Raw genomic sequence first — 143,832 nt, 5'->3', positions numbered from 1 at the left:
ACTTGCTATTTTCTACTTGCCAGTCATATTATGGACAGTATTCAATAGTGTTGGCTCTTCTTGAAGCTTTTGTCTATATTTCTTTCTCTTCAGTCATAAAATTGTTTTTTGGCAGTTTCACATTAATCTTCTCACAGTAGGTTAGCTGCAGGAAATGCAGATGAATGTCTCACCTAAAGGGATGATCTTCTGCTTTTTGTACCAGCGACCAGGCACAACAATGCTGCCGTACACCAGAATATCAGTGAAGAGGAAGAGGATTTTCTGCTGTATCTTCTTGCGACCCTGCTTAAACACAGTTCCCTCTCCGATTAGAATCCGGCCCGGCTTGGACAAGGGCTTCCCTGCTTGATGGAATGAACTCTCCACCGCCTGCACACGCTCTTGGTTCTCTCGTTCAAAGGTTGGGTGATCCATCATTTCTTTGGTGTGAACAAGTTGTGCAGCTTGATAGTGTCTGAACTCCAGAGTGCCTTTTTAAACTATTGGTGGTGATGTAACGGGGCGGGCCAAGTGACAAACATGTTATACTGGAAGGCAAGAAAAGGGAGTAGTGAGGCAGTACTTACTGGAAAAATAGAAACTGGTCAAACAAAACAATCAAGAAAGAAAGAACATTCAAAAAAAGTGGAGTCGTTATGGAAAGATTATACAGTATTACATATTTATAAGTTGCTTTAAACGAGGAAAGCTCCCTTTTGTGCAACAACAACTTTCACTTGCTATTTCCAAAACAATATCTTAATTCTTATTTGGCAGAAGAGTGCACGGTAAAATCAACAGTATGATTGTCTCCCTCTGCAGAGTCACTTCACAGAGAGGTGCAGGAATGTCAGAATTCTTTTCCCGTCCTTAATGAAAAAAACAAAATAAATTATGCTTGCACAACATTGCTCAATCAGTATGAGCATTTTTATGGAGAATGCGAACATAAGTTTTGACCCTTTGGGTTAGAGGTGGGATGCCCGGCAGGCTGACTTTATGATTCTTATCGCCTTGCTAAAAGACTTCTAGAGTGAGATGTTTTCATTTTTAAAGTTTTTTGTTTTAAAAAGTTTGTTTTGTTTTCTCCTCCTTGAATCGCTACCTTATCGTGGTGGAGGGGTTTGTGTGTCCCAGGGATCCCAGGGGCTATGTTGTCTGGGGGCTTTTGCCCCCTGGTAGGGTCTCCCATGGCAAATTGGTCCTGGGTGAGGGACCAGACAAAGAGCGATTCAGAAGACCCTTATGAAAAGGATATCGAGGGAACAGTTTACCCTGCCCGGGATAGGGTTACCGGGGCCCCGCCCTGGAGCCAGGCCCGGGGAGGGTGCCCGAGGGCAAACGTCTGGTGGCCGGGCCTTAGTCCATGAGGCCCGGCCGGGCACAGCCCGAAGGGGAGACATGGGCCCATCCTCCCGCAGGCCCACCACCCGCAGGAGGCGCCATAGGGGTTGGGTGCATTGTGTGCCGGGTGGCGGCCAGGAGCGGAGGCCCTGGCGGACTGACCCCCGGCTGCCAAAACTGGCAATAGGGACATGGAATGTCACCTCTCTGGTGGGGAAGGAGCCTGAGTTAGTGCGTGAGGTTGAGAGGTACCGGCTAGATATAGTCGGGCTCACCTCTACGCATGGCTTGGGCTCTGGAACCAGTCTCCTGGAGAGGGGCTGGACTCTGTCTCAGTCTGGAGTTGCCCCTGGTGAGAGGCGGGGGGCTGGGGTGGGTATTCTAATATCCCCTCGGCTTGCTGCCGGTACGTTGGGGTTTTTCCCGGTGGACGAGAGGGTTTGTTCCCTGCGCCTTAGGGTCGGGGAACGGGTCCTGACTGTCATCTGTGCTTATGCGCCGAGTGGCAGTTCAGAGTACCCAGCCTTCTTAGAGTCCCTGGGGGGGTGCTGGAAGGTGCTCCACCTGACCTGGAGACTCTGTTGTCCTGCTGGGAGACTTCAATGCTCACGTGGGTAACGACAGCGAGACCTGGAGGGGCGTGATTGGGAGGAACGGCCTCCCTGATCTGAACCCGAGCGGTGTTTTGTTATTGGACTTCTGTGCTAATCACAGTTTGGCCATAACGAACACCCTGTTCGAACATAAGAGTGTCCATAAGTGCACGTGGCACCAGGACGCTCTAGGCCGTAGGTCGATGATCGATTTTGTAATCGTATCACCAGACCTGCGACCATATGTTCTGGACACTCGGGTAAAGAGAGGGGCTGAGCTGTCAACTGATCACCACCTGGTGGTGAGTTGGATCAGGTGGCGGGGGAGGACGCTGGACAGACCTGGTGCACCTAAACGCGTAGTGAGGGTGTGCTGGGAACGTCTAGCAGAGGCCCCGGTCCGCGAGATCTTCAACGCACACCTCCGGCAGAGCTTCAACAGCATTCCGAGGGAGACTGGGGACATTGAGGCCGAATGGACCATGTTCAGCGTCTCCATTGCCGAAGCTGCTGCATTGAGCTGCGGCCACAAGGTGGTTGGTGCCTGCCGTGGTGGTAATCCCCGAACCAAATGGTGGACACCAGAGGTGAAGGGATCCACCAGGCTGAAGAAGGAGTCCTATCGGGCTTGGTTAACCTGTGGGACTCCGGAGGCAGCCGACAGGTATCGACAGGCCAAGCAGAATGCGGCTCGGTCAGTGGCTGAAGCAAAAACTCGGGTGTGGGAGGAGTTCGGGGAGGCCATGGAAAAAGACTTTCGGACTGCCTCGAAGAGATTCTGGCAAACCGTCAGGCGTCTCAGGAGGGGAAAGCGGTGCTCTACCTGCACTGTGTATAGTGCTGGCGGAGCGCTGCTGACGTCGACTGAGAAAATTGTCAGGCGGTGGAAGGAATACTTCGAGGACCTCCTTAATCCCACTGACACGTCTTCCAAGGAGGAAGCAGAGTCTGGGGATGAGGGGAATGACCCGCCAATTTCCGGGGGCGAGGTCACTGAGGCAGTTAAACAACTCCTTGGTGGCAGAGCCCCTGGTGTTGATGAGGTCCGCCCCGAGTTCCTGAAGGCTCTGGACGTTGTAGGGCTGTCTTGGTTGACACGCCTCTGCAATGTTGCGTGGAGATCAGGGGCAGTACCTGTGGACTGGCAGACCGGGGTGGTGGTCCCCATCTTTAAGAAGGGGGACCGGAGGGTGTGTTCCAACTACAGGGGGATCACACTCCTCAGCCTCCCTGGGAAAGTCTATGCCAGGGTGCTGGAAAGGAGAATCCGTCCGCTAGTCGAACCTCGGACACAGGAGGAACAATGCGGTTTTCGTCCTGGTCGCGGAACACTGGACCAGCTCTTTATCCTCTCGAGGATACTTGAGGGTGCATGGGAGTTTGCCCAACCAGTCTACATGTGTTTTGTGGACTTGGAGAAGGCATTCGACCGTGTCCCTCGGGGTGTCCTGTGGGAGGTGTTGCGGGAGTATGGGGTGTCTGGCCCAGTGCTACGGGCCATTCGATCCCTATACGACCGTTGCAAGAGCTTGGTTCGCATTGCCGGCAATAAGTCGGACTCGTTCCCGGTGGGTGATGGGCTCCGCCAGGGCTGCCCTTTGTCTCCGGTTCTGTTCATAATTTTTATGGACAGGATTTCTAGGCGCAGCCAAGTGGCGGAGGGCTTTCGCTTTGGTGGCCTCAGAATCTCATCTCTGCTTTTTGCAGATGATGTGGTTCTGTTGGCTTCATCGGGTGAGGGCCTCCAGCTCGCACTGGAACGGTTCGCAGCCGAGTGTGAAGCAGCGGGAATGAGGATCAGCACCTCCAAATCTGAGGCCATGGTTCTCAGCCGGAAAAGGGTGGAGTGCCCACTCCGGGTCGGGGATGAGTTCCTGCCCCAAGTGGAGGAATTCAAGTATCTTGGGGTCTTGTTCGCGAGTGATGGGAGAAGGGAGCCGGAGATCGACAGACGGATTGGGGCTGCAGCTGCAGTAATGCGGACGCTGCACCGGTCTGGCGTGGTGAAGAGGGAGCTGAGTGTAAAAGCGAAGCTCTCAATTTACCGGTCGATCTACGTCCCTACCCTCACCTATGGCCACGAGCTGTGGGTAGTGACCGAAAGAACGAGATCGCGGATACAAGCGGCAGAAATGAGCTTCCTCCGAAGGGTGGCTGGCCTCTCCCTTAGAGATAGGGTGAGAAGTTCGGCCATCCGGGAGGGGCTCAGAGTAGAGCAGCTGCTGCTCCACATCGAAAGGAGCCAGCTGAGGTGGTTCGGGCATCTGACAAGGATGCCCCCTGGGCGCCTCCTGGGTGAGGTGTTCCAGGCATGTCCCACCGGGAGGAGGCCCCGGGGCAGACCCAGGACACGCTGGAGAGATTATATCTCTCGGCTGGCCTGGGAACGCCTTGGTATTCCCCCGGATAAGCTGGAGGAGGTGGCTGGGGAGAGAGAGGTCTGGGCCTCTTTGCTTAGGCTGCTGCCCCCGCGACCCGGCCTCGGATAAAGCGGATGAAGATGGATGGATGGATGGAAGTTTTTTGCTTTTCCATATTCTCACGGACCTTAGAAAAAAGAAGCATTTTTAACTTTTTATTTTGTGTTTTGTTTTTGTTTTTAGCTCTAACTCATGCAATGTGACGTTTTATGTCAGGGTAACCTGTAAAATGCTTCTTGATGAAACAACAGATTAAAATGGAATAACAAAGCAATCAAAGAGTTAAAATTCATAGTAAAACAGGTTATGAAACTCAGCCAGCCACATGTAAAACAAACACAGTGCACTGCTTTATGCTGCCAAGCCCTTGGCCTCTTTAATTCAGTTCTAAATATAGAAACTAACTATGCAAATTAGGCAGACAGGAGGTATTTATTTCATGCCTAAAGGCTTCTATGGGGTGTGCACAAGGCATAATTCCTGGATGTTTCTGTTATCGCAAAGGGGTAAACAGTTGCCAGTAAAATTGTCAGTTGTGGACTGAAAGTAGAAGATAACCTATTTATTAATGAATAAATAAAAACAATGCACAACAATCCGATTGTTCAGTCTGACGTCACTAGCCGTGTCTGGACCTAAACTCTGCTGCAGGTCCATATATCAAACGATCACTATGGCATTACTGAGAGTTGAAAAACTGTCTAAAGTCTTTCATCTTTAATAAAATGATCAGCGTTCTGCTCTACCAGGTGTAATAATTGAGTTTAACATCCAGGCATCCATGAAAATGGAATTTATGATATTTAACGGAGTTAGAAGTTAGCAGGGAGTTAGCTCGCTAGCTTCTATCTAAATACAATATAGTATGTCCTGACTGCGGCGGTTTGGAAACAAATTAAAACGTACAGCTCTGTTATCACTTCCAACATAAATGAAGACAGAAAACTAAACAGCAGTGACGTTTGTAGGGTTACTGAAGTTTGGCTAGCTGGTATATAATGATGTGCTACGTGACTGCTAGCGACACAGCTATGTTAGCATAATATAAGCAAGCTAACTTTTTTTCCCACTCGATAAAAGTTAACGTGAGTGTTCTCGGTGGTCAGGAACAAATGTAATCGCATGGCAGGATGCTGTAAAAGGACCAAACTCCAGCCAGGAGAACAACTGAGATAATCCATCCACAATACGAGGTTAGTCATTCATATACTGCTGCATGGGCTGAGCTGTAGTTACATCCTAAGGTTTTAAAAACTGAGCTTAAATAAATGATTAGCGGTAATAAAAGCCGAGGGAGGTCAACAGTGATCACTGACTGTTTTAGGAGCTTTTTGAGATCAAATAGAAGAAAATACATAACATTAAGCACGTTAACAACACAAAAGCCATATTAAACGCAGACTACTTTAGGCCCGGAAGTAGGATTCGTCGTGTCATCACTGAACAACCAGATAAATAATGAACAATTATTAACTCTTTTTTTTTTTTTTTGCCTGTACTTTAACAATGGGGCGATCGTGGCTCAAGAGTTGGGAGTTCAGGAGTTCGCCTTGTAATCGGAAGGTTGCCGGTTTGAGCCCCGGCTTGGACAGTCTCGGTCGTTGTGTCCTTGGGCAAGACACTTCACCCGTTGCTTACTGGTGGTGGTCAGAGGGCCCGGTGGCGCCAGTGTCCGGCAGCCTCGCCTCTGTCAGTGCGCCCCAGGGTGGCTGTGGCTACAATGTAGCTTGCCATCACCAGTGTGTGAATGGGTGGATGACTGGTTGTGTAAAGCGCTTTGGGGTCCTTAGGGACTAGAAAAGCACTATACAAATACAGGCCATTTACCAATCAGAATTGTTGTCTGAAGGCCACGAAGGATGCCCAACGGATTAATTTTTTCAAGTGGAGAAGATATGGTAATGCCATATTGGTCCACTTGATTGGATCTATTTAATTTAATTTTATTACAAATTGGACAGACAATTAGACAGAAAGAAAGACAGAAAGAAAGAAAGGGAAAATTAAAAATAGAGGTGAAGGAGGACAGTAAGACAAGACACTGAGAAAATCCATTGGATCACCTGTTACAAGGAGAAAAAAGAAAACAAACAACAAGAGAACAACACAATACAGAGATCAAAGACAACAACCTAGATACGTGTAAGTAACACTAAATACTAAATATTAAATTGTCGAGCAGCACGCAAGACTGACAGTGAACGATATGCTTTAAGGTAGCAGCCAAGGAAGATATAGTTTGTCTGTGAGCAAGCTTGAGTTCAAAAGGTTTATCCATGTAACGATCTGTTAGAGGGTGTGGGGAGACATAGCCCTGCCCCCCAAAGCATGAAGCAGGCATGGACCCAGGCCCAGACATCCAGAGGCCCACCAGAGTGTGAAAGCCCAAAGAGGACCACCGGAGAGGCAACGAGCTGAGGAGAGCTCCAGATGTGAGGTCACCTAGGAGCTACGGTGCAGAAGCCACAGGGGGCTGCGGTGACGAGCCCGCAGCCAGTTGCGCCAGAGCAGATTGAGCACAGGTTCCAGAGGTCCGAGGGAACCCCACCCCCCGGAAGGGGCCTGACCTGGCCCTGCCAAGCAGCTGCTGGGAGTGAGCCGGGTACATACCTGAGCGCCCAGTCCCGGACATCAACCACCAAGGCACCGACGGCTAAAGGCATCAGCCACCGGCAGGGAGTGTCGTGGGTGGAGACAGCCCTCCACACCTGGGGGGGGCCTGAGATGTTCCCAGAGAGGAGGAGGTGGAGAGTCAACCGGACACACACCAGACACAAGCTTACATTCCCACCCTCATGCAAACAAATACAAATACTCAGCACTCGCCCAATGTGGAGAGAAACAGTAATGAACACCCATTCACACTCTCCAAACGTACTCTATACTCCCAGGTCCAGGTATCACCGCCCTCAGGGGGGCAATCAGCCCCCTGACCCAGGAGATGTTACCCTTTTCCCTGGGGTGGAGGCAAGCAGACTGCCCCCGGCCCAGCAGCCGCAGGGATGGCCCAGCGTCCCAGACCCCGACCATACTGTCAACTCCTCCCAGGCCCCTGCCCCCAGTAAGCAACCATTAACTATTAAATATATTGCGTTAATTTGTAGCCACTAGTTAGCTCAGCACAAAAACAGCGCACGTGGAAATGAGCTAGCCTTGTTCTTTTTGTTTCTAACAATTAAATGCAACATGTCAGTCTATTAATTATTATGCGGATAAAGCACATGTGCTTCGGATTTCACTTTTAATTTGCTCAGATTCTGGACTCTATAAGCAGTTCAGCTATGTATCCCCCTGCTAGGGGGTTCTGTATCAGGCTGGAGAGGCCCCAAAAGTGAACATTTAATCGTTTAAATGTGAGGAAGCCAGAGTACCCGGAGAGAACCCAAGCAAACACGGGGAGAACATACAACCACCACACAGAAAGACCCCAGCCTGATGGTGGAATCGAACTCGGGACCTTCTTGCTGTGAGACAACAGTGCGGCCCATCTCATCTTATGCATCTTATCTCAGGTGACCATTAACAACAATGCTGACGTACACCAAATTACCACTGAAGAGTGAGAATATTTTCTTTCTGATGCGCTTGATCAGAATAGTTCCTTCTCCAATGAGATCCAGCCTGGTTTAAACCAGGGCACTGTTGTGGTTTGGAATGAATTCGCCACAGCCTGGATAAGTTTACGGTTCTCTCATTCAAAGCGCAACTCATCCATCATGTCTTTGGTATGAACAAGTTGTGCTGCTCAAGAGTCTCAGCTCAGGCTTTAAAAGCTTGCCAGTAAGTTGGGTTTTCAGAATGACAAAAATGTTATGTAAGTGTTTTGGAGTTTGTACATGCTTTGTCTCTAGGGGCCACAGTAATATAGAGCCGACTCATAACAATCACAACAGTGTAAGGGATATTTAAGGCAAAGTAAGGGGATCAACAAAGTCATAACGAATATTTGCTTGGAAGCTTACAGAGTTGTTAAGATATTTATTTCTGAGTATCAGGGAGGCAGAATTTATTATTTGTGCTGTCACACTAGAAGAATTGTCAAATCTTATGCTGCTGTACATTTAATTTAAAAATCACAACCAAAATGTGTTAAAAATGTATTTTATATGTGCAGAGAGACATGTGCTCATACTGAAGATACTGTTTGATCTTCTCATGGACCTCAGAAAAAAAAGGTCAAAAAAAGTGTTTTAGTATAAGGCACAAAATGAATGTAGATAAAAGCAAAAACAGGTTAAAGGAAATAATGATGCAATGCTCTGTAGGAAGCAGGAAACGCCGACAGTTTCAAAGTCAAACATGCGTGAGACTTGTTGAGTAGCTCAGCTGGTTCATTTAAAAATAAACACACTGCTGCAAAGTCCTGTTGGCATGTGCATATCTTAATGAGGGAAAACAAATGCCAGTAACATTGCCAGTAAGTTGCTCTGGACTGACAGGAAGTAAAAGATGACCTATTTATTATCGAATGAATAAAACATTTTACAACAGTAAACGGTGAAGTAGCTATATGACTGGAAACGTTTGTTTTTGCTTTTTTTTCTTTACTGCTCCCATGAAAATGTGGTAAATATATCTATGCTGTCATGTGAAAGAAGAAAGTATGTCCTCTTTCGAGTCTAAAGTTTTACATATCACATTGTTTAAAAAAAAGAACTGTAACAGTGACATATGACATAATAAAAATGAAATCAAAATGCAGACAAGTCATATTTGTTCAGTCCTTTTTCCTCTTCTACTGTCACAACTGTAAACATTTAATGTGCTAAATGAGGCCTGTAGAGACTGAAATGTAGATCATGGGTTTGTTCCATTTTTGCACTTTCTGACCTTGGTGGGAATTTGCTGGGATCTCCACTCCAGAGCTCCAGACCAGCAAACTGCAAAAACTTTTTTTTCTTTAACAACACAACACTTTAACAACACTTTAACAACACAATAATGTAATCTACGATCTAAGTTTCAAAGACAAACATGTTGGGAAACTTGTTTAGTCAGCCACCTGATTCGAAAAACAAAATACCTAAATGCTCCTCTGTGCAGGTTAAATAATAAGTCAGCTGTAATTAAACACCTCTAAATGTAACAATGCAAAACAGAAAGAAGCAGCATGGTGGTGGTTTTTAAAACTTTTAAAACTACGGTACGGCATCACTAACCATACATCTACATCTGTTTAGGTTCATCTCATCTCGCATCAACCTGATGGATTTTTCTTTGTATTAATAGAGAAACTGATCAAAAAGTAAGAAACAGAAGCAGAAAGAAGGTACCACAGAGTCGAACATTCACAAACATATTCACGTGCGTACACATTCACACATTGTCTATGATTTGTTTTTCTGCTTGTCTCAGTTTTATTTATGATTTGTGGCATATAGACAACTCATTCTGTGCACCTTGTCTCAGCTATGTTAACTGTGCTATCTCTGTCATCAATTGCTTTCTGCACAGCCAAACATAAACACCAAGAAGAAAACAAGCGAACTACCGGAATACAAAGGAAGAAATTACATCATGATGCACAATAGACCCGTCCGACTGGACACCCCGGTGCTGCCGGGATGATGTCGGGAATGCACAGATCTATCAAAGGAAACAAACAGACGGGGAATCACATGGCACAAAAGCTTCAGAGTTTCAGCGATTTTCTTTTGTGTGAAAATGTTTAAATAAATCATGAACCACATTTCTGAGCCACTCTCAGGCCCTGTTTACCGTGGTCACTGATATGTAGGAATACCCTTTTGATAAAGGAGTAGGACTGGATCACTTTAGTCTGAGAAATGTGATTTTTAAAGTTACTGCAAACTGTATTCACTAAAAGTATTCTTTAAAAAAAAAAAAGCAAACTGAATACCTTAAAAGAACTGCAATGTTATATTATAGAGATGATAAAGGTTCATTAGCCTTACATATAATATAGCCTAATAGGGACATCTAGTGGCTAAAACTTGTCAAATCTGCTTCATGAGTTACGTGAATGATTCCTAATCCAATACAACAAATAAGGCTTTAGAAAACAGCACACACAGCAGAATGATATTCATTTTTATTCCGTTTCAACTCTACAGGCGGAGAAAAATGACAGAATTACAGAGATATTCTTGAAGGTGCAGTTAGGAAAGAAAGTAAATCCACCTGCTGGTGTTTGGTTTCTTCCAGTCTGATCCGTCTGCCACACTTTTAGACAAAGAAAAAGCCGAGCTCAGAGGTGGCAATGCAAGAAAAAAGGCAGCTCTGGTGCGCAGTCAGCTGTAGCCTCTAATAGGGGATTGGTCCATAGTAGGCAGTGTAGGCGGCGATGATGCCATTTATGTCCATCATGTGCTCACAAGCCACGTTGGCCTCACACACTTCTCTCAGGCTGAATGGAGGAGAGAGGACACACACACGGTTACTTATGATGTTTCATACCTTCATGAAAACTTTCCATATCCAACCCAACCCTATTAAAGATAAGAACATGTCTAAAAACATGCAGCAATAAGGTTTGTAGATAAGGTGTGAGATACCTCTCCAGCTGTACCAAGGATAACTGTCCAGCAGCTCTCTTCTGCCTCACCACCGTGGAGGCCTGCTCCCTCTCCACAAACAAACCTGCACATCACAGTCATAAGACATCTGTCAACCTGCTGTTGTTTATGAAATTTTTTTTTTTTTTTTAAAGATCAGTATAGCATAAAAACAAAAAAAGTCATAGAGAAAAAACAACAAACAACAAAAAACAAGAGTATAGAAAATTTTTTGCAAAAAGTCATTCATCATTCATCATTCTTGGTATATCATTTCACTCATGCAGTGCCTGAAAGTTCGAACCCCTTCTCCATTAAACTCTGGACGAATAAACTAATATTAATCATACCCTCCTCAGCAGGGTTGTCACCAGCAGGCTGAGGGTCGGTGGCAGCATCTATCAAACAGAAGGGGAAAAATAAGAACAGACTAACTTTAAAAAACTAATTTAGTTTAAAGGTTTAAGGTTAAAAAATTACATTGCAAATATTGCTACAGCTCTTACCCGAAGCGACACAGATAACTACCAAGAAGCAGAGAGCCAGGATAGCCACGGTCTTCATCTTTTCTTTCTTTTTCAGCCTTCAGTTTAAGGGAAAATGGCCCGAGCTGTATCACTCACTCTCTCCGTCTTTCCTTCTCTTAGACATATATATGTAAAAACACACTCGGTTTATAGATGTAGCCCTTGTGTGACATGGATATGTGATTGGTTAGGGAATCATGTATCACACACCCACACAGATGCAGAAATACACACCTCTGCAAAAATGAAGTATATATATATGTATGTGTAAAAAAAGAAAGAAAGAAAAGGGCATCCACACTCACAGCGTTGCAGAATAAGGGGTCCAAAAGGTGGGCAATGTTTTAAAGCATAGGTGAGGAGCCACAAATATATGCCACTGGAAGGATCTTTCAATCAACATTATTTTACAGCTTCATTTGACCTACTTACCAGATTTGTGTTAAGAATCACAGTTTCCTTTTCCTCATCTTTGCAAAATTTGCAGTTATCTCTGTTAAAATAAAAAAACAAACAAAAAGGAGACAAAAAACAGAAAGAATGAAATGAAATCAAATCACTGTCACCGATATCTCATCATACGTAGTGGTAGTAATATAAAATTTAATGAACTCTTTCAGGAAAGCAGCTCGGACAGGTCAGACTTTTAAAGCGCCCACACACTTGTACATTTAGTTCAGTAAGTGCATGAGGCAGAGAAAAACCATGGCTTACTCACTAAAAAGGAAAAACCACTGTCCCACATTATGCTGCATTATTTTAATCTGAGGGCTTTCTTTTTATTGCAAACCACAGTGATTTCCTACATAGAGAAAGCAACATTTAGAAACAACCATGTTTGTTTGAAGCTTTGTAGACGGGCCATTTAAATGTGCACAGATATTTTTACCACAACAAGTGGGTGGTTCGACAGTTAAGCAGAGGAAAGCTGCATGATGTCGAGTGGAACATGTCGTTTGATTTTTAATGAAAACAAGACTTCCCACAAGCAAAGTGCCTAATACTCTCATGCCACTCCTAAAATGTAATCCTTTCCTGACACCATGACACCCCCCTCCTCCAATCCCTCTCTCAGCAGCAAGACATCTCCCCCCCTCCCCTCCTCCCAAACATCTCCCAGTGTCACAGTGGATCAGGTCAGGAGACAACTGAGGAAGCTTCGCCCCAGAAAGGCACCAGGCCCAGACAAGGTGTGTCCTAGGATGCTAAAGGCGTGTGCTGCTGAACTTGGGGAGCCGCTACAACGAGTCTTCAACCTCAGTCTGCGACTGGGGAGAGTGCCCGCCCTATGGAAGACATCCTGCATCGTCCCGGTCCCCAAAAAGAACCGGCCCAATGAGCTGAATGACTTCCGACCGGTGGCACTGACGTCACATCTTATGAAGACTCTAGAGCGGCTCTTCCTCAACTTCCTCCGACCACAGGTACAACATGCCCAGGACCCACTACAGTTTGCATACAAGGCGGGTGTCGGAGTGGAGGATGCCATCCTGTACCTCCTACACAGAGCCCACTCACACCTGGATGGGGGAAAAGGCACGGTCAGGATCCTGTTTCTTGACTTTTCCAGTGCCTTTAATACCATCCGGCCCTGTATGCTTCAGGAAAAACTGAACAGGATGGAGGTGGACCCCTGCCTGGTCGCTTGGATCTCCGACTACCTCACCGACAGACCACAGTACGTCAGGCTGAAGGACATCACGTCTGACACAGTGGTCAGCAGCACAGGAGCACCACAGGGAACTGTGCTGTCCCCTCTTCTCTTCACCCTGTACACCTCTGACTTCTGCTACAACTCTGAATTATGCCACATTCAGAAGTTTGCAGACGACACAGCCATCATGGGGTGTATCTGGGATGATCAGGAAGAAGAGTACAGAAGTCTGGTGAGGAACTTTGTCGCATGGAGTCACACAAACCACCTGCAACTCAACACCTCAAAGACTAAGGAACTGGTTGTGGACTTCGGGAGGTCTAGAGCAGGTCCACTGCCGGTTCAGATAGAGGGGGAGGAGGTGGAGGTGGTCAACAAGTACAAGTACCTCGGGCTGTGGGTGGACAATAAACTGGACTGGTCATGCAACACAGAGCACCTGTATAAAAAAGCACAAAGCCGACTGTACTTCCTCAGGAGGCTGAGGTCTTTTAACATCTGCAGGAAGCTCCTGAGGATGTTTTACCAGTTGGTGGTTGCTGGAGTACTTTTCTATGCTGTGGTGTGCTGGGGGAGCAGCACAGCAAAGAAGGACTCATCCAGGCTGGAGAAACTGATCAGGAGGGCTAGCTCTGTGGTCGGCATGAAGCTGGACACTCTGGTGACAGTGGCAGAGAAAAGGACATTAAAGAAACTGATGGACATTATGGACAATGCCAGGCATCCTCTGCACACGGCCATAAACAACCAGAAGAGTCTGTTCAGTGACAGGTTGCTTCTCCCCAAGACAAGAACTAACAGACTTAAAAACTCCTTTGTCCCACACGCCATCAGACTGTTTAACTCCTCTCTGGAGGGGAGAGGGAGGGGAAACAGGAGGACAAAGGAGGGGGGAACAACTAAGCTGTAGTGCCTCTTCACCTCACTGTGCAATACCTTTTGTGCAATACTTTTGTAAACAGTCAACAGTGCAATAGACTCAATACTTGAAATGTGCAATTCACTTGTATTTTTATTTTTTATTCCTATTTATTCTATTTATCCCCTTCGTATATTTTATTTATATTGTCTCTGTATTTATATATGTGTGTGTGTGTGTGTGTGTGTGTGTGTGTGTATTATATATATATATATAATATTCTGTAACTCTGTAACTTCTGTCGGTGCTGTGCTTTTTTGGAAATCGAATTTCCCAGAGGAACCCACCCGAGGGATTAATAAAGTTCTATCTTATCTTATCTTATCTTATCTTTTGTGGGGTACACATCAAACATCTTTTGTTTCAAGCAGACACTGCAGGATTACCTGTGGTTCGGCAGCTCCTCTCTTGATGTCATGCGATATTAGCAGGGTGGGCAGAACATTCACACTGTTGGGGGATCCTCATATACCAGGGTTATAGTTGTGGGTTGGTGCTATCATAGCTTTGCAGAGCAGATCTACATGCTGTAGCTCTGTACAGTCACTAGGAGGCAGTGTGAAAAATATGTGGCATAACCTGTAAGAGGTGAAAGTCAAGTGAAAAAGTGTTAAAATCAATCTGTCTGCTGTAGGCATCGTCTATGTTTCTCACACTGCTTTTTTTTTTAATGTTCTGCATGTCTTCCTCTTTGTGGTGATATACCACTCCAGTTTAACTAAACTTTCAATAAATATTCATCCTACACATAGCATCATCACAACTTGGCTGTGTTTTGTTCTAAGGTGTGAAAAAAAGAAGGCAACCAAACCAAAAACAAGGTATGGGTCCTCACCAGGGGTCAAGGGTGAAACCACAATGAGCGTTTGCGTCTGAGGAACTGCTGAGATTTGAACATGCTGGGTACCATGACTGGAATCACTGAGAACCTACACAGATGTTATGCACTGTTAGTTTTGTCAGATTATTGCATGCAAGCACTTGGCATTGTTTGCTCACCAAAATTATGTGCTCTGCAACACGAAAAATCCTACATCAAATTAGCCTCCAGCTTTAACATAGGCAAACATAGCCTTCTTTAACTGGTCTCAGCTGTGCTGGCTTGTTAACTGTGTTCAGCTGTTGGTGTACCTTGCTAAACAGTTCACTACCTAGAACCTTCAGGAAAGTTGTACCTGGAAAACTTGTGTTGGCACCAGACCAGGTGATGTGGATAGGAAAACGGCTTTGACAGGGGACATTTGAGTCAAGTCACTTTGCTATTACATAAAACTGAAAAAGAAAATGTGTTTCCACTAACACTTGCAATGCATAATTACAAACATGCACACAAAGTACACTCACAGAGACCACAGTTACAAAAGTAGACCACATGTCTTAGGAGGTAGAGAGAAAGAGGAGAGACTTTTGTATAGGTGCAGAAGTCGATCACTGAGTTCACCACACACTAGGACAGCTGACTGTGAGCGCACGATATCTTTAACATTGCAATTCCCATTTGTTTTGCAGCTTTTGAGTACAGTCACGACTCAAATAGTACAACTAGCTGCACAAGCTGATGAATAACACGTTTTTAGTTTCAAAGAAGCATGACAGATACGTCCTAAATCTGACTTGCATCCATCCACTCAATGTCCTCCTCAGTCATACGACTCACCACGACTGCTGCAGAAATGATAGTAGTTGACTGAATTTAACTGAAAAATTAAACGCAGCTTGCACTTCAGTAACTTATCAGCAATGTGGTTGTTTTTCACATCCTTGGAAACAATGGCAGCTGTTTTCCATTCGTGAACTAGAGCCTTGTTGATCAAATCTTGGTATTTGGCTTTCTTCAGGTGGTGAGAGATAACTAACCCGCCCTCCCAGGTCATTTCAAGTTCAGTTATTAAGATTTTTTTGTGCTTCAGGACCATAGAATCAAGTTTAATCAGAGGAAGGTCACAGAGGTCTTTCTGTCCTCCTTAGGTCAACTCGCATTTTTCCAGTCACAAGTTTAGAAAGGACGACATTGATCTGTTGTTTCTTGCCTTTGACCCTCTGTAGGCTGTCTGTGTCCACTTGCACATTTTTGTAAGGACCATATCGTGCCTCCAGCTGTAACAGCTGTTTTAAGAGATCTAGTCGTGGTACCCTGGATTACCTCCAAGGTTAGCGATCACATGGTAGTTTAATGGTGTACTAGAAATCATAATGTCAATGCTCTACTGAATACCGTCCCAGTAACACAAACATATCATTTTTATTTTCAAAGCTGAGCCTTTTAAGTACACTTTGTGACATGGATGCCCTTTGTTGCTATTTCTAACTAGAGATTTCGAAGCTGGACCGGTCCGGACAGTAGTAGAGCATATGGGTTGTAATTTCACAGTCTGGGTCAATGCTGGTGCCTTTTGTCTCGTTTCAGTGACAGACTACAAGGATTTACCCTCAGGACAATTATAATTATACACTTTCGTGGCCATGTGGCAGCACAGACAGACAAACACCCAGTATAACTGTCATTTTACTTCTACAGCATTTTGACATCTGCCATGTGCTGAGCTGTCCTTGTGTCTGTCTGCACATGTGCAGTACATTCTTCTCAAGACTGCAAGAGACCAGACACCGACAGTGCATACTGAAATCATAATGTAACTCCTCAACACATCAGTTGTGTAACAACACATTCAATCAGGTTCTGTAGAGCTTTTTAGATACTTGTACTTGATTTCTTCCCATTTTACTGCACTATGTACTTCTGCTGCACTACATTACTGTACTTTGTTTTATAGAAGCACTCACCAGATTTACATTTGAATTCTAAACTATGTGATAAACACTAGAATAACCAAGTGGTTTCCAGTATTTATAGACTGTTTGTGTTAAAGTGGGCTTCTTACATTTATATAATTTCCTTGGGGATTAATAAAGTATTCTGATTCTTGTAATGTGTCTCATATTTATGCACAAGGCCGTATTTAACTTTCCTAATGGTTCTTAAGCACTCCCAAATATTGTTATATTACATATAACATCTGGCATATATTGAAAAACACTGAGAATCCCCAAAGTTCTCACAAACTCATGTGGCAAGCAAATTGCAAAAACAGGATTAAGACCAAACCCATTAAAAGTCATTATATTTGTTTATTGACAGCATAAGTAAGTGGAGATTGTAAGAAATGGTTAGCGGAAAGTGAGCCAAACGCTTCACTCGAGCATATCCCGTAAAGCTCATAAATGCTGGGATCATGCAGTGATACTTGATAAAAGTCATCCTGAGATTACACAAGAAACAGGCTGTAAATTTCTACATGAATATAATGATGGGCTGCTGTGTGATTTGAGCCACATTGACTGGAAGTTCTGGTGTTTATATATAAAAAACAGTTTTCTTGCCAAAAGAGCCCACAAAAACAATTACATAAATTATCTAAAAACTGATGATATGTGGACTAAAGGACCAGATGATAATGAGACTTTTGCATGTGAGGTCCAGCTTAGTATCGGCGAGTCACAGCAGGCCGCCGTGGTTGACTTCTAGCGCCAAAGTATCTGTTGTAGGCCTGCTGGGCACCGTGGTGATAGGCATAGAAGCGGCAGGGGGAGTAGTCCTCGCAGATCTCTGCGCGTCTTTCTGCTGGAGACTTGAATGTCCTGGGAATTAAAACAAGAAGGTTTTCAAAATGAAGAAAAGTAGAGGAACTCTAAACAGAAATGAATTTAATAATTCTCTTTTATCCTGCACTCCAGGCTCTGTGTTTGTGTCTGTGGATTCTTGAAGCACATGTAGATGTTTAATGGTCCAATTAGGCTTTGTCTTAATGAGGCACAGTGCCGTATATGTATGGCAAGCATGCATTTTCTGTGGGTTTGTGGTTTTAAACATGCAGGAGATAAAGTGCTCTGCATTGCATGCCTGCCCATGGTTTTAGGTTTTACCTCCTGAAGTTGTAACTGCCGAAGCCATTCCCTCTGGATGGGATGTATATGTTGCCTCTCTGTGGTGGGATGAATGAGTTGGCTCGGTTTGGAGGCACAAACAAATCTGAAACCACAAAACTTTACTAGTGGGAAAATTTGATTTCAATCAGCATCTGGCATGCCGGTCATGCAGCAGATCAGGTGAAACAAGGGCTGAGGGCATGTTAGTAAAGACTAAATGAGGATTAAATACATCACATTTGTTATAATGGCATGCATGTTTTTCCAGAACCGAGAAACAACATTTCAGTCACCTTCAGTGGATTCTGTGCTTTCATGAGACTCTACGGGAAAAACATGGAATCGGGTTAATCATAAATGATGAATGTCTTATTACATTTTGTTATGTTGCAGGTTATGAATAAATAATGGCTGCCGAGCGATAGCAAAGTGAGGGCGTCTGGGAGGATCTATACCATAGCAGACGCAGAGAGAGACTGCAGCACAGAGTGCCAGAAGACGAAGAAGGCTCCTCATCCTGGGGTTTGTTTATCTGCCTGCCTGCTGGAAACAAAGCAGACAAGTATTTTTGGTAAGTCGTGGTAGTGCTGAAGTAAGAGTTAGATAGGCAGTAGGGAAAAAATAGAAAATAATGAGACAAAATAAGGCAAAGGGAAGGATGCAGAACACTTTTTTGCATTTTGAGGGTGGGTAAACAGACCAAAACCTCAAGCTGGGGTAAAAAGTGACAACATTTCTGTGGGTTTTGTGCAGATAAACAACCAATATATGAAAAAAATCTCTGTGCATGCTGGCACAGTGCTGCAGATTTTTTTTTAATGGAACAAACACAAAACCACAGATATGAGTCAAAAAGTCTTTTCACTGTGCTGGCCTTAGGTTGAGGCCAATCTGCACCACGCAATGAAACCTCAGGTTGCAAGGAAGAACCGTAAGAGAATAGCTGTGGCCAAGAGGAGCTGCTTAACAGCCAGCGAATGAACAGACTGGAATTATGAAGTTGAGGGTGGCTCGGGGTGTACGCTCGCACCGCACGTGTCTACATGTAAACACTCAACGTGTAAGTGTGAGTGACCTGAGGTAGGGTAAGTGCCACCTGTATAAACAGCAGTGCCAGATGTCTGCAGAAAAGCTTTCATCCCCACGTTCTGTTTGTGGGATTTGGATGGAGCGCTTGTTTCGGCAGCGCTCTTTTTCACCATCAATAGCAGCTTTCATTATACATTCAGAAGCACACACACACACTGACACATGATCCCCTCAGGCATATTTGTCTGCAGTGTAAGCCAGACCCACAGTGGGCACAGAAACAGCGAGCCTGGGGCCTAAAGTTCAAAAAGCGACTCCCAAAGACTGGCAAGGATAGCTAAGTGAGTGAGTGTGTGTGTGTGTGTGTGTGTGTGTGTGTGTGTGTGTGTGTGTGTGTGTGTGTGTGTGTGTGGTGCTGACAAGAGTGTCTACAGAGTTTAATGCCTGTCTGAGTCTCAATAGGGGTCCTAGTGAAGTCCCAGCTTCCTTCCCTGCAGACAGAATGTGCACACATCATTGGAAAAAGCCAAAGAACCAAGATGAGGGTGTACATTAAAAACTCTTTAACAAAAAGAGGAGGGCCACAGGCCTACTTTTCTACCGTATTTTCATTGGCAGATAATTGAAAAAAAAAAAAAAGTAAAGTACTATAAAAATAGTCACAAAATAAAAGCTACGTTTGCCTGATTGTGTCCAAAACTCAAAACTTCTCCTACTTTTCACCTGCAAAGAGTTTTAAGAGATCATTTGCTGTAATTTACTTACCTTGAAGGAAAATTATGGAGTGATGGAAACTGTCTCAATACTTTCTCCTCAGGAACATTTCCTAATTCCTCATGGCAAAGCTTTTTATACTCATCTCTGTCCCCCCACCCCTTCATTTTTCTGTCTCCATCCACCTCCCTTTTAGTCCTCGCAATTTCTCCTCCCTTCCCTTACTATCACCCCACACCCACCCACCCACCCACCGTTTTTTCTACCAGTTAATAAGACCGGGGTATTAGCTCACTCTCTCCCCAACTCCTACGCTTTTACCGAAATAAACAGAGCTGGTGGTGATGGCAGGAGAACTGGAGAAAAACAAGCCGGGGGTAAACAGAGAGACAGAGAAGAGGGTGAGGGAAAGGGTGGCACGATGACAACTAAGCTGCTTCATAGTAGGTACATGATAATATTTGCCACTGTTTGCCAGCATGCCTGCATGATATGAGAGATAACAAAAAAGTTCAGATAAAACATGAAATGGTTGCAGATTGTGATCTAAATATGTCTCTGAGAGCACAGAAATAGCACATACGACAGTGCTGGTCTTTACTTTAAATCTTCCCGTTGCCAAGCACATTTTTAATAAATGGTTTAAAGGAGAAGCATTTATGATTGTGGTCAGCAATAACTGTAACTCTTCTTTTGCGCTACCATAAAAGAAGTCCACTGTGTAAACAGATAATAAGTGACACTGAAGTAAAGCACAACTTTAGTAATAGTCAGTGTTTCCCTGCGGAGAAGTCTGAATAAAAAGAAATAAAAACCCACATATATGAATCAATGTGTATGCCCTTAAATCAGCTTGCTGTAGTGCGAGCCATTTGGTGGGGTTTGGATCGTTAAAGTAAAGTGAGTAGGTTGTTATCGAGAGCAGACTGGAGATGTTTCAAGGGAAATTTTATGAAAGGAAGCTATTGTATAATAGTGGAAGGGGTTTTCCATCAGAAGGAGAACATGTGGGGCTCTGGGTTAGTGCGAGAGTGTAAGGTATCACACATAAATTTAGTAGAAGTTAGTAGAAGTAGAAGACCCTGAGTTTTAAGAAAACATAATTAACTGTGTTTTTGTCTTCAGCCCCTGTCTAAGAATGCTATGGATGTTCCCTTTCATTGTTATGAAAACGGTGCAAAGCATTTTGCTGAAAAAGGACACCAACATAGATTTGCCAAAACGGCAGTTTCTCAAATGCCCACTTGACGGTGGCTCCAGTGTTAAAATGCTAACCTTTACTGCAGAAAAAAGCATGTTCATGAAAACATGTCTTGGTCTCTATATTCAGTTTTACTCTGCTAACAAGTGTGCATTAATTTATTTTATATATTGCCTGTTTTAATATTGTTAAAACTCAAGTTTTACATCATTATAGGCAATCACTGAAACAGACCTGTATATAAAAGATGGACAACTGTGCTGTGACCCACTGGTTTTGAACTCTGGATTTTGAAGGTGCTCTTCCCATCACGATGTTGGAGTTTTGAAGACAGAAATTCCATATTTGAAAGCTGGAATGTTTGGGGGTGTCAAAATTTGTAGGCTGCATCCTCCCGAGGACCCGGCCTTCGCCGTGTATGTGGGCCAGGTCCTCCAAAAGCCGGGTTGGCCGGAAGTGAGCGGCTGTGAAATTGGACGGTCTAGCATTCAGTTTTGCGTCACTAGCTGTCTCACTAGAGTTTAATAAACTCAGCTGCCTGCTCCTTGCTATCTAAAATATAACAGGAAAGTGGCGTAGTTCTGTTTAATCAGTTTTCTGTTTGACATTTATTCAGCTGTGATCTCAGCCAAACCGATTTACTCTTGAACAAATAAAACACTGAAAAAAAGGCAAACAATAACATTGTTAAGGTATCGAAGTGACTTATATATCATGTTTAACCTGAGTAGCAAAAGACCGCGGGAGGTCTGAAAACAATGTGCCGGGAGTTCGCTGTTCTAGCTATTGAGCTGGTGGGTAACAGACATCTCCAAAAACGTCAGAGCACTTTTGCAAATATGTGATGTCTTGATAAATCGAGCAGATATTTGACATTTACAAAGCTACATTCTCGCCTGAAACATCTTAAAAGTTTATTTTGTGACCCAGAAAGAGTAATAAGAGTAATATTAAAACTAAGTAGCCGCCGCCATTGTTGGAAACTGGAATTGGCTGGCCCACGCTATGAATTCTGGGATATGGTGGGCTACGAAGGATACACCCGACCCAGCCTTTGAATCTGGGGAAAAGGGGGACGCATTTGTTGACTGCATTTAAAGGAGTCTAGGAATTTGGACAGCCTTTGTCGCATTGCTGTGACATAATCGGCCTACAAATGAGGCCTCAGTAGGATGCAGCCTATGAATTTGGACACCCCCTTCGTGCATTAGCTAATGCTAGCAAGCTAGGTTAGCATGCTGCATGTCACACAGATGAATGAATGAAGCACTTTCGCTCATCAAAACTAACACACAATCATCTGTGATGGTCTGCATCGTGCAGTCAGCCATGATACTAACAGTCGTGACAAAGAGATTCAGAACTGGAGAAAAACAAGCCGGGGGTAAACAGAGAGACAGAGAAGAGGGTGAGGGAAAGGGTGGCACGATGACAACTAAGCTGCTTCATAGTAGGTACATGATAATATTTGCCACTGTTTGCCAGCATGCCTGCATGATATGAGAGATAACAAAAAAGTTCAGATAAAACATGAAATGGTTGCAGATTGTGATCTAAATATGTCTCTGAGAGCACAGAAATAGCACATACGACAGTGCTGGTCTTTACTTTAAATCTTCCCGTTGCCAAGCACATTTTTAATAAATGGTTTAAAGGAGAAGCATTTATGATTGTGGTCAGCAATAACTGTAACTCTTCTTTTGCGCTACCATAAAAGAAGTCCACTGTGTAAACAGATAATAAGTGACACTGAAGTAAAGCACAACTTTAGTAATAGTCAGTGTTTCCCTGCGGAGAAGTCTGAATAAAAAGAAATAAAAACCCACATATATGAATCAATGTGTATGCCCTTAAATCAGCTTGCTGTAGTGCGAGCCATTTGGTGGGGTTTGGATCGTTAAAGTAAAGTGAGTAGGTTGTTATCGAGAGCAGACTGGAGATGTTTCAAGGGAAATTTTATGAAAGGAAGCTATTGTATAATAGTGGAAGGGGTTTTCCATCAGAAGGAGAACATGTGGGGCTCTGGGTTAGTGCGAGAGTGTAAGGTATCACACATAAATTTAGTAGAAGTTAGTAGAAGTAGAAGACCCTGAGTTTTAAGAAAACATAATTAACTGTGTTTTTGTCTTCAGCCCCTGTCTAAGAATGCTATGGATGTTCCCTTTCATTGTTATGAAAACGGTGCAAAGCATTTTGCTGAAAAAGGACACCAACATAGATTTGCCAAAACTGCAGTTTCTCAAATGCCCACTTGACGGTGGCTCCAGTGTTAAAATGCTAACCTTTACTGCAGAAAAAAGCATGTTCATGAAAACATGTCTTGGTCTCTATATTCAGTTTTACCCTGCTAACAAGTGTGCATTAATTTATTTTATATATTGCCTGTTTTAATATTGTTAAAACTCAAGTTTTACATCATTATAGGCAATCACTGAAACAGACCTGTATATAAAAGATGGACAACTGTGCTGTGACCCACTGGTTTTGAACTCTGGATTTTGAAGGTGCTCTTCCCATCACGATGTTGGAGTTTTGAAGACAGAAATTCCATATTTGAAAGCTGGAATGTTTGGGGGTGTCAAAATTTGTAGGCTGCATCCTCCCGAGGACCCGGCCTTCGCCGTGTATGTGGGCCAGGTCCTCCAAAAGCCGGGTTGGCCGGAAGTGAGCGGCTGTGAAATTGGACGGTCTAGCATTCAGTTTTGCGTCACTAGCTGTCTCACTAGAGTTTAATAAACTCAGCTGCCTGCTCCTTGCTATCTAAAATATAACAGGAAAGTGGCGTAGTTCTGTTTAATCAGTTTTCTGTTTGACATTTATTCAGCTGTGATCTCAGCCAAACCGATTTACTCTTGAACAAATAAAACACTGAAAAAAAGGCAAACAATAACATTGTTAAGGTATCGAAGTGACTTATATATCATGTTTAACCTGAGTAGCAAAAGACCGCGGGAGGTCTGAAAACAATGTGCCGGGAGTTCGCTGTTCTAGCTATTGAGCTGGTGGGTAACAGACATCTCCAAAAACGTCAGAGCACTTTTGCAAATATGTGATGTCTTGATAAATCGAGCAGATATTTGACATTTACAAAGCTACATTCTCGCCTGAAACATCTTAAAAGTTTATTTTGTGACCCAGAAAGAGTAATAAGAGTAATATTAAAACTAAGTAGCCGCCGCCATTGTTGGAAACTGGAATTGGCTGGCCCACGCTATGAATTCTGGGATATGGTGGGCTACGAAGGATACACCCGACCCAGCCTTTGAATCTGGGGAAAAGGGGGACGCATTTGTTGACTGCATTTAAAGGAGTCTAGGAATTTGGACAGCCTTTGTCGCATTGCTGTGACATAATCGGCCTACAAATGAGGCCTCAGTAGGATGCAGCCTATGAATTTGGACACCCCCTTCGTGCATTAGCTAATGCTAGCAAGCTAGGTTAGCATGCTGCATGTCACACAGATGAATAAATGAAGCACTTTCGCTCATCAAAACTAACACACAATCATCTGTGATGGTCTGCATCGTGCAGTCAGCCATGATACTAACAGTCGTGACAAAGAGATTCAGTTCAGCTGTTAGCTGAGGTGCAGCTTAGCACCACTGATTAGCTCTATCTTTAAACACTGGGAGTCTTGTCAGTCCAAATAGCCGCGACCCTAAATCCAGAATCCAAATAGATGAATCAGTTGTTGTGAAGGAGCAAACTATCCACACAGGTAAACCTTTTTTGTAGGCTGAAAACAAGCTTATTAATTTTCTAAAGTTGGACATTTTCACATGGGAGTCAATTGGATTTGACTCATTTTAGGAATCAGAAGCCTTTTTTGGCACTTCTGCAATTACTTTATTTTTCAGCCACACAGGCAGCCACTTGACTGGACCTCTCCACTGGGTTTGTGGTATTGGCACCTTTTGGAGTATTTTTAATGCAATTATCTGGTAAAGAATGTGGCCTACTGTGAGGATAATTACACTAGCAGCCCATCCGAAAAGCTGTTGCTTCAGTTTCAGTGGGTGAAAATTTAGTATTTAAGTGTTTTATAGCAGTTTGTTTGAACACACCAAGCTAATCAGTAGGTATCTTTGTTAATTTGATGTACCTGTACAGCTCGCAGTGCCGCTTCTAACCAGCCTTTTTGTCTGGCTCCAAAAAGACACCAAGGGCCAATGGAGACCACTAGCTAATGGGTGACTTCACTGTGGCATCACATTGCATCTTTTATATAGTGTATGATCCTATAATCATATAGTTAACACCTGCTCAAGTTCACCTCAGGTGTATTTAAAGCAGGAGCAGGATTTAAATTGATATATAGTGGGCTGGCCAATCTATTAAGAACAGATCATATCTACCGAAGCATGCGTGCATAAGTCGCACTTCATCAGACAGCTCTCCAAAGGCACCTACATTAAAGTTAACATTGCAGTTACACAATACCCCTATAGTGCCTATCTGAGAGTTATGTAACACCACCATCACATTTGACTCAGCCAGAGCTCTCTGTGAATAGCTGAGGTAGAATCCGCCTTCACCAATGATAAACAAATCCAAACAGGAGGTCAGCCTATGCCAGGAACCAGTGCGGCTCAGACAGACAGATAAACATTAAGACAGACATAACGATAGAGATAAGAAGAAGAGGGGTGCTTGGGTTCAAAAAAGCAGAAAGAGAGAAACTGAGTCAGATGGTGCAGGGACAGAGAAAGCACATGTTGCTGTGGTTGGATGTTTTTGGCACTTCGTCTGCAGACACATTCAGTGATGTGGTCATATTAGGCTGTTAAATGGTAAATGGCCTGTATTTATATAGCGCTTTACTAGTCCCTAAGGACCCCAAAGCGCTTTACATATCCAGTCATCCACCCATTCACACACTGGTGATGGCAAGCTACATTGTAGCCACAGCCACCCTGGGGCGCACTGACAGAGGCGAGGCTGCCGGACACTGGCGCCACCGGGCCCTCTGACCACCACCAGTAGGTAACGGGTGAAGTGTCTTGCCCAAGGACACAACGACCGAGACTGTCCAAGCCGGGGCTCGAACCGGCAACCTTTCGATTACAAGGCGAACTCCCAACTCTTGAGCCACGATCGCCCCAACTGTGGAACCGCTGAGCTGCAGCTCCGATCTCTTTCCACACGACAAAAACGAGGGGAATAAAAGTGAATGAGAGGGATTTGTCTTTAGTCTCCATATTTTTAGTTGTTTGCATGTTAAGGGGGGGATTTGGAGATTTTGGAGGCTTGCTAGTTAACAGCTCTAAATTTGCTCTTAAATTTGGAGACGGGCAAAAGGGGATCAGATGGGTGATTGAGATGAGGCGGAGAGGAAAAAAGCTGTCAGATGTTCTCTGTTTTGTTCCAGTCATGCTACCCCAGTGTTTTCTCTCTGACAATTGATAATCCTTTGATAATCTTGTGGTACTTTTCCCTCTTCTTATCTCACTCTCTTTTCTGCAAGTTCCTGTCCTGACCTGTCACCTCCTTGGTCACACCAGGGCACAACAACATCAACAACAAAACACACACTATCTATCTCCAGAGAAATATTTAAATTGCACGTTAGGAGAGCCAGAATCATGTTTTTGTAAGCAGCGAAGTGTGCCAGAGTCCCAGACGCACAAAAACTGGAAAAACAGGATGGGAGTCAACTGGCGGGACTGGTGCATGACTGCTGTGAGTAATACGGTTCACCTGTATGGCACATCTGTGCTTGAACTGGCGATAGTTTGAATTAAATGTGGTTTTAATTAAATCGAGTAGGAGGGAGACACAGAACAAGCTTGAGGGAGGAAAATTTCTGCATCAGACTCAGTTGATTCTGAACATATGATAGCAAGAGACATGTCCGTGCAAGGCGTGCAGGAAACTGGTGGGAGGAAGGAGGAAAGAATGAACGCTCGGCCGAAGGAAATTGAAAGGAAAAAAATAAATAGATTAAATGAAAGAATGAGCGTGGAGTTCATAATTAAGAGAAGGCCACAAATGTGTACGCTAACCAAGTCGTGTCTGCATAAACACATATTGTAACCTAATTGGGCAGGGTTGCATTTCCCTCAGTGGGCGAGCAGGTGAACCTCAGGCTGCTCTGCGGCTCGCTCGATCAGAGCGGGCAGAGCGCAGGCAAACACTCGTTCCATATTTTTGTTCCTGCTATTTTTACCCTTTCCTTCCTTAACGGGCATTGCTGTGATTCACTTTACGTTCTGTTTGAAAACAGTAGACACATTAAGGAGTGAGTGACTCACACTGAGTCAATGAAAACATCATGTGATGTAAGCTCATTCCCCGGCCCTACCCGTGGGATGGCCGAGGGATCCGGCCAGACTGGATGAAGGACAGACATTAGTCAGGGCTGTCATCCTCTGATGGCTGTGAATTTTGCCATGTGAACGTTAACAAAACTTTCTACGGATTTATTGATGTTGCATAATACCGACATCCAGCAGGGCACACACATCTTCAGGTGTGTCAGTTTTTACTGATGAGATATATATATATATATATATATATATATATACACATACATACATATATATATGTATATACAGTGGGGCAAAAAAGTATTTAGTCAGCCACCGATTGTGCAAGTTCCCCCACTTAAAATGATGACAGAGGTCAGTAATTTGCACCAGAGGTACACTTCAACTGTGAGAGACAGAATGTGAAAAAAAAAATCCATGAATCCACATGGTAGGATTTGTAAAGAATTTATTCGTAAATCAGGGTGGAAAATAAGTATTTGGTCAATAACAAAAATACAACTCAATACTTTGTAACATAACCTTTGTTGGCAATAACAGAGGTCAAACGTTTACTATAGGCCTTTACCAGGTTTGCACACACAGAAGCTGGTATTTTGGCCCATTCCTCCATGCAGATCTTCTCGAGAGCAGTGATGCTTTGGGGCTGTCGCCGAGCAACACGGACTTTCAACTCCCGCCACAGATTTTCTATGGGGTTGAGGTCTGGAGACTGGCTAGGCCACTCCAGGACTTTCAAATGCTTCTTACGGAGCCACTCCTTTGTTGCCCGGGCGGTGTGTTTTGGATCATTGTCGTGTTGGAAGACCCAGCCTCGTTTCATCTTCAAAGTTCTCACTGATGGAAGGAGGTTTTGGCTCAAAATCTCACGATACATGGCCCCATTCATTCTGTCCTTAACACGGATCAGTCGTCCTGTCCCCTTGGCAGAAAAACAGCCCCATAGCATGATGTTTCCACCCCCATGCTTCACAGTAGGTATGGTGTTCTTGGGATGCAACTCAGTATTCTTCGTCCTCCAAACACGACGAGTTGAGTTTATACCAAAAAGTTCTACTTTGGTTTCATCTGACCACATGACATTCTCCCAATCCTCTGCTGTATCATCCATGTGCTCTCTGGCAAACTTCAGACGGGCCTGGACATGCACTGGCTTCAGCAGCGGAACACGTCTGGCACTGCGGGATTTGATTCCCTGCCGTTGTAGTGTGTTACTGATGGTGACCTTTGTTACTTTGGTCCCAGCTCTCTGCAGGTCATTCACCAGGTCCCCCCGTGTGGTTCTGGGATCTTTGCTCACCGTTCTCATGATCATTTTGACCCCACGGGATGAGATCTTGCGTGGAGCCCCAGATCGTGGGAGATTATCAGTGGTCTTGTATGTCTTCCATTTTCTGATGATTGCTCCCACAGTTGATTTTTTCACACAAGCTGCTTGCCTATTGTAGATTCACTCCTCCCAGTCTGGTGCAGGTCTACAATACTTTTCCTGGTGTCCTTCGAAAGCTCTTTGGTCTTGGCCATGGCGGAGTTTGGAGTCTGACTGTTTGAGGCTGTGGACAGGTGTCTTTTATACAGATGATGAGTTCAAACAGGTGCCATTCATACAGGTAACGAGTGGGGGACAGAAAAGCGTCTTACATAAGACGTTACAGGTCTGTGAGAGCCAGAGATTTTCCATGTTTGAGGTGACCAAATACTTATTTTCCACCCTGATTTACGAATAAATTCTTTACAAATCCTACCATGTGAATTCATGGATTTTTTTTTCACATTCTGTCTCTCACAGTTGAAGTGTACCTCTGGTGCAAATTACTGACCTCTGTCATCATTTTAAGTGGGGGAACTTGCACAATCGGTGGCTGACTAAATACTTTTTTGCCCCACTGTATGTATGTATATATATATATATATATATATATATATATATATATATATATATATATATATATATATATATATATATATATATATATAATTGGCAAGAATACCAGAGGCGCAAAACACCAGCTACTGGTAGACAGAACAATCAGCCGAGACTGCAAGACCAGACTGACCAACCTGTGCACTGCCTGGATTGATTACAAGAAGGCCTATGACTCAATGCCCCACAGCTGGATACTGGAATGCCTAGAATTGTACAAGATCAATGGGACCCTAAGAGCCTTCATCAGGAACTCAATGGGGATGTGGCGTACAACACTAGAGGCCAACTCCAAGCCCATAGCACAAGTCACCATCAAGTGCGGGATCTACCAAGGAGATGCTCTGTCCCCACTGCTGTTCTGCATAGGCCTGAACCCCCTCAGTGAGATCATTAACAAGACTGGCTACGGATACCGACTACGGAACGGAGCAGTTGTCAGCCACCTCCTGTACATGGATGACATCAAGCTGTATGCCAAGAGTGAACGAGACATCGATTCACTGATCCACACTACCAGGCTATACAGCAATGACATTGGAATGTCGTTCGGACTGGAGAAGTGTAGTCGGATGGTAACAAAGAGAGGGAAGGTAGTCAGAACTGAGGGGATTGAACTACCAGAAGGCAACATTGCAGACATAGAGGACAGTTACAAGTACTTGGGGATCCCACAGGCGAATGGGAACCATGAAGAGGCCGCTAGAAAAGCTGCAACCACCAAGTACCTGCAGAGGGTCAGGCAAGTCCTGAGGAGTCAGCTGAATGGTAAGAACAAGATCCGGGCCATCAACACGTACGCCCTGCCCGTGATCAGGTACCCTGCTGGGGTAATAGGCTGGCCAAAGGAGGAGATAGAAGCCACTGACATAAAGACAAGAAAGCTCCTTACCATGCATGGAGGGTTTCACCCCAAATCCAGCACCCTGAGGCTGTACGCTAAGCGGAAGGAAGGGGGCCGGGGACTGGTGAGTGTCAGCACCACAGTCCAGGATGAGACAACGAACATCCAAGAATACATTGGGAAGATGGCCCCAACTGACCGAGTGCTCAGTGAATACCTCAGGCAGCAGAAACCCAAGAAAGAGGAGGGAGACGAGGAACCATCATGGAAGGACAGGCCCCTGCACGGTATGTACCACCGGCAGATAGAGGAGGTGGCTGATATCCAGAAATCCTACCAGTGGCTGGACAAAGCTGGACTGAAAGACAGCACAGAAGCACTAATCATGGCAGCACAAGAACAAGCTCTGAGCACAAGATCCATAGAGGCTGGGGTCTATCACACCAGGCAAGACCCCAGGTGCAGGCTGTGTAAAGATGCCCCAGAGACAATCCAGCACATAACAGCAGGGTGCAAGATGCTAGCAGGCAAGGCATACATGGAACGCCATAACCAAGTGGCCGGCATAGTGTACAGGAACATCTGTGCCGAGTATAACCTGGAAGTCCCGAGGTCAAAATGGGAGATGCCCCCAAGGGTGGTGGAGAATGACCGAGCTAAGATCCTGTGGGACTTCCAGATACAGACGGACAAAATGGTGGTGGCTAACCAACCGGACATAGTGGTGGTAGACAAACAGAAGAAGACGGCCGTAGTGATCGATGTAGCGGTTCCGAATGACAGCAATATCAGGAAGAAGGAACACGAGAAGCTGGAGAAATACCAAGGGCTCAGAGAAGAGCTCGAGAGGATGTGGAGGGTGAAGGTAACGGTGGTCCCCGTGGTAATCGGAGCACTAGGTGCGGTGACTCCCAAGCTAGGCGAGTGGCTCCAGCAGATCCCGGGAACAACATCGGAGATCTCTGTCCAGAAGAGCGCAGTCCTGGGAACAGCTAAGATACTGCGCAGGACCCTCAAGCTCCCAGGCCTCTGGTAGAGGACCCGAGCTTGAAGGATAAACCGCCCGCAGGGGCGTGCTGGGTGTTTTTTATATATATATATATATATATATATATATATATCTCAGAATCACATATTTATTGTTTTAAAGGACTTACTCCTGCCTTTCCATTACTATATATTCAGTGGGCCCTTCATTAGGTACACTCAGTGGCGTGTCTAGAAAATTTTTGTTGGGGGGGCCAGGTAGGGGCACAGATTTGGAGAAGGGTGGCAGATTTAATTGGCAGATAATGTTTTAAAAAAAAATTCTACCAACCCTTAACCATAATTCAATAATCCTATAAACCTAATAACCAAATGCACTTTTAACTCTTATTAGAATGAGATTTTAACCACTACGGTGCAAAGTTTTTAGATACTGCGTTGATAAAGTACAAGAGATACAATCAGTGCTTTGTCAGTGTTTACTCAGCATTCAAGGACAGCAATATTTGCATAGTATTTTTACTGACATATACTGCACATATGTTTTGGGCAAAAACATTTTTGAATATTAAAATACGAACATTTGTAGCAAACAATTGACAAATTAGCCATTCCAATGCAAAACTTTCTCTGCCTGTTAAAAAAAGAAGATAATCTTCTCACAAACTGGTGTTTGATTTTGAAACAGGAAAAAAGTGGAGAAACAACTGAAAAGACTAATATTTGAATAAAACCTGAAAGCAAGTAAATACTTTCTATGCTGCCTTATGGTAAACTTTGGTAATATTGATAAAGAACAACACTGGCTGATGATGAAATACATTCAGCTGGCATGGTGACACTGCCAGTATAACCTGCAGGGCTGGACTGGGACAGAAAATCGGGCATTTTGACTACAGACCGACCCACCAGGTATTAAAGCCATAAAGCCTTTGAATGAAAACAAACCCTGTTGTGACAGTGATGTACAGTCTTTTTGGTATATGTATGATTTCTATACATTTTACGCCAGATAAAAACTTTGGTTGTAAGATTTAGATAATTATTTAATAAAAGCTAGATATTTTAAATGAGAATAGGAAAGAAAAGTATTTCTTTGTGCCCCCTTTCCCTGTTAATGCCCTACCTGGCCCCCTGGCAAAACTTTGCTAGACCCGCCCCTGCACAGTTACCAGCTGTCAGCTACATAAAAAAGGATCCTGGTGGGTGGTCTTCACGTTTCCCTCTCACCAGATATCCAAACCGACATCATGACCAGCAGCTTTACAGCTGTGGCTCCAGCAAACATCAGCTGATACTAGAAATTAATATTAAATAAATTCTAACAACAGCCGATCAAGCTTAAACGTGCTGCTGTTGTTTAGCGCGACATCTGCTGGTTTCATCTTTCTGGCGCAAAGTGGGCGATAAACAAACAAGAGAGAAAAGCCGATCAGCTGATCATCGATCAGTTTCATGATTGAAGTAGCAACAGGAGAGGGAGGATGAGAGAAGAGGCAGCTGTGCAGCGTAAAGACAGAATAAATCCAGCTTTGTGTCTTTTTCCATTCTAGCTGAAGTTCGGGACAAACTGCGTCTCTTCTCAGCTCAACACGAAACGTGTAATATTTTCTCTGATTGAGGGACCATTCCATTTTTTTAAGGAGCCGTTGGCAACTCTACTAACTAACCTTATGAATAAAATAAAGTTCACTATCAGTAACATCATAGCAACCGAACAGCTGTATAAAAACTCCAAGCTGGCTAGAACGCAGTATGAGTTATTGCAACTGACAGTAAAAAGTCAGCACAACGAAAATAAACTCCACCTAAACTTAGTTCATATCTGACCCAGAGAGACTGCAGGTCATAACTTCTTACCTGAAGTTCAGTTCACCTGACACTCGGACTGGCGGCTGCCTCGGGGCTCTCCTCCTGCCTCCCCTTCCCTCATCCACCTGCTGCCTCTGTGGAAGCCCCGCCATAGCCACCACCAAACAACGGAGTTATTTCTACACATCGACCTGCATCTGGCCAATCCACCACCTCTCATTGTTCATGCCGTTACAAAAAAAATAAAAAATAAGTCAAATAAGCCCGATGGCCAGTCCAGCTATGTTAACCTGCAACCAAATCTGCAGCTCCATACAGCAATGTTACGACTTAGATTACATCTTATAACTCATAACTCTTATGTTAGCTGCCCTCTGTAGCATACTGTCTGAAATATTCCACGGCTGCAATAATTCTTTAAGTGTTATTTTTTCCTTGGTATTCTAATTTCGCCGAAGTTTACTAAACTCAACAAACTTAATATTACTTACCGGGACATTTATTCTGTCCTCATTTTCTTTCACCGAAAAATTGTTTCCTGCAGTGACGTCTTTCGTGCTTGGCTCTCCTACCTTTGCTAACGTGATGCACATAGCGCAGAAGCCGATGCTGCATTCACTTACACTCGGATATCTGAGCGTCACCGTGAAAACATAATCGGACATTTGATATTTGATTGAATTTTATTGTTTTGCCTTTGGGGTGGCACCTGGGGTGGCCAGTCTGGTTGGGGGGGTGGCCTGTGCCCCCCCAGGCCACCCCGCTGGACACGCCATTGGGTACACTTTGCAGGTAGAGTTTGGACCCACTTTGGCTTCAATCAGACAGCTATGATTATAAAGGGATGGACATAACAAACCTGAGGGGAGCTGTGGTGATGGCACTATGGGGTTCAAAGTGTGACAAGTAAACATTCTCCTCATCATTATGTCACCAGGCTGAACCACAAGGCAGGCTGGATCCATGCTTTCATGTCGTTTGTGCAAAATGACTCCACCCGAAAGTTCATCATACCAGGCAGGTTACAATCTGCTGGCAGGAGCATCACCCAGTGTGGTCTTCTGCTGCTGTAGCTCATCTGCCCTGAGTTGTTGCCATGTGACTGGCTGATTAGCCCTTACCCTCCATGCAACAGCCCTGCTCCGCTCCTGAAACCTGAAGTAGAAAAACTATATACACAGGCTGCTTTCTTGAACCTCTGTCAGTGTGCTTCATGGGATATTTACAGTAGACTGCTGTTTTTCTCATATTAATGCTTAACAAAGAACCAAATGAGCATATTCCCCCTAAATGTCTTTGAATTTCACCTTTGCATCTCTAAAAATTACACATCAACTAAAAAGCTAATCATCTGACTTTCCTTTCCTGCACCTGCCTATATCTATGATGCCAACCAGTGCTAATGATGAAGACAGTGTAATCGAAGATGTATGATGCATTTCTCTGTCTAAATCAGTATTTAAGGTGGGCTTCAGGGTTGCAAACTGCAAATGAGGCATTATATTTATGCTCTCATAATCAGGATGTCCTTCTCTCAAACACTGGAATCACAGTTGAACTCCAAAACAAAAATCATGTTTCCTGCTTCAAGCTAAAAGGTGGAGAAATGAGAGACAGCATGGGGAATCCTGGTGTCTTAGCTCTTGCTCTTCATCTCCTGTAATCTCTCTTATTGCAGGGAGATCACATAAGTACACACAACTCCAATTAGGAAATAGTTTACCTTGATACCAGAGCATAGCATCAGGTTGAGTCCTGCATAATTTGGGCTTTAATCTCTGGTGAGGGGTCGGTTTCACAGATAGTTGCATAACAGGTTTTTATTTGTGTACCTTGGAAAAAAAACACTTGGGAAAAAAGGCTATATGTTAGCTTTGGTGTTACATTTATTGCACACAGGCTAAATTGTTGAAATATGTCTTGTTAATAAAGGGGTCAAATAAGGAACCTTTGCTGCATGCTTGTGTGCATCTAACTGTGTGGGAGCGCATGTTTCTGTTTCTGCATAGCTGTGCATCGTCTGGGTCTAGTTCTCATAAGAGCACCATCCAGCTTTTTCCCTTTTATGTGCTGTTTACTTTAGTATCCCACTCCACCAGAGACACACACTCTGCCGTGGAGCCAAGTCCAACAAACAGACCTGCGGGGTTTGTGACCAGCATCCACCCAGCCTGCAAAGAAGTTCACACGTAAATCCACCGAACGACAGACACCACAAAGCGATCGCAGACTGTGGCTCTGTAAGCAATGTGAGAGAATGCCATGAGCATTTTGCCCTAAGCCCACGGAGGAATTTTCTCAACCAAGATGAGACAGTGATTGTTATGCATGACCACGAACGCCCTAAATGCAACAATCTGCTTGGCGTCTCTTAAGTAACAAGCAACTTCTCTTGTCTCATCTTTCTGCCTCTTTCCTCCTGCTTCTACCTGCCTTTCTTGCGGCCACACATTCCACTTCTCTTACACACTTTTCTTATCAGGTTGTCTGCCATTTTTTTTAGAAAAATGTCAAATGGTCCCAGTTGCCACTGTTGCCTTGCATCCTCCCCTCTTGGCTCTGTGTTCCTGCTAATTATCCAAAGCTGAATTCTTGGACTGTACATTGGTACATGGGGGTTCTGAAATAGAACTTTACACATGACCTTCAAGCTGTCCCCCATCAATCAAAGTATATAACTATGCAGAAACATTCATATGAAATGTTTGGGAATGTTTGTTGGCCTAGAGACCTGTTGGTGATCCCTGGACAACCTCCCATTGTTAGGGAAAAATGGGATTCCTGACTTGGTTGGTGAGTGATTGCTCGCTGTCTCAGGGTGAAAACAGTCACAAAAAGGTGCAGTTGCTTTTGTCGCTGCAGATATTTATTCATTTTAATGCACCACATAGAACTAGACTATTTATTGTATTTTTTGAACTAAGTTGTCTATTGCAGAAACGCTCAAACAGAGCTTCAGAAACCAGTGGATGGTTTCAAAGTAGTTGCAGCCATCTTTTACATCCTCTTTGTCTTGAAACCAATTTGTTTCAAAACATACAACTTTTACTCTGAAAGTAAACGTCTCGGGTTCTGGTTTACATCACGCTCTTCACAGTTTTACAACAGCTAAGTGAATTTTTGCTGCGTGTTTGCAGACATGTTGCAATTAGGTTTTTGGTACAGCACGATGTATGCAACCAATTTGCATAGAATTGGCCAGCAACATCCCATAACCACTTGCCAAGGTAATGGTTACAGACTGGTCTCTAGACCTGCGTTACTGGGACTAACATGCTTTTTAGGTGATCGCAGGTCTAATCTCTATAATTAATTGCTGTTGCCCGTGTTCATGTGACGGCACCATACTACCATAGCAATTTGTTATCTTGCTTCCTTCTGTTGCTGTACTTTTTCTTTTATTCACCCTCTGATATTTCAGCTTCATTTAATCGCCTGATTTTGTTAGGCATGCTCTCTCATTCTCCTCGCCAGTAACTTTGTGTCTGCTCTCTTTATCTGTCCTTTTCACCCCAGCTTTCTATCTTTTCTCTTTCCCTTCGTGGCAGCAAGGCTCGGTTACTGTAATCACATGCATGCAGCCACTAACACAACAGGCCAAGCAGTAAACCGGTACTTCGTCTGCAAAGGACTTGTGACACGCATGCAGCTACTGGCACAAAGGGTCGAGGACCCATAGCTGGACCTAACAACCTCTGTGAGCTCTTTCAGATGTACATTCCTCTAGCTGTTGTCTTATTTTACATGGACACGCTCAGTGAGGAAACGTGTACAGCTTCAAACGTCTGCCGATTTAACTTACTGCGCTTCAAAATGTTCTCATTCACCAAAGTAAGCAAATTGCAGAGTGTGTACTTTGGACTTTTACATTGTTAGAGGGCAGCTTCCTGTGAAGCACTTAAATAAAGCCTTGGGATTTTTTTTAAATTATTAGTATTTTTAATTGAAATAAATTCAAAAATCATGACATCACAATGAGCCACAGATGTCTGAGTTTGGTGCCATCTGGCAAAGGTTAGTGTGCTCACAATCACAGTGAACTAATCTGGTAAACATGAGCTAGTAATCTAAAGTAATCCAGAGAGAGATTGTTCTAGCAAGCAGTGCCAAACCCACAAGCTCGTCATTTTTCTGTCTGAGATAGGATAAGGGGGGAAAGTAATTTGTTCTAATAAACTGTTAACAAAAAAGCCTCTAAAAGCTTTACTTCCACCATCAAAGCTTAACGTACAAATATTCACCATGGAAGAGCCTTGGTTGTGTCAGGAGTCAGGATGTCTAGCATTAGAAAATTACCTTCAAGCAGGGTTAGAGGTCTGAAATATGAAGCAAGAATAGGGGCTTGGCAAGGTAACTTCAGGTATGACCCTGAACTTTCAACATTATGAAAGTAGTGAAAGCCTCTGGAGAACTTTAAATGGCTAAATTACCTCCTCAACATGTCTTAAATCAGCTGTGTTGGATCAAGGACACATCGAAAACCTGCAGGACACCGGCCCTCGAGGCCTGGAGTTGCCCACCCCTGAGTTAGTAGAAGTAGGGCTGTGGGGGGGGTCACAGCATAAACTCAAAATGCAACTTTATAGCGGTCAGATGAGAAAATAAACAAAGTCCAAAACACAACCTGAAAACAAAAACCAGGGAATCTGGAGAAGGTGAGCACACAGCACGACACAGAGACAGTTTATACACAAGATAATGAGGCTATGGGGAAAACAGGTGGGAGACACAGCAGGAACAAATCAGGGATAACAAAACAAGGGGAAGTTAAATAAAATGCAAACCACAAGAGACCGCCAAAATAAAACTACTAATCAACTGCACCAAAACAAAGACTTAACAGACAAATTTAACATGGAAAGAGAGAAAGACAACCAATCGTGAGCACAAGGAAATCCAAACAACATTAAGGGAAAACCATGAACATAAACTACTTCCCAAAACCCCAAAAGGTATAATAAACTCTCAAATCTCTGAATCCAAGACTGAGGGACCATAATAGAGATTTGTAGGAGGAGCTTTGGTGCAAGCAAGTTTTAATTTAAAAAAAATCTTTAATAGAGACATTAAGTTAAAACAGCAAATCTTTCTCTTTCCTTTCTCACCATGTAAGAGGCTGCAGCTGAAAGAACAAGATGAAAGTGATGTTATTCACATCAAACAACATAACTTGTTCATTTAACATGCAGATCATAGCAGATCCATTGACTTCATGTCCTAACAAAAGAGCTGCAACTGACAAGTCTGTTAACACAGTCACAGCACTGGTAGTAGTAGTGCTTGCTTTAATTTGACCTGCTCATTTTTCAAATTTTTTATATTATTTTTTATTATGGTTTGAATTTCTTTGTAAAAAAGTGCCACTGTGCTGCCTTTAGATTTATCCGTGTCTGTGATTGGTCACATGCTGTCAACGCCTCCTTTTTCACACGAATGCAGTCGCAGCTTCATAGATCAGGAAACTCTGGGTTGAATTATTGACTTGAGAACAACCTTCGTGTGACTGCTGAGCCAGATTACTGATATTAAGGTAAAGTCAGGAAAGGACGATACACACTGAGTGTGTAACACTTGCTTTGTACTGCAGAAGTTGCAGGAAAAAATGCAGCTCCTCCTGCAGCCACTTGAGGCCGTATCCAAAAGTGAGCTCAGTCCCCACAGACTTGACGAACATTATAGAGATGAAATTAACACGTTTGCACCATGTTATTAAAATATGATTTAAAGCACAGAAGTGGAACTTTTTAATGTGAATCAATCTGCAATAAAGTTATGTGACACATGTGTCTGAGCTTTTCTGATGTAAAGAGAAAATGAATGGAAAACATTCATTTTTGAAAACTGGGATCGTAGTCAACATGAGCAATATTTGTCTATCTAACTATTCACATTGCTACAAGATGAGTCATGAGGTCTATACCCCTGGTTTCCTGTTTAGGTAGCGCTCTCCGGTCTCTCTGAGCTGTGGCTGAATGTTAGGCTTCTTTTATAATAAACACCAACATGGGTGGACGGTGTGCACTTCAAATGGTAAATGGTAAATGGCCTGCATTTGTATAGCGCTTTTCTAGTCCCTAAGGACGATACACACTGAGTGTGTAACACTTGCTTTGTACTGCAGAAGTTGCAGGAAAAAATGCAGCTCCTCCTGCAGCCACTTGAGGCCTTCACTTTATTTATTCTGTCCAAGGCACATGCAGTGTTCAGTACTCAGCCAAACCATAAACAGCAGCACGTAGAAACCAAACTTTTGCAAGAAGCTTTAACACGGAGCTGAAATGTTACACATAAAATGATAAAGTGCTATAACTGATAATGAAATAATCACCACTGATGCATCAGCGTGTGGGTGATAGTAAAAAAAAAGTACTTGGGGTCTTGTAGCCTTAAGAAGAGAATACACTTTTATAAGCACCAGTCCATTTACCATTTACAGTACATATTATAATCCAGATCAATGCACAGTTTTATCTATGCATGTATTTATAAGTAAAGTAAGCATAGATCAGGTTTTAGCAGAAGATCCCCTGTGCACTGTTTACAAAGTGTAGATATTATTGTGCAGAAGAGTGCAAGTTCAGCTTGTCCACGAAACCACTTTATTTATTCATAGCTGACTGTGGTATGCATGAAAAATGTATAATGCTGAGCTTTGACCAAAAATGCAGCAGTGAGAAACTTTAGTAATCTGTCCTCTTTAACCTCCCCTGAAACTAGAAGTGGTTTTCACCTGCCTGCTGTGCTGAACGGAGGGACTCTCTGAGTGTGTCCATACTGTGCCCCCTACTGGTGGAAGAGAGTAATTACCGGTACACGAATGTGACTCTTATCTTCCTGTTTATTTTCAGAGCACATAAATAAAACAGATGTAATACAGAGAGCTAGTTGATTGAACTGCAGCTGAGTGAGTGAGCTCAGAGACTTTCTTCATTCTCACCTGCTGGTTCTGCAAATCCTCAGTTAAACCTTTATTTACTTATTGTGTCCTCTCTCCAGTATTTCTTTTAAAATAAGAAAGCCACCAAGTGATCACCACGAGAACCTTTATTTTAGACTGATTTGTGTGAGTGCTGCAAAAACCCAGCTCCCACACAGTGCCAATATGGACGTTTCTCCTTCTGAATTGTCTTCTGAGACTATTCCTCAGAGTCTTTGCATGTCTCTAGACTTTTATGCTATTAGACTCAATGAGTGCCTCGCTGTTAGTCTGTCTCTCCGGAGCTTTCCTGACCTCCGCCTGACTGCCTGAGAGCTGCCTGCTAGTAATGAGATATTAGCACTGACAGCGGTATCTGGGGTGGGGTGGAAAGTGCTATTCCCTCTTCTCTTTTCTCTTCTCCTGGAGCACCATTGCAAAAGTTTTTTACCTCTCCCTCTCAAAAGGAATCGCAGCATCTCTTTCTCATCTTTTTCTTTCCACCTCTTTTCTTTGTTCAGTCTTTCCTTTGCTTCTCACAATATATTCTTTTTTTCCCTCATCCTTCTGCGTATTGCCGCAATTTGAGTGAAGAAGAGGTTCCAATCTATATGTAACCATAAATACTGGAGCAAAAATGTGTCTGGCTCTTTGATGTGTGGTGTAAATATGCAAATAAATGTCCCCAGTGGACACATTTGTGGAATAGAGTAACACAGGATGGATGGCCTGATGTAAAAGGTCCCGGCATTTTAAAAATAATTTAATATTAGATTCCAGGAGTTGCATTTTTCACTTTAGACGACCAAAAGTACTCTGTGGGGAGTTGGCAGTAACAGATTTGATAGAGCCATAAGCAAAACGCCCACACTGAAGGAAACACAGGGCTGCTTGGAGCCACCTTTTCAGTGCCATTCTGTAGGTGCAACAGTAATCTCAGCTGTTGAATGTCAGTATATATAGCAGAAAACAGGCTGCAGAGCTGCCTCAGATGTCTTCCTGCCTTCTCTGAGATTCAAAAATCTGGTGTCATGTTAATATTCTCTGGTAATCAAGTGTCAGTAAATTTTTGGTTGACACTCCAACATAGAGTAACACATCCCCACTATCAATAAATGGAAAATTAACCCTTTTATGCATAGTGGTCACTACAGTGGACAGCTATTTAAATGCTGTCTTCTTGTATTTGTGTCAATGTTGATAGTGTACTTGCACATAAACCACTACATTGGACTCTGATGTGTCACTCCATACCCTGCCACCCACTGGTCGTTTAATGTTACTGTAGATGTATGATGTGTTTCATTGTAATTATTGTTATTTAACCCTGTCATGCATGAATTATGACAACCTCAATAAGGATTTTTTTAAGTATTTTTATTCATCTTTAGGCATGAAAAGCTGAATAAAAATACTTAAGAAAAAAGTCCTGATTGAGGTTGTCATAATTCATGCATGACAGAGTTAAATTCAGGTAACAAACACCATATGGGCACAAGTATTCGGACATATACACATTACACCTGCAGCAGCTTTTATGACATCCTCACTCCACTGGTATTAATATAGATATGGTCTCCCTTCCTGTTGCAGCTATAAAAGCTTCTACTCCTCTCAGAAGTCTTACTAGATTTCCGAGGGAGGCTCCCCCCCCCCCCCCATTCATCCAATCTCAGTTCTATTTCCTCACAAAGATCTTTGATGGAGCTGAGGTCAAGACTGTGTCAAGTTCTTCCATCAGCCTCATCCAATCTTGCCTTTATGGACCTTGTTTCGTGCAGTGGGGCACAAGGATGTTAGAACGGAAAACTGACTTCCCTAAACTATCTCCCTTACTTCTAAGTTGGGAGTAAAGAATAGTCCAAAATCTCTTTGGTTAAGAGGCAGCATTAAGATTTATTTTCACTGAAGGTAAGGTTCCTCGGCGAACCCCAGAAATACAACCTCATTGCATTAGTGAATTCACTGACTGTTAGGCAGAATTATATATAATCTTTGGGGTAATCAGGGGAGTGGAAAGAGCTGTGGAAATGAGACACTGGTGTAATCAAGGCAATCAGGACAAGGCAAAAGGGGACGAAGTTAAACTCTAAGTAGATGGACAAACTCCATAAAAACAAACTGATGTTATATAACAAGAAGGCTCAAAATGCTAAGCCAGACCTTCCCAAAGTGTGGGGCAGAGCCATTGCAGGGGGGGGCGCAGCATGAAAAGGGAAAAAAACAAACAAACAATGCTTGGACACTGCTAGCACGGGGCGTCTACACAAACGCAAAGCAGGAGATGAAGCATCGCTGAATATGTTTCCAAACCAACTTCATTCTAAGCCAAAGACTAGAAAATATGGCGAAGCATATCTGCCCTTTGGCTTCACCTGCACAAGTGCAAAGGTAGGTCTCCCCTGCAGAATTGGTTTTCCCTTCATGGGGAGCACGCGCTGAGCTGTTTAAATCACGGACAAACAGTACCGTATCCCACATTCTTGATTTTTAGTTCACAAACAGTTGTTGTAATGACTAACTACTCCTGACATTTTGGAGATGTTAGCTCTTTATACAGTAAAGTTACAGCGGGATGCAAATAACATCCTGCCACGGTTTGTTCCCCCTGTCTAAATCACGGACAAACAGTATCCCACAGTTGTTTATGTTTTTAAACCCATTTTGCACAGAGAGGCATTTTTTTTTGACAAATGTATTGATAGCAATGTTGAATATTATTACACAGGAAAAAAACAACTACATGTAAAATAATTACACCGTGATGCCTCTGCCTTTCTAAATAGAGGGACAGTAACTGCATGTTTATATGTAAGCGTGTAAAACCTGAAGATAGAGACAAAATACTGTTAATCTGACTATCTGCCATTCTGCAATTCCTCTCATGTAAACAATAACGTGGTGCACAGCTGACCTGAAATAAGGCACATAGCTTTAACATTGCATGACGAACTCTGTATTCCTCGTCCACGTGTAAACGCAAAAAATTAGTTTTAAAAAATCTCCGTTTTCGGTGATTCGAAACGCCGTTTACGTGTGGACGAAACAGCTGCGTTTTCAAAAATACCCGTGTAGGTGCGGACGTATAGCGTAAAAGAGTTAGTAGTTTATTTTATTACTACCTGCAGATTACTTGTATTTGCTTAATTGTTTACTAAATGTTTGAGGTGCGAAATAAACCGCAATTGAGCAAAATATGGGTGTGTGTGGTTGGAGGATGTGTTCGTGCGTGCGTGTGTGCGCGTGTGTGTGTGCGCGCGCGCGGGGGGGGGGGGCGCGAACATTTTTCTGTAAAACAAAGGTGGGCCCAGCGAAAAAAGTTTGGGAACCACTGCCATAAACTGGGACCAAACTTTAATGATGAACAAACTGTTTTATGTTGGAGTGTCTCAATATTTTGTGTTTTCTACACCAGCCAAATAAAATGATATAATTTTGTTATTTTTGTATGACGGTGTTCTAGTTTTAGTTTCTGGGTGATGACGAGTAGTAGTAGTATTATTATTTTAAATATAAGGGTAGTTTTGGCTGCTCCATTATTTCCCAAGGGGTCACCACAGCAGATGGAGCCACATATTAGATTCGGCTCAGACTTTATACCACATGCCCTTCCTGATGCAACCCTCCTATTTCTATTGGTTGGGACCCCCTGAGGCTCTTTGTATTCCTACCCCATATTGAACCGGCGATTTTTCACATGTAAGGCAAATCTTTTAACCACCTTTAGGGTTTTTTTTAGTATATAGTGCTAATATTGTTTTTGTGATTTCCTTCAGTCACATTAATCATGCCATGATAATGTAGTACTGTGACACGCCAGCTATAATAAATATCACAAAGAAATCCTTCAGAGCGTTTCTAGTTAAACGTTTTATTAGCCATACTGTATGTAAATGAAGCGTTAAGGTATCCTCAGCTGTAATAAGAAGGGTAATTGATAGAAAATACTGGACTGGATTTGGTTTTCAGATAGGATCCCCACTTTAAACAGCTTTATGACTTGACAACAAGAGATCTTAGCTGCTGAGTTGGAGAAGGACCATACCAAATGTGCTTTTCAGGGTCACTGGGTTTATTTTCCTGCAGCTCTGTTTTAGAGCCACAGCATGGAGTTGATTTTATAATCTTGCAGCGGTTCACAACATATAGACTCTATAATACCTCAGCCTCCTGGGTTTTAATTACCGCCTAAAAGCAACCATCACATTGTTGCAAATTCGGTTAAGTATTAATGAGTACATTACCACACTGTGGGTTGGAAATGGGATGTTTAGCTAGCCGGGGGGTGAATACGGCCTTGCGCACACATGGGCCTGAATAATGAAAGTGAACAGATTGTGAATTTATGGGATACAACTGAAGACATAAACATATAAATACTCTTCAATCTGGTTCATTAGCAGTGCATCAAGCTATGTGGCAGAAAGCAGCACTGTAAGCCATCCAAACATGCACGGTTGTTGAGCATTCATGTGTGACTGAGAGTAAGAAGGCAGATGCAAGCTCATGCATGCAAACGTGTGTGGAAATGATTATTAATGAATCAGACATCTGCTTACTCACGAACCCCCCTCGAAACAAAAAACTCCATATTTTTTTTCTATTCAATAAATAAATTCCTTTTCACTCCAACCCAGAAATGAGTGCCGCATTCATCAGGGCTGCAGGCAAAGAGGAAACACAGGAAGCATGTGATGTAAAACGAAGCCGCAGGAAAACAGCTCTTCACATTGTGTGTGATAAACTCGACCACGTGACGCTGCAGAATGTAAAATCACGTCAGCTCAGAGGGCTAATTTCCCCTCTGTTGGACTGCCATAGTAGTGTGAAGCCTCTGAACACTTGCTACACTGAGTGACCCCTGTTCAACTCGCCTCTCCTACTTTCATCTCTTATTCTACATTCAAACACACACAATCCATTTTCTGTCTGTTCTGCCCTTTTGCTCCCACCTTGCCCCCCTTCTCTCGGTTGCTTTCTGTAGCGCGTGAATTGATTTTCCAGGCAGTGTTGATCTTCGGTTTGAGATGTGTGTGATATGCAGGCAGTGAGGAATCCAATTACAGCAAAGGCATTCGTTCTCCTGATGTGCTGGGCCTCCTAACACACAGAGACACACGGTTTCCTTGAATGCAACCCTTATATTTCTGCTGGGTGCAATGTGTGCACACTGAAATTGACTCACATGGTGTCTGCATTTCCTTAAAAAAAATCATGTGTTTGTGCTGAGGTATGGTAGCTTACATACTCACTGTAACAGACTGCTGTAAAAAATGCAGAAACTGTTCTTGGTGATGTTCTGACGCTGAATCTGAAAAATTAAGGTAATGGCCAAAATGGACATCGCTGTTCCACCTAATCTTATTTTATAATCAGGGTAGAGATCAGCCACATATGAAGTACAAAGGTGGAGGAGGAGAGAACTCAAAAGCCATGGAGGCACACATTCATTTGTAATTGTACTTTCAGACTCAAAATATCAAGGTTCATACCTTTGTTTTATGGTCTGAGAATTGGTCGCCTTCACCAAAGAAACTCCATCTCCTGAATTGAAGTCACATTAAGATGTTAATAAACTTGCATTTATTCCTGATATTGTCACAATTACTTATTTTCAGCAGATTAGACATCCAACCCTCCTTTCTCCTGGGAGTCAGCTAAGCAACAACAGCTGGTTATAAGCTACCACGCATTAGGCTCAAGTGTCCTAATAGTCCTAAAACCGATGAACAGTTTGATTACATTCGTGATTTCGTCAACATCTCACCTTAGTATTGCTGTTGTGGATGAAAAGTGAGCTTCACTGATTCATCGACTCATATCGGACTCCTTTTACAATGTTTTTTAGCCTCTTCCAGAGTAAAAAAATGTACCTAATTACCTCGACTCAGTTTTTAGGGTGGTAGTACCTGGTACCAGGCCCTTTTTAGTACCTACTTAGCCCGTCTGAGTCAATCCAAAACTGTGACGTCAGCAGAGTGCATGCCACGGATTACCCAGTCAGTGTCGTCACTCAATGAATCATGAGAGCGACTCCAGTTTGGCAAAAACTGTTATTGCCTGTTATTCGGTCTGTAATTGCCTCAACATCATCTATTGTTGTTTTGTAGTTGAATAAAGTCAAGTTGAGCCGAGTAGGTACTAATGGAAAAGAGGCTATATTAACATCTGAGGTAAACAGCCCACACTCACTACAGATGAATGCTGACCACAGTCCTTTGTCCCACAGCGGACACCATAGGTAAGATTATGCATTTGAATTGGGAGAGGAAAAAAAAACAGAACTCAGTTTGCTGCAGTCAACAAAATACTGACATCTAGTAGTGAGATTTTACACAGTAGAATGTTAAACCTCCATTCTTTTTTAATGGCCACCAGGGTGTGCAAACACACTCACAGTCCCCATAGAATCTCCAAAAGTTGGTTCTGTTCATCTGGACGTAGCGTTTTGTGGGAGAAACGTTTCGTCACTCATCCAAGTGACGAAACGTTTGACGAAAGCTGACTGCAGGCTTCCCCAATCTTATAAACAGCACATTTGCATAATGACTGAAACCAGCCCACTGAAGGATCAATGGGAGGTCAGTTCCTTAATCTGAATTATGCAAATTCTCATGACCATTGATCAACAACTACTGACCAAAACCCACTGATCAATGGCCATGAGTACCATTCACAGAGAGTTGGGGAATGGCTGCAATCACAGCATTGTAAGATGGCGAAAGATGTACCCTTAGGCCCCCTCCTCGATTCAGAGATGGTCTTTCTCTTTTCACGTAAATGGCCTCCTTGACTCCGCGCTCAAACCAGCGTTCCTCCCTGAGGATTTACTTTCCCGGATGATTGATAATGCATCAAGAAGTCCTCATAGAAGTTTACGGGATAACAGCTCTCTGACTTGACCCTTAAAGTTTGGTGCTGACTTTATGGACACAGTTGCTTTAGAAACAGAGTTTCTAAAAGAAGAATGGGAGGAGTTTTCAGTTATCCTTCCCAGTTTGGATTCAGGCGGCAGACACCCACTCTACTTTTAAGACTCGGGTCAAAATGGGTTTATATACCACTGCAGCATGCATGCAATTTAAATTTTTTTGTCTTCTCACTCCTATTGTCTTCACTCCTTGTGTTTTCTCCTATTTCCCTGTGCTCGCTTTCTCTTTTCTTTTTGTTAGATTGTTGCAGTTTTCTCCAGTAAGCAGTGGCATCTTTATCTTACACGATACAGTTCCTTGAGGCAACTGTTGGTGTGATTTGGCACTACCTGAACCTGAATTGAACACATCACACTAGGCATTGTAAGTAACAGTTTCATGCTGGTAAATCTGAGTGCCAGCATTTTCCTGTAATTTAACCGTGTATAGGTGTGTGTCAGTGTGTGTGTGTTCCTGTTGCTGGGTTGCTTTAGCATCAGTAGCCTCTGTTAATTACCACTAATGCTAATTTCCATTGCTTCTGAGCCAATAGAGGCGTCATCCACCTACACTGTCCTGTCCTCTGTCATGACAACGTCATGCTCTCCCATTTGGTGATATCCAATTAGTCTCTCCCTCTGAGGAGAAAATGCTCCAATCTAATAAGCGTCCTTTCTTAATACCAGTGGAAGCCTTAAAGCCCAGATTACAGCCCCAGCTCCCTCTGTTAGGCCCTCCCCTTTCAAACCTACTGCGCCTCACTGTCACTGTTTTTGTCTCTCTATCTGGACCTCTCGCTTGTTTCTCTATGCTAATTTTGGCTCAATTAATATCACGTACGTGGGCATTCTAACGCGTGAAGGAAGATTTGTTTTTTTCCTTTTGCTTTTCAGAAGGATGAAAAAAGCAAATGTTTCCCAAATCAGGTTGGGTGTCTTCTTAGCTCATGTGGTTATCTGTCTTTTGCAGGATTCACATCAAATTTTGTTCTTAGGACTCATGTGCACAGTGCAGATGTGAAGCATAACATATAAATGGGTTTATATGCTTCTCACTACAGCTGAGTTACTCTGCTGTGCCCAGAGCGAGTAATCAATTAAAATGTAAGTAATGAGGAAATAAGATGAAATATTAGGTATTCAACATGGATTTAGAGTGATGAAAATGGCACAGGAGGCTGAAAAGCTTTTGAAGAAGACAAATGAAACAGGACGTTGGTATGTGCTCACAAATTAAGGCCCGTCCATCAGTAACCGAAGCATTTCTTTAATTCCCGTTTCTTCTGCTGTAATAATGATTTCAGATTTATCTTTAAATAAAGAAGAGGTCAGTGTAAAACTCAACATTTCTTCAATTTTGCATGCTCGCCCCGTTCTCCCACTCTGTTTCCTCCTGAGTGAAACTGCAGCTTTCTGCAGTGTCATGTTGTTTTGCAGGTTGTATATACAGTTCAGTGAAAATGTATTTGGCTCCCTCAATATTTCTTCGTTTTATTTGTATGTTTGTCGTAGTTAAATGTTTCAGGTCATCAAACAAATTCTAACATTAGGCAAAAATAACACAAGAAAATATAAAATGCAGTTTTTACACGATGAGCTCATTATTTAAGGGGAAAATGAATTCAGTCCTGCCTGGCTCTGCTTTCTAAACCTAATAACTAGTTGTTATTGAGGCGAGCATGTTTCCCATCAACGTGAAGGAATTTTGGCTCAGTCTTCTTTGCAGAATTGTTTTATTTAATTCACATTTGGAAGGTTTTCTAGCATGAACGTCCTGTTAAGGTCATGCCAAAGCACCTCAATACTATTGAGTCCAGACATTGACTGGACCACTCATCAAAACACTTTTTTTTTAAAAAGCAATTTAGTGGTGGACTTGCTGTTTTGTTTCAGAACAAAGTCCTGCTGCATAACCCAAATACACTTGAGCAGTACACAAACTAATTGTCAGACATCCTCCTTCAGCATTTTCTGGTAGAGAGCAGAATTCATGGCTCCATCAATTACAGGAAGTCGTCCTGAAGAAGCAAAGCATCCTCAGTCCATTGCACTACCACCACCACCACCACGTTTCACTGTCGGTATGATGATCTTTTGGTGACATGCCATCTTAGTTTTAGGCCAGATGTAACGGGACTCAAACCTTCAAAGAGGTTCAACTTTTGTCTCGCTAGTCCACAGGATATTTTCCTAAAAAGTCTCAAGATGTTTTTTGACAAACGTGTTTTCTGGAGAAGAGGCTTTCTCCCGGCAACTCTTCAAAGCAATCAATCATTTTCTAACCTTTAGCATCAGTTGGCTGGCAACCCCTTTAACTTCTGTGGAAGCAGTAAGGCTGGACCTTGGGTGTTTTTCTTCCTCTTAATGACTGTTTCTTTCACAACAGGTGCCATCACATGGCTACGGCTTTTTATGCCATTGATATTTGCTGTAACTCACCTGAAGGTACCTGAAGGATTTTACAGATACTTGTTGTACCTTTATCAGATAAAATAAAACTGTACAGCATGCACATGTATCTGTGAATTCCTTTCTCATAAAGATGTTGTAACATTTAAGAGAAGTGAACAAAGCAAAACGTCATCTTTTTACAGCACCACTGCAGTATTTTCTCTTTTCTGTCAATTATTTCCAATTCATCTGACATCAAAGCCGGGGTCCTGTCTGCACTCGTCTCCTCTACTCTGCTCGTAGAGTATGTGATACTCTGTGTTCAGTTTCTGCCAGTAATTTGCTTTTCCTTCACCAAGATTGAATCCAATCATCCTCAGTGTCAGATCTCACAGTGAGGGCCTGCACACGGAGAAAAAATATTAACCATTAACATGTGAATGGCTTTTGAAGCAACAGTAATGCAGGGGAAAATAACCATAAACACATGAAATCAACTATTCATCCTTTTTTTCTTGCACTCTATTGTAAGTAACAAACTGGAGGTCCTGTTTCAGAAAGCAGGAATCAGCACATTTTAGTGCAACATGAATCTTAATGTTTATTCATCTGTTTTACATTCTGCTTTTTCCCTAATGGCTGCAGGATAGCCAAGTCCTCTGCCCTCTTTCTTCCCTAAATGTTTTCATTACTGCCTCAGATGAAATATGGCACATTAATAATTGCAGCTCCACATACTTGCTCCTGCACGTGTCAGAGCTGCTAAGCCTGGCAGACAGAAATAACAGGAGTTTATGGCAGGAAGGACCTTGACTCAGCTGTGAACTGTTCTGCATTTATGCACCGTCATTCCAATTTTAAGACTCACTGAAGGAGGAAAACAAGGAGACTTCTCTCATTGTGTGTACGATGCATGGGCACCAGAGAGTCAAAGGAAACACTGATTTTCCCCATAAGCCGGTAACACCATGCACCAATTTATAAACAACAAATTTCAGTATGTTGATGTCATAAAATCATAAAACTGCTTCATGGAGTAAGGCCTTTTTTCTTCACACAAATAGAAGTCATTCTGTTACCAGCAGCCTGTCTCATTTAATTGAGTCTATGAAAAAGGCCAAAGATACTGCAGTGTGACAGGCGTAAAATAACATTTTTGTGCCAACAAGGTGCAAAAAGCTATGAGACGAATCTCTGAATGGCGTGCAATGGACATCAGGAAGACAAAAGAAGAAGTGTCAGGCCTAAAAAACTACCAAGAGCAGCAGTATTTGAAATTCATGTTCCAAAGGCCCAATAATGGCCCTTCAGTTGGTCCATCTACTGTTCACTGAAGTCTCATCAGAAATGATCTGAATGGAAGGCAAGGAGAGAAGAAAGACTACATGACAAGAAAACTGCCTAAGAGTTCAGGCTGTGCTGAAGATTAAAGGTGGTCCTACCAAATATTGACTTTCAAGCTAGTCAGAATTGTACAAACTGTACAAACCATGTGTGTTTGCACCCAACTCCCTTTTGTTTTTAGCAGAATATAAATAGATGAGGGGTTACTAAAGAGTTTCGTACTTCATTCGTACAAGGGAGAAACGGAAAACTTCAGGAATAGCTCTGGAAAATGTTTTCAGAAAGCTCTCATGACGACAAACCGACGTAAGCCCGAGTAATGAGATTTGGGTCAATCTGCCCATCAGAGATTTCTTCACAGTGTCCAATTAGTTCAGTACAGTGGCTTCTTAAAGCGTTACATAAGAGTGACACACAATGGAAACTTCTCCGTATCCTTGGAATAGACTCTAACAATCAACAGGTCGAACTCTGTGCTCAGTAGTGAAATAAAACCCGTGAATGTTCACTGAAAAAGCAGAAACGAAGCTCTCAAAATGGCCCTAAGTGATCAAAATACAGGGAGAGAGCATGCAGACCGAAACATAAGTACAGACAAGTTGACATTAAAACACTTTGACTTGCAAAGGACACTGAAATATTCTTTGAACATTTATCTGGGAGGAGATACTCAGCAGTTGGAGTCATTTAAATGGAAATGTGAAAAGAAACTAATAATTATGCAGAAAGGAATTCATTTATTCACTATAGGCAATTCTTTGTACTAAAGAAATTTCTTTTTTGCAATGAACGTTTTAAAAAAAAAACTAGCTAAAACTGGAGGGATTCTGCTTCAAAGCTTATAGGAGCATAGCAGATAGAAAATTGAAATGCATGATGTGTTTGCATAAAAGAAAAGTCCTTGGTTGTGTTTTAAATGAATTACTGTAAGCCAAGCCGTGGAATTTTAATCTATAAAGAGCTGGAGACTGAACTGGAATTAAATGAATTATGCAAAAAACACAGGAGCAAGCACATTTGGAAACATTTTAATAAGTAATAATAAAACAAAGTGACCTTTTTCATGAATAATCCAACCAATGGCACATGTGAAAGCAGCCTTTAATCAAAAATGATAAATGTGGCGATAGGTAAAGAAAACACAAAGGTTGATGAGAATAAATGAAAACAAGAGAACAGAGGGAATAGATTTCAGTGTATGGAAAATATCAAAGGTGTGACAAATAAAACTGAATAACATGAATAAAATCAAACGGGAACACAATAAGGAAAAAAAACAGAGAAAGTAATTTCAAAAGAGAAAACAGTGATAAGCACCGCTGGTTTCAGGTTGATAATTGAATAATTGATTAACAGTTGGAATCAATCAGATTAAAAACTGAAATCAAACATACTGCACATGTAAGTACCAACATCGAGGTTTTGCAAAGATATAATACAGAGATAATAAAGTTAAAGTCCAGGATTGTATGCATGCTCTCATAGGACTGGTGTTTAACAGTGTTTTGCGCAACCATTTCTGCAAAAGAAATGAACTTTAGCAACCTATATCAACTGATAGTTACATGCAGGAAGGTTATAAGATCCCATAAAATAAGTAATGGCTCAGCCACCCGTACAAAACCCCCCCAAAAATAGTCAGGATTGCCCACCCGCCAGATACAAGTGATCCAGTCAGAATGTGTGAACACTGTGCAGCGGTATTGAGGTCAGAGGGCGCTGCTGCTGTCAATAATCAGCGTGAGCGAGTGCTGAGATGGGATTAAAAAGTGGTGCATGTGTAAAGTAGGTTCAACTGCAGACCTACCTGGACGAGAATAATATAAATGATAAATTCCAATCAGCCTTTAAACAACATCATAGCACTGAATCAGCGCTGCTTCGTGTTTTTAATGATCTTTTACTTATGGCTGATAATGGTCGTCCTTCTGTTTTAGTTCTATTGGATCTTTCATCTGCATTTGATATGGTTGACCATAACATCCTAGTCGCAAGATTAGAGCACTCTGTTGGCATTAAGGGCACTGCCTTGGACTGGTTCAAATCTTACCTCTCCAATCGGCTTTCTTCGGTACATCTGGCCTCATCTTCCTCTTCCCCTGTACCTGTTTGCTGTGGTGTCCCCCAGGGTTCTGTGTTAGGCCCGACCCTTTTCTCACTGCTTCCTTTAAGCGCTATCTTTGAGAAATACCACATTGCTTTTCACTATTATGCGGATGACATCCAGATTTATTTTGAGTTACATGATGATCTCGCTTTATCTTTAAATAACTTTCGTGAGTGCATGAGTGAGGTCAAGAAATGGCTGTTGGCAAATACTCTTATTCTCAATGAAAAAAAGACTGAAATCATGATTTTTGGCAGTAATGCCCTTCGCGCCAAACTTCAAGATGCCTTTGGCTTTCTTACTAGTTCTTTCTCTGATACTGTCAGGAATCTGGGTGTCTTGTTTGACAGCTCCTTTAAACTTGATAAACAGGTGTCTGCTGTTGTCAGATCTAGTTTTTATCAGCTTCGTCTCATCTCCAGGGCCAGACACTATATCCCGTATAATGACTTAGAAAAGCTCATTCATGCTTTTGTAACGTCAAGACTAGATTACTGTAACTCACTCTATTCTGGTCTCCATGTTACCCTTCTACATAGATTACAGACAGTTCAGAATGCTGCGGCACGTATTCTAACTAAAACCAAGAAGTTTGACCATATTACTCCGGTTCTTGCTGAGCTGCATTGGCTGCCTATCAAATACCGTATTCAATTTAAAATTTTGCTGCTTACTTTTAAAATTATCAATAATACTGCACCAACCTATCTTAAGGAACTTTTAAACCCTTATGTCCCTGCCAGGGCTTTACGGTCATCCTCGCAGTTATTGTTAGTTCAGCCCAGATCTCGGTTGAAATCTAGAGGCGATCGATCGTTTGCCTTTGCTGCACCTGAGTTATGGAACAGCCTCCCGATTGGCATTCGGGAGTCTGATTCTATTTTTTCTTTTAAAGCACGCCTTAAAACTTATCTTTTTGAACTTGCCTTTTCTACCCGTTAAATGCTGACTGTTAACTGCGACCTATTGCATTAACTTTTTTTCATTCTTGGTGTTCTCTATCATGCGGCATTGGGTCTGCTATAATCTATGTGCTGCAGTCCATTTTATTAGTGGCTTTCTACTGTGAACTGTCTGCTGTTCTTATTATATTTGATATTAATGCTCTTAACTGTATTATTTTATTGTTTTTTTGTAAAGCACTTTGGTATGCCTAGGCTTTTAATGTGCTCTATAAATAAAGGTTGTTGTAGGTTATACTGAATCGGTTGTGCATCGCCGCCTTGGCTTGCTCTACAAGTGTCAACACCAATCCTGTGACCTCATATTCACCAGTAGACCACGGCCTCAGCTCTTTGCCCTTTTTCACATGAGCTCATGCTTGTTATGATGCGGTTCACGCACAAGTCTGTTATTTATCATGGAGAACTATTACACACAAGTTTAAACCTATTTTTATATCTCTCCCCTTCAGGGCTTCAACGGCTGCTCTTTACACTTTCTGTTTTCGAGGCCAGTGAGGACATGTTTTTATAATAAAAGAAAAAACTTTTTGAATGAGCTGCTCCTGTGCTCTGTCACTCCTTATGCCTGCGATGATACAAGCTCAGTTTACTTGCTCTAATTAGTGCAGATGAGTCTTAGATTGCTCTACCTTTAAGGCTTAAAAAAATCTAAATGGACGTACGGTGGCCCTGAAAGGTCAAATGCACTGCACCACAGAAAAATGCTGCAAAAGCACACACAACCTAAAGGAAGTGTGATTTGGGGAGACAATAATGTGACAGCCCAGCTATTTTTTAAAGGCACATATTCCACACAGCCTTTACTTCAGTGTCTTGATGACATTAGGGTTGGATGTCTCTTAATCTTTTAAAATTCAATGACAAAAAGACAGAGGTGATGGTTTTTAGTAGCCCCACTGAGACCCCCAATGTGTATTTAGATTCCTTGGCCCAGTATGTTAAGCCAACTGTCAAAAACGTAGGAGTCAAAGTGGACTGTGATCTGAAGCTTGACAGTCAGATTAAGGCAGTTGTAAAATCTAGCTTCTTTCAGCTCAGGCAGCTGCTAAAATAAAGCCAATTCTTTCACTGCAGCACTTTGAGACAGTGATCCACGTCTTTGCTAGCACTCGGCTGGATTATTGTAATGCACTTCATATAGGGGTCAGTGCTTCATACATTACTCCTTTACAGAGCGTGCAAAATGCTGCAGCTCATCTTTAAACTGGCACTCGAAAGGTTGAGTAGATTTCTCCTATTTTAGCTTCACTTCACTGGCTGTCTATTCCTTTTAGGATTCATTTAAAAATTCTTTTATTTGCTTTTAAAGCCCCCCAGGGCCTAGCCCCATCTTATCCCTCTGAGCTGCGACAGCGTTATACTCCCACCCGGTCTCTCAAGTCAGCTGATCAGCTGCTGAATGTACCCAGGACTGAGCGTAAACTTAGAGGAGATCGAGCTTTTGCTGCTGCAGCTCCAAAACTGTGGAACGATCTCTTCAGAGATTAGACGGGCTTCTTCCCTACCTGTTTTTAAATCACTCCTGAACCCACCTCTTTACCCTGGCCTTTGACACCGTGTGAGATGTTGGTGTTAGTTTTGTTGTTTTAAGTAGATTCTATGCTGTTTTATCTTGTTTTTTTAATATAAGGCTGTTTTATTTTTTTATGTATTATGTGTTTTATTTATTTATTTTTGTTGTTTTCCTTTATTCTATTGTTTTTAACTTATTTTCTGTACAGCACTTTGGTCCTGTTCTGGGTATTTTAAAGTGCTTTATAAAGAAAATTGGATTTTTTTCTTCCTTACAATACACTCGTTTTCTTTTTAGTGCGTCTCAGTGTGATCTTTCACAGCTGTTCCATCACGTATTGTGTAATCAAAAAGACATCAAAATATATAGTGAGATTTGTTTTTGTCATCTATTGTGTTTTATTTAAATTCTATTGTGTTTTGTGTGTTTTTTCAGAATTTTTGTATTTGCTGGTATTTTCTTAGTTTGCAGCGTGTTTGACCTTTCAAGGCCACCGTATGGATGGGTAAAAAAAAACAAAAAACCTCCAAATAAAAACATATTTAAAAAACACTGTATAATAATTGTTATGAAGGAAATTTTTGTATCTATAAAGTTAGGCATTTTTAGGCATTTTTACTTCCAGCGACTGACTCGCGTTTGGAGCCGGCCTCTTGTTGCCAGTCAATGAACTGAAGCTTTTGCACTTAAAGGTCGCTGCTTCTTAAATCTTACAGTTGGGTCTGTCATTAGCTGCGTTGCTGAGTGGGTTCTTGGAACATCTCCACATAAAATTCTGCAGATTTAACTTTCTCCATCTATCTGTAACCACAAAACTAAACCATAGCTGCCAACCAAGGCCGGGTATATTTCAGCCACTAGCAGACAGAGAGAGTTGACTGGAAGCCAAATGAATGTTAATATAGAGTCTCTTCCCTATTTCTTTAATTCTGTCTTTTAAAATAACTCATATTAAAAATAATATTTTGGGTTTTTTTAGTGCAGAGGTGGTTCAAACTGTTTTTTTTGTCTGGAATTTAAACATAGAAATGTGTCCCGGACACAAAGTGTAAGTTCAGCATTTCAGTGGCATTTCAGACTGTGGTTTATTCCGTCTAGACATTTTTGATTACAAAAATGCACGCCTGGAATAGTTACTGATGGTCTCGGAGCTTTCTGTGTGGTGGGAACCAAACCTCCATAGATCCCAAAGATCGCATGTACTGTACATCTGCGCTGTGTACATCCAAACTCAAGGCAGCCGAACACACACGGGAATTCAGACGGATCATGAAAGAGCTGACCTGTCTGCTGAAGCCATAAATTTGACAACCTTTACAACGCTGCCTGTAAAGTTTAACACACACACACACACACACACACACACACACACACACACACACACACACACACACACACACGCTGAAGTATTGAGTCATAATGCTGCCCCAGAGCTACTTTTCAGTTTCAAGCCTGTATGCTAATTTAATTTAGTAGTCTCGGTATTAAGTGTTAGCAGTGAGTATTAGCATACAGACAAGAAAAGTGTGGACACTTGACACACTGACCTGTAAAAGAAATCAAAACTGCGTGTAGCTGCTCTGCGGTTCAGTCTGGGCCACTGTTATTGCCTTTAACTGAGGAGTGGCTTGTTAATACCTGCCCTGCTAATATAACGAGGCCACAGGTAAACAAGCTTAGATGAATTAGCTGTACTCACAGCAAGGCAAGTCTTGAAGAGCTGGTTACCAAATTATTTAACTTTGTGTGGAGAACAGGGATCACACCAACAAAATGGACATTAGGAATAATTAAACTTGTATAGCAAATTACAGAGGAATTGCACTCCTTATGTCTTTTGTTTATTTATGTAAATAATCAGTGTCTGACTTCTACTTTAACCACAGTGGGTTTTCTGGGAGAGCAGGCTGGTTACTCAACAATCTTTGTTTTACATAATGTAACTGGTTTGTATGTGCACTGTAAGAATGACTGTACTGTGCTTTTATTTATTACAAAAAGAGCTTTTAATTGAGTGGAAATAGGTTTATTAATAGGTTGTGTATAATTTATAAATAACAAAATACGCGATTGTCCGAATCACAATAATGGGTTTCAATAAGGTGATGATTTTATCACCTTTGCTTTCTGGAATTATTTTAAATATACAATAAGTGGACATCATAAGGGGCTGTCATTGCTGTGGACACGAGTGATGGTGGTGTGGAGGTCTATCTAAGACTCTTTGGGCTTCTGTATGCAGATGATACGGTTTCATATTTTGAAGCTTTGCATGTTAAATTTCCGAAGAAGTTAAATAAAAAGTCTTTAAATTAAGAAACAAACCTGATCGCTCAACACAGTGTCAAGTCATTATTTATCCTAAAAGTTAAAATGATACAGCAGCCAACAGTAGGTAAATTAAAACTTTATTTCTATAGGACCTTTCAAGATAAACATCACAAGTGCAACGAAATACCAGAGCATGAAAAAAGAGAAAAAAATAAAAACTTTTATGAGAAATAAATAAGTATTATTTCTCATATTTTAACCTATTTTTTTAGTAAATTAGGTTATTTAAAAATAAAACAGAATAAACAAATCAAATCAAAATGTGGAATGAAAAACTGTGAAAAATTAAAAAGAAAAAAGTGAAAAAAAATCATCATTTATAAATACAAATATAAAAAGTAGAAGACAATTTAAAAGGTGGAATGGAATAAGGAAATCAACAACAAAAAAATCAAAATAAAATAAATAAGGTTTGAAAAGCAATAAAAATAAAAAACAAAAATGAATCAACACCACAGAAACAGATGTGTAATCCAAGCAAATCAAGTCACTGGTAAAATAAAATAACTACCAAACTATCACTAAGAATAACCGAAGGGCACTGAAAAGAAACATCCAATACATGCTCTGAATGTATGTGTAAAAAGTGTCTCAAAAGGGGGAAGATTTTAAAGAATATTAGAATATTACAGAGTCTTTGATCAGTCCTTCAGAGGATCTAAAAGAGCTAAGGTGGAGCAATAGAGGTGTGAAATGCATGGCTTCATAGACAAATGAAAAGACCCTAAAATCAATCTTTAATGTCCTAAATGAAACAAACCCGTGTTTCCCCACCTGTAGAGTAAGATCCACACTTACATTACACAGCACAGACGTGCAGTCTGTGGTAAAGAGGACAGGTCTGTCCTCCTTCCCTTCTACACCCTACATACATTTAAAGAGGCTTAGCCATTATCGTGTCCTCTTTTAGGAGCAGGTGCATGCATTGGTGCAACTGATCATTGCACAGGATGTGATCACCCCCATATTCAGACTATTTAAAAAAAAATCTGAGAGTGCCCTTTACATTGGTTACTAAATCTAATTTAATAACTAAGAGTAACTATGAATGTGTCTGAGCTCTTTATTTACAAATGAAGGACAGTGTAATCTATAATCTTTTAATACATGAAATCTCTGTCTGTCTGTGAGTTACCTCATCAGTAGTTGAGCAATCAAACCTGGCACACCAATACACCTCACCCCACTGGTTCTTATCTAGATATAATGTCATAGTGTTGCAGAGCAACCACCTACTAGAGACTAAAATGACCCATTTGTAGTTTTTGCAACTGTAAAAGTTTATAAAAGCCTCATATCAGTTTAATTTCACCACAATAACATCTGGTTTAGAAAGTATTGGACATACTTATTTTTAATCTACAAATATACACACCAGGTTTATAGTATCCATATTAAATTACATCATTTGACACATTTGTGAGATAAAAAGAAACTGTATAACTGTATATGTGCAAAAGTATTTGGATTTCAAACCATGTGAAACAGTCCAGACCACAAAAATCTGCTTTTTTCCAGCATTTTTGTGAGGTGCATGTTATTAATATGTTCAGGTAAACCTATGTTTCTCAGGGTGAGTAAGTATAACAGTTTGCTAATAACATTCAACAGGCCAAAGAATACTGTAGCATTAGCATCAAATGACTAGTGTTATTAATAACAGGCATACAACGCCACTGTTCGCATAAAATTACATTAATTGTTGATTTGAGGTCATCCATACAAAAGAACATATTGTCAATATTTTAGCATGCCTCAAGACTTCATAAATCATGTTCTCATTTCTTATTGAGAGCTCCTCTGGTTCCTCTGTAAGTGCACAGGATGAAAGGCTGGTCTGCTGAGCCGGCTCAGTTTACATGTTAAAATGTACTTTTTCCCGCTGCCATCAACCCTGTGAGGTTCATATTTGTGACTTGTTATGATGACTGAGACGACACCCTGATCTTCTGATTTCAGTCAAAAACTGGTAACAACCGCACCTTCATTTCATGTTTAGGCTGATGTTACTCCACCGATAGGTTAAACTAGTAAACATACCTCCTTCACAACCCGACCACCTCAGAACTGCATCCTTGTTATTTATCTTATAAACGTTCAGCTTTATGTGTATTTGTGTAGCTTAAATGGTGCCATTTTGGCTCGGTTGTGTGAAGCGTGCACATTTTTCCCATGTCATGTTTGCTGTGATTAACAGAATCCTAAAAACATCTTTGAAATATTTCTGTAATAAACTGCTTATGATCTGGATGTTGTGTTCACTGTCTTGTATTGTGTATAGTTGTATCTTTGTTACAATTTCTACTGCCCTCTTTTCCAGGTCTCTCTCTTTATTCCTTTTTTAAATGAAAAGATTTTCAATTAAATCAGACTTTTACTTGTTTTTGGATAAATATAGGAGTGTATGTCTGTGTGGTTAAATTTGCATTAAACGCCTCTTGACTTTATGTTAAATTAGCAGAAATTAGACGATGTCTTCCTATGTTTTGAGTCAGCGTTATGTGGTTGTGTTGTGTCTTTCTCTTATTTTATCCCGCTTCCAAGCAGTCTAATCTGGGATCCGACCTTTAGATCAACACTTTCCACACACAGCCCGTATGGAAAAGACGAGAAAGTTTCGCTCTCCCTCAAACAGTAAATATTTATATGTTATATATATATAAGTCTCTCAAGACTTACACATCTTGTGTTATGATTTATTCATGCAAGTTGTTTCTCATGTGAAAGTTTTCATGAGCAAATCTAAAGTATTAAATCAACTGTGGACGTTCTTTTCCAGATGAGTGAGGCTGAATTAATAAAGCATTTAAATATTAATGGCTTAGAGAAGTGTCGATTAAGAATTGCAGTTTTTCCTGTCATTTTCCTCCCTTGGGATATTGGAATTTAAAAAAAAGATATCAGGTAGCCACCCAGCGAGGCTCAGTTTAACATTTCCTCTTATTTCATCTCCACTCTGTAGAAAAAATATTCAGAAGCATGAAGTCGAAGGTTGCTCATCTTGCTCTTCATCGAGTTCTAGATTTTTTTTATGTTCATTAAAAAGAACGGAACTGGCAGGAGGGAGGTCTTTTGTTTTTTATTGGTGTTAATGAGTTCATTTACTGTTCAAGTGGACCTCCCACACTGCTGCAGGTCTCTGAGAGTGAAGCTGCCAAACTCACGCTGTGAAGGTTCGGACCGAAACGGTTGCGTAGTTAACGCTGATTCCAGGAATACCTGTTAAACCAAACATGGCTACAGAAACTTAATGTGTAAACATGTTGTCATGTTGTCATTTTCCAGGCTGCAAATGTGACATTATCAAATTCCCACAATAAAACTGAAATGCACTTTTTTTTTTTGCTTAAATCTTCATGCATATATCATGTGTAATTAAAGGTAAATAGCCGAGTTTACTATGATACTTCTTGGTATCATAGAAGCATTATTGGAGAGTCTAGAAAGGCTGGATCTTTGACTTTGGGCCTGAACCTGAGTCAATGAGTGTTGTTGTTGTTTGTTTTTTCAAATTTCATACCTCTCACATTAAAGTTGCTTTTAATTGTATTTGAGCTGTTGGTATGGTTAAATTTCCTCAAGGTCGGGTTGCTCTTTGTTTACTGGTGTAGCTGCACAGACCCACATGTGAAAACAACGTCTCACATGGGCCTGAAACGCGACCGGCTGTCTTCTCACGACAAAGCTAAATGCAGGCGTGCTGGGGTTTAGAGGGATAAGTGAGATAAAAGTCCTTCCAGATTGATCTTTGAATGATCTGTTCCAGCAGGCTGCACCACCTCCATCCCATGGCAGGTAGGACAGCAGTGGGGCGGGGCCAATGGGAACAAGGGAGCTGAGAGGTGGGGAGGGCGGGGAGCAGAAGATCCTGGATGGGTGGAGAAGTTTGGCTGACCTTCTCTGGTGACCATGTGACTGGAAAAAGGCTGATGTGGGGATTAGAATTAATAGTATAAAAGTGCAACACAGACAACACACTTCACTTACTCAAGGAGCAGAGAGAAGCAGCTCTGAGCAGCAACTGGGAAATCTGTGACTGCAAGTAAGTGCAAACTCTGCAGCTGCAACTTTATTGACTTTGTTTAGTGATGAAACTACCCGGGTGGCGCTACAATGTAACATATAATAAGGATAAAAGTAGCAGTAGATACGTAGGTACGTGGATAACTGACAGCTGGAAAGATAACAATGATAATTTAGTGTGATGATAATGTATCTGCTAAAATTGTAAACGAATACAAGGAAAGCAGGAAGAAAGACAACAAGGCAATAAAAAAAATAAAATCTACATCTATTTTGGGCTAACAAAGATGCACTGGATTTGCAAAACGTTCAATCAAAGCAAACAGATGGTCGTGAGCCTGCCGGGCAGCGTCTCTGCATCACCGTTCAGCTGAAAGATCAGGAGAGCCTCTGCATCCGCAGGCTGTCTGTATCTGCAGGTGGTGCATAACATCACAAGCCAGGGTGTTCTTCCACCTCTGTCAGAATGCCTTAACAGTGTTAGCAGTCAGAGGAAAGGGGGGCTCAGAAAGGACACGGCTTAAGACGAGAGCAAAGGGAACAGGCAGGGATGTTTTGGTCAAGGCGTTTTCAATACAGTGAAGAGAACGCCGTGATGTGATTTGACAATAACAGCCTCACTTATTCAGCCAACATGTCATTCTTGCTGTCCAAGAAGGGCAATTAGTCCACTGTGGATTACAGTGGGATTAGAGCTAATCTGTCTGTAAAGCTAATCTGTGTAATCTCCATGGATTGGCACCGAGCGCTGGAAGCAAACAGGATTAGCACGAGGGCAGCAGGAGGCAATGCGAGGCTTTATCAATGTCTTTCTGCCTTCAGAGATCCGCAGTAGAAATGAACGCCAGCCCCCCAGCAGGAAGCGCCCTGGCCCCTGGTGGAACCAAAGGCCCCACTACACCCAAGAAGGGGCCACCCAAGTTCAAGCAGAGGCAGACCCGCACATTCAAGAGCAAGGCCCCCAAGCCAGGCCAGAAGGGGTAAAACACAGTTTTTGTGATATTTAAATGTATAGATTAGGGAACAGATCAGGACTTTGGATGCTCACCTCTTTGTTTCCTCTTTCTCCAGCTTTGGTGATGATATCCCTGGCATGGATGGTCTTGGCACAGACTTCTCAGTGGTGTGCCCATGGGAAGCCTTCGGCGACATGGAGCTCAGCGACTTGGCCAAATACGGCATCATTTAAACCCACTGCCTCCAGCCTTCCTCGCCTGCCTGCACCCTTCCTCTGTCTAATCCTTTCCACCTGGCCTTCTCTCCACCTCAGCTTGGCACGTCGTGATAAGGCTGCCAGCAAACCCCCTAATGCCCTCTCGTCTATCTACCTCTTGCTTTGCGCCACTAAGTGGACGGAAAGCATAATGATGTTGTTGTTTTTATATTATAATATGATACTGTTTACAGTATATATACTTGAAATGAAAAGACGAGAAAACCATCTCCACCTACCTTTTTCCTTTCCCCTTCATCCACCTAGCGTAGTCTCCTCCCGACTCCTCCCCCCTCCTCATGTGGACTTCCCTGCCTCCCTGTGCCACTCCCGACCCACGGCAATGGATGCAAGCAAAACACTTGTCAACACTAGCTTGTATTTGCTTCTAGCTGTAATTACAAATGTAAATAATTTGTTCTAAGCGTTAAACCTTTTTACCTTATCTTCCATCTTCCTTTTGTACTTCCTCCCTCTTTTGTTTTGCATTGTATTTTCTACTCCTTGTGCACAAGGTTGTTGTAAACACCAAGGGATGCAGTGTGGGTGTGCAACATGCTGTAATGGTGAAAAACTACAATGCTCTTTCACGCGATCATTGAGGAGGAATTCCTTTTTGTCCTGCTTTCCATCTCTTTCTGTCCTTGCTGCTACCTGCACTTCCCTCCTTAGAGAAGTTAAAGGCAAATAAGTTTTGTGTTTGCAAACACAATATTATGGAAGATGTGTTGTGAACTGGCATGTCCAAATAGCTGAAATAAAAATCAGTTTATTTTCACTACTTTTACTACCCTCATCTTTTTTTCTGAAAGACATAAACAGAGTAACATGGCATTTTTTTTTAAATCAGTAAAAGAAAAATAATATCAAATCACTATTAAATCATAGACTGTACATAAATGATGGACCTGGCAGCATGACATCACCCACTGTTTTGAGTGTATCTTGCTTTATCACCCATTTCCTGCTAAATGGGAGCAACAATTTATAAAATGAATGACATGTTGTATAAAACAAGGTTTAAACAAGCATTCATTGAAGAGATCAATTGAGGAGTGGGATTTTTTTCTCTTATATACTTGATAATCAGGCTTCTTTTTATCAGCCGATAGGAAAGAATGCTACATCAATTTAAAACACTACAAAAGAAGGACGTAAAAAATGAGACATCCTGCTTTGAAGCCTCGAGATGAACATTTCTTTATCACCATGTTGGTTACAAAAACACGGTGGTAAACAGGAAAGGTGGATCTGACTATAAACACCATGCACCCATTGGCTGATGATTTCTGATTGACAGGTCAATGATATGTCTTCCTGCTAAACGGTGTAAAACGGTTACGGTGGTCCCTCGCTATATGTTCACCGTTCGCAGCCTTCCTGTTTCACAGATTTTATTTGTGCAACTTTGCATGTTGGTTTTTTTTGTTGGTTTTTTTTGGGAAGTGCATTGTGTTCTGCGTCGTGATTGGCTGTAGACCACTGTCAATCAATCTCCTCGTGTCTCCAGTACAGTACAGAATGAGTTCAGCTTGTCAAATTTACATAAATCTTCGACCGCTAGCAGTGTGACTCTGAAGTGCTGCACTGTATGTTTGTAAGTTTTCTCCCCAACAAACACAACAATGTCGATTAAACATTTTGCACCATCAAAGGCAACCGTGGGGGCTTTGGTTTCATTGTATAATGCTGGACTTATTTTTCTACCAAGGTTTGAACTTTGAGAGTTTAAACAAGAGAGAAAATGTGAAAATGTTGATGCCTGTCTGAGAAAAGTGTATAAAGTGTGTAGTGTATAACAATAATAATAATAGTAGTTATAAAAAATAAAGCTGGCTACTTAATGGATTTCACCTATCACGGGTTATTTTTAGAACGTAACTCCCGCGATAAACGAGGGACCACTGTAGTACTTAAATTTTGTTACGTATAGATATCAAACACTGTCGATCACATCATTTTACAACAGTAACTAGAGTACGCTGCTGGTATACGGTTTGAATCAGACCTATCTGACAGACTCCAGTTTTTTCATGTAAACAGGGAGTCAGGGTTCTGTGCTGGCAGCTCTTTTTTTAACATTATACATGCTTTGTTTAGACAATATCATTAGGAAATGTTGCTTACATTTTTATTGCTATCCAGATGACACAAATTAATTAGTCAAACTACAGGAATGTCTTAAAGATACAAAGGTCTGGATTACCTCGAAATCCCTGTTTCTAAATTCTGACAAAACTGAGGTTATTCTACTCTGCCCTAAAAATTTAATGATGTCTAAGCAGATACTTACTCTGGATGGCACTACCTCAGCCTCCAGTAATGCTGTGAGTCATTTTTAATCAGGATATGCCCAACAATGTGCATATAAACAGGTATGTAGGACTGTGTTCTTTTATCTGTGCAGTATCTCTAAGATTAGAAACATCTTGTCTCAGAGTGATGCTGAAAAGCTAGTCCACCCATTTCTTCTAGGCTGGACTTTTTGTTTCCTTATTTTCAGGCTGTTCTAAAAGCTCGCTGAAAAGATTCTAGTTGATCCAGAATATTGAAGTACTGATGCATTCGTTTGTGTTTGTTCTTGCCTCTCTATGCTCTCCTTTTTCATCCCTTTTCTCCAATGTAACTGGTTGGAGCAGATGGCTGCCCCTCCCCCTCCCTGAGCCTGGTTCTACCGGAGGTTTTTTTCCTGTTCAAATTGAGTTTTTCCTTCTCGCTGTCTCCAAGTGCTTGCCCATAGGGATCTTCTGTAGGATCTTAACCTTACAACGTAAAGCACCCTGATGCAACTGTTGCTTTGAGTTGGTGCTATATAAATAATTAATATAAGTTAAAGAAAAATGTATTGATGAAAGATAAATTAATCTAAAACCTTTGTCTCGCTTCATTTGCTCTCCTTGCCAGAGAAGATGATCACAATACTCATTAGACTATTTTAGTGTCCCCCTTATGTCCCATAGAGCAACTGATATGCTAAACATTATACAGTATACAAAATACACTGTATAACTAATGAAACTTCTTTGCAGGCTATTAAAAGACTTCATGACATTTTGCTTACAGACAGCAAGTCCCAATTTAAATGCAAATATTTGTGCTCTCACATGAAAAATGGTTATTTTATTTGTGTTGAGGTTTTTATGTGCTCATTAGCACAGCTAGGAAGATTTTTGAATCTGGTGTTACAGTCGTATCAAAGTCTGCAGATTACAAAAAACTGGGGCACGAATCCACCAGCCATCACAAAATTTCACTGTATTTAGATTTTTTTTTTAAAAACTAAATGAAACATTAAAAAAAAGAGAAACTAATCAAAATAAATTAAAATTATCTACACTAAAAGACTTTAGTTTTAGGCTTTGGTGAATATGTTTATTGAGACTGGTATGACCACATGACAGTGAGTCAGCTCTGACTGTGTTTGTGTTGTACTCCAAACGTCTTCAAACTTGCTCCTGGCAAACATTAGAAATCAAAATGCTACACCCAACAGACTCTAAAGTGAAACTCGCAAACCCGAGAGAGAGAAAAACAACCGAAACACAACTGTGCTCAAAACAAACACTGTTGAGGATGTTGTGTAGAGTCTCAATGTAAACCTCGACAAGGTCTCAGTACAAGGAAACCATCGGGTCGCTAAACATCGATTCGGATTCCTTGGACTAATAAAACTGGGAATATGCTCAGTCATTGCTCTCCATCCAGTGCGAGAGAGTTTAATCAGATCCAAGTTGGTGGAGCACCTAAAATACAAGTTTACCTTCTCAATGCAGCAAGAAAGGCCCCAAAAAGTCTTAAAGACACACTTTCTGTCAGCATCCTTCAACACTGTCGCGCTTCCCAGACAGCGGGGTTGCCGAGTGTCTAATATGCACACAGACACTCCATGTACAACATATTGGTGCCTTTGAAACATTTATTCGAAGGAGATGTTTACATTGGCCAACATCCGTGTGCACACACCCTGCTCCTGCAACAAACCAGCTTACAAATGGAAAAAGTCCCTCTGGGCTTTAGAGCAAACTTTAGTTGAAGAGTGACTTAAGCTTCAGCTGAACACACCCTTAAACAATGTGCGTGTACAGGCATGAGCGGAGGTATTACGTATGGGCTTGCAACGGTGAAAAGCGTTCTCTGTTCCTGATGCAACCCTACTTGTGGCGAACTCGCCAATTTCAAGTGTTATGGCTGTGATTTACTAGTAACCAAGGAGACTGCTGCTCCTGTTCTGTATCCAGGTGATGGTGGGATGAGTCAGGCGGGCTCGCCCTAACGCCCTTGATTCTTACTTCTGCTGAGCTGTGACCCTGCACCTCAGGTGAAACACATGACCACATTATCAACAGACGGGATGCAAATTCTTATGGGAAATGAGATTCATAAATCTGGGAGGTGTGACTTCTCATCGCTTCCAGGTGTGCGGGAGCCCCACCTTAATCACAGGGAGGGACGCAGCGAAGCACAGCAGACGGGAGGGATCTAAAAGCCAAGAATTTGTGGAGGTACAGGTTTCCAACCTTCTAAGCAAGTTGAAAACAATCCTCTCCGGTGGTGCTTTTGGACCTCGTCCTTTTTTCCCCCTCTTCTCCCTTGTGCTCATTTCTCTGCCAGCAAGAGAAATGAGCACATCATCAAGATAAGAGGTGCAGAACATCAACAAGAGTTTACCGCAGCTTGAACGTCAGACTGAGACTAGTTGAGTGTAATTCGGAGGAGGTGGATCTGCTTATACTTGCATCCCAGAGGATAAAAGGTAAGTGTATTCGATAAAGGTTGGGTCAGGCTTGTGAATCTATTTATATTTTGATTTGATGTCTAATAATAGACATCAAAATAATGTTTGGAATTGGTAAAAACCTCTGTAACCCCCTGTGAGCAAGTGATGGGGCAAAGTTGAGGACACGAGGCCTTTTTATCCTGTGCTAAAACTGCCAAAAAGGTCATATTTAAATCTCTGGTGCTGGAACAAAGACTCCACTGTGTAATGCGGGAAGTGCTCCTCAGCTATCACAAGTGACTATCTGACTGTCTCTCACCTCTAATCTTAACTGGTTATAACCGGCAATCGTGTTGTGTGACGGCGCTCGCTACGTCTCCTTTTCTGTCCCGGCCTCGCCTCCATGTTGCAGCTAGTTTTTCCTCCAAGCTTTGCAACGGCTCATTCATTTCCCTGCTTTGTTCTGGCATGTTTATACACTCCCTTCTCCTCCTGTGCTCTTCACACGAGCTACTGTCAAACCTCTTCTTCCTTTTGTCTCTTCCATGCTGTGACCTCTGTCATGTTAGCTTCCATTTCACCATGCTTGATTTGCAGACTTTTAATGCGTTTCGGACAAACTTCTCCTCCCGACTGACAGTTTTGCAGTCAAACATGCGTGAAATGTATTTTACTCTTTTTTGTTTCAGGATTAAAGACCTGCCACATCAAAGGACGGTTAAACAAAGGAGGACTGAATCCTCGTGTGGATTACTATAATGAATATGGCCCTTTCATCCAAGAACCTGAAATCCCTTTCTCCCCTCCTGTTCCTCTTTTATGCCCCTCTCACCTGTCTGTGCCAGTCAGCCAACAGCACCTCAACCAGTACCACAACCACCACCACAACCGTTTCCTCAAATGTTACATCCCTGATCGGAGTCCGAGGCTGCGGCAACGGGCTGCATCCCATGTACAGGTATCTGTGTGACCGCCGGGCAGCATGGGGGATTGTGCTGGAGACCCTGGCCACTGCGGGCTTCCTGCTAAGTATAGGGCTCCTCTTAACCCTGCTGATCTGGTCCCTGTGTGTCTGCATCTCATCCCGCCATTATCGAAAAAGCAACATCGGAGGCATGGTGGCCTCCATGTCCCTGTTCCTGTTGGCCACGGCGGGGATCTTTGGCATCACCTTCTCTTTCATCATCAGTCTCACCCCGCAGACGTGCCCCACTAGGCTGTTCCTCTTTGGCGTGCTCTTCTCGCTGGCCTTCTCCTGCCTGCTGGCTCGCTGCCTTGCTCTGTTGGGCTTTGCAGCAGCTCGAGGCTGGGGAGAGCCTGCTGTGGCTCTGGGGCTCTTCACTGTGCAAGTTATCATTGCCACAGAGTGGCTGATCATCGTGTTGGTCCGGGATAACAAGCGCTGCGAGTACAGCCAGGGGGAATTCGTCATGCTACTGATCTACGTCCTGTGCTTACTGGCTATCAGCTTTATTCTTTCCCTGCACCTCCTGTGCCGCAATTATTGCACTTACAGCTACAGCTACACAGGACCCATCAACCAGCAAGGGAAGCTGCACAGTGGGCTGGTCTTCGTCACACTGCTTCTCTCTGCCTGCATCTGGGTGGTGTGGATCACTATGTTCACCAAGGGGAACCCCGAGCTGGGCCGTCGGCCAAATTGGGATGACCCAGTAATTAGCATTGCCTTGGTAGCAAATGGCTGGGTGTTACTGATTGGGCATGGGTTGTCCCAGGTCGCCTTCTTCTGCAATGGGGAAGTGAAGTCCAAGGATCTCCCTTTGAGCTTTGCAGGATGGACCAGCCCCAATGCTGATATGCCAGGACTAGGAAGCCAGAAGGAGGGGAGAGACAATGGAAGTTTTGAGAATGACTTGGAGAACAAGAGAGGTGAGATGCTGTTGTGTTGATTAAAAAAAGTGTGACTTACAGTTAGATGATTTGGGACATAAAGGTAATATGATTATTGAAATTATCTTTTGAAATTGACTATTTAAATCCTCACCGCATTCCTAACCACACCTGGTTGACTAGCAATCCAAGAGATATCTCATTTTCTTTGACAAAGACCTAAAAATACCAGTAAATATTCACATATGTACAATAGAGCTGGTAAACTAGAATTTTCGCATTTAAGGATTTATACTAAGTCACGTGTACGGAAGAATTCAGGATCGACCTGACAGTTTAAAAGATGTTCATCAGTACAAGCCTATTACTCTCATGACTTTATAGGATATGATGATTATTTAATAAAAGACCACCTGGGATCCACTCTAATCGGCAATGATTATTTCTTTTTAATCAATTTAATGCCCCACTTTTTTGCACTCCTCAAATCTACATCATCTAACTAAAGTTTGCGTGCACCACAGATCCATAAAGGATGTTGTTTCATTCTCATTTTAAAGGCGCAAAACCAGGAAAAAAACAGAATAGACTAACTATGATCAATAAGGACACATTAGCCAAATGGCTTTCCTCAAACATGAGGTAAAAATGAACCCAACCTTAGAAAATGACTCCTGATATCTGTCAGCTCAGCTCTCACTGTGCGCCTTTACGATGAACGCATATAATGTATATAATTAGCTGACTGTGTAACGCGTCTCCCTTCAGGCCGGAGAGCTGAGCAATCACTGCGATCGCCCTACGAGTCGGGATTCTCCATGACGGTGAGTACTGAAGGATAAACCATCCGACTCCTGCTGGTCCAACATTCAACAGTGTGACCTTTTAACTACGTGACTGAGCTATATTGTAGGATTAATTGGACTTTATCGAGGGTATTAATTGCAGCGATGTTTTGTGTTTCAGGAAATCGACACCAACAGAGATTACACCATTCCTCGCCCTCAGACTACCAACTACAATGAACCCTACGATGAATATTATGGACATGAATAAAACCTTATCTGAATAAGGCCTTACACACCTCATGGCCTAATTTGTACTTTAATGTGCAAAATGTAAATATTTTTAGTATTATAAGAAATGGTGTTTTAAGTGTGTTAGTAGGATTTAAAATCATATGTCGCCCCCAAAGAGAGCAGGCTCAGCAGCATGACTCATCTGCTTGAGTTTCATCATCGAGGCTGGACGGGTTCAGATAGTCCAGCTTTGTTCTGGCAAATCCACGGGGCGAATTCTCAACAGTGGGGCGTCTCAGTCACGGTGTGTGTGTTGCTACTCGGAGATGGCAGATAATAGCCCTGAGGTGACAGGAGGCGTGAAAGTGTCGCTTTGAAGGTGCCAAACTGCTGAGCAGAGACATCCACGAAGGAGCGAGAGAACAACTGAGAGGAACGAGAAGAGAGAACGAGGTGAGAAAGGAAAGGAAGGCGGGATCAGACGAAATGAGACAAGACAGGAGGAGATAGGACAGGAGATCCGTCAGCGCTGTGGGAGGGCTCGTGCCATCACTGATCAGCATCTTCATATTCAAAGTTACGTCACAGTTACACGTTTCTGCAAAACAACTGGAGTGATGTAGAAAGATACAACATAGGCATCTTTTTTACCCCGTAACACTTTAAAAATACGGCCTGAGGCCAAGTGCGTAATTCCTCTGTGATTAAACGGAATGTCAATACTTTATTATAACGTAATTATATTTACCTACAAATACTTAAAGGTAGGCACAAAGGAATAAGGGGATAACAAATCAGGGTTTTACAGAAAACAAAGAAAACCTTATACTGCAAGTAAAGCTAATTAGTGTGTAAGTAATTTTAGTAAATTTAAGCAGTGCATAAGGCATTATGAGTAGTGCACAGATTCTGCAAATTTGATGGTATTTGTTTTTTCTTGTAAGGCAGAAAAGTCCTCAACCCATTTATATTAGTAAAAGAAAAGCACAGTTGAATAACAGAACATCCATCCTGCAAATCAACATAATGAATATTAAATAAACAGGCAAGAAAAGCAAGATTAATCCACTCCATAATGCAGCCTGTGCTGAAAACTACAGTGTGTTTATGACATGTGATTTTTGTTTTTTTTTTCCTGTAAAAACCCAACTTGTTCTCACCTTATTCTAGTGTGCCTACCTCTAAGTATTTGTAACTAAATGTAATTACACTGTAACTTTAAAAAAAATGCACTAAAAGTCCATTCAATTACAGGAGAATTACGCTCTTAGTCACTTATTATAAAGTGTAACCTTTATTTTACAAATGCTTGCATAATGTGCTCAATAAAAAAAGACTTCTACATAAAGGATTTCGTTCTGTCAGAGCTCAGTCTTTTTTAATGTCCACTTAATAATTTGAATGCCTCCTTGCAGTAAACAAACACTTGTGTACAGGGAGCAGCCACCAGGGGGCAACGTCGTAACAAGTCATAGTAGATGACTAGGTAGATGTAAAACCTTTTTAGTAGCAACTATCATAGTCACGGTTTCATTTACAAGAGGCAGAATGTGCAATAAGAAATTCGTCCCTCTGTAATACACGGGAGAGAAGATGATTCAGTGTGCCATTTATTTTCTTGCCCCCTCCCTTCCTCCCTCCGATGGCCTGTAGTGATTTGCCATCCACAAAAGGTCAGTTCCCCACTTCAAAAGATGCAATCTCTCACACACCTCCTCCTCTGTCAGGCCTCTGCCTATTCTTCCAATTAGCCCAACTTCAATTACTCAGCGAGAGCATGCCATCAAATTGGCAATTGGCCTCTTGTGCATTAGTGCAATTAGCAGGGATATGAGGTTTCCTGCCACATCCAACCCATTTACGGCCATTAACTCTAGATGCAATTAAAGATTGTTCCAGTTTGTTTCCCCCTTGGCAGTGATGAGCAAGTTTGGAGGTGGTGGAAGAGCTTATCATACAGTAAATTTGGTCTGGAGGAGTAAAAACAAAAAGAAAAGAAAAGTCAAGAGTTAACTGCAACGTAGTACCGCTGAGCTGCGTTAAACGGTGGGCATGTGGCGCCTCCATCAATCACCCGGCTCGCGCCCCACAGAGGAGGCCACGTTTCTGGACTGTCTGAGCAGGGATTCTTTGGAAGCTTGTTATCTAAATATTGCAGCATTCAGTTGACTCCCCGACTTCTCATGTCTAATGAGAAACTCCCTTATCTCTGCTTGGTATAGGGTTTTGTTCCATTTAAAGCAAGCTCGCTCCTGATTGGATAACTTCACTTTAGACAAACACTGCAAAGAAAATGATAAGACTGACACAATCATGGGAAGGAAATAACATAATGGCTGCCAGCTCAACAAATCCAGAACCCTATCTGAGAATGTGCTCTATCACCTCCTGATAACTGTGAGGTAAGAGGGTCACTGCATCAAGAAGAAATGGGAGTCAGTGAGTGCCTTCAATTTCTGAGGATCCTTCAAAGTGTTTCTTTAGACAATGCCTGCCTTCTTCACTCATTCTCAGCTCAGTCCTTTTAAAAAACAGAATTTGTTTAGTTGAATCTATGAAAAATAGATAACATAGATAACAGTGTCCTTAAAAATGGACAAGTGGAGGACCAAAGAAGTGGCAAGGCTTGTAAAAATATATACGCCAGATGAGCAGTATGTGAAAGTCAGGTCCTTGAGACATATGAAAAAAGATCCAGACATGATGCAGGACCTGAGAGATGCATCTAGCCCTTCAGTTGATCAGTCTGCTGTTTGTGAAACGAGGGAGAAAAAGCTGAGGTCGCCAAAATACACAAGAACCTGACTGGAAATCAGTGGCAACTGGTCTGATGGAGTGATGGATCCAAATTTGACATTATTGGTCCAAATTGTTAATATGCAGAGAGGTCATCAGGACAAATGTATAACAGAGAGTGTCTACAGCCGGCCGTGGCTCTGACATGGTTGGGTTGCATTTCAGCCAGTGGTGTTGGAGCTTATCAAAGCTGAAGGAAACTGTGGATGCAGAAAAGTGCCACGAGATTTAGATCAAAATGTCTGATTGGCAACAGCTTCATTTTAAAGCACGACAATGATCCCAAACAGACTGCCAATGCAGTAAAAGCAGACCTGGATAGAGAAAAACACAGTGGAGCACCGTCAGTCATGGATTGGCCTCCCCCAGAGCCCGGACCTCAACATTACTGAAGCAGTGTGGGCTCATGTTGACAGAGAACAGAACAAAGCCAACATCCCAAGACGACCTTTGAATATCCTTCCATAAGCCTGGAGAACTATTCCTGAAGACTACTTAAAGAAATGACAAGAAAGTGTTGAATAAAGGTGGTCGACTTTCAAGCTTGTTAGAATCGTACAAACTCTGTTTTTGCCTTATAGACTGTAGTTACATGTATGTTTTCACAAGTCACTGCACCTATTTTGAATTTCCTAGCAAAATATTTAAAAACAGGAATGAAGGACAGCTCAAAACTTTTGCATAGTACTATATGCAATTCTCAAATTTGGATGTTTGGGGAAGAAAAAGTTCCTGGCTTCAGATTGTGATGCAGAGTGGATGTAAAGTTGATTCAGTTGCAGTTTTTAAACAGAGCTTAAATGTGTTTTCAACCCTCAGCTTCACGCAGCTCTCTCCTGCACTTCAGAAATAATGCACAGCAAGCATCTCCAGTTTCCAACCCACCTCTGTGCACTTTAAGGAACTGCAGCTCGGAAATTACTCAGGATTTGCTTAGTTTCAATAAATACACTAAATTTACTGGAGGTCATGTGGGAGCAGAACTGGGTGATCGTTTACGGAGCGAGAGGCAGGTATGAGTGCGAGGGCCTGCGACACTAAAGGCCAGAAAAGCTAATAACAAATCAAAGACGGGTATAAAAACCAAACAGTTTATTATTATATACATTCAATAATAATGAAGAGAATAAACAGAAGGCAGACACAAGAATGGCAAAATAAAACATTGTGAGAAAATACAAGTCACTTACTTAATTTTTAAAAAAAAAAATCACTTGGATAAATGAGCCTTTGAGAGCATGTGACAGGGAGGAGGAAAGGGAAAAAAACTTCACATGCAATTTAAACCCATTTATTAAACTGCTGTACAAAAACTCCCACTGGGCTGACTTCTTGAGTGCAGTGCAGGGAGTCGGGGTGTGGGGTGGGGGGCATCGGCAGCCAGCAGCTGAGGATGACTTTTGTTTTCAGTCCGTGTTCCTCGAGCGCACCTGTGCGGTTACTTCGCAGCTTTTCAAAATAGGATTAACTCCCAATTAGAGGAGGCAAAAAACCAAAACAACAACAACAAACAAACAAACAAACCAAAAAAAGCGAGTGAAAGCAGCTGCGCCGCGGTCGCTGCTCAACAACGGCGCCGTGACTGCAGCTTGTTGCCAGCTGGATGAGCGAGGCGGAGAGCTTTCTAAATGAGCATCTCTGTGGGCAGGTTCATAATAATAACAACACTAACACGGCTCTGCGCAGAAGCTTTTCACCGGGGTGGACTAATGCTGTTACTCTTAACATTTTAAGGGTTTTAATCTAAAAAAAAAAAAAAAAAACCACAGGGGGGACAGACAGGTGATTACCATGAGGACCACACAGCAGAGAGCATAGATAACCCAGGTGGACTGAAGTGGACTGGACTGCCCCCCCCAACCCTCCCCCACAATCCAGACACTGTGCAGGGCCTGAACCGAGAGCAGCCGTCACTGCTGTCACCCCGCATCACACATCATCCCAGGTTCTCTCTCTTTCTTACTCCCCCCGCTGTGTAAACACGCCACGCTCCACCTCGTCTTCCTCCTCCAGCACTGCGATTTGAGTTCATGCACAAAAAAGAAAAGAAAGACTCGACACCCTTCCTCTCTCGCAAAAAGCATGCATGCATAGCAACACTTGTGGTAATACTTGTAAGAAAAACAAAAAAACAAGGAGGTAATGCTCATCAAAAATACTCATTGGACCCACTGCACACAGTTTCACAATCATACAAAAACAAAATACCCCCCCACCCACCCTGTCCTTGCACTGTACTACCCCGCCTTCCCCCCAAAGAAAGGAGCAGAGTGAGAGGGAGAGACAGTGGGGGACGCTGTGATTCTGTCAGCTGATGATTAATGGCTCAGCTTCTCACCTTCACCAACACTGCCACAAAGTCCCTTCACTGACCGCCCACACATTGTTTCATTGTTCAAAAAAAAAAGGTGAACACTGCTGGGCCTCTGGACCCCTTTTGACATCATGCCGCCCCCCACCCTCCCCTCCTAATTTACTTTTTAATTTGGCCCTTCAGGAAAATGCACTTTGAAATATCCTCTCGGTCTACCTGCCTCTCCGTGCATCCCTCATGACTCCATCTGCTCTGATTTCCCTTGTCTGCAGCAAACACCTCTGCATCTGCACTGTGTCCTCATGTGTTAGTGCAAAAAAAGAAAAAGAAAAAAGAAAAGCTAATAAATGACACTTAAGACCAAATTAAACCCAGCAGTGTCATTATATTCTGCAGGCTGGATTAAAGGTGTATTCCCTGTCTTGCAGACATTGCTTTTATGACATTTCCCAGGGGTGCTGCTACGACGCTGTACAGCTTCAACCCACACATTAAAAAAAATAAAAATTACAGCTAAAGAATAAAGTAAAGGCAGAAAAACACAAAAATAAAAACAAAATACACAAGGACACACAAAAAAAGAAATGTGCTTTCCTCTGAAAATCTTTGGAACTGAAAAAAAGGCAAATAATAGCAATAACGACAACAACCACGTGAGAGTAAATGCAGATGCAACACATACAGGTCCTGCTGTGCCTTCAGGTGCACCAGGAAAGCTTTGAAAGTATTCAGAGTGAACCATCCCAGAGAGCATGATGAGGGGCCTAAGAGTTACATAATGATGTGAAAACCTAGTGAAAACACTGCATATAAATAGAAACAAAACCGATAATGAATCCCGTCTCTGTGCTTCCCTGCACTCTCTGCTCTGCCGAGTCGAGATCACACACCATTTCCCGAACGACGGCCAGGAGGGATCGGCGTCCGTTCGACTGACAGGTTATTTGTTTCCCAACGCGGGTGGTGCGGGTGCTGAAGCTAGTTCCACTCGTGTCCTGTGGATCTTTTTGATGTGATCGGCAGGAACGTCTGACGGTTTAGGAGATAGAAACGAGTCCTTTATTTCTCCTTTTGGAAGAAGCAGACTTAAGGACGAGGCCTTTAAAAAGACGGTCGTGATGTCTCCATGTTGGAGTTGCACTTGCAGTAATGACTGGAGTATGTGCAGGCGAGCATTAAGGACAAAAACTCAAAATCACTGAGCCACGTGGTGTTTTTTGTTTGTTTTTTCCGACATGATGACACGTCTGCGGCAGGCAAAACAAACGAGGTACTGCAGAAAAAAAAAGACCTTTTTTTCCTTGTCTTTTTTAAACAGTCTCTTTGTGTTTCCTTTTACATTTGGCCAGGACGTTTTAAACGTTAGAAAAAAGCCCCCCCTCCCCCCCCAAAGACATGCCATATAAGTTCGAAGTTATTAAGAGAACAAAAAAAGTGGTTTCTGTCAGAAGTTTCCTCCAGCTGAAAGTTGGATGTTCCAGCGTGGCAAAAACAAGAATAGCTCCTACATCCTCTGAATTTGATTCTTTTCTTTTTTTTCAGTATTACATGATACTAACATCAGAGGGATGTAGGGGGGAGCAGCTCTATGTCAACGTAGTGTTTAAAAACAGAAGTACCTTTTTCTAGTATCATTTAGTGAAGTCTGACACTAAAGGAAAGTGTAGAGGAATCTATACTTGGTGTTTAATGTAAGAGTGTGTGTGTGGTTAGGTCTGACAGGACAGTGGATAAACTGGAAGTCTGGATATTTTTAGGGACAAAAAAATTAAAAAAAAAAAAGATTTTGTAGTGTGCAGGATGTCATAGGAACAACAGCAGTCTGTCTCCTTCCAGGTCCTGTAGTGTTTTTTCTTAAAAAAACAAAAACAAATCTAACAAAAAGCATCCCAAACTGTGTCCTGTTGCTCCAGCTCTTTATACAAGGGATACACTCCTGGCAGTTTTTTTGTTTTGGGGGTTTTTGTCATCGTTTCCATGTCAGTGACGGACACAAAAGTACAGGAACTGAGTTTCAGTTGATGATGTGGCAATGACTTCTCTCGCCACAAGACAAAAAAAAGGGAAAAGAAAATAATAAAAGGGGTTGTTGCTATAATCTGCCTGCAGAAAAAAATGTAGGGGAGCTCCTGCCAAGCAAAGAGCCTGAAAAAGGGTTTTGGACCAAAGTGAAATTCCTTGGATGTGATTTGTGGTTTTAGTAAGGAGCAAACCTACTGTATCCAGCCCGGTATAAACTGGCCTGAAAGACACAGAAGGGACAACAGAGTCATGAAAGTAGACATATACACATAATTTAAGAAGAAGAAAAAAGTGCTGAATGCATCTATAAAAAGCTGCTATTACACCGCTTACAAGAAACGTACTGACTGAACTAGAATTCACCCAAGACCGCAAACGCCTCCATTTATTTGTTCTTCAGAAAAATTCAGTGACATAAATGCGGCGCGACATCTTGCAAAAAGATGGACGAGAAAAAAGTCGAGTGAGGTCACGACGTAGGATTTTCAATTCATGATTAACACGGTCAAAAAAACCCACACAATGCTATCATCAAAACTACAATATTTCACTGTCAACACTTACACATTTTGATGCTCTCTTTAAAAATAAAACCCATTTATGGTCTTGATGGGGGGGCAACACATTTTATAGCTGGTTTCAAATATCAAAATATTTTATTTAAAAAATACAGCTGATGATTCTCCCAACCAATCACACTTCAGAGTCCCTGATTCTAGCTTCCTCATGGAGGCTTTTATCAAACTCACAAAGTGAAATAGCTAATAAATTGAATTGCAAAATTTTTATTAAAAAAAAAAAAGAGTCCACATTGACGCCACAATGTACAGATTAAATATCTAACTCCTCATTTTTTTTCCCCAAGAGTTTTTCTTGTTCACTTACACAGATGTTTGTCAAATATCTCAGAATCACTGCATCGTGATAACTTCGTTATCTTATCCAAAACCCTTCAGTTGATCCAAAACACTGCAGTGACAAGAAAAGGCACATAATATTTGTCCTTCTCCTGACACACAAAGTCTTTAACAGTCAGGACCCATCTTATTTTAAAGACATCATACTATTATGGCGTTATTTTTGTGCCACTATTCTGAGCGCACGTAAAAAAAAAGTTTACAGGTGCAAGTGTTGCATTTTGAGGAGAAATTTATTGTATTTCGTCCAAAACTCAGGCATCTCTGAAAACGTTTAGAGCACTTTTGCAAATATGTGATGTCTTGATAAATCGAGCAGATATTAGAAGTTTACACAGCAACATTCTCACATGAAAATATCTTTAAAGTTTATTTTGTGACCCAGAAAGAGTAATATTTCAAACTCCGCCACTTTGTGTTCCTCTGCCACTGCCTCGTTTGAGCTTTGGATGAAATGCATTCTGGGATATTGCATTTTGTCATTCCGAGCTGATTGGAGACCAGAACAGCCAATCAGATATTTTTGCATCCAAGTCTGTGATTGGCTGGTTTTTGTGGCACAAATATAACAGTGTTCAGAAAGAGTTGAACGTGCACAGGCAGAAATGTTGAGAGCGTGAGCAACACATTGCGAGCAAGCGCAAATACAAAAACTGAGCGAGAGGAGCTGCTATTGTGTGTGTGTGTGTGTGTGTGTGTGTGTGTGTGTGTGTGTGTGTGTGTGTGTGTGTGTGTGGATAATAGCAAACACTGAAATACATTTTTTGCACGCAGCAATGAATTTTGTTCACTCAAATTCAGCTTTTCTTCGCTCAAAATAAATTTCTCCTCAAAATGCAACACTTGCACCTGCAAACTTTTTTTTACGTGCGCTCAGAATAGTGGCACGAAAATAACGCCATATACTATCACATTTTCCCAGTACACCACATGACCTTCATGCTGCAGGCTAACTTGGTGTTTCTAGAGTTTCTAAAAGTAGAATTTGAGGCAAAGCTTCAGCTTTCAGGCCCTTCTGCTGCTGAACCAGCTCCTATTTTGGAGTTGGTAGACTCTTGTTAAGATTAGTCTTCAAACTTTCAGCCATGGTGGATCAGGTGACCCTGAACCATCAGGGTCATACTGCTATAGGCTCAGACTGCTGGCTGACTGACTTCACGCTCCCCCCACTTCCTTTAAACAGGGAGTTCTTTGTTCCAACAGTCGCCTCATCAATAGATTGTTATGAGCTGGTGCTACATAAACAAAACTGAACTAAACTGAACATAATGTGTCGCACACCCAGTTATTCCATTATTCCCTCCCTACTGTTCTACTTATGTTGTAGAGCTTGTGTCCGTTTACTCACCATGGCTCCCACGCCGTAAGCAGCAGCCGCCGGAGCTAAAGCGTGGTATGGGTCTGTAGTGTACACCCGGCCATAACTGGGAACAAAAACACAAGAGATTACTTAACAAGGTCAAAATAAGTCTGGCAACTATGAACTTTGCTGTTGTCCTGTTTTGGAGAGCTTCCTTTCTAATCTCCCTTTGAACCCTAGCAGGCGGCCTAATTTTGAAACTTAAACGCAGGTTTAAAATCCACAGAAAGAATAAATGCATCTTTTGCAGTTGCTTCAGCACAAACAGAAGTGGACGATTACTTTTTTTACGCACAAAAATAAAACTGGTTGATGAGCATCTGTAGAAGAGCCCATTTTCAGTCATATATCGAAGTTATTTCCTCATTGTGCTACAAACCAGGCAACAGCAGCATTAATCCATCACACACTTTAAAATATATTTTATTTCTATCCAGTTAAAAGCTTCGCATAGGCCAACAGCACGTCAGCTAATGCAAATCAGCGTCCTGCCATGCAATACCTGTGCGCTGCCTGACATTAACCAGCCTGCAGAATTCGATTAACTCTAATAAAATTAAATGAATGAAAAGCGGATGAGGGGAAAGTCCTGGTACAGTCAAATGATAATTCTTCATGTCAACATTTTATTCTTTCCCCTCTTTCATCTTTTCTGGCTCTCCTGCGCACATAAGGAGCCACACATTGTGCAAACATTGGCTTGAAAGTGCAAATGCTCCCCCCACTGCGTCCCAATGACAAAAACCCTCAGATACAAGATTACATACAACTCTTACTGTTATCTTATCAAACTGTTATCCAACATAAGTGAACCTTAAATCCCCAAACTCGATTAAAAGTTTTCTCTCTTACTCAAAAAATAAAAAATAAATAAAAAAGCCCCTAAAACACAATGAAGGATCAGAGCCTTTCAGAATATTAACGCTTCACCTCGGGAGCTCTGCCGTACAGTTTAGCGTGTCTACGTGTATATTTGTGTCCTGCCTTGACCTCACCTGTCACTGTAGGCAGCAGCTGCAGCGGTTGCCCCGGTTACAGCCGCAGGCTGGGCGTAGCGATAAGCGGCGGCGGCGGCTGCAGCAGCAGCCGGGTAGCCTCCCTGAGAGAGACACATACAGCAGAGCTAACTCGCACGCCTCTGAGGAGGAAGATACCTGAGCTACGGTGTGTCAAGGAGGAGGGGCGGGAGAGATGCAACAAACTGACATTTGGTTCAGAAGTTACAAATACTTTCTTCTGTGTATTCAGAGCACAATTACTTTCTTATCGTCTACGATAAACATACAGTTTGTGTCAGTATATTGCATATGCATAGGGGGAAAAGGAGGAGGTGGTGGGGCGTGATGGAGGAAATGTTTTATCAGTGAGACAGGGAGAGGAAATTGGACTGTCGAAGTCGAGTTAGATTGTATTATTACCGCTACGGGAGAGGGGGAGGTAAAAAAAACAAGTAGTGGAAGATAAAATGCGCACACATCTGAGGCCGTATAGAAACCTCAGTGTCTTGGGAAGATTAAAGTAATGAACAGATACATCAAGAGGACTCCTACAGCTCTAAGGACACTAACGGATGCTAGTGTTGCATTTCCAGTGGTGATGGAGAGTATTTGCTTATGACAAAAACAATATTTGTTATTAGAAGTGTTTCTTTTGCATGGATTTAGAACAAAGACAACAGAGAGAAAGACTGAAAAAAGAAGGAAACAAAAAGGTCACACACACTGACACACCCACACAAGCCTAGACTGACACTAAAATCATCTCCTTGCACTGAGACTGCATGCATGACCCAAAATTACAATCCAGACCTCCTTAAAAAAAGAAAAACAAATAAAAAGAAACAAAACAATCCCACTGCATTTGGACCTGATCAGAATGGAGAATATCCAATCACAACAGAAACATCCCAGCATTCTCAGCGATGGCTACGAGACACGGACCAGAGGGAGGCAGGTGGGGTACAAAATGTTTATTAGTGGGAGAGAGCAAGGCTTTCTGGGTAAGTGGAGGGAAAGAAGGAGCAGTAAAACAGCACGCCGGCATGCAGCAGCTGATCAGCACATGCTTCAATAATCATCCTGGGGGTGTGCAGTTAATTCAGGAAGAGACCATGTTCTCCATTTCAGCTTGAGCCCCCTCTGGGCAGAAGGCTTTCAGGGCACTGACTAACGTTCACGGGACACTGCTGTAAAATCACAGCCTCAGATTTAGAAACAAAAAGTTTACAACACAAGGAACTTCGAGTTTATGATAATCTAATAATAATAATAATAATAATAATATGGTAGCATCCAATTGGAAATATAGTTTGTGTTTTAGTTTTTGGAAAACGCAGTACAGTCAAAGGTTTAGATATACTTGCAAAAGACATCTATGGTATATTAAAGCAGTACTGGGGCAATTATTTCTGCAGCCAAGTTTAAATAAACCTGATTATGTGAAAGCATATATTAAAACAACATTTCTGAAACAAAGTAGCACTAGAGTATCTGCATTCACCGCCTTATGGAAAAGGTGCAAAATACAATGATTTGTAAATCATTTACGGCTTATTTTCGATACAAAACATGAAATACTGAAACTGGGGAATGTTGCACCATGCTGCATCACCTTGTCCTGTAAAAAAAAAAAACTGTTTTGTGTCTGGACTGCAGGGAGGTCAGTTTAGCACCAGAGGGGTGTACTATGAACCATAATTAGTGGCTTAGTGGGCCACGTCGAGCTCCGAGTATGCTTTAAACTACATTTTGCACCATATACTGAGTAATTACTCGACAGATGCTGTACTTACTAAGCCACTAATCTACCTCGTTAGCTGTGAGATATTCCTTTAGTTGGTTTTCTAGCGTTACACAATTTTTCCAATCACTTGTTGTACCTGCTCCAAAACAAAACAGAAAAGTTTCTTGCCTAAAATTCAAAACTACAAACTTTTCAAACTACATCTCTCGGTTTCCTTTTAAATCATTTACAAATCATTGCACTCTTTTATTTGCATTTTAGGTCAAACTTTCTTAAAAAAACGAGTGATGCCAGGTCAAAAAACAGAAGCACAGGACAACCAGATGTCTGCTTGGTGGTGATGTGGAGGGGGAAATCTCAGCAAACCACTTCCTGCTGAGTTATGATCTGAATCACTAGATTCAGCATGATTTTCACTGAGTAAATTAGAGGCCTCAGTAGATTAAAATAAACAATAAATAAAAAGGGACATTGCTACCATATGAGCATGCTCAGTGCACGCCTCAGCCCTTGCCTCTGGTTTCAAAATAGCACGAGTCAGTCTCATGAGGTTAACCTGTACTGTACAGTCATGTCAAAAGCAGCGTTGTTTACTGGACTCTATGCAGTGCTGTGAAATGTTCAGTGTTATGCTTCCATTAAAGCCTGGATTATAAGCCGCTGGCCGAGAAGTTATACCTGTTATGCTTCTGGGTGCACATGTAGTTGGTGTGTTGCGATGTAAATTATCCATGGATGAGTCTGCACAGGCCCTCATGCCAATCATGTGATGATATTCAAAGTTTGGGTCTATGCATTTGTGAAATAGTGTTACATCCCAGTTAGATTGCTTTGTATTTGTGTGTGGATTGAAACGTGCTTGTGAGTCCTCAACAGTTAAACACAAATCACTCATTTGTGCACGTTTGTAAACCTTTTGAGGCAACTTTGTCTCCATATAGATTTTTGGCCATAATCCACAGCACCACGTTTTGTGAATTGGGTTTCTTTGCACCGTGGAGTCACAGAGTCACTCATCACAGGAAAAGGAGCAAATCAGCAGAATGGCTGAAAAAAAGAAGTATGAGCAAAACGCCTGCAAATCTAGACGAATAAAAGCAACGTTGTGAAGAAAAACAGGCCAAAATTCCTCCACGACGATGTGAGAGCCTGATCTCAGTAAACAGCTAAGGGCAAACAGAAAATGATCCAGTTATTGCTAAAGTTGGCGGTTTTCTTCACAGGACTGCACCGAGTGAAAACTTCTCTTTTCTACATGACTGTAGGCCACTGATACTTACTAAAAATACAGTCAGCTTTTGTAGCTTATTTTTGACCAGTCTGAGTTGTCCTTGTATCTACTGAGGGATCTAAAAAAGAACATTAAAAAAAACCCTCACTTGTTTTTCAAGTGACATAAAAAGTCGATTTCCTGCCGTCTCAAATAAAGAGCAGCTGTAGAAATAATTAAGGAGCCCAAACTGCAGTGATATAAGTGTGTCTGACAAGTGAATGCAAACATTTGACCAGAACTTTTACAACTGTATGCATACTGCCATCTTTTCCAACACGAGAACAAAATAAGAGCAGGTGTCATTTTCCACCAAAACTAGCCAACCAGACAAAAGAGACCAGGTTCTCTTTTGAGCAGGAAGAAAAGCACTCCATACAATTTAGTACTTTTAGTTAAAAAACAAAACAAAAACAAAGCTCTTTCCCACAACTGGAAAAGCAAGAACAAAAAAGAAAAATCAGTGAGTTAGTAAAAGAATAAAGCAAAATTCAAAGCAGCGGTAATTTTTAAAACAACTAAAAGACAACATGTTCCAGATCAGATCAGAAGATGATTCATAAGATCAGAGGAGGTAGTACAGTAAAACAATGCACACTCAGGGTTTGGTGTTGAGTTGACCCTACCTGAGGCAATCTGGGACTAAGGACTGAGTCCTGAAACACTAGTCTATAGAGAGAACAGAAACAACCGTTGTCAACCTGGATGCACACACGCACGCACACACTCATTCACTGACGCACGCTGCCGCATCCGCCTACAGAGCAGCCTTTGTAGTGGTGTTGTGGATCCCATCACACGATGTCATTTATTCAGTTTTATTTCATTTTTAAATGAACACAGCTGGTGCTCAGTTGTGTGATAACCAGCACGTTTGTCGACGAAAAACAACGCTCATGCACAAAAGACAAAGGACCTTGTGCAGGTATGTGGCATGTCGTGCTTCTAAAGAGTTCTCACCATTCACCATTATGGAGGCAGCTCTGTGCAGCGCATGACCGGACACACATGCAGAATCACCCCAAGAAGAAAAAAAAAAGAGCAGGAGAAAGCCGTGAGGGGAGGGACAGAGATGGTGTGTCGGTTGGAGGTGAATTTACTTACATATAAGTCTGCGGCTCCGTAAAACCCATCCTGATACACCACGCTGAGAGGAGGAGGAGAACATGGGAGGGGGAGAGAGAGAGAGAGGGGGACAGAGCGGAAGAAGAGCAGGAAGTGGAGGGTGCAGTGCGAACAGAGTGGTGCACGGTCCCAGAAACCCAGGGTGGATGGAGGTCACAACACAGCAAAATAGAGAAAAAGAGGGATCAGGTAGAGAGAGGGAGAAAAAGGAAGGAAGAGGGAGAGAGAGAGAGAGAGAGAGAGAGAGAGAAAAGTAGTTATTTCACACCCATGCAGCATGCAGAGGAAATACAAGTTCCATTTAAGCTCCACAACTGCATCTCAAAAACATTAAACAATACACTCGTGGGGCTAATACATAAAGGTTATTGAACTGAAATGAGACCATAAATGGCTATTGCTCCCCAGCGAGTAGAAAATCTGGCCAATAAAGGCCATTTTGAATAGATCGTTTTATGAGGAACGATGTCTGGGAGGTGTAGTTTTCAGTGGAGCACGTATGGAGAAGGTATTTCCTGCATCCCTCACCCACCCCACGCACAATTTCATCTCGTTTCGCTTTATTTAAATGTCATGTACAGACAAGCCACCGGTCAATTTGGCTTTGAACTGAATACGATCGCAGTCGCAACCCCCATTAGCCAATCATCGCAGCACAGCAACAACATGCACAGTGCACACACACTGAGGGAACAAAAAACGCAAAAACAAATCATGGTAAACGTGAATAATCTAAAGCAAATCTGTGCGCAAGGTGACTGCTGCTGTATAATGTCTGCATGTGGTCCGTGTGTGTTTATGCAAATCTGCTGACAGTAGGATCTATGTGTTTATTCAAATGAGGCTTCAATGGTGCAATCCCATCAGTGTGTCACACTCCACTGAATAGCTTGTAAACGGACTGACAATGTGCCAGTTGGACTGCTGAAGAGAGTGAAGTGTGAATAATGTTTGAGCATGAGGAGTGAATGAGCACAGCTGTGTTAAGCAGAGACCTGGTCAAACAGAATTTGGAAAATGACTCATGAGGTGATGCTCGGCGGATTTACCGAAGCACTAAACAAAACAGATCCTGATTTTTTTTTCTATATCCAGAATGAGCTTCAACAGCAACAGCTCTTGTTTATAAAGAGGCAGGTTATCCTCACCCAGGATAGGCAGGGATGGCAGGCTGCGGCACAGCGGCCCGCACAGCACTGTAGACGGGCCGGCCTCGGCCCCGGAGGTGGGCACCGCGAAATGCCGCTGCCGCTGTTGTGGCTGCTGCTGCTGCTGTAGGGTAGGGAAACCCTGGAACTGTAGGCGAGGAAGCAGATAAAGAGGACAGGAGAGGATTAAAGGAGGAAAGATGACAACCCAGGTAGGAAATGGGATGACAGTATATAAAACAAAGTGACACTCGGAATAAATTGAAAGAAAGGCAGAGGAACATTCCAACTATAACACAGAGGACTGTATCAATAAAACTGTCAGTGAGGAAGAATGCTGGGTGAGCAGTGCATTAATACAGATTAACAATCACAGTGTGACTAAAATGTAAAGTGGGGCTGTCACTCTACAGCCAGACAGACCATTTTTAGTGTGGCTTGAAGAGACAGAGATGGGCCTTACCTGCGTAGATCTCTGGTCCATACATAGCTCCCACCACAGGACTCAACTTCCACCCTGCTAATATAGATAAACAGGGGCCGTCTTTAAAGTGTTAATGCCTGTCGCATGCATAGTGCTACCCCTCAGCGACCTTGTAGAAGCACTTACGGTATGATAACAGTACCCCATCTGTTTTTACAGCAAAAATGGTTTATCCAGTATATTACATATGGTGTACTGTGGATATGTTCTGATATTCCCTTTTACTGCTGTCATCAGTTGCTTGCTATAAAGATCAGTTGCTGGTAAATCTACGAGAAGAAGCTGCTATTCAAACCTCCTGTTTGCAACGGCAACCAATCAAAACATAAAGAATACAATTCTTGTGTTATTCGTTTTTTTGGATGAACTGACCGACTGCACCAGGACCGATTATAAAATACATTTTGATTATTTAAGTTTCTTTTGTGAACTGTGAATGACGCAGAGCTCCGAGTGTTTTCACACCTGCAGTTTGTTTAGTTTGATCTGAATCAGTTAATGAGTTTGTAGCTTTTCCCTTTAGTTTGGTTTCTTTTACAAAAAAATGCATCACTACAAACCACGTTCAGTCAGATTATCAGGTGTGTCTGAGGCAGGAGAAACAAAAGTAAACGTGGGGAATATGGATTCATTTTACAGCTTGTTGCTAGCTCGCAATGACCGTTTGTACACTCTGTGCATTGATGGTAGCTGCTGCATCCCAGAATGCAAAGCATACCTCGCTATCACTCAAACTTGCAGGTTGCTGGTTCAGCTCGCTTTCACACTGTAAACAAACCATACAGACCACCACCTCTGATGCGTCTCGGTGCAGTTGTTTTGGTCTATACCCGAGTGCCAATTTGTTCGCATCTGCTCAAACGACCCCGCAACAAGTAAGAAAACTGTGCCAGAGTCCGATTCAAATGGACTAAAAACCAGAATAAGAATAAGAAGAATAAGAACGCAGAGCTGGAAATGAACTTAATGGACTGCGAAGCTATAAACTATTCTCCGCATGTACCTATGATGTTTGTATTTTTAGACAGGCTTGGGTTCATTGTTTGTGCACATCACAGTGTGTGTTACCATAGGGTAGTGTGCTGAGAGCTTCTCCATTAGGATAAGGGCTGACCATCTTCTTGTTAGTCATCACTCTGGCGGTGGCGTTATTCACCTGGGGGATGGAGGAGCCAACAGTCAGAGGCACAGACACAACAGCTCAGCAGAGGAAAAGTAGCACATAGTCTGAAATGTAAATCTCAAGGCCAGGGCTGATATGCGTGGTGTTTTGTACAGTAGATTGAAAAAGCCTGCTGCTGTGTTGAGTTATTATAATAGTCTCTGCTCATCGTGTGGCTGACTTTGTTATTAAAAAGGAAATAGCGGTGTCATTTGGGATTATGGTTAAGCAATTTAGTTGTGCCAACATTGTAGCTTATCTTCTTCCCCCAATCAGCCTTTCCTAGTCTGCCACATTTCTTTATTATAATAATTATCATCAAAATGCACCCTTGAAGGTCAAACAATATTTTCTTCTGCTGGCACCACATGTTAAATATTGTGCACATTATAGAGAAATCTGCCTCTGCAGAATAATGAAACACAACATCACAGGCTGGAAAATAAAAGTGAGTGCTGCTGCATTTCATCAGCGACGAGGCTGCTGACTCTTGTTTATGTAGCACGTGTATGTCTGTGTGTATAACTGGATGGAGATTGTTAGGGGACTTTTTAGTCATCATGCAATAAAAAGCAGGTTGCCCAGTAGAGATTTAGTGATTCGCTATGAACAGATACAAGGAGTGCCACTGGTGACACTGGTTGTATTGTTGATGTGCGCATAAACAGGGGTGGGGATACAGCAAAGGAAACTGAGCTGTACTTATTTTTTGGCAAGTACTGTGGCTTTTTCTTCTTCTTCTTTTTTTTTTAAAGGGGCGTGCATGTTCTGTGCATGCTCGCTGACATTTCAGACTAATGCTCCGGCCTTTCAATCCAAGACGGCTGATAATCTCCTCTCTGAGCTTCAAAGGCTTCTACTCCGGTCCCTTGATCTATCCTCATCTTCCTTTGATGGGCTTTAAGAGAAGGAGATTGTAGCTCCCTGTAATAACCCATACTGTCCAAGTGTGCTGTTGAAGTTGCACATTTGACTGTGTGGCAAGCTAAAGATTAATGACCTTTTGCCCAGCGAAGAGCCTCTGCTTGTGTGTGTGAGAAAGAGAGAGAGCGAGAGAGCTTGAGGAATGAGAGTGCTTGTGTGCGCATGCACGCTTCACTCCAATTTATAAGACCATTAAGGCTGCCTTTCGCATCGCCCCTCTCGGTGAGTCATGTTCTTTATCTGCAGAGCTTCATTCAAATGGAAATGAGGTTTACCTCATTTTTCCCTCATTGCAAATGACAAGGTCAGTGGCAAATGATTCAATTAGCCAGGCCCGGCTACCTCTCTCACACAACTGTGTGCTGGTGTCTGAGTGGAAACATTCTGAAATCTCAGTTTAGTCAATGAATCAAATTTATGCAAACGTTTGTGTTACAAGAGGGAAAATTTCCCAGAGGCTTTAAGCCTGAAGGTAACACTACACTTAAGGCCATTATATAGCGAGCGCACTGCAAAAAAAAGCGACACAAAACTTTTTACTATATGTATATTCAGTATCAGTGTGCTTTTTGACCTACAGTGCACTTTTTGCCAAATACAGTGATCTGATTTGTCACTGTTAGAAAAATGCTTCAAATTCATCCAGTGAAATCACGCGGTCGGTGTGAACGTTTCAATTATGAATAGACGAGTCTAAAAGATATCTAGCACAATATATTTGGATGGATATGCTGTGTGCAAAGGCCTTTACCCTGTAGCAACGGAACATTTAAGCTACTCTAATAATCTATTTGTTTACTGAGGTTTTGCAAGAAATGTGACCTCTAACCATGTGACGTTAACTTGTCTGCCATTTTGGACATGTGACAATCACGTTGGCAGTGTAGGATCAGGCCAATAAGGCCTAGAGTTAGATCCACAACCGTCTCACAGCCAAACTCACAGGAGACAAATGAGCATTTCCCAGTTCAAAAAGTTTTGAACACCTTTTGAAACGTGTTTGTTGCTGCATGAAGGCAAAAACTTTGCCATTTCCGATTAGCACTTTTTCAAGTTTAACTACCACGTAGCTGGTGGTTAGCCAGCATTTGCAGACAACCATGAAAACCCGCCGAGAAATGCATCAATCTCTTAGCAACCAAAGCAATCACAGGGTGTTTGCATCTGAAACATAAAGGAAGCACAGCCAAATCAGTCGGGGAATACAAATACTGGTTGTATCACATCCAATAGGGCAGACAAATCTTCGTTTTTCCATTATGTGCATGACATTGCATGAGAAATCTAAATATATAGCTATTTTGTGTGTGTGTTTGTGTGGTTTGTGTCATGCGCAATTAATGAAACTGGGTAAACGATCGGCAGAAACACATGCAAATCAGCAGAGACCAATACGGAAGGCAAATCTTAAGTGTTAATGATTAATCAAACATTCATCCTTTCTCAGCCCACTTTTGCCCTCCCAGTCGGACCCGGACAGTAAAACCAGACAAAAACAAAGTCACATTTCCATATGAAACCAAACTTGTGGGGTTTACGTACCTAAAAAGAAAATAGTTTTAAAAATAAAATTCAAAAGAGAGGGGGAGAAAGAGTGGGGTAAAAAACATTTGTTCGACAAAATTAATAATCATATAACACAGAAATTACACGCAGCCAAATACGGGCGCATCACATGACCAAGAGTGAGTAACAAACTAAAAAAAGAAAAGAATGAACAAAATTTAAAAAAAAATAAATAAAAAAAAATTTTTAAAAAAGGAAAATTTCAGCCAATCAGCAAGCGTCGGATGCAGCATAGAGACCAATCAAAACAATCGCAGCACTCCCACACCAAACACGTACGAGACAAGGATGGAGGTTAAGAGTACGGGATGCAAAAGTGAGGAGTAAAGAGACAGAGCCAGTCCATGTACGAAATAAACAGGAGAACGAAAAGATGGAGTGAAGAAAAACGAGAACAAGGGAGAAATTTTTACATGAGCAACACACACACAGAAAAAAAACAAACTAAAAACAATTACTCTTTAAAATAAAACATATATATATACCAAGGTGCATCATTCAAAAAAAGCAATCAGTTTTGGTGACCATTCTCCTGAAAAATCTCACTGTATGTGGTGGGTTGAGAAACAGAGCACCAAAGGATGGAGGGAGGAGAGAGAGAGAGAGAGAGAGAGAGAGAGAGAGAGAGAGAGAGAGAGAGAGAGAGAGAGAGAGAGAAGGAGAGAGAGTGAGAGAGAGGAGGAGAGAGAGAGAGCAATCCTCATTCCCAAAAAAGGAGAGAAATAAAATAAACACGAGACACTATGCCAGGCATTAAAACTGTGTGTCACAAACTGAAAGACCAGTACACTATGACTACTACTACAACTACTAACACACAGACAGTCCACTACAAGAAAACCAAACCAAAGGAACAAAAAAGAAAAGTAAAAGAAAAGGCAGCATAATAGAGACCCAAAAAACAGCAAGGTAAACCCCATATCGGTTTAGAGATGCATATGGTTACACAAAACTCGCTGATTCAGTAAGTGATAACAAGCTGGGGGCTGCATCAGCTTTTCATTCACTCAAACTTGTTGTTGTTAGTTTATTGAAGGCAGTCACTTTAAAATGAGTTGCACCAAATAAACTACTTCTTATTTAGGTTTCATTTAAAATCTAAATAGAATAAAACACTACATTCACAGCTAAACACTCCCAGGCATTGCTGTTGAGTAACAGAACCAACCAAAAGAGTGAAACCAAGTGCATCTTTCCAGTGGCCAGCAGGGGGCGATGCCTCCGGTCAGAATTTAATATGAGGAAATTAAGCTTACTTAATTATTAAGAAATAATTCACTTATGGCCCTATTTGGCCTTAATGGAAAATCTAACCAGCACTTAATGTATTTAGGCATAGTCACGGTTACCTGCTGGTTCAAACTGAGCATCACAATGAGGTAGAAATGTGATATAAGTGTCTTCAAATGTGACATGCTTGTTAGTGCCAGGCAGGCTGAGGAATTCACAAAAACTGCTGATCTACTGGGATTTTAAAACCCAAGCATCTCTAGGGTTTATACAGAATGGTGTGGAATGTCCTCAGTTTTTCAGTCTGTTCCAGTTGCTGCTGTGGCATCATCTGATATATAGTTTAACTGCAAAAACCCCTTCCAGCTACCTCGTGTGTGAAGTGTTCACAAGAAAAACAACATACTGCAAACTTTCAAAGGTATATCACAAACATCTGTGAAGTTCCTGTTGAAAAAGGCTAACAGATCTTAATTGGATAGTAACAAGTTTTAATGGTGCAACCCATTTTATTCAACTGCTGGACTGGAAATAAGAAACTTTCCAGCCAAACTTGTATGAAAAACTGGTGCAACTGTGTCTGGATGGTTCCTAATGGTTTTACTTGTACATCAATTGAAGAAAACATCCCAATATATATATATGTTTATTGTTCCAATTGTTTTTTTAACGTCAAGGCAAAGCCAGTGTGCTAGCCTCGGTATGTACATTTGTGAAATCTTTGCCTTGGCAGTAAACACAGAAAGGGCTCTCCTGGCATAGCGACTGTCTGCAGTATGATATGCCAAGATCCTGCCTCGCCACATGTTCAGCATTAGGCCTCGGCCTGTGTGAGCGGCAAATCATTTTTCAAAACACTGCGTCCAATTTGCAAATATCTGATAAATGTGCTCTCCCCGAAAAGCAGAAAGACCGGTGAAATTTAAAAAAAGAAATTAAAGAAAAAGAAACAAAAACTTGAAAACCAGGGTAGCCTTAAATTGCCCTGCAAGTTCTGCATTCAGTCAAAGCGATCGTAGGCAGCACAGGGAGCAAAGCTTTGTTTCATTTCTGCTGATTTCTTTTTTATTAATCAAGAAATGGATGCTATATGCATTGAGTCCAATGGAGAATTAATAAGATGGGATTGTAGATAGCCGTGTCATTGCAATAAAAGAGGAGGGTGATTACATTCGGTCATTCCCAGTGAGGTGTTAATGACGTGGTGGAGGAGGGAGCGAGGGGGTGGGGGGCGGCCATGTGGAGGAAATATTACTGCTAAAAAAGATCAGGTCTGTTGGAAGATGCTGTGTCAGTCTGTTTGTGTGAGTGTGTGTGTTTGTGATATTGCAGTGTGCACTGAAAAATGACACAATACCAATAAGGCCTCACACTGCATGGGCCTATCGCATTAAAAGCATCGGTATAGAGAAATGTAAAGATTAATAGTGTTAATGTAACAATAGATAAATACCCATTTGAAGGGTGGGTGGGAAAGGGGATCAATTTTAGTGATAGATGTTTGTACACAACTTACCGTTACCGTAGAAACAGCGAGTGGTTACCGTGGAGACTGACAACAACACACAGAAGTCGTCAGGGAAACAGAAAAAATATAATAAATAAAGGAACAAATAATCCCAGGAACAAAAGAAACCTAAATGCCCCTCCCCGCCCTCCCCACCAACCACCACCTGTTTTTGCCCCAAACCTGATAGCAGCATAGTTAGAGCTCAGAGCAGAGTACGAGAGAAAGAGGAAGGGAAAGGAGAGAGGATGCTAGCTCTCGATGCTCTCACCATTGTAACAACAAACACGTGGCAGCAAGGTGTTCGGCGCTCTAGAGAACATGGTCCAGAAGAATGGAGGTAACTGGGGAGGGGGACCTTAGCCACAAAATAACTAAGGAGCAAATGGAACACCTCCAAGGAAAAGAAAAGAAGACACCAAATAACACCACCCTCCATCGTTAGAGCAGAATAGCAAAAGTCAGTTTATTGCTGCCTGGGTCTATTTCCAGTCAAAAGGGCAAGCAGGGACATTTTTGGATAGAAATGGACTGATTCTTGTGTAGCAAAGTTACGCCACAGAAGGAAGAAATGTGTGTTTGGACACTGAGTGACTATAATTTCCACTTTTATCCAGTCACCACAAAAGAGCACACTGAAGGCCAGTCAAACAAGAAAAACTAGATGGATGATAAAATAAAATAAAATAAGGAAAAAAAAACAAAGAAAACCGACCAAACATCTTTTCGTCTATTCCAAACTAATCAATACGAAATGACAGAAAGACAAACGTGACTGGCGAAAAGAGAATGAAGGGATATTGAAGAGAAAGAACAGAGCAGACACACAGCGACAGATCAAGGGTTGAAAAGGGCAAAGTGCAAACTCTCTTTCCCCGTTTCTTTCAACCGCTTTCTTCGTAAACACACACGGACACGCTCACATTTCATTCATTAATCTTGGCCGCGGTGACTCATGCAGTAACAGAAAGCTCAAATAACAGATCAAATACTGTGTGTGTGTGTGTGTGTGTGTGTGTGTGTGTGTGTGTGTGTGTGTGTGTGTGTGCGTGCGTGTGCACGTGCAGGGTGGGGGGCCGTGGTCATCTATGACAGGTGAGCCTTCGAATCAGACCGTGGCTGATCCTGTGACTCGCATTCGAGTTCATTCAAATGAAATTCTCACGGGGAAACGACTGATTGAAGGCCCAACTGTGTCTGTTAGAGGAGCGTGTGGCAGCAGCACCGTTTGGTGAGAATATGCGTTGTCAGACATGCAGAAACACAGACACAACTGCTTCTCCTCCCTTTTCACCCGCACACATCCATGCAGCGATGACGACACTCCTCGGGCTCGCTTGCACCCCCGACTCGAGTCCCTACTTTGCATGCAAAGCTGCACCGTTCGTGGCACAGAGAGACACACACACACGTGTCAGCCATTCTGTGCTCTTGTGTTATATCTGACTAAAACTCTGCGCCGCGGAGGAGCCTTCACTTCCCATAACACTCCAGCAACACAGATCGATCGCAAACGCACAATTCTAGAGCGAGGGTTAGTGAATGGGAGTTTGCAGGGTCCAACATGGTCTCTGTCTCAATACCATTTCTTCTATGGATGTGTGAAGACCTGTAAAATATGATACTTGCAACAACTTAATTTTGAGTGTGCGATCAAAGTGTGCTTCGATCATGATTATTAGGATTAATCAAAAAGTTAATAGCCTAGCATCATACATCTTCACCTTCAGACGGTCCCGTATAAATAAACAAAGAAGGAAACATTAAAACTTAGCTCCCTGAACAAATGAAAATTGCTCTGTGTGACCAGCAGCTGTTGTTCACACAGAGCAGAATCCAATCATCAGCCAGAAGCACAGTTACGACAGCTGCATTGTTTCAAAATGTGCGAGGCGCACACCAGATGTGTACACCAGCCTAAAAATAAAGTGGACCCATTATGTTCATTCCAAGCTCTACCATATTTATTTTATTCCAGCCCTATCTTTATTCATCCTATCCCTGTAAGCTGACTTTCATCTGATTGGCTGCCCCTCCCAAACAGCAGTGGTGTGCTTGAGATGACCATATAAGGATATAAGCTCCTGGCTGACAACATACAGATCAAAGACAATTAAAAAACAAACAAATATCTGAACAGTAAGCATTGAGAGGACTTGTATGCGCAGGGATGACACTAAACCTTATTATCTGAAATTTTAGCTATGTTTAACATAAGCATCCACCTTTAGAGACAGAAAATAAGAAAAAGGCTCCCTTTAATTTTTCTGTAACTGGAACTGAGACTATGATTGGACCCGAATCAACTCCGCTTACAGCCACTAACTACAAGTAGAATAAATCTGTGATAGCACGTACAACATGTGACTAAAATGTAGATAAAACAACACGTTAATGACAGCCAAAATGGTACAGTCAGACAGATGCTTGGAGTGTGGGCTGCTTTATGTCAGGGCATACACACAATCAGAAAGACAGCCATGGATAGATGAAGATGCGCATGTTTGAAAGTGTGTACAAGATCCACATTGTCACAACTATATATAGGCCTATAGCACTCAATGGTCTATATATAGAGTAAATGGTGATGAGATGGGAAGAAGCAGGTATAGACAAAGAGAACTGTAGTTGGGCCACTTACATGGATACATTGGAAGCATACAGGAAACTGACTTCTTCAAAGCGCAGAGTTTTATTCCAGACAAAGAGAAGTACAGTGTAACTTTAAGTACAACAACTCTGTTTCTACTCTCTTTCATTTAATCCACATACATGCACACTATGGGGAGCTAGTAGGAAAACAAAAAGGAAATAAAATAAGACTACCCAATTCCACTTGCATGCACCAAGAATAAAAACAAGCCAGCACTCGAGTACAGTACAGCATTCCTTTATCAATCATTGAGTCAAAATCAGTCTAGGAGTTCAGCTATCAAGCCTTTTTCCCCCAGTAAGTGAAACAAGCTATAAGCACTCAGGTGTAACTCAGTTCATGCCAACCGAACAAGTAAATTAACAGCCCGTCACCACAACTAATTCAACAAAATAGCCATACATAATAAACATGCAAGAATAAACATCCAGCTGTCAGCAGTACTGCCTCAGCGAGGCTCCAAATTACCAGATTAAAATATAAATCATGCACAACTAAATCTACATCAGCTAAACCCAGGCCACTGGATAGCAGTAAACTCTAGTCACACACGTAATGGTGAAATATTTATGTCTAAACAGTCGCACAGGCCTATATTTCAGAGTTTCTGAATTATAAAAGAAATGTGAGATTTCACTGTTGCTCTTTTACCATATTTGTCTCTGAAAACAAACTTCAACAAACTCTGAAATCATACGACCGGTTGAAGCGTGAGTTACTGCAGCGACATCTGCGAGAAAGGAGAACTGCCAGAGAGCATTGCCTGAAATAGAAATGTCCGGCCGTTTTTCCTTGGCTGGAAGAATGTATAAACACAAATCCACTGTTTGTCCTGCGCCAGCCTTTTGTCTTCAAGCCCATGCACCATAAACAGACAGAAAGAGAGAGGCTGCTCTACAGACTCCTGCTGCTGACCCACCATGCGGCTGATACGTGACTCACTACGAGGCCATCGCTGCTACTGGAGTTCAACAAAACACATGCAGAGTGACGACTGAAAACAAAGATGTCTTGCTGTTTGACAAGTGACTTACATCATGCAAAAATCTGGGAAGAGTCACAGAATCAGGTTAAAGCGATGCCAGGAATGGCACAGGTTGTTGATATACAAAAGGAAAAACTGATGCATGGTAAACTGGCTCCATCAGTATCCATTCAGCTTGCTGACTGACTGAAGGTGGAGGTGGCGGAGGGGAATATAATGTTGTACCAGTGGATGCAGGTGGATGTTTCTCATTCTCCACCACACTGCAGCAGAACTGAGAGTACATAACTAAAAAGGTTCCAGCCTCATCCATCATGCAGGAACTGCCTTGCACACACCCACACACAGACAGACACACACATACATACTCGTCACAAGGAAATCACCACAGTAAGCCCATGCACAAATCCTGGCTTACGATGGCACAAGTCAAGTGATCCAATATGGATAACTGGCTGATTGAAACCCCAATTAAAATAAAGAGGGAAGGAAAAAAAAGAAAAACTCAATTCAAAAACTAAGAACATGCTTCAGGTAAAACATGGGAAAGAATATGTCACACAAAAAACACACAACCTCAAACCACAAAAACCAGAAAATAAATAAAATCAAGTGTACATTTCATCAGAAAGAACCCAGACTTCCATAAAGTGAGCATGCGTCAGTGTTGCTGTGATTCCCAGCATGCTGCTGTTGCATCAGGAGCCAAAAGCTGTCACAACCACTTAGCTACAGCACCGGGAGAGGGGAATACAGAAGGATTTCTCTATGCTGGGGGAGAAAAATAAGAGCATCTGACAGCAATCTGCCATGCATCGTCCTTTCACTGCGTTCCACTTGTGCCCTCCGGTGCAAAATGCACAAATCTCATTCCAATTGTTGCACGAGAAGTTGTAACGTTAGCGTGGCTGCAAGTTGTGCATCGGTTGAGGGGGGCAGGTAAAAAGACAACAGGTTAATATACAGAGGGCAGGGGGGGAAACACTTCAGAGGAAAAGTACCCAGCATGCCTTAGTGTAGTGTTCTTGCACCCCTAATCATTCCCACCACAAAAACAAAACATCAAAATAATAAATCAAGTCTTTTGGGTTTTAAAAACAAGAAACATATTGCAGAGGACCGGTGTGGGATACCACTGGGCTGCATCAGAGCATATCACTAAAGGGAGGATGGGAGCTAGCTAGCACGTCAGTGATCAAGCAGAATTATGGTGGGAGTAGAGAGAGGAGACAAGAAAAGAAGGAAGAGAAAGGGAGAGAGCAAAATTACCTCAATCTTACGACCTTCCACCAGTGTGCCGTGGAGCTTTTCCCTGGCTTTCTCTGCGTCTGCGCTGTTCTCAAATGTCACAAAGCCAAAACCCTGTGGTACGCAGCAGAGGTTAGAGAGGTTGATGGTGAGTGAGGGGCATGTCAGAAGGGATTGCCGACCGGTAGAGGACAATCTGCGGGACTCATTCTGACACTGTTAAACAGATGACTTTAGTTCTGGAACAGCGATTTCTCACGCGGACTGCTAATACCACATGACAAATAGTCACAGTTACACAGGAAATCTTTCAGCAGTCACAGCATTGAGTATCAGATGCTTGATGCACACTTACCTTTGAACCCCTCTCATTGAAAATAATCTCAACATCCAGGATCTTCCCAAATTGCTGCGAAGAAATTTGAGGAAAGAAATATTAGCCAACAATCTTATATCAATAAGGGATCTCACGATTCTGTGCTTAATTAATAAAAGTCATTAAGGGCCATGTAAAGCTATTTGAATTAAAGCTACTTTACACTAGGGGTCACTGTTACACAAAAGACAACATTTGCATTTCTTTGCGTTGAACTCTGCTCCATTTCTTTCCTCCTACTTTGACACTCATACAAACATGATGACACAGATAAGAGAACACCCATCAGTCTCCTTTCTTTATGAGCGTTTCACTCTTTTGTCATTCGCTCTGAGGCAGCCCCTTATATGGAGGACGCAGGCTGTCTAGACTGATTTATTGATCCCCACCTTAAAAATGAGGCTCCAACAGTTCTTACCCCAAACATCTGCCTGAGGTCTGGGTCCCGGAAGCGGAAGGGGATGTTTGAAACATGGAGGCGTTTGGGGGTCCCTTTGGCCTCTGTTGAGTCTCCTGCTGAGCCTCCCGCTCCTGTGCCTCCTGCGCCGCACTGTACACCCGCCTCACCCTGAGACGTCTCCTCTGTCTTTACCTGTTTGTGGGAAGAAGAGGAGAGTGAGACAGATGGAGTCAAGTTATAGCGCTGTATAGATAGCAGGAGAAGAAGAAACAATGGAGAATAAACCGAAATGGAAAAAAAGACAAGCAATTTATTTTTATTTTATTTAAATGCCTGTTGCCTCAACTCCTCTCTCCTTTCCTCTTCAGTACAGCAAGTCAAAGAACTCAAAAGTTACAAAAATAAAATAAAGATATGACACTACGTATCTGGTCAAGCTGTGGTAACCAGAAAATACTGCCCTCCTATCCAGGTGTGAGCTGCACGGTGACTTGAGCTTTTTTTATTTATATAATACTCAATTTTTTATGTTTTTAACACATTGGTAAACAAAAAAGAAGACATGAATTTGAATAATGAAATAAAGATTCAATGTGAGTCTTAATACATTCTTATATTTAGATTAAAATCTACTCATTAGCTCAGTAGCGACATGTTAGACCGCTGTTATTTGATCATCATATCAATAGGTGTACTTAACATTATGTATTTAAAGTTAAATTTAACTGAGGGGTCAAAATGCCAGACATCATCATAAGAAAGCGTGTTCCTCAAAGAGGCAGCGGCTATGCTCAGAGGCACTGATGTGATCAGTGTGAAAAGCTCCTCCTACTTCTAAAAAAAATAATAAGAAGAAACAAAATAACTGATCAAAGTTTCTTAAAATAACATGGACAAGTCAACTATAGTGAAAATAAAGAGCGCCCGTTGCATTTTATGCCTGTTTTCTGATAAGATACACGCAAAATCCTTCAAAGTAAAAGCCTGTGGGGATCGTGAGTCCAACTTGACTGGCGGTTTCTCGTTTTGATCAAGCGTTTGGGGTTTTTTAGCCTCAGCTAGTAACCCAGATGGGAGGGACTAGGAATCAACAATGAAACAAGCTGAGAAATGAGAAGAGGTGCGTCCACACAGTTTTGCCGGCAGCCTCGCTCTTATGCCTGTCTACACAGGATGCGTTCAGGTTTGTTCGTAATTAAAAGTTTGTAGAAAGGAGTCACCCAAATTCACATATCCTGCAGTCTAAAAGTTTAGACTCCAAGTAAAAGCACAGTTTTTTGCATCTGCATATAAAGTAGGGCTGCTCGATTATGGCAAAAATGATAATCGCGATTATTTTCACTGAAATTGAGATCACGATTATTTGACGATATTTATTTCGTCCGCCAGAGCTTATATTATTTTTTTACATGCTGTAGTGCCATTTGTGGGAGCATTTCAAGTTGCTATACATCAATACAACTGTTATAGCCCATATTTTAATAATGTGTATGCATTAAGTCCATAGTAACTACATTAATTGCAAAAAAGTGCAATAAACTACAAAAAAATTGAAAATCGTTTTTGTTTTTACATATATTTCTACTTGGAGAAATTTAAGAGGTTTATCCCTCAAAACTTTAAATACAAAAAAGTTGCAAAAAATAGTTTACAACAACAGGAAATTTATTTTGAGTGTCTTCATAGTTTTATTTTTGGAGATACAGCAATTTTTATATACTGCAGGAAAAACAAAAAAACAATCCTATGATGCAAATTTGCAAAGAATGTGCATGTGCATCAAAATAAACTATTTCCAGCAGTGCAATTCTAAGGCCTACAAGTAAACTACATTTTCCGCAAAAATGACGTCACTTGCGATAGTTCACGTTGATGTCTTTTTCAATGTGGGAAGTGTTAAGAACAGCTGATCGGATCGGCAAAGTGTTTCTGGAATATTATGTTTTTGTTCCTGCAAGCTCTTTTTATGCAATTTTTGCAAAGCTATATGTGGAAGGAAACCGTGACCGAGGACAAGCTGATGGCATAAGAAGTAAGTACAACTCCTCTGGTTTCATATGGAAAAAAATTTATTGTGCTAGCTTAGCGTTCAGGTTCTACAGGGATTTAAAAATAGTTACACAAAACGAGCGTGCTGCTCTGACCGGCTTTAAAGGTTTAACAATAACAATGTATTGAATAATGACTTTAAAAAATAATATAAAATAGTGTGCAAATACTGATAACAGTGCAAATGTTTGCAATATAAGAAATAAATGAAAAATGTGAACTTTGCAGTGTTGCTCTGTGGTGCAGCTACGACACCATAGCAAAGTTTACACACTGTGTCTACTTGATCCACGTCTGACTCCGCGAAGCCATAATGTTTCCACACCACTTAAGTTTTTTTTTTTTTTACCTCTCTTTTCAACCAACGGCAGTCACTCTCCTGTCCAAATAACTTCTGCTTAGCTTTCCGAGCTTCCCTCGGGTCCTCTTAATTGTTGTGACGCGTGTTCGAAATGCAGAGCAGTGCGCTTGATTTGCCACATGGAGCAGCGCGAGAGTAAAGAATGAGGGAGGGGCTAATAATCGGCTCAGTCATTTTTAATGATCGTTGAAAGCCCAGATCGTAATCGTGATTAAAATTCGATTAATTGAGCAGCCCTAATATAAAGCGAAAAAGATTAAAACAGAAATGTCTCAGTTTGATCAGATGAAGATGAGATGAATGCTCATTTCATGCCAGTATCTTTAGGGAGGCAATGTGATCATATTGACTTTTAGCAAATGCAGTGAGATGTTTTTATTTTATTAGATTTGGCTGTTGACATTCAAGCTAAGCTAATATAAACACAACATGGGAATTTAGATCCGTAGCTCCTTGCTATTAAAACTAAAATCACCTGACGATTATTTTACTGCTGTTAGAGGAAAGTCAACTAACCGTCAGGTGTTGGTAATGAAGTCTGCTGAGGAATGCCAAAAACTGAGCAGGCACCCACTGTTACCTCAGATTTGAGAGAGTTAATATTATTGTGGCAGCACAGCGTGTCGTGGTTTATGAGATGAATCATTATCAACTTGTAAATTCTGAACACATTTTAATGATCACTAAATCACTGTGTTTTTAATTTTCTATAATAATTAGTCAACAAAACACACCTCTCAGCTTTTCATGTATTCATGTATTTTGAAACTGGGTTTTTTTTGGAGACGTGAAGTATAAATGTGCCCGTCTCTAAAGCACTCTGGGTCAACGTCTGTTGTTTAAATGTGCTTTAGGGTATTAAAAAATAGACAACATAGAAAAAATAGGTTCAGACATTTTCCATGGATATTTAAGGTACACGGTTTCATTTCCACAAATGTTGTAATACAGTTCAGTGGACTACACACTGAACTTAGAGGATAGTATCAATCGATCTGATACCAATACCAGTTTTTGCTATACAAACTATTCATATTTGAATCCGTCCGCCCACCTCTACAAGGTATCAAGTATATATATATATATATAAATAAAAAAACAAAGGGAAATGAAATCGTGGTGCTTACATTGCTGCTGTTGTTGTTGGTGGAGGTGGGGGCTCCATTTGCACCAGCCCCTACCTCTGCTGCACCTTGGCCTCCAGCACCAAACATGGCCCCAGGGCCAAACTCTGTTCCTGGTAGACCGTTTTGAGGAGGGGGTGGAGGTGGGAATGCTGTAAAGGGTGGGGCCACCAAACCCTCCTGTCCTCCTGTCGAATCCTGAGAGCCCTGCGGGAGCGGGGGAAGGAGGGGGAGGGGGAGACAGAGACAGCTTAACATATATTCTCAGTGAGCTTTTTACAGCGACTGCAGCTCCCTGACGGAGAGAGAATGAGGGGGTTAAAATCCTGCCTATCAAATTTCACTCTCTCTTCCTCTCTCTCTCTCTCCTTTACCACGCAGTCACTGCTTCATTCCCTGCCTCGCTTTACCTCCATATCTCTGACAGGCATGTGTTTTCAGTCAGCCGACCATGAAATATTTACAGCAAACAGATCTATTATTAGGGCAGTATGGTAGCGCAGTGGTTAGCACTGCTGCCTCACAGCAACAACGTCCTGTGTTTGACTCCCAACATCTAGCTGCAGCCTTTCTATGTGGACTGTGGGTAGCCCTGCTTCCTTCCACAGTCCCAAGTCATTATTACTGGGGTTAGATTAATCTAAGTATGAATGTGAGTGCGAATGGTTGTCTCCCCAATAGACTGGTGACCTGCCTCTCGCCCTGTGCCAGCTGAAATAGCGACCCCGATAAGGAGGGGATCATCTATTATTAAGTTGCGAAATTTGATACAAGGTTTGAGATACAAAGATGCTTCTAGGATGGATCGACAAGTCGGTAGATAAATACTAACAGCGGCATGTAAACTGTGACATATTTACATACACTGCTGCATTGTGTGACTACTTGGGAAGATAAGCTGTACTTCAGATTAGATGCGGGAGCTTCACTGCCTATGGCTCTGTATCAGCAGCAGGATCACCTACAGATTCTTTAAAGCTGCTGCTGCTGCTCCAGCACGCTCACAAACACACACACATATATATCTTTATGTTGTGTGTGTTTGGGTGTGTGGTGACTCTGCACTATTGCTTGCTTCAATCATTTCACACACTCAAGGGCATTTACAGCAAAGCCAGAGTAAAAGAAAGGTAGAGGATGGACGGGGAGAAGCAGAATGAGTAGGTAGGCTGAAAGAAAAGATGGATTTATTTAAAAAAAAAAAAAAAAAAAAAAAAAAAAGGCCATCAAGTTTGGGGTCAGGGCTGCTTTTTTTCTACCAAGCTAGGCAGGATGACACACCGCATCCAACACCATTAACCACTGGTCTGGTCTCTGCCATGGGCTGTATCTGGGCTGGGTGACGCCTAGAGACACTCTGTCTCCAGACAGCCTTTTTAATTAGGCAGAGTAACTAAGATGCCGCAAAGCAAATGGGCTCTTTCCCTTTCTCTAATCCTATAGCCCGACTGCTTACTGTTCTTCTGCAGTCACAGCCGCAGTGGCTGTAAACAGTCAACCGAGGCTAAAAGGCCCATCTGCAACACAAGCAGCTTCCTGGAGTCTGAGCCCAGCTGATAGTGGAGGAATCAGAGGAGACTGCGTAATCCACAAACAGGCTGGAAAAATCTGGGGAACTCGTCCACTACTGTTCTGACTGCAGGAAATGCATGTTAGGGGAAAAGGAAAAAAGAAAACTGTGTGTTTTGCATCCAACTACGGTCTTTGTCACCTTGTGATAAAGACGGCCCATCAAAAACCTGTTCAAAAAGAGATAACGCGCCATTAAAATTCATTAGCTGGGCCTTAGCCTGGCTATGTTAAATCAAAGCTTAAGCGTTCTTGTTAGGGCATGTGAGCTCATAAACGTGCAGTAGCCTGTGTTAAGCCACCAAAGGGTGTGTTCTTCAGGCATATCCCGACCCATGGCTGAGTCACAAAAACACACTCATAGTGCAGAAAGGAGGAAGACTGAGTGGAGAAAGGAAAGAGTGACAACATAGCAAAGAGGAAAGGGGAATTAGATCGGGCCTGAAAAAACTGGACTACGTGCATTTATGCAATGCTAACAACTCAAGCTGCCGTAGTCAGCCAAAGACAGTCACACCTACTCGGCAACCAATGAACTGCTTTTGTGAGAGGGGGAGTAATTCTTTTTAGTCTACATTACTATAAATACTCATAAAAGCTATTGTTATTTTAAAGGGAATCCCTAACTATTTTTCCACGTTGTTGAGAAACCAAGCTTCACATCCAGTTTGGGCTGCTGTGGACCTGCTGCTACTAACAGACAGCGGGGCTCGGTGAAGCTGTGGCTGCATGCGAGAGTCCAAACATTCAAATAAACCAATCCTGGTGCGTTTACACTGAAAGCCTTGAGCCTTTCACACAAACATTGGTAGAACAACACTGACAGGTTAGCTGAGTGCTTTTGCATGATAGGTTTTGTTGTTTGCTGAGCTGTGATGTGCAAAAGTTTACACTTGACTTTTTGATCATCTGTTCTCACAAAACACAGCCACACTGACTATTTCCAGCAGTAGCTACGGCGTAGATTTCCGGCTGAAGCATAAATCCACAGTAATGGCAGACCAATATTAATTTGGTCTGATGAGAGCATATCAACCAAACAATGGACCAGATGACCTCTTCTAATGCCGCCGCCTGCTTGTAGCATAATTAGTTATACGAAAAAAAGCATCTTGAAGTATTGTACCATTCATCATCCTGCTGCTGAGGCTTAACAAAACAAACAGAGTGCTTATGACCATGTTTGTGGACTCAGATACCAAATTGAAAGATACAGTTTTTTTAAATGAATTATTGGATAAATAAATGAACTAATAAACAGGACAAGGAATAAAGCTGTCACTGGATCCAGATCAGACTGGATAAGACTACAGTGTTAGGGTGACACAGGCATTCCCGACCCGCTGACTAAGGAGCAGTGCTGCCCTACATGGCAGCGTCACATACTGAAAAAAGGAGAGAGGGGGGAAAGGAAAAAGAAAACCGTGGAAAAATGAAAGGGGGACTTAGCGGGGAGAGAGGAATTATAGGAAATAATGAGACACTGCATTAGAGTTACGTCTGGTTTCAAGAAAAACTTTCCAAAGGAAGAATTTTGACGCTGTAAGATAAGATTAAACAGGATATGCTTCTTATTAAAGTGTCATGAAAAGCAATCTGAGCAAAGGTGAAAACAGAGTAGCTTCAAGTATCAGCTGAAAAGCTCACAAAATTAAAACCTGATATCGCAAATAAGAAACCACGACATATTCATCCCAAAACACACAGTGGGCGATTTACTTGAGAGACCTGAGACTGTGTTTTTACATACACACAGAGGATTCTGGCGGGGGGGGGTCACCTTAGGTGTTGACACCAGCCACAGAGTCAACACCCAAATTGTGATGATGCTGAAAAATTCATGACAATTTGTCTATTGCAACTATCTACTAAGTTGTCTGGCTGGAGGCAGAAATACTACTCACAGATTCTTCTCCAACTGCAGTCCATCTATTTTTCCTTTCCCTTCAGCTGAAGTCAGTGTGCCTGTGTTTATCTCCCCCGTCCACCCACCCTTCCCTCTCTTCCCTCCCTCCATTCTTGCCTGCCACGCTTGATGAAAGCAAGAGGGCCATATTTTTTCGCCTTCTTTCAAACCCACTGGCTCTCTCTCCTCTCCAGTCACTCAAAGCCCCAACTGCACTGATATGTCCATCAAACAGGCCACAGCCCCATCTCCTTATACAGCTGCCTCTATGCAGACGCTGCCTCTCTCTCTTGAATGTGCGCCAGTTGTCATTTAGAGGTACATCCATAGTGCACTGGCTCACATCCAGAGGACACATAGATAGATATCTGGCAACAAAAGTGCCTCAACACAGAACCTTAAGTCGAAGCTCCCGTTCCATATGCTGCAGCTATAACTGTAATCAGAAGCAGCTCGTAGGTTAGCCTTAACCACCGACTCCTGTTAAGGCTGTCAGGAGCTTCCGGAGTGATCAACGGCGAATATTTAATGCTTTGGTTGGAGCTCTTGAGTGGGAGAGCAGTGGGTGGGGTGCTGCTGAAGACGATGAAAGCAGGACACACAACTTTATATTTAATTAAAAGGCATTTTCTCTTAAGGACTCTGGTTTTATAACCACAACGTCGTCTGACAAAAATGACCACACGCAGCTTTGCTATTTTTACAACTGTTTTAAAATTAGACACAGCCTAAAAAAAAGTCTTTTATTAATATCACAAATTGCACTGCCTCCATTTTGGTAACAAACTACTAGAACAACATTGCACATGTGCCTTTTTGCTTTTCTCTTCCAAAAACTGCACAGAGATGACTAACAGAGAGGTGCAGAGAGTGACCCCATGCTCGATGGCTAGTTGTTGCTAAGGAGGAAAAAATAACAAACTCCAAAGAGTTGTCAAGTTGGGAAAAACTAAGCTAATTAACTGAGTAATGATGACGGTTGGGGATCAGGGAGATATCCAAGCTGAGGTGGTGTCGATTTCCACTCGTTTAAAATAAAAAATTAACATAAACCAAATACCTAACCCGCTGTATGAACTACAGACTAACCCCACGCTGTCTGTCAGTGTCAGCGGCTCCGCAGCTCCGCTGAGATCTGTGACATGCAGCCTGTCGGTTTTTGACAGCTCTGATCAACATCATCATCAGTATCATTACCATAATCACACAGACTTCTCTCAAACACTCGCACTCACTTTGGGCGATGTGTCCTAAAAATAACCAACCAAAATTGTTTTCCTTTAGAAAAACTGCAACAGTCAATATCGGCAGTGTGTTGTGCAGTAAGTTGGCCTGCGCATACAATAATGCATCACGTGCAAGACTGTCAGTGTTTTTATGACAGTTGATAAAGAGCAGCTGGAGCACCATCGCTGTGCTGAAGTAAAACCATCACCGTCTGAGTATTTGGTCAATTATATGAAGGTCGAAAAATGAATCACAATAATTATCGTGACAATCAATTACTCCTCAATAATAGTAATAACGGGTTATTAGGTTCCATTTATTTAGATGACTGGATTTGATGTTTTAATTGTCAATAATGACAGTGAGTTGATATTAAAGGGTTTAAACTATTGATCAGAAAAAAATACATTTGCAAACCAACTTTTGGCTCGGATGAAATTATAACAGGGATTTCATTTTTTTTTTTTTAACAAAGCATCAACAGAACTGCAGAATAATTAATGATGAAAGCTATGTTAAAGTCCCACAGCAGCGACTGAGGCTATAATATGATTTTATAATGATTTAATAATATTTTTCCAAAAATATTTAATATTATGAGCAATTTCAAGAGCAGTTTAAATTAAAATATAAACCATAAAATTTCATTAAATCCCTCATTGAGATATTCCAGTGAAACCCATGGAGGCCTCGAGCCAGCGTTGGTCCCAAGCTCAGATAAATTGGGAGGGTTGCATCAGGGCGGGCGTCCAGCCTAAAAATCTGTGCCAGACCAAAAATGCGGATCGTGAAGAATGACCTTTCCGTATCAAATCGGTTGAAGCAGCAGGTCAGTGGAAAATATGCCACTGTTGGGAAAAGACAAAGGATGGAAGAACAGGATGAGATGAAAGCAGATGATTTACTGTGTGGACCCTTAAGAAAGAAGCCAAAAATGGAGAACAACACTGATATATTTCAGTGAGGAACTTGGATGCCAATTTCAGGTTAATGTGTCCAAATTCGCTGCACACTGTCTGCAATCTTTCTACTGCATGATAATTCAGTCCAAACACTTAATCTGCCCATTTGCAGCCTGACATGTGATCTGCTGCATTATGCATTTCACCAATTTCCAAATCATAATAACAATATTTCTAAGAAGTATGCTGACTTTTATGTCATTATGGCACTCAGCTCATCGCTGCACTTAACACTTAAAAAATTAAAGCCTCCCGACTCGTTCATTTCAACCGATTTACAGAGCATTCAGCAGTAAAATCATCTGTTAAACCTCGATCACTGACAATTTGCAAACATTAAAAGGACCAATAAAAATCTAAAAATCACATAAGTTCAGAAATCGAAAATCTTAATCTACTCTTGGATAAATCTTAGATTGCCAACACTGAAAAATGCTACAAGATGGACCATTCGTTCCCTGCTGCCATACCTTTTGCAGAAGATGATGAAATGTAAAAGCCCAGCAGCACTGACTTCCTGCTGCAGTGTAAGCTAGGGTATGGTGTGTGTGCAGACACCCAGTGTTACACTGCTGTTTATCATGCAGGGGAAGGTAACCTAGGAGATACAGTACCGCATACATTTCGGCTTCTTGTTCTGTGTGCACGTATTTGCTGTGAGGTAACATGCGGAGTGCTTTCACACCTCAACCCGCATCGCACAGGCCTCGGGCAATGGCATTTAGAGCAGCAGCATTAGTGTCGGACAGCATCACGGTGGCTTTTACAGGCGGTGGGAGAACAGTTAACCCTCAGGTGGAGCAGTTTCACACAGTGCATTAGACCACCAATATGGAGGACTCTGGCTCAGTGTTTATTTTGGTAACATGCACGATGTGTGTCCCTCTGTAAAATTGGGAAATTAGTTTTCTCTGGAAGTTTCTATTTTGAGACTTGCAAAGCACAAAGAAACACCCATAATCAAAAAGGATAACAATAATGAATAAAGCTAAGCATGCAACTACCTAGAATAAACTGTCTGCTGTTGTACTGTAATACTCTCAGCACACACACAGGCAGCTGTCTCCCACAGACAAACATGCACACAGAACCCAGAGGATTAAAGACTTGGGTGTGAATCCCCTCCAATTTCCCTGAAGATCTGTCGCTGCATGGCACTAACTGAGTACTCTCTTGCAAACAGAAGACGTTTTAGGACTGGCACATAAGCAGCCAAGTTGGGGGACCATGTGCTGCTGTGACAGAGCCTGCACAGTCACATGATCGTGTCCAGTGTGCAATGCAAAAACGGGCTGCCAATTAAATGCCTCGACTAACACGACGCACGGCCGGGCAATACAGCTGCAAACAAATCATCACCAAATTTAAATTTTGATTCAAGTTTGATCTTTTTCCCTGCATGCTCAATAAACTAAGACATAAACATATTTTTGGGCCTACATGAGCAAAACAGCTGGAGAGCTTGGAAGCTTTTCATCATTTTGCACAGTTTTCAAATGCAGGCTCGAACAACTATAGACCAGTCTAGTTTTGACACAGTAAGAACAAAGTCTGCTGCCTAATTCATCTGCTCCTGCTGTTTGTGTTTGTTGACATCAGCCTCATATCTGCAGATACCTGCTGGCTAGCTCGCGTTAGCTGCCCAGCGTGTAGGGAACGAACAGACTGAACAAAGTCTAATCCACACGCTGATCAGTTGACTCTCGTGGCTCGAACCACCATCACCAGATAAGGTGCCCCGCTGGCAAAACAGAATCCGAGAAATGAAGCGTATTTTCCACCAAATGCACCATCAAGCTAGTCAGATCCAGTCAGTGACAAATTCTAACTGAAGCTAAGTCTTGCTATGGCAAACCTTTAGTATTTCATCAACTGCACTGCGGTCACTAGCTGATGTTTATCCACAGTATGCTATAGAGACGTGTCACCAAAAATAGAGAGCATTGCCATAAATTTTGCAGAAGCCGGTGTGACTGGTGATGTGTCACCTTCAAAGTGCATTCCCACATGGGACTAAGGCACGGCCCCCCCCTGCTCTCACACCCTTCAAGTCATTACCTCAAGTCTCCATTTGGCAATACTCTCTTTAAAAGACGAATAACGTGTTTGCCTCACAGCTGCGCAAGCTTGCAAAGCAAAGATTAACAGAGGAGGGGGGGAAAGAAAAAAACAGCAGAAACACGGGGGGGAGAAAGAGACGGCTCATGTGGGAAAATGAGAGTTGATCATGACGTTTTGGAGGTCTGGAGGGAGAAGAACCTTCACTGGTTTTTGGGAGTCTTATATGCAGTCACTGTGTCATCATATGTGCACAGTAACACAGCAGAGGTCTGTATTTACATTCAGCCTCAATGACCATAAAAGGTTGGCTCTCGCACTGCCTTGGTGTGAACAGCAGCAGGGTTAGTAGTAGCGTCTTTACTGTAATGGTTTTTTTAAGAGCTTTTAAAGAAAAATGTATAGGTTAGCACAACTTTGCAGTCACTGAATAAATTTGGAAAAACTACAACGTCAGTACTGAATTTTACACGAGTACAAATGACATATTAACTGAGAAAAGGTCAGGGAAAAGCAAGGGAAGGAAGTTTAGGAAGGAGTTTATCTTTATTTTGAATTTTGCGAAATGTCAAAAATTTAATTTGACATTTGCAGACTGAAGTTGAACTGGAAAAAAAATTACTAAAGTTTTTTTTTTCATTTTTAGTTGATAAAGTTGATGATGATGATGATTTTGAAACAACAGAAAGAAGAAATGTCAAAATAAAAAGTTGACATTTTCAAACTAAAGTCACCTCAAACAAGTTGACCTCATTCTTAACATCTCCATGTTATTCTCATAATGCAAAACGACTTCCTCTGTGATTAAAAACAAAAGACATGCTGCTTTTTCCCACACTACAAATGTCGTCCTACTCTATGAAGTTGACAGTATTAACTCTGTAGTAGCTACTGTTACTGTAGCTATTAAGAATACACAGATTATGCTGTGGACCTATGAAGGGTTAAAATGCATAGAGTTGAGTTTTGCCATTAGAAAAGGAGGGGGTGCTAGTAAAGTACTCCAGGAACTGCAGAGTGTGTGTGTGTGTGTGTGTGTGTGTGTGTGTGTATAAAGTAACAACTGTGCTTCAGCACCTGTCTTCCTCAATCCAAAGATGAAGTTTAAACCGCATGGACAGCTTGAAGAAAATCTCAGCCTCCACCCCTCTGCAAGTGACATGACACGACACGACGCACACACAGACACACATCCATATGGAATATAATCTGACACTGTGTGCAGTCAGCATGGAGAAGGCTCGCAGTGCCCAATGTACATACATGTCAGCACAGGCAATCCAAGCAGCAGTTGCTACTTCGCGTCTGCACGCGTGTGCCTCACAGACATCTCCCCCAATTCCCGACACCCGCCTTGAGGCCCAAAGGAACCCAAGACCAGAGAGCAGGACATGCTAGAACAGAGCCAGAGAACAGCTCTCATCCTGAGGCTGTCTTTGAGCTAAAGTAGCACAGACACGCCCACCATATGTTAAGAGCAGCCTTGCGCACAACACATCAACTGTATAAACATTATAATCTGTGGTGTTAAGTAACTATTAATGCAAGTGTGCTGATACCCTGCAAGCACACGCTTTGCTCCTGTGTATCGTCGGCACTTCAGTGTCACCAGGACAAAATGCTGTATGGTTAATGGAAAGAAAAAAAAATTATTTCGTTTCTATCAAAACAATCACAGATGGGTGCAAAGAGTTAAAAAAAAGTGAAATGAGCAGAGCTGCAGGGACAAGCCCTGCTGTCGGCCTGATGCTCTGCCAACTATCTGAAAAAGGCCTTACCTGGGCCAAGACACAGCTAACCAGAGCAGGCCACACCATGAACAGCAAAGCAATTACTGCTTCATCACGCCAAATTAAAATAAATAAATAACAACAACAAAAATCATTTACATTGTATCTTGTTTTGCTAGTTTGGCCCTCGCGATACTAAAAAGCCACTTGAGAGAAAGAAGCTCTTGCTTGAGATGCGAACTCACCGGTAGCATAGCTTGGTAGTACAGCCCCATCATTGTCTGATCTAAAGGAACAACTGCTGACCAGCTTTCCACTTTCCCGTTCCTTCTCCTCTCCTTTTCCGTCTGTGTCTCTCGTTCTCCTCCTATTCCTCCTCTCCCGTGTCTGTGCTCCAGGACCATGAGCTGACGATGGCTTCAGTCCACGTCTGCCTCACACATTCAAATTCTCCCTCGTTCACTCCCTCTTCCTCCTCCTGCCGGTGTTGCTTCTTCTACTTCTCCAGCACGCGAGCCTCGTCAGCCTGTCACTCTCTGCCTCGCTTTTGCTCGTCTCTCCGGCCCTGCTGCTCTGATCCCCCTCGGGCCTTTCCGTCTCTCTCCTCTTGCCAACCCGAGTCTCTTCCCTTCTTCTCTCTTTGCTCTGCGTCTGTCATTCACACACTCGCCTTACACGTCCTCCTGCTCTTCTCCCCCCCTTTGCTTCCTCTTGTTCCCGCCCCTCTTTTTAAAACTTTCCCTCCCTTTCAGTCTCAATCCCTCCTATCCATCAAAGCATCCATCCTTCCATATAGCAATCTAACCCTGTGTCTGGATGGAGTCAGAAAGCTGATGTTGTTGCCGTCTCCTAAAGCCCCCGGAGAGAGACAAGAAACGGGAAAGGAAGAAGATGCTGCCTTCTATCCACGCACTGGCTGCCTGAGAGTACAGAACACGAATGCGACCCCCACTGCATTGCAGCTTTTTTTTGATGATTTATTTATTGCGTGGCAGCCTGTCAGCTCCAAAAAAGCAGTGGTAGGTAGGCCAGCCGGTAGACAGCTAGGTAGCTAGCTGCGTGGGTAGGCTCCTAGATCACCATCTCTCTGCTGCAGCTGTCTTCCTCACACAGATGGAAGTCTCACAAAACTGAGCAAGCGCCAGCCCCGATTCCACTACCTAAACCTCAACCTGAACATTACGCTGCATTGCACCTTTTTCTTCTTGGCTCAGTTCCGTCACTTTCCAACACTGTATTGTTAGGAGGCGTTTAATTTGCAGGCATGAGAGTGCAGTTCCTTGCGCTGCATTTTCATATGGGAGGGACTGAACTCTGCAGGGGGAAAAAAAAAGAAAAAAAAAAAAGCCCTGATGCCAAGCATTCAGACATCTGCTGAGTCTGGCTAGAACTGGGTCCAGAGGGATGGAGGGATGTTGGGAAGGAAAGATAAAGTGAATGGACGGAGGTGGTGGTGGTGATGGCAGAGAGAGGGGGTGAGACGGAAAAGGAGCTGGGATGAAGTAGAGGGGGACAGGGACTGAAGGGGGCAATGGATGTGAGCGAGAGATAACAGGATTGGGAGATAAATGGATAAAAACGTTGGGTGGAGGGGGGGGGGAAAAAAAGAGCGAGGGATGACAGGATTAGGGCTGTAAGTGAGGAGGATGAGAGGATGAATAGGGGATGATCCTGGGATTAAGTACACAGGCTGAAACACTGCGATAAACACATGCAGTCACACACAAACACATGCACCGAACGTACACACGCAGATGCGCTCTGATCATATCCATGCTGCTGCACCTTGGCTGGAAAACAGACACACATGAATTCAAACAAAGGGCTATATCCATCCAGCGCTCACCAGCTCGTCCAAACAAAGGCCTGTTCTCCAAACACGGTATCTACAGATGATCAGCAGCCCTGCTCAACTACTCTGCAGGACATGTTCACAACAACTGCACCTCCTGTGTGCAGGTTATTACATCTGCTGCTAAATGCCAAAGAAACGCTTAGGTGTGCTGGTTCTGTCTTGTTTGTATGTGTGTCTTTAACTCTGATCATCAACTCTAAACATCAGGAAACCGCGGCCCCAGAGGACTGACCCCCCTTAGAGAACAGGAGACGTATGGCAGCGGCGTCCCCAGTTAAACAGACCTGCGGGCAGTTCAAATGTGCATAAATAACATAAGACAGACGCATTACGGAGACAAATGCACTGCAGCGGTGAACAAGCCAATCTTGCAAAGCTAGGCTTGGCTAACTCCATTTGCATGATAACCAGCAGTGTGCTGGAGACTCCTAATGTGTGTGCTCAAGGGCAGAATACATTAGCAGGGACGACTTTTTAAATCATTTATAAAACAAATGCAGAGGTATGCCGTGGCTCTGAATTTAACACCGGGCGAGAGTTCACACACGCTGCAGATCAGAAGTGATCTCTCTGCCCAGGTGTTTGTCTTACAAACAGATGGACTCGGGCAGAGGAGAGCCGAGACTGGAATACAAGCTTGCTCTAACTAAGAAACTGATTGTGTGCCCCTGCGGGCAAGCCATCTTAAATAACTTGCTTCCATTTCAGTTTTAGCTCTGTGCCACTTCCCTGCTTTATTTCTCGTCTTCCTGTCTCGCCTTTAATCTCTTGCACAACATTTGTTTTTAATAGTCAGGTTGACATCCACCCAGAAATTGTAATAAATTTGATTTGAAGCACAAAAGCCTGAAATTCTTTTGGTGTCTCCCCTCGCGTTCTCCGAGAGCTGCACTCCCACGAGAGATGTTACCAGGGGTAGAGCAGGAGTGGAGTGCAGGGAGCAGAGGAGGGAGAGGAGACTAAATGAGAGGATGAGGTCTGTGAGAATCTCCATATTGTGATGCGAGGAGGGAGGCTGGGGGGGCGAGAAAGCTCACAGGCCAACACTTCCCTCCTGTGGCACTGCCAGAGAGCTGCACGTCCCAAAACACAGCCCTCAGATGCACAAACGCTTGCAATCAGACAAAAAGCGCACACACACACACACACACACACACACACACACGGCACGTGTGCATGCACACACATGGGCACTGAGCTGGTTTGAGCTGCTCAATGCGCTCTGCTGCTTGGAGGTAGATAAGAAAATAGTCAGCAACCCTGCCGCTGCACACATAAGTCACTAATTACTGAGAGCAATATGCTGGTGAGACATTCAGAATGAGAACGAAACAGAGAATATGAGAGAGAGGCATAAAGACAGAGAGAGAAGTGCGAAGGGGATGTGAACGGCGTTGTGAGAAAAGCTCCGCATACAGAGCGTGCAAGGCGAAGAAGGTGATAGAAAGTGGAGAGAAATTATGCTAAGAATCAAGTCTTTGAAAGAGAAGCTCAGTCATCACTGGTTTCTCTTCCATCGATTCCTCGAAGAGAGATGAGCTACCAAAGGTGAGGCAAGGCTTTCATTACCGTCTAGATAATAATGTGGTCGTAAAAACAGACTGAATCCTGCTACATATGTGAGGATGGTGAGGACAACACTGCTAGTTTTTTCTGTGCAAGAAGAATGACATGAAAGTGGACTATCACAAGTGTAACTTTCGATTTAAAAGGGGGCTGAGCCAGTCCATCTATCCTTATCATATGCCACGTATAGTATAAATTGATAAAAGAAGTTTAAAAGTAAGATCAGGCGTCATCCTACTCAGACAGTGTTTTCAACTCTTGCTCTGTGTGACGTCAGTGAGAGCGGCTATCGCTCATAGGGACACCAAAGGCGCACAGTCGTGTCCAACCTTGTGCCTGTGAGGTGCAGCCAATCAGAATAAGGCTGGTTTAAAATGGAGATCAGCTTGTTTTAAAGGAGCTGCACCGACGATCAGGGATTAAACTGTAAACAAAACTATTTTAGCAGTGAACAAGAATATGGAGGTCAACATAAACATAACAGGTCCCATTTGAAGAATACCAAAATGTTTTCTTTATCCCATGAACAAACAGTGTTTGATTCAAGTGGACTTGACAAACTCACTTCCAGCTTTTTACCATCAGACGACTGAAAGCAGGCGTACTGTTGAGTAAGTCAAGGTTTTGTATTTCATTCATTTTTTTATTTTATTTTTTTGGCAATTTATTGTAACAGAGATTTGCGAGCAGTCACTCGTCTCTTACCTGACTGTGAGGTTGGTATCCATGGAAACCGGGATTTAAAGGCTCATTGTTCTGCAAGAGACAACAGGAGGGATGAGAGCAGCGTAAGTGGCTGTGCTTTTGAGAAGTGAGTGGATGCAGCAATGGCGCTCCAAAGAAACTTGTGCGTTTTAGATGACAAAAAAATCTCAACCCAACTTGTGAAAGCAGGAGGATTTATACTGTCACAACCCTTTTCTGTAATCTAAAAGCACAAGTCAAAGTACTTCAAGCATTTTGAGACCTTAAATGACACCCGAACACTAGCAGGGGACTAAAGTTCAAACGAGCAAAGACGACGTTCTTGCGTGGGAAAACAACTGATGAGTGAATGAAGTTAACAGTTAACAGTCTTGTGGATGCCGTGACTGATGAACCATCACTGCAGCTTCGCAAACTTTTCTATCCAGTCCCACCAACCAATCAAAATCCACCGAGCCCATCCCTCATCGCCCCTGTTCAGAAACCAGTGTTGTGGTTAATTGCTCTGTAATTACTTTTAATTAGATTATTTCTGTCTCTTTCGCTCCATTTTCTCTGTGACTATTATTTTCCCCCCTCTGTGTCATTTTGCCCCGGCAAGAAGAGCCATTGTTTGCTACAGAGCTCGGTGAAGAGGAGGGGGCAAAAATGAAAAGACAAAAAGGAGGCGGGAGATGGGGGAGGACTGGAACAATGGGGAAAGTTAACTAAACGATGATATTTTGACAGCAGTGAGAGAGATCACTCCGGTACGGTCTAGCCTGCTGGCATGCCTCGAAGAGAAAACATGACCGCCTAGCGAGACTCATGCCTCTGCTCTCGATAAGGAGCTGAGGCATGAGTCTCACTAGAGGGAGAAAGCGGGAAGGGAGGAGGATAAGGGGAAAGGCCTCCGAGGGGGGAAAAGAAAGAAAGATGTGTATGTGTACATGTTAGAGGGTGGGGGTGAGTTTGAAATCTTTTTTAGAACTGCTGATGTTTTCATTACATTTAATCAGCAAAATATTCCAAATCCATGTGCTGGTCATCAACCCCCTACACTTTGGCATGAACGCGCCCCTCAGTTCGGCCAGCACTTCGAGGGTGGGCCCCGTAATGCCACAGCAATGAGAAGGGGCAGATTTGGCTTCTGAAGAGTGTCAACAGAGTTAACCTCCCGGCCCTGACCCCGATGCTGCCTGCCGCGGGAATCGCTCCATCGCTTCAAACGTTCATTCGGCCAATCGAGGGCAAGCCTGCGTGAGGAAGAAGGGGCCGGTAGGACCGCAGCAGAAAGACAACAGAAAGACAAACAGCTTTTAATCTGAAGAGGTTAGAGATATGAAGGCTAAGACCAAAACACAGATGGGATGATGATGATGATACACGAGAGAATGAAGAAATGGAAAGAAGTAGTGTCTAGACAGAGAGGGGGATAGAGGGAAGCCAAATGGGGAAAAGTGAGTATGATGTTTTGGTTTAAAAAAAAAATAAAAAATATGGACCAGATGTAAAGAATGGAAATAAGAAACCTTTTCTTTTTTTCTTTTGATGCATGAGCTGTAAACTCTTAACTCTGGGCGGGTCTGTCCAGACTCGGGGCCCGTCCCCCCCTTGCTTGAAACAGCCCTTTCTTTGTCTCCTCTCCCCACTTCCTGTTTCATCTGGAACCAATTTCCCCCTCCTGCCTTGTCCCCAGGGGGATCACTCTCCTTGGTGCGCCGCGCTTACAGTGGGAATGGGCAGGCTTACATCGAACGACATACTGACCGCGTGGCGAGCTGCTGGTGCTCGATGCAGCGCATATGGAAATGCAGTAAAGGAGGCCCGTTCAGAGCAGAATTTAAAGTCCACAAAGCCCCAGGCGATGTCGGTGGGAATGACAAAACTCTTTCCTTTTTTGAATTAAATAAAGAAAAGAAAAAAACAACCCACCACACTGCAGTGTGTTTCAAAAAAGGCCTGAAGTGACGATGCGGTTTAAAACTGGAGCTGCACTACTTATTTATTCTTTAAATGGTGGTAATTTAGCCATATGAGAAAAAAAAATTACACCCAACTACTGGTGATTAATGACGTAAATGTGCATTCTCATCACACTCCCAGTCAAAGTAAGGGTGTAGGCACTGCACTACCAAGGAGGACAACTGGAATGCCACTGAAATCCAAACCAAAATTACCCGTGACCATCAAATTGCAGAGTCGCTGCTGGTTCTACTTTGGGAAGAAAAAAAAAGCGAGAGAGAAAGAGAAAGAGGAGGAGAAGGAGTTTACGTAGAAGAACAGAAGGAGGGGAGAAGAGGGGGAGGAAGTTTAGCAACATCTGGAATCAATCTGTCTGCAAGAGAGGAGGGACTGGAAGAGACGGATGGGGAGGAAAGAAAGAAGCAGAAGAAGAAGAAAAGAACCAGATGAAAATAAGGACAGACACACAGGAGAAAGAGGAATGTGGGTAATAAGAGAGCCAAAGCCAAGAAAGGGGAGAGAAATAAAGCAGTAAAGTATTCGCAAAATGGAGACAATGAGTCATAAGTGAAGAATGCCATGTGATTTATATTTTCTTAAAGCAGGGTGGGGGAAGGAGCTCGAGGGGTTGAATTTGATACCAAGTTTTTACAGACTCGTTTACCTACCCCCACACAAACCCAGGCACACACAAGCACACACTGCCTTTGCCATATGGCTTTACATCACGTGGCTGCTGAAAGGTATACAAAAGTTTATTCCCGACAGCTTTTTATAAAATAAATAAAAATGAACGCAGCTGTGCTGCTTCGCTCGGTCTGAGCCCGTGCAGGTTCAGAGCTGTGCTTTCATGCCTCACTTCTGTAACTTTCCATTAAGTTAATTCCATATAGTTTGCGAGCGAGGAGGAGCCTTTGAAGGCGCCGGCCGGCTGACTGTGGAGGGCTTCAGTCTGCGCTGGCAGGGATCAGCAAAAGCACAGAAAAACCAGTCACACGCTCATAAACACTGACTCGACAGAGGGTAAAAACTAAAGGGCGTCTCTCTTGTTTATTTTCTCTCTGTCTCTGTCTCTGACTTGCTATTTTAAGAGGAGAAGGAAAGAAGTTGGGAAGTTGCTGGAGCAAATGGGTAGAAGCAAGGGAAAAAAGTGGAGCAGCAGTGGTGAAGGAAGACAAAATGACATGAGGTCAACAGATGGTGAGAGGGGAGGGAGACTAAGGGAGGAGGGGAGACGGTAATTAGGCAGGCCGCTGCAGGCTTCCAGCGGTCCCAAACAGGACAGCCCGAGGAGGTGGCTTTGTGGTCTCATATCACCAAATGTTAGGGGGGGGAAAATAAAAAACACACCTGCTCCCTCCAAATCATCATGAAAAAGACTTTTTTGATATATCTGCTGCTGCATGCCTATGTCTGAGGTGTGGCAAAATAATCTAGGAGGGGTGATTTGACAAATGTCAAATCACAGCTATGCTAACATCTGATCAGCTCCACCACCAGCTCTATCAAGTCAACAAAACCCAACCGTGGAGGAGGAAACGTAGACACCAGCGTACCGTATTATAGCTATGGAGAAAAGTGCAGAAGAGCCACAAAGTGATGGATATGGTGGACTCGAGACGGGTGTATTAAAGCCGAGAGACGACGCTCAGAATGACAAATGCATTGGAGGTAGTCAATATGTGAGGACATAAGGACAAAGACCGAGAGGAAGCGCAGAAAGACAAGATGAAACACAAGCTTTCCCGAGAACTGAAGGCTCATTTATCACAACAGCATCTTTTTCACTTTACAGACCAAACTGTGCCCACACAATGGCACCGCTACAACTACCCGAGTTTCTCTCTTTTAAGCGATGTATTTTCTAAAAGAGTAGGAGTCTTCAACACCTCTGATGTGAACTGGACACATTTTTTTTTTTTTTTTGGTGATGGTGGTGGTTCCGACTTTAATAAAATATAAAGCTCGAGGGCACTTCACTGGGTGGATTTATTGATGACTGTTTCCTCTGTACCGACTGTGTGGATTTGCTAATAAAAACAGATGACCTAGGAATTGGGAATTATGCAGGTCCCCGTACGTCTCCGCATGAAGGTTCCTGCACAAGAAAGCACTCATCTATAGCTGGACCACATTGTTATTTCACTGAGTTATATTATCTGTTTGCCCATCTGTCGATAAACCTGTCCTAATCTTGTAAACGAGATCACACCTGCTCACTTAAACTCAAGGAGAAACCAGTCAGATTTGGGTGGTTAAAGTTTAAGAAAGCATCTGCAAACTTTACCACCACATTTTTGACCAAAGAAAAATCTTATCATTATTTGGTACTCATTACAATACTATAAAGAATTCCAGTCCTTGTTTCAATTATAAAACTGTCTAAATAAGAAACATAAAATGCAACTACTAAAAAGTGGAGGAAGAAAAATTCAATTAGCATGTTTAAGCCTCCTTTGAAACAGAGCAGCTCTAAAGCTCTGCAGGCCAGCTTTGAGTCAGCTTTCAAAACCAGACTGAGAACGTATGATTCATTATCCTGTTTTTATGCAAATGAATCACAAAAGTGGGCTACCTTGATAACAAACAAAACATTTAGGAGCCTCAAAGTTTTAAGAATAGCAAAAGTTAAGCGAGAGAGGCCAGTTTCAGTTTAATTTTGGCTAAAGACCAGCCACAGTTTGAGTATACCGGTAAGCTATTCTATTCTAAGCCAGCAGCGTTGGTGGTGAAAACAAACAAATCTGTGCACATACTGTTAAATTCTCCATTTTCCTCTTCAACTTTTCTTTTTTTGGATTTGGAATCCATAAGTAGGGGGGGCTCAGGACTTTTCATGTAAGTGTATAGACCCATGCTAACTACTCAAGACTACCTTTTTTTTTTTTTTTTTTAAATTACAAAAAAGTCTGGCCCTTTGGAAGTGAAATATAAAGAAATGGCCCAAGACTTTTGCACAGTATCAAGAACACATGAAAGAAATTTCACTACATCTAGAACAAGCGTCACCTTTGAACTCAAGGATGAAGCGATTTAATTTTACCGCTCAATGGTCCTACACCCCTGTATCTCACAACTGTTTGTCCATTCATTCCAAATAATGTAGAGATTACAATCAAACATCTATTAGGTCAAAATGGTGGTGTTTAAAATAACCTTCTAAAGGCATTTACAATTTATTTGAAAAGGTCACGTGTCAAGTTTGGACAGACAAGGCAGTTGTGTAACTATCTAAATATTGCAAGTGCCAAAAGTGTTTACTGGACAAATGTCCAGTTAGTGATTTAACAGATGTGAACTCTTTGTTGCCTTTATCACAAAGTAAAGCCGAGAATTTAAAAAAGATTTGATGAATGTTGTAAATAACACAACACAATAGCAAAAGGATCCAACTGTTAATGTGGCACAACTTCAAAGGTCAAACTGTAAATTAACTGGTACTGGACTAAGCCACCAAGTTAAACGCAATTCATAAATTCCACCAATAACCTGCACAGGTTGCTTCACTCTTCTCTGTCAGATCTAATTATTGTTTCAGTCTGCCGAGGCAGAGCTCTTAGTGCACTGTGGACATGCTTTATGCTGTAAGGCCTCATTAATAAAAGCTTTAAAAGAACTAAATAAAAATCAAAGAAATACAAAAATATTGCAGTGCATTCAGCTGAAGTTGGGAAAACTCACATAGCAAACCAGGGTATCATTCATAGACAGCTGTGATGGGTATTGTGGCAGCACATCGCAGATGACCCCCATGTAAGGGAAGCACTGAATTGACATTTGGCTGTATGTGTGGGAGGAGATGGGAGCACATGTGACAGTTTGGGGGCAGCCTTGGGGAGGAGCTATGCTGGGTGGGGGAGCAGTGGCATGATGACTATAAAGGGAGTGCTAGCATGAAAGTGCCATGTGAAGGAGCTGAAACCAGGAAATCAAGTGAGAGACAAAGGGATCTCAAACCTATTCTGATCTCTTTATGAATGGTGGCGTCTAGAGCAGGGCGATATGGCCAAAAATATTTATCACGATATATATTTGAAAATTTGCGATAACGATATAACCGACGATATAATTGATGCGAGACAAAATACAACTCCACAACATTACTAGCGCAAAAAGACAACCTTCCATTTATTTTCACTTAAACAAGAAGCTGGTTTTTATGTACATTAAAGCTTTATAAAAATGTAACAGTGCAAATGCAAATTCCTTGCTGAAAGTTTAACCAAAAGGCATTTCCAGTAGAAATGGGCTGACATATCCTGAGCATAACCATGTATAATATCCACTGAAGTTAAAAAGAGGTGCTTTGCAACATTAAACTGCAGTGTGCAGTACGCATTTTTCGCACCATAAGGTGCACGGGATTATAAGGCACATTAAGCGAAACAAAGCAGTCAGATAAATCAAACTTTATTAAACTCATTCTTCTTGCTTCCTCCACTTCTGTACCATTGATTCATTAATGTTGAATTCTCTGGCAGCTGCTCTATTCCCATGTTGTTGCAGTATATTAATGACTAACCTCGTATTGTGGATGGATTATCTCAGTTGTTCTCCTGACTGAAGTTTGGTCCGTTTACAGCATCCTGCCATGCGATTGCATTTGTCTCTAACCATGAAGAACCTTCACGTTAACTTTTATAAGTGGAAAAGTGTTAGTGTTCGTCCTCCAGCTTCACTGTTTATGTTATGCTAACATAGCTGTGTCGCTAGCGATCACGTAGCACATCATTATATACCAGCTAGCCCAACTTCAGTAACCCTACAAACGTCACTGCTGTTTAGTTTCCTGTCTTCATTTATGTTGGAAGTGATAGCAGAGCTGTACGTTTGATTTTTTTCAGAAATCTCTCCGTCAGAACATGCAATATCATGCTTAGGTAACTAGCGAAACTAGCGAGCTAACTTCCGCTAGCTTCCTGCTAACTTCTAACTCCGTTAAATGTAATAACTTTTGTTTTCATGGATGCCTGGAAGTTAAACTTTATAGTTACACCTGGTAAAGCAGCAATGCTGATCGTTTTATTAAAGATGAAAGAATTTAGACAGTTTTTAACTCTAAGTGATGCTGCAGTGTTGTTTGACCTGAAGCATACGGAGTTTAGGACCCAGATTACTCCCAGATTTAAGAGCATCTTAGTCCGACAAATATGACAATAACGATGGCCGCTTGCATGTTCTGCAAAAAAATGTGCTTTGTTGTGTATCTGACGGACAAACACCAAACCAGTTCCACATCACTGAAGTTGCACCATTTTTACAAACCAATTCTGGTTCATCTGTTTCACTCAACAATCGGCCATGTGCGTATGAAAACAAAGGCACTGCGCATGCGCGTTTTACTCCCATTCTATCGCGATATTTCATTTTCCTATCGTTGCCTAACATTATACCGGTATTACCGTGAACGGTATAATATGGCCCAGCCCTAGTGGCGTCCTTCTTTTGTCTGCTGTCGATGCTTGGGTAATAATGCTGTTGCGTAGTGAGCTGAGCTGAACACAAGAAGGGAGGGAGAAAAGAGGAGTTGAGCAACTGCATATGGGGAATTTTAGCTTATCGTTGCTGGTTCAAAAGTCAAGGGTGAGTCCACTGTGCTGTGGCTCAAAGTTTAACAGCAATCATTAACAGCTGCACAGCACATAATGCGAGACCAGGTTGGGACTGTGTGACCCTCTGCAACACATGTTAGCACATTAGTATGTGCCGAACACACAACTGGTCCCACACCTCCCCGTCCTCCTAACACTTTCCACTTCTGGGGATATTTCTTCTTAGCATAATGGCAGCTGCTGACTTCTGGCTGCTTGTGACTAATGATTTTTTTCATTATCAGTGAATCTGAGTGTTACTGTTATCTCAAGTCATCTTTTAAGGCTTTAATAGTCTTAAAATTGAAAAATGTGCATCGCAGCTAAACAAAAACCCTCTGTCCCTTTCAGTTTACAATAATGTATGGAGGAGAAAGGCAGTTAATCAACCCAATTGGGGAGGATGGAAAAAAAGAAAAAACTACTGATAAATCATGATCAAACAAAAATGCAGATTAATCTTCTCTTCACTTATTACTTGCCAACAAATCATTTTGTTTCTTCCATACAGGGTTTCCTGTTACCTCACTGACACTTTTCCCTGTCTTTGCATTTCTTTTTTCATCACTTTTACTAACCACTAATAAGTCTAGCTGTGCCAGTCAAACGAAGTCAGTGTTAAATCCAGGGATTACGCTCACGTGCAAACACGCAGGGATGAATAGTTATTACACACTTTGGGGATGCATGCACAGAGGGTGTCTTAGTAGTGCCTGCAGAGTGTATGCAACAAAATTGAGGGCATGCAGATGTGCACATGGAGCCTCGTGTTTACCACATTATGACAACAATGCAATCACATGGACCCAGGCAGACCTTTGGATACATGCAACACACATGTAACTTGGCAACACTTATAATTGATTTTAATAGCTAAAGGATTTGGGGTTGATCAGCTTTTACACATCTCACTGGGGAATGCCTCAGCTGGAAAATTTTGCTGTAGCTACGTCACAACCACAAACCCCTCCATAACCTACAGCATAATCTGAAGCGTACCTGCCCAGAAATGTCACTATAGGTTGGATTGGCCCATTATTGTGATTGGCCTGTTCAGCACAATTGATTCATCGTGTGCATTTTCGACTCGTCTTTTGCTGCAGTTGATGAATTTTTCAGCGAGAAAATGACAATCATCCTCTCACTATAAGGAATAATAATCATAACACATCATAATATATGGACTCACAAATGTCAGCAAAGGAAAGAAGATCACCAAAACTATTGGAATGGACATGAGGGAAATACACAAAGACCAATATTTTTGCCTATGATGCACAAAAAAAGAAAAAGAAAAACAACAAGCACGGGGACTCTGGAGGGAATAAAGTCCACAACCACACTTTAAACACATAATGAACCAACACAAGCATAAATGCGAGCAACAACGTTAGCCACTTACATGGTTTACGTTGTAGGTTTGACAAAGACCCCCCGCAGCAGTCTAACGCAGGTCTTACAGTAAGCTCCAATCAAAACTCCTCACACATGCAGAGAGAAGCACAGAAACTACCGCCGGCAGAAATAACAGACGCAGTAAAATTTTACACTGCACTAAAATGAAACAAGGGCATATAAACTATTTAAACAAATTGTTAAATGTTCAGTTTTACATATTTTTAAAATATTTATGCATTTTTATTGTTTTTGTCCTGTGGCTTTGAGGGCCTAAGGGGAAAAAAGGAGGTGCAATTACGGTGGGTACATGTAATATTGTTGTGATATCCAAGGTTCATGAGACTTTAAAGTTCTTGTTGCAATTTACTTTCTTGCCTGGGCTGCGGGGGTATTCTTTAACGTCTCTTTTCTCAGGCAACCATCAGCTCTCATGTTTGCAGCACAATAAGTTCTGAAGCTGCTCAGCAGACTAAACTTTAACTTCACTTGTTCCACGAGAAGTAATGATTCTCAGTGCTATGGATGCTGCTTGTGGTGAACACTATGAATAAAAAAAAAAACGTGCGCTATCGGTGATAATCTTTTTCAGTGATCTGTTCATACATACCGCCCACACCCCCCACCCCAACTCCACCCTGGCCCCATTAAAGCGATCGCTCTGGTTAATGCCCTCTCCTAAATGAGCTTTGATCTCGTTAGCGCGACACAAAGCCTCTTTACTGCCAACGATAGGACAAATCGGCTCTCCGAGAAACGCGGAAAGAGGGAGAGTTGGATACTGTACTCCCACTACCTCAGCGCAGACAACAGTGCTGCCTCAAGGGGAAGCATCAATAAGACCAACAGAGCGCACCAAACATACAAAGAAAGAGCGCATAGGGGGAGATGAAGCGGAGGGGAAAGGGGGGAAAAGGAGAGAGGAAAATAAGACAACACAGCTGGGAAAAAGAAATGGATATTCCACCGATTTGAGTGATGGGAGACGGGCTGAGAAATGAAGACATTATCAAAGATGGCAGTGGGGGAGATAGATGGGGCGGCACAGAGGAAAGAGTGAATCCGGGGGGGGCTTGCCTCAGTGGCACGCTGAAAGCCTGTGAACCAGGAGTCAATTAGCAATCTGGAAATATGCCTGGGGGGAGGCAGGAGGGGGACAAATCAGAGGACAGATAAGGGTGGGGGTGGGAAGGGGTGCAGTTTGTATGAGGTGGAGCGGGGGAGGAGAGCAGCAACAACAAAAGAGGGGAGGCTGCACTCTCGTTTATTATTACAGTCCTGATTTGCAGTCAGCCTGGAAGGTCAGAAGTATACCAGCTCGAGCTCACTGCAGGAGCCCTACAGTAATTGCTGGGTGCATTTAGTTCAAGGAACATCCACTGGAGTCATCATCTCCATCGCGAGCAGCCATGCAGCGCCCGAGAGCTACTCGATACATCCCCTCAATGTCATTTTCCGATTTATTTATCCTTTGTATAAAGTGTCACTGAGCTGATTATCGTCATTCAGGCCCTGTCCTCATGCTTATCTCTCCCACAACTGATGGTGTCATGCCTGCCATCCATCACTTCCCTCGCATACTTTATCATGCCGCCTGATGGATGCAAACTAACCGCTCAGATTTTCACTCTGCCATCAGTCTCCTTTATCCCACCTCCCCACCCCCACCCCAAAATCCCCACATCTATCCATCTATCAGTCCCCAGTCACACCTCTCTCTCTCTCCTCTAATCCACTCGCACATTGTGCCCAATTAAACCACGATCCTCGCTTTCCCCTCTTTATCCTCCACGTGCAACCTTCGGCGCACTCTCTTTCTCTTGCTGTAGCCTCATCCTCCCTTTTATTTCATTTACACGACCTCACCCCGACCCCAACAATCAATACAACCGATGGGCAGCGAGAATCCACCACATGCCGCCCTGCTCATTGTCACATCATCTTTGCCAGCGGGCTATAACCTTTTCCCATCATCAACATCCATCCTCTGTGAGGCTCACTGAGCATCACAGCATCACACTTGGACCTTTCTGTCTTTGCAGCGGGTCAGCTGCACAGCCCATTGAAGCATTTTACCAGTTTCCCCAGGATTCAATTACCTGCAGACGACCTCAAGTCGTGTCCGCCTGCCCTTCGACTACCGTTAGAGCAGTTTCCCTGGTCTTTGAAAAAGAAAAAAAAAAAAAAACAAAACCCACCAGACGTCAGCTGAAATTTTTCTCTTGTACTATTGCATTACAGGGGCACTTCAAAGCATGTGTGTGTAGGTGTAGGAATGATGCGTGCTGTGTGTTTGCAAGAGAGAAATAAATAGCAAGAGATCCAGGCAGAACAAGTGAGAGGTGCACCCTGCGCCTCGGCAGTTCTCTAGTTTACTGTAACGTACACAGGTTGGTCCGGGGAGGCAGGAATGGACGCTGATGCTTTGCTGTCTCAGCAGTCGAGTCATAAAAGCAAGGGAAGACCCGTGTTAAGGAGGGGCCCCCAGAGACCCTTCGCTCCTTCAAGCTCAAAAAAAAAAAAAGGCTCTGTTCTTTGTCTTTCTCTGTGGTGACCCCTCCCCCAATCCTTGTCTGCCTCTCTCTTTTAACACCTAGCGACAATCATGGGGGGGCACGGAGCCATTAAATGCCCTGCATGTGTGTGTCAGGATTTCTGAAGACTCACTGACAAATTATCCGCACAGTTCAAAGTAATTTCATCCACATAAGTATAAAAATACAAAATCCCTCGCAACATGTGACAAAGCACTGGTTTACCTTCTGTGAGGCAGGCATGATGAATGGCTCTGATCTTTGCCGTGGTGTCTGGGACTGTCATAGCAATGGAGCCTGGATCATATTACCTTTGTCTGGTTTGGTAAGAGCAGCACCAAGAGGAACAAACAGCAAGCCTCGATAATCACAGCAAGCAACGCGTTTACTACTGAGACACTTTTCCTGCGTTTCGCTTGTTATAATTAAAGGATTTGCTGTTGCAACGATGCATGATTATCAAGAGGGGAAAATGCGCGCGTGGAGGGGGGGCTGTCAAAAACATCATCCTTCCTAGCTGATGCTTAGAAGCAAACAGAAAAAACAGCGAAGAAGGAAAAGGAGGGCGGATGATACTGAGTTCAGTGAGCAGCATTTGTAACAGATGGAAACAAAAAAGACACAGATGTGAGAAACATATCTTTTGTGTTTACACTGCATTCATACCTGGCCAATGTCACCGACAACACTCCCGGTCCCGTCTATCCTTGGTCTTTTGCACTCCGCCCCGGACAAGTCAGTGAGGGCAGCGGCAGTCTGAGCGTCGGGCTCCGGATCTCCTCTCTTCATCCCTCGGACCACGGCTGGACCCCCGGCCGCGTTTGCATGGGGTCCGGCTGCTGTATCAATGTCCCTTTCCCGGTCCATTATTCCCCGACTAACGGGTAGCATAATAGATGCAACGTCGGTCGACATTAACATTGGACGGGAGACAGTCACCAGTCAAAAGTCTCTTTGGCTTTTTCTTTTCTTTTGTTACCTTTGCCTTCTCCTTTTGGTTTGTCCACGGCTCGATATTCACAATGGATTTGGCTTTTCCCAGACAGATAATATTGAACGGATTTTCATCAATATACACAAGCTTGCACTGTTTATTGTCTAACTTAGCCTTAGCTATGCGAGACACCCCTTTAAAACCATGGCAGAATCCAACACAAAGCACATTAAGTACAGTTGTCCCTCTCTTTCTTTTTTCCCCCTGAAAAAAGAAAAACGACGACAGTGTCCTATTTTAATAAAGATCACACGTCCGACTCTCGGATGCCTGACAAGCTAATTAGCTAGCTAACATCGGCTAGCCTGCTAGCATTACATTCCGCTAGCTCTCTTTATAAATGTGGCTCGGAGAGCACACTCTCGCTGCCAAGAATAGAAAATGTTGGAAATTAGCTTCGCGTAATACTACTCCTTCTGCGGGGCCAGCCAGTCACCCTCTCCTCTCGCCCCTAAACGCGTGGGGATTTTTTCTTTTGCAGTGAACTCCTCTGTGGTTCCTACCAGCTTTCCCCTTGAATTCTCTCCCTTCTTGTCCGTTCCCTCGCCTCGGTCTGCTGTGGATGAGTCTTGGCGTGCGTACCTTGGCTACCGACGAACACGATTTCCTCTGGTCTCAGTCCCAGTTGGTGTAACTCGTAGTGTGTAGGGAGCCCGAGTGCGCTGATCTGCGGTCAGATCTGCCCGTGAACACCGGGCTCGCGGACAGGGGGAGTGAGGTAAGGCGGGCTGGTCTGAGGTCTGCCTTTCCTCGGTCTCCTTCTCCTCCTTTTTTCCCTCCTGATCCCACCACCTCAGAGCTCCCTCCTCCTCAACCCTCAGTTATTTATTTATTTTTTCCCAGTTAATATAAAAATTGCACTATTTTGCAGGTCGTGACGATGCCCAAAAATTATTATTTTTTGCGCCTAAAATTACCTAAAATGTTAAGCAGAAAATAAATAATAATAATAATGAATAATAGTAAAATATATAAATATTAATGAAATATCTCAAAAACACAAAAGCCACATTTTGCTTTTGAACAACATATGATTATTATTATTTTTATTTATTTATTTAGTTCGTTATTTTTATTGGGAGTCAGCTACTCCCATTGTAACAGTTTTGTAGCAAAATACGCCTCCAACATTTGCAAAAAGGAAACCTACATAACCACATAAATGAAAACACGCAGCTAATAGCCAAAGGCCTAAAGTACTTAAATAAAATGGGAGGGGGGGATTAAACAAATCAATCAATCAAAGGAGCCCAAAACCGGCCTTTCCACTTTCGGTTTTTAAGCAACGCTTCACAGCACAGTCGTGTTTCTTAATGTTGTTGCGCCCCCTTGTGGGTCTTCAGTCACAAAGCGTCCGATAGGAAACCGCTTTCATCCTGACTACCGGGCTTTGATGTTATATAATTCATACAAAAAGTAACACTTATCAAATACAGTTGCTGATGTGAGGAAATGTTTACAGTGACCAACCAACAGAAAAAATAAATAAAAATACTTGAGCCGTAAATCCTGCACCTCACCTGACTGCCTTAAAACAGATGATCGCAGTCACTTTCTGCTCAGCTGTCTGTGTCTAAATGTGTGTCATGATGGAGGTATTGTATGTTTATGTGTGTGTGTTTCCCTTCATCTCTGTGACTCACTCTAACGACACCCTTGTCTCTACCTGTCTCCCTGCCACCCACTGAACCTGCAGTGATTGACGGCAGTGAGGTCACATCACTCCTCCCGTCTGCCTGTTTCCTATCAGAGGCAGAGGGAGCCATTACTCAGCTATTACTACCAACACGGACTTCATGGGTTGTGGAAAAATAGAGCAAAATATCTGTTACGGGAAATGACACTTTACTGAGATCATTCTTCTTGATCTTTTGATGTCCTCTGACCTGTGTTTAATCCAGCTGGTTAAGAGGTCACAGGGCATTTCAGGAGGAGGATTCGTTACTCATTTAACAGAGTTTTTTATTTGACTTTGTCTGACTCCTGCCTACTGCTATTTATTCTATATTGATGTCACTTGCTGAGGGTAGTAGTAGGCATAGTTTATTTGCAGATCTCCAGCTACACTCACTGGCCACTTTATTGGGTACATCTGTTCAACTGTTTGTTAACACGAGTACCTGCGTAGCCAGTCACATGGCAGCATTTCAATGCATTTAAACATTTAAACAGGTGGGTACATTATGCCACTCAAGAATCTGAGTGTGATTGATGGTGACCCTTGATCTCAGGACTTTCCCTTTGACCTTTTGACCTTTCTGGAAGCTTGTCAGGTGTGAGAAGCGTGACCAGTTGCCGTCACAAATTTCCTACCACACAGAAAGGAGCACAGTTCATGATTGAAAAGCAAACATACAAGCAAGGAATTACTTTCATCTTTTCTACTTTTTCTTTTATCCACACTTTGGAGAATTAAGCCTTACAGAAAGACCTACTTGTTAAAGCAAATTTAGAGTTACAACTGTTGTTCACTACAGGGAATCGAAGCATATTCTTTGTTAACATGTATCGCTGTCAGGGTGTGGGTTCAGGGAGCAGACCCCAACGCAAGACTCTTCCGAGACAAAGCAGTGAATTTATTAACAGTGATGACAACAAATATATACAAATCTTCAGCATTGTGGCTTTCCAAGGTGATCTTCTCGATTCTCCCCACACAGTGCGAGTGTTTGTGACAGTGAATAAACAGTTTCCATATCTGTGCTCTAATCTGTGTCTCTAATAAACAATCAGCTGCAGCTGGTGACGGCTTATGAGCGGCAGTTGAGGCTGTCTCCAGCGTGGGAACACTTCCAGCTCGAATGATCACCCGGCGTCCAAAACTTCCGGGAGTGCTCGCCAGAATTTCAAGTATTTCAGCTGCCAATTTTTACACTCGTGAGTCTAGTATATTTTTCTCTCTGTCTCTCTCTCTCAGACACAGACACACTCAGACACCACCGTTGTCATTATATAGCTTGCTGTTCAAACTGACACTCAAATTTCCAAGCACCTCCTGAACCTTACCTTTACACATATGACTGGAGCAGAATTTTGAGCAAGCAATAAAAACCTAAGATTTTAAGAATTATTCAGTCAGTATAGTATTTTGTTAAACTTTATGGCATCATTGTGATATCCAAGTAACCTCTGAAAAAATAAGTAACTGAAAAAGTCACTTAGATGAGTGATGAAACAGTTCTCCCACTCAAAACACCATGTCCAGATGAACAAAATCCCCTTTTTGGGAAGTATGTTTTTAATTTTAATCAGAGATTTGCGATCACTGCTTCCTACTTGGTCCACATGATGGATGACTCTTTGATGTCCTCAGACCAATGCGAGCAGTCCTGTCCTGTGTGGAGCTTCACTACATTGAAGCTCCACACAGCGTCATGTAGGATACGAAAGCTGTGGTTTGTCCAGCAGAATGATGCTGCTGAACCCAAACTGTTTCTAATGCTTGTTCTTCCATACTCTGGGATTTTGTCCAGAATAAGTGAAAGTGACTATACAAAACATTTTCTAAAATCAGTCATCAGACCTTTTACTTTGTTTAAATAGTAATAGGATTCCTCACATCATTTTCAATGTTTTCATGGTGCAGGAAGTGGAGTGATCCAGACTGGATGTGCCCAGGATGACCCTACATACAGCTCCAGCACAAAAACCAAACTCCCAGAATGAAAGGCAGCAGGCAGCAGTGGGGATACTCATAAGTCTACTGTTGGAGCTTACCAAACTGAATCAAACACGTTCGGTAATAATGATGTAGTTGAAGCCACATAACAGAGAACTGTTTTCTAAATCCTAAAAACGGAAATACCTCTCACCACGGTGGCCTCAAACTCAAACTCCAGACAGGCAACTCCTGTTCGGATTCCCTGTAACACAAAACATTCTGCAGTGAACATACTGACCCTGATGTGGTGTTAAGTCAGCCTGTGGACAGGTTGGTGACAGTACGTTTGACCTCATTAGGATCTCTGAGGACATAAGAAGTACAGCAATTACCAGTCAGGATGCTGATTAGCTAGAGATCGGACCAGGGTTGAGAATTAGAGGAGTATACTGACCATCGCTGACGGGTCAATTCCATAACCAGTAGTTTTTAGACCCATTGGTCATTTTGTGTGTGGCGTACAGGCCTAGCATGAAACACTGTGATTTTGCTCCAGTTTTTTTGCTCCCTCTCCTGCTGTTGTGTGCAGCTGTTTGTCCTATGCAGTTAGGAAGAGACAGCAGAACTCCAGTGTTAGCCTGCCTTTGCTGTGTGGTGGCTGTATATGTTTTGATGATTTACTCCTGCTCCATGGAGAGGAGTGTATCTGCTTTCATCTAATCTTCTTGACATTTGTTTAGCTTCTAAGTTTTGCCTTTTTCTCTTGATGATGGAAGGGGCTTGTGTGTCTCTTTTAGTTAAGATTCACTTTGTTTTCAGCTACTTCCCCAGATAACCTTGGACACCATGAGTTAGCACATCTGGAGAGATATTATGTACCTTATGTCAAACCAGTGATTTATAACCCTGGTTTATAACTGAGGAAATAATAAAGGAAGTAGTAAGAGTTAATAACAGTTATAACGTTTTATGAAAATCATCACATTATGATATTTCTGAACTTGGTACTAATCAATAATCATATGTCCAAAAATAATAAATAAAATAATAAATTAAGACAACTGCTTTTGGGGGGCTGTGTGTATGTGTGAAAATGTGTTGAACGACAATAAAAAGGTTTTTCTTAATTAAATCGGTGCTTTTGTAACAACAGAGGCCTGTGAGGACGGAGGGAGCTGGAGGCTGCATGCCGCACTGGCATTGGAAGGCTTTAATTCATTTTACTTGTGTTTTTTTGATTCAAAAAAGGAAAATCTGTCACTGCCGAGCGGCCAAAAACAGGTAAATGGACTCAGGTGCAGACAACACTCAGAGTTGCAAGGTGTGGATGTTACGCAACTGTTTATTACTGCAAATAGAGTGACACAAACTGTGGGGTGAACAACAAAATGCAAATGACCTAAAACTATGAACTAAGGGCAAGAAGTAGAAAAATCCTCTGGAAGGGAAACAACCACTAAGAAAGAACTATTAACTAAAGCAATACTAGTGGGCACAGGCCACGAAAGTACACTATGAGTTAATTCATACAAAACTTCTTGAACAGTATCAAACACTCGGTCAATGAAACAAGCTAAAGTTTCTGTGTTAAGTTATGAGCTTATATACACACTATGGCACAGCTAGACATCACTAAAAGAATCACACAACAAAAACATGACCATGAACTAGACGTACGCTTTATGTGCCGTGAAAAAGGTCCTGGGAATTAGTCTCATGCTGTAAGGGGAGCAGCTAAGGAACCCGACACTGGGTAAAATCCCGAGCGTGAACCCTATGCTGCAGGGGAAGGGAGGAATGCAAGTGGAATGCAAGTGGAATGCAAGTGGGGTCAGGTATTAAAATGTGATGGGCAGTGATTAGTAACAGTCTTAGTTGTGCAGGCGGAGGCGAGACGTAGATGGGAAAGGAGAGGGGTCCGGGTGAGGCGTGAACGGAGTCCAAAAACACAAAAACTGTTGCAAGCTGGCTGTATGTCTGTGTCTATATGTCAGGTTAGGTGTCAGGCGCCACCTCTCTGGGGACATCTCAGGCCCTCCAAGGTTTGGAGGCCTATCTCCCCCTACCACCACTTCCCCTGCCAGTGGCGGACCCCCTCAGACATCGGTGCGTTGGTGGTTCTTTGTGTCCGGGGATGGGCGTCCAGGTACACACCGGCTCACTCCTTGGCGGCCGCTTATCGGGGCCTGGAGCCTGGGGCTCGCTCGGGCCACTTCGGAGGTGGGGTGCCCCCGGCCTCTCGGCCTGGGGCTCGGTCACTCAGGCGCAGCTGGCTGCCGGCGGAGCTCACGGGCGCATCACTGCAACTCCCCCTGGCTTCTGCTCTGCGGCTGCTGAGTGAGCCCTCATCTGGGACTCTCCTCAGCTCTTTCCGGGACAGTGGCGCGGCTGCCCCTCTGTTGGTCTTCCTTGGTCTCTTGTGTTCTGGGGGCCTCTGGATGTCTGGAGTTTTGATCTCCTCCACACCTGCTTCATGCCCTGGAGGATGGGGCTGTGGCCCCCCCACACCCTCTAGCAGATTATTACATGAAGGAACCTTTTAAAAAACAAAAAACAAGCGCGTCCATGCTCACAGGTGTACACACGGGTGATCACACCCACAAACTACACCCTTTTTGGCTCCTACCTCAAAGCACACTGTGTTCTGTTGATCTTATGTGCTGCACAATAATGTTTAACATTTAGTATTTACTGTCATATTCCCATATATCATTGTGATGTTGTTTATTCTATTACTCTTGTTCTCTTCTGCTTGCTTTCTTTTTTCTTTCTCAGCAGGTGATCCAGGTGATTGATATATGCATTTTTTTTTCTCTGCCCGTTCTGTTGGTTTTTGTCTTTTGCCCTTCTCCCCCGTCCCTCTTCTCAGCTGTTTCTCTTTCCCTCTTTCTTTCTCCCCTTCTTTCCCCCAGTCAAGTCTGTCCCGTATTCAGTAAGTGAAAATAAAATAAACAATAAAAGGTGAATCAAATGGACCATTACGGCAAGGCTGGGATGGTCAGTTTGGTAAAGTAAATCCGTTGGGCATCTTTCTTTGCCTTTAGACAACAATTCTGATGGCAAAAGAGCCAAACGGGACAGGCCAAAAAAAAAAAAACAAAAAAAAAAGAACTGTTCACTCCTGATTGGACACTGAGCTGCACCACCTTCTCCTTCACTCCTCCATCTTGCTGTCCTCTGAGCTCTCTCTCCTTCATCTCCAGGGAACGAATCAGAGTGCGAGCACCCAACCTGTGGACTGTTAATCTGCAGACAAGGAAGAAAACATTTACAGTTCTAATGTTTCCTATTTTTGCTACATTAGTACATCACTGACTTTTCTGTTTTTCTGTGCTGAGGGTGCATTCTTTTTATATTAGAATTAGTAGAGTTACAGAGGGTATATAGAGTGTGAACATAAAATAAGAGCTTGATTAGGCTGTAGAAACGGATGAAAATCCAGTAAAGTGAAGAGTGTGTGTGTGTGTGTGTGTGTGTGTGTGTGTGTGTCTGGCAGGAAGTCTGAATATAGCTTGTGAGCTTGTGAGAGACGTTTCAAAAGGAAAACAGAGGAATTAGAGAATGAAAGTGCTAAGAAATAGTAATGAAAATGATATTAAATAAATGTCTTAGTGTGTTAATACAGGTGCCCATGGACTTGGCTCAACCTCAGATGAGTACAGCGGCAAAATGATAGATTAACATAATTGGAACGACAAGCAGGCCAGGCTTTGGCTGAAACTTTACAGCTTCAACTCTCATCCTGCCCTTATCCTGAGAAGAAGCTTAAAGGACAGTCAATCTCCTGATGAAGACAGAAAACAGACAGAACAACACCGTAGATTTGAAGAATTAACAGCAGGCAGAAGACAGTACAACTGACCTAAAACACTGAAGGGTCCAGCAGCATGTATGTTAATGGAACATGTGCTCTGAATTACAAGCTGGAAAGTGTACCAGTGACATGACTGTGTGAAAGCACTGCATTGGACTGTCTGAGTTCATATTTGCCATGCTGGGAGTTAACCGCCAAGAAAAGACTGAAAAGATGAAGAGAGAATGAACAGAGAAGAAGAAACGGCTGATTTGGGCCTGTGTTTGATTTGGGAGGCCACACAGGAAGCTGTGAGAAGAGGGGACGAGGACCGGTGAGAGGTGAAGGCTGGACGTGTTCAAGTGAAAGTATAGGAAAATTGGGTTGAAAATTGAGGCTGAACTTGTGGGGTTTAGAAATGTCCAGAGCATCGCAACAGAAAGGTGAATTAAAAAAAAGAGAGAGAGCGGGATGAAGAAATAAATAAACTAATAATACATAAATGAATAGAAAAATCTTTTGTATATGGCGAGGTGCTGTGGGCACCTAAGTCTTTGATAGTGTAGAATTTTCAAGTCAATACCATGGTTGCATCTACTGAAAATCTCTGTGAAGCTTAAATCTCAATGACCTTGACTTCAAGGTCAGAGGTCAACTTTTCTGAAAATCAGAGGAGTTTCACATTCATAACACAGGTATGTCTACTAGGAGGCTGAAGGGTAGCACTATATATTTATAAACAATCAAAAACAACAATTATTACGCAATTTATTTCCAATTTGTATGGAATTTATTTCTGTAAAGGTGGTGTTTTAGGTCTGATTGAAGGACTGATGTGATGGTAAGGTGTCCGCTGCTGCGCTTTGAAGATTGGTAGGCTTTTTTTTTTTAAATTTTCACAAGAATTGCTACTTCCCCTAGAGTTTTGGCCACTCCAACAATCAGAAGATTTCCCTATGAGCAAGCATTTAGCGACAGTGGGAAGGAAAAACTCCCTTTAAAAAGGAAGAAACCTTCAACAGAGCCAGGCTCAGGAAGGGACAGCCCTCTGCCACGACTGGTTGGGGTGGGGGGAGTGAAAATTTAAAAAAAAGAAGCCAAAGTGATCATTATTGAAGCAGCTTAATTAATTTTTGCATTGTAATTTGCTGTTAATGTCATTTTCCAACCCCAGTTTGTATTTTTATCACTTTTGTCCAGGGTGGAAGATGCCATGCTGGAGACTGATTCAGTATGGTCTTTCAATGTTGATACATGGGAACCTTTTAGAGAGGCCAGGGCTGAAAAAGGGATGCCGGAGAACCTGAGAGGGTGTTATCCGCTGGTGTGCATCCAAGGCCAACATCTGTTTAATTAGGCTGACAAATAAGCGTTGGCCAGCTTCTGGTCCTCGTCTAAACATCATTAGCTGTTCGAGGTCATCCAGACGTGTAAGTATTATGTATCTTGTCTCCAGGGATTCATGTCCTGTCCCTGGAACAGAGCCTTTATATTGTTCTTCCGTCTTAAATGTCCAGCGCTGTTGCTTGTATTTGTCTCCAATGAAATAGTTTTCAGTGTACACGCCAGAGTCTAGCACATGATCTGGTGGCTGACCCTGAGTCTCTATGATGAATTTCAGATAATCATAGTCATTCTCCGAAGGGTAGAGTGGCACCCCTGTAGCAAGCTCCACAGCCACCAGCCCCAGAGACCACATGTCACTTGCTTCATTGTAAGGAAGGCCAAGCATAACCTCAGGTGCACAGTAACCAACCGTCCCCACAAAGTCACCAGGTATCACTGCAGACGCAGGACATGCGAGGCCAAAGTCTATAAGTTTGACTTTGATGGGAGACTCATGGCGGTTTACAACCATGATGTTTCCAGGTTTGAGGTCAGCGTGCACCATTCCCACAGAACTCAGGTGGGACAGAGCATTTGTGATTTGACCTAAAATTGGCCTGACTTCGCTTATGGGGAGACCCTGTTTATTCCGGTCCCCTATGTAGTCCCACAGGCATTGATCAAGGAGTTCAAATTTCAGGCAAACCCGCTGTCCGTCGTGGAAAAAGCCGTTCCATTGAACAATGTTGGCGGCATCTGGATCCAACCTTCGCAGCTGCTCCAAGATGAAAATTTCCACATGTGCCTGTTGCAGAATATCAGGGTCGCTCTTGTTGACTTTAATGGCAACAGCTTGGTTGGTTGTTGTGTCGCGACATTTGGCTACAATACCAAAGCCCCCTTCTCCGAGGAAAGCCTCTACCTTGTAGTGCTTTCCCAAAATGCTCCCTTTAACTAATTCAAGCTCATCTGAGCTGAATGATGGACTGGCTGATGTGTGGACGAATACTTGCTGAGAAAATTCAACCGAGTTTTGAAAACTGCAGTTGATTTTCTGTGATCTCTTGCTTTCCAAGTTTGAAGGGTGCTGAAAGACCACAGGGTTTTGTGATCTTTCAGCACTCATGTCAATGCACAGGGAACTCTTAGGGCTGAAAAAGGGATGCCGGAGAACCTCCAAGGGTGTTATCCGCTGGTGTGCATCCAAGGCCAACATCTGTTTAATTAAGCTGACAAATAAGCGTTGGCCAGCTTCTGGTCCTCGTCTAAACATTATTATTTGTTCAAGGTCATCCAGACGCGTCAGTTTTATGCATCTTGTCTCCAGGGACTCATATCCTGTCTCATACTGAAATTGTTGGTCAGTCTTAAATGTCCAGCGCTGTTGCTTGTCTTTGTCTTCAATGAAATAGTCTTCAGTGTAGACGCCAGAGTCTAGAACATGATCTGGTGGCTGACCCTGAGTCTCTATGATGAATTTCAAAACATCATAGTCTTCATTTCCAGGGTAGAGTGGCAGCCCTGTAGCAAGCTCCACAGCTACCAGCCCCAGAGACCACATGTCAATTGCTTCATTGTAAGGAAGGCCAAGCATAACCTCAGGTGCACAATAACCAACCGTCCCCACACGGTCACCAGGTATCACTGCAGACGCAGGACATGCGAGGCCAAAGTCTATAAGTTTGACTTTGATGGGAGACTCGTGGCGGTTTACAACCATGATGTTTCCAGGTTTGAGGTCAGCGTGCACTATTCCCACAGAACCCAGGTGGGACAGAGCATTTGTCAGTTGACCTAAAATTGGCCTGACTTCGCTTATGGGGAGACAGTGGTTTTTCCGGTCCCATATGTAGTCCCTCAGGCATTGATCAAGGAGTTCAAATTTCAGGCAAACCCGCTCTCCGTCGTGAAAAAAGCCGTTCCATTGAACAATGTTGGCGGCATCTGAATCCAACCTTCGCAGCTGCTCCAGGATGAAAATTTCCAATTTCGCCTGTTGCAGAATATCAGGGCGGCTCTTGTTCACTTTAATAGCCACAGCTCGGTTAGTCATGGTATCACGACATTTGGCTACAATACCAAAGCCCCCTTCTCCGAGGAAAGCCTCTACCTTGTAGTGCTTTCCCAAAATGCTCCCTTTAACTAATCCAAGCTCATTTGAGCTGAAGGATGGGTGAGCTGACATGGTGAAATGTGTCAGCTTGGTCGGTGAATTGCTAAGTAAAATTCTCTCAAAACTCTCCAAAAAGGGTTTGCTTGCTGTCAGGTCAAGGTCCGTTGAGCATTAAAGTTTAACAGAGCAAAGCTCCTACTTAAGGGTTTTTCTCTCAGCAAGATGATGACATAACAAAGGATCTATGTCATCATCTTGTGATGTCACAAGATGTCACCTTTTTTCACAAGATGCATTCCATTTGGATCAAAGGCATTCTATTTTTTCAGTTGAAACACTAAAAAAAAACAATGTTTCAACAGGCCAGGCTGCATTTTCTGCTGCGACATCTCAACAGGAGATAATAAGATAAAGACAAGGAAGACTGGTGATCTATCCATATCAGCAACATCGGCAGCTTTCTAGTGCAGGAAGTAATAAATTCAGCCCTCGTGTTTGCACTACAGGTTGCTTTCATGAGTATTTCTGTTTTTGTGGTGGGGGAATTTTTCCTCGTTCCAACGATGTAAACAAAAACATTAATTGTGCTTTCCGCAATGACTAGTAATCATTTTGTCCTACTGTTCATTTACAGAACAGGAAAGGTTTTGTTTGGTTATGATTGTTTTGCAAGAAATACTTCAATCACAGTGGGGTAGTCTTGATTAAAATGTTATATGAGAACTGTGGCACCATGTGTGACCAGATATTGGCATGTAGTCGTCGCCAGACTGTCATCAAAAGTGTGAAGTTTGGGACAGACTGGACAAAATACATTTTTAGAGATGAAAATCTTATGTCCAGTGATAAATGATCAAAATTCCACCACAAACATGGCTTTGACGAAGATGTCCCTTTCTGAAGTAACCCCAAAAAGTTCCTGAAGTAACCAAATGGAATTTAACCAGTGACCTCTCACTTTGCAGGCGAATGTGTAAACCAGCGATGCCTGGAAAACACTAAAACTGTGCCAAAATGTCATTTTACATTCAAAATGGCGGACTTCCAGACTTCCTCTTTGGATTGGGTTCACTGAATCTGTGTGTAATAAATATCACAAATGATAAGTACCATAATATAAATCAACAACACCACAGATCTTATAATCTGATTTTAGTTTATTAAAAAGTGAAGCACCACACACTAGTTTGTGTCATTGTCCAGATGTACATAAGCATGATTACACAGTTACACAATCATACCAAAACTCTGTCCTGATAGTTTCCACTTTCTCTTTTGTATCAGACATACTGAGACAATATTCGGGATAAATAACCATGAAAACAATTTATTTATTAAGTTTAGAGGTTTACACATCACATCATTATAATCATTGAGCCTGTCTGACTTTAATCGTCCACTTGATGGCGCAGTAGAGCCAATGAATCGTCACAATGCTTCGAACCATGAGTCGACCAGTTGGATGGAAAGCTTCAGTTCATCACAAGGCTTCATCTCACCATCACTAATGAAAGCTCTTATAATTTGGCTGCTATTAGAGACCATTGATTTAGGCTCTCTTTGGTTACTACGTGGATCTTTTTTCAGACAAATTAATGAAAAAAATATAATAAATGGAAAAACAGAGTACAAATGTGGACAGTTAACTGGATATTACAGCGCGATTTCAGTGCATAAATACATACATACAGGTCTGAGACGTAAGTGGTGCAATATTGATAGAGCTCACATGACTCCGTCCTGTTCGTATCCCAGAAATCCACCAGGATTTTAGTGCCTCATATACTGCACAGGTCATTGGCACACCTGAGATTCAGGACGACATGCTAAGCAGTGCTGTGTCACCATCAATAATACACCATATTAATGCAAGGTACAATTACAGCTGGGCTCCGCCACATTTTATTTTAACAGAGGAAATAAAATATGCAGAGCTAGCTGAGTTGGTTGAAATTCAGTTGCTACTTTAAGAGAATTTCATACAAGAATAATTGCAGATAAAATAGGTTATTAAAGCTGTCATCATTGCTTCAGTGCCATATTCTCTCTGCTGTAACTCCGATTTGAAGAGGGCTTGTTTAGGCAACAACTCAGAGCACTAACTATACGATCACTGCCGGTCACTTAGGTGATTTGTTATAAATGTGAAAACAGCTATGCAGGTTTAATGCAAGGAAGTCTTTACTCAGTGTTTGGCATGGGTCCTAAATGAAGGAGGGGTAGTCTGTCAGTCACTGCATTCCTCACCTGCATGGGAAACTTCCCAAACTGGAAGTTATCAGAAACATTGGAGACAATACTGAATCCACCAGAGACAGCTGGGACAGGTCCTAGTCATTACCATACAGAAAAGAACGGATTTATTTCAGTTCAGTTCAAATTAATAAGGTGAAGAAAAAACAGAGACTGCATCTTATGTGTTTTCTATTCTATTCTAGTAGTTTTAGAATCCAATAACTACACAAACAATCATGGCAGTGAGGTGTGGAGGGCCAGGAGTGACAAAATGAATGAATTAAATATGCCATTAATTATTGAATTAAATGTTTCATTATTTAATTAAATGCCCATTCACTTCACTAGTGTTTGTAGTTGTTGTTGAGAAATGCCCACTGAAAGAATGGCCACCAGGGCAAGTGCCTGTAATCGGATTACAGTAACACGTTACTTGTAACGCATTACTGCCCATCTCTGTTGAGAACAAATAATGTAAATGAATAATAGTGTTCAAATTGTTCGTTAAAACTCTGCATATCTCAGAAAAACTAAAAAAAAATCAGCTTTCTTCACTCACTTCTTTACAATGCAGCCATTACAGTCTTCTTTGATTGGTCGCTGCAGGATTGCCATTCTTCTCATGTTTAGTTTTTTTTCCTATCAGTGTTTTAATTCTATGAAATAAATTTTTCAAAGTCACTTTTTGCTTTCACTAGCTTGTTTTTAGTGTCCCACTTTTGGATCTTCTGAACTCACTCTGATTAAAGTTGTCATTGTACTAATGTTATTCATGTGCAGCTGACTTCACAGCTGTGTGTGTTGTTTTTTTTTTTTTGCTTTTTTGCAACTTTTTGTGATATCTAAATGTTTAACCTGTTCAATAACATTATTACTATTCAGTGATTATTATATATGATTATCACTTGGCTACGTGAACATACATAAATCTGTTCAATCTCAGCGACACAAGCATGTCTTCATGCGCACACACAGTTTCTACTCCCATTCATTCAGGTTTATATTTACACCTTTTACAGGAAGAATGGACAGCCATCACTTTAAGGAAAAACAAAGAGAGAGAGAGAGAGAGATTTTAAGTTCAGGGCAGGTCAGTTTTTATAGAAATGCATAGATGTGTGTTGTACTTCCATCTGGCTTATTACTTTCTAATGCAGGGGAAAGACATTGGCAAAGAAACACCTACTACATAAATAGTTTGATTTGAAGTTGCTCTTTTGAGTCCTCTCTATTGACTCTGACATCCTGCTGTTAACAGTTTCATGGTATTGCTTTGTTTGCTTTAAACAAACCTCACAGGGTGGTAGAATATATCTGCGGTGCAGAGGTCCTTGGATCGCCTCTCTGTTGTCTTTGTTGACAGCAATGAAGGTGGTGAAAGAACTGCTCACTCAAAGAGACTGGAGAAAATAACCCCCCTCTTAATTCATCCTGACCAAACTGGTTTCATAAAAGGTAGGCACTCATCAACAAATACACGTAGATTACTTAATTTGATAGACTACTCATACAGTAAAAACCTAGAAACTACAATATTCTCTTTAGACGCAGAAAAAGCATTTGACAGAGTTAACTGGAAATTTCTATTTGCAACTTTACACAAATTTGGTTTTGGATCCTCTTTCATAAACTGGTTAAAAATATTATATAATTCCCCAACAGCTTGTGTTAGAACAAATGACCAGACATCCTCCAGCTTCTGTCTCTTGAGGGGCACCAGGCAGGGATGCCCACTCTCCCCTTCACTATTTGCATTTTTTATTGAACCACTAGCAGCAGCAATTAGACAGAATTCAGTAATTAAGGGCATAAAATGCAAGAACGTGGAACATAAAATCAACCTTTATGCGGATGATGTGTTACTCTTTCTCCAAAATTCACAAACCAATATCTCTGGGGTGATTGAATTGATAAACTCTTTTGCAAGAATATCAGATTACTCAATTAACTGGTCAAAATCTACAGTCCTACCGATTAATTGCTCCTTCCATAATTCCTCTTCTACACCACTGCAATCGGGAAATATAAAATATTTAGGTATTAATGTTTCTCCCAAGCTTGCAGATCTAACTAAATTAAACCATATCCCACTTTTAAAGAAGGTAGAAGATGATCTGGCTAGATGGAAATGTCTACCCATATCACTCATGGGAAGGGTTGCCGCTATAAAAATGATGGTCTTACCAAAAATAAATTATTTATTCTCAATGATCCCAACTAAACCGCCACAAGATTGGTTCAGATCTCTAGATTCATGTATGTCCAAATTCCTTTGGAAAAATAAACCCCCACGTATAAGCTTAAAAACACTACAAAAGACCAAGGATAAAGGAGGACTAGAACTGCCTAACTTTCAGCACTACTTCTTAGCCAACAGGCTTCAGTTTATCTCAGGATGGCTAAAACACACCCTCTTAGATGAACCTTGGCTAGATGTAGAACAAGCACTCTGCAATAATCTAGAGATCTCAGACCTACCATTTATCAGCTCAAACATCCAACGACATGAATGCTTTAAAAGCATCAACATCAGCTCTTCTCTGACAGCATGGTGGGAGTTTCTAAAATTGATGGTGTCTTCATTAATCCCATGCAAACGTACACCTATCTGGAACAACCCTGACATATTACAAAACAATAATATGATAAACTTTTCAGATTGGAGTGATAAAGGAATCAAATATTTAGAACATATACTAGAAGGAACAGAATTTATTTCATTTGACGGACTAGTTACACAATATGGGATCAACAAGAAAAGATTTTTAGAATATCAACAAATTAAATCCATAGTAAAAAAGAAATTTAAACCGGGTCAAGTTGAACTACAAACACCACCAAGTGTGGTTCAATTTCTTACTCTTAAACCCCCCAAATTACTATCCAAAATATACAGAATGCTTTCTAAAACAGATGAATCAATATCACTTCCTATTGCAAAATGGGAAGCGGATTTATCAGTTAACTTAGACCTAAACTTCTGGTCTCAGATTTGCTTAAAAACCTT

General features: G+C 42.4%; 7 protein-coding genes across 16 annotated transcripts in view; 2 read left to right on the top strand and 5 right to left on the bottom strand.

Annotated features, from left to right (window-relative positions):
• LOC147332089 (pleckstrin homology domain-containing family F member 2-like) overlaps positions 1–435 on the bottom strand; it is a 1,584-nt gene extending 1,149 nt beyond the window's left edge. The window contains exon 1 of the mRNA XM_086290558.1: positions 174–435. Within this exon, the coding sequence (XP_086146684.1) occupies positions 174–420 (247 nt within the window). The 5' untranslated portion in view covers positions 421–435. The remainder of the gene's footprint in view (positions 1–173) is intronic.
• Positions 436–9,667: 9,232 nt separating this feature from the next.
• Positions 9,668–11,498, bottom strand: bglap (bone gamma-carboxyglutamate (gla) protein). The gene is made up of 4 exons (XM_086290557.1): positions 11,361–11,498; positions 11,205–11,252; positions 10,855–10,939; positions 9,668–10,706 (listed from the first exon to the last, which is right to left on the bottom strand). Exons 1-4 carry the CDS (start codon positions 11,416–11,418, stop codon positions 10,604–10,606), a joined length of 294 nt encoding a protein of 97 aa, XP_086146683.1. The 5' UTR covers positions 11,419–11,498; the 3' UTR covers positions 9,668–10,603.
• A 5,565-nt stretch (positions 11,499–17,063) lies between these two features.
• Positions 17,064–19,804, bottom strand: mgp (matrix Gla protein). Of its 4 annotated transcripts, none has more exons than XM_086290553.1 (5): positions 19,676–19,804; positions 18,337–18,424; positions 18,175–18,204; positions 17,879–17,984; positions 17,064–17,593 (listed from the first exon to the last, which is right to left on the bottom strand). In XM_086290553.1, exons 2-5 carry the CDS (start codon positions 18,395–18,397, stop codon positions 17,437–17,439), a joined length of 354 nt encoding a protein of 117 aa, XP_086146679.1. In that variant the 5' UTR covers positions 18,398–18,424; positions 19,676–19,804; the 3' UTR covers positions 17,064–17,436. The 4 variants fall into 4 exon arrangements, with proteins under 4 accessions (XP_086146679.1, XP_086146680.1, XP_086146681.1 ...); XM_086290554.1 differs by having other exon boundaries at positions 18,337–18,421; positions 19,676–19,779; XM_086290555.1 differs by lacking the exon at positions 18,175–18,204.
• Positions 19,805–61,019: 41,215 nt separating this feature from the next.
• Positions 61,020–63,152, top strand: pde6hb (phosphodiesterase 6H, cGMP-specific, cone, gamma, paralog b). The gene is made up of 3 exons (XM_086288489.1): positions 61,020–61,177; positions 61,981–62,138; positions 62,230–63,152. The coding sequence occupies exons 2-3, from the start codon at positions 61,996–61,998 to the stop codon at positions 62,345–62,347; spliced, it is 261 nt and encodes an 86-aa protein (XP_086144615.1). The 5' UTR covers positions 61,020–61,177; positions 61,981–61,995; the 3' UTR covers positions 62,348–63,152.
• Positions 63,153–66,725: 3,573 nt separating this feature from the next.
• LOC147332085 (retinoic acid-induced protein 3) lies at positions 66,726–71,306 on the top strand. Its single transcript, XM_086288488.1, has 4 exons — positions 66,726–67,124; positions 67,778–68,978; positions 69,708–69,763; positions 69,906–71,306. Exons 2-4 carry the CDS (start codon positions 67,847–67,849, stop codon positions 69,993–69,995), a joined length of 1,278 nt encoding a protein of 425 aa, XP_086144614.1. The 5' UTR covers positions 66,726–67,124; positions 67,778–67,846; the 3' UTR covers positions 69,996–71,306.
• A 5,145-nt stretch (positions 71,307–76,451) lies between these two features.
• Positions 76,452–128,503, bottom strand: LOC147332084 (RNA binding protein fox-1 homolog 2-like). Of its 7 annotated transcripts, none has more exons than XM_086288483.1 (14): positions 127,430–128,503; positions 115,300–115,350; positions 101,725–101,928; positions 98,206–98,379; positions 97,767–97,820; positions 97,433–97,525; positions 87,205–87,292; positions 86,116–86,172; positions 85,653–85,800; positions 84,484–84,526; positions 80,363–80,466; positions 79,356–79,431; positions 77,976–78,059; positions 76,452–77,310 (listed from the first exon to the last, which is right to left on the bottom strand). In XM_086288483.1, the coding sequence occupies exons 1-13, from the start codon at positions 127,682–127,684 to the stop codon at positions 78,024–78,026; spliced, it is 1,383 nt and encodes a 460-aa protein (XP_086144609.1). In that variant the 5' UTR covers positions 127,685–128,503; the 3' UTR covers positions 76,452–77,310; positions 77,976–78,023. The 7 variants fall into 7 exon arrangements, 6 of the variants coding, with proteins under 6 accessions (XP_086144609.1, XP_086144611.1, XP_086144608.1 ...); XM_086288485.1 differs by lacking the exon at positions 77,976–78,059 and having other exon boundaries at positions 127,430–127,640; positions 127,743–128,484; XM_086288482.1 differs by lacking the exons at positions 77,976–78,059; positions 84,484–84,526 and adding an exon at positions 84,006–84,048 and having other exon boundaries at positions 127,430–128,498.
• A 7,422-nt stretch (positions 128,504–135,925) lies between these two features.
• LOC147332083 (uncharacterized) lies at positions 135,926–138,745 on the bottom strand. Its single transcript, XM_086288480.1, has one exon. The coding sequence runs from the start codon at positions 138,660–138,662 to the stop codon at positions 136,380–136,382; it is 2,283 nt and encodes a 760-aa protein (XP_086144606.1). The 5' UTR covers positions 138,663–138,745; the 3' UTR covers positions 135,926–136,379.
• Positions 138,746–143,832: the final 5,087 nt, after the last annotated feature.

The sequence above is a fragment of the Aulonocara sp. 'chitande type north' Nkhata Bay genome, linkage group LG4 (assembly GCF_057382095.1).
Source record: "Aulonocara sp. 'chitande type north' Nkhata Bay isolate Kocher_YH1m ecotype deep benthic linkage group LG4, A_spYH_male_GT1.1, whole genome shotgun sequence".
NCBI lineage: Eukaryota > Metazoa > Chordata > Actinopteri > Cichliformes > Cichlidae > Aulonocara > Aulonocara sp. 'chitande type north' Nkhata Bay.
Note: the sequence above shows the minus strand (reverse complement) of the source record. Positions and strands in the feature narration are given on the sequence as shown.

Coding starts and splice junctions, on each gene's coding strand:
- pde6hb (XM_086288489.1), top strand. CDS start 61,996: ATGAACGCCAGCCCCCCAGCAGGAAGCGCCCTGGCCCCTGGTGGAACC. Junction 62,139..62,229: donor CCCAAGCCAGGCCAGAAGGG/GTAAAACACAGT, acceptor CTCTTTCTCCAG/CTTTGGTGATGATATCCCTG.
- LOC147332084 (XM_086288482.1), bottom strand. CDS start 127,684: ATGTTAATGTCGACCGACGTTGCATCTATTATGCTACCCGTTAGTCGG. Junction 115,351..127,429: donor TTGTCGGTGACATTGGCCAG/GTATGAATGCAG, acceptor TGTCTCTTGCAG/AACAATGAGCCTTTAAATCC. Junction 86,173..87,204: donor TCTCAGCACACTACCCTATG/GTAACACACACT, acceptor TATCTATATTAG/CAGGGTGGAAGTTGAGTCCT.
- LOC147332085 (XM_086288488.1), top strand. CDS start 67,847: ATGAATATGGCCCTTTCATCCAAGAACCTGAAATCCCTTTCTCCCCTC. Junction 68,979..69,707: donor TGACTTGGAGAACAAGAGAG/GTGAGATGCTGT, acceptor GTCTCCCTTCAG/GCCGGAGAGCTGAGCAATCA. Junction 69,764..69,905: donor AGTCGGGATTCTCCATGACG/GTGAGTACTGAA, acceptor TTTGTGTTTCAG/GAAATCGACACCAACAGAGA.
- mgp (XM_086290553.1), bottom strand. CDS start 18,397: ATGAGGAGCCTTCTTCGTCTTCTGGCACTCTGTGCTGCAGTCTCTCTC. Junction 18,205..18,336: donor CTCTCTCTGCGTCTGCTATG/GTATAGATCCTC, acceptor TTTTTCCCGTAG/AGTCTCATGAAAGCACAGAA. Junction 17,594..17,878: donor GGCAGTTACAACTTCAGGAG/GTAAAACCTAAA, acceptor TTTAATTCCCAG/GACATTCAAGTCTCCAGCAG.
- bglap (XM_086290557.1), bottom strand. CDS start 11,418: ATGAAGACCGTGGCTATCCTGGCTCTCTGCTTCTTGGTAGTTATCTGT. Junction 10,940..11,204: donor TGACAACCCTGCTGAGGAGG/GTATGATTAATA, acceptor TGTGATGTGCAG/GTTTGTTTGTGGAGAGGGAG. Junction 10,707..10,854: donor TCCTTGGTACAGCTGGAGAG/GTATCTCACACC, acceptor TCCTCCATTCAG/CCTGAGAGAAGTGTGTGAGG.
- LOC147332083 (XM_086288480.1), bottom strand. CDS start 138,662: ATGTCAGCTCACCCATCCTTCAGCTCAAATGAGCTTGGATTAGTTAAA.